Here is a 116,832-nt window from a genome sequence, read left to right on the forward strand (position 1 = left end):
ATTATACTCTGTGATACATGTACATTACAACATCAAGCATCTCATGGAACTGATTTGTAACAGACACGTTCACAGTAAAATTATTTACATTCATACATTTATATTTATAAAATCACATTCATCAAACAATTTAGTTCAGTTGGCTGAACATTCCCCAATAATGAACAATTATGTTATCATTCATGGTTGATCAGTGGTGGGCTTTGGTTTTACCAAAGTAAAATATATTGCGTCCTACTTTCTTAATGCAGGCTGCAACACGTCACAACATAAAACACCGCTTTTGGACATTAGCTAGTGATCCATGATTGTCCCTAATCAGTAAAGATGAGCCGTTAAAACAGCAAAAGGTTAAAAGTGTCAAATGAATCTCAATATAGGCGATTTATAGTCCACTGTCAGTGGATTTCTTTTTCATAGGCAAGGCAAGTTTATTTATATAGCACCTTTCATACACACTGGCTGTGACGCCGGGGGCGTCGGGACAGAGGTAGCCGGAGGCACAGGTTGCAACGAAGGGAGTTTATTCTCCATGTCAGTGGCAATGAAAACAGACAACAAAAATCAGGCAAACAAACAAAACAAAGGACGTAGTCAGTTTGCAAAAGAACAGCTAGAGAGGTCCAGTGTGGCTTCCAGTGGGGCAATGTGCAGCACTGGACCGAACGACCTGCGGGCTTAAATAAAAGGGACACATAATTGTGTACATAATTGTGTACAGGTGTACTCAGGAGAACGGGATGGTGGGAGTGGTTGCGTGCTCGGGGGACCCGGCCCCCTCACCGTGACACTGGTGATTCAAAATGCTTTACACCTTGGGAAGGTGTTGTCCATAATACATAAATGTTAAAAAGATTCTAAAGGAAATCCAATAGAAATTAAAATAATTACATTAAAATAGGCTACGTTTACGGTACCTTCTAACAGCTGGTTTAATTTAGAAACAGCTAAATAGCTAAATGCTGCCTCTCCTTGCTTAATTCTTACCTTTGGCAGGACTAACTGATTAGTTCCTATAGTGATGTAAGATTTCTGCTTGGCTAATAGCTCTGCAGCATGTCAGATAGATACACTGGTCCTACACTTTGAAGTCTATCCTTTATTGTACTGGTAGCCAGTGTATGAACCTAAGAATGGGGGTGATATGATCACTTCTTTTGCTCATAGTGAGAACTAGCAGCTGCATGTTGAATCAGAGTCCTATTATGAGGCCATTACAGTAATCAACCCTGCTAGAGACAAAAGCATGAATGAGTTTCTCAAGATCTGCTTTTGTCAAGAAATCTCTGATCTTATTGATATTCTTAAGATGATAAAATGCTGATTAGTTACTGATTTCATCTGACTGCTAAAACTGAAATCAGAATCTATTAATACGCCTAGGTTACGAGCTAGCTCTTTAGAGTGTAGAGTTTTATAGTTTTATAGGCAGCTAGTCTGTGCCTTTCATTGCTATTGCCAAATATAATGATTTCTGTTTTATCTTTGTTCAACTGTAGAAAGTTTTGACCCATCCAGTTAGTGATGTGTTCAAGGCCGTTACAGAGAGAGTTACAGGGATTGTAGCTGTGTGATGAAAGTGTTAAGTAGATCTGAGTGTCGTCTGCGTAGCTATGGTACAACAGTCCAGAGTCAAGTATGATCTGTCCAAGTGGAAACATGAATAAATTAAATAGGAGTGGCCCAAGAATTGAACCTTGTAGAACACCACAAGTCACTGGCACTCTTTCAGAATTCTTATTTTCAATTTCAACAAAAATAATTCCTGCCTTGCAAATAAGAACTGAACCATTTTAGGACTGTTCCTGAGAGACCAACCCACTTCTCTGGTCTATCTATAAGAATGTTATGGTCTACAGTATCAAAGGCTGCACTAAGGTCAAGCAGTACTAGAACAGACAGCTTCCCTGAATCCGCGTTCAGATCAATGTCGTTAATTACCTTAATTAGAACGATTTCAGTACTGAGAGCAGGTCGAAAACCTGACTGAAATTGGTCTAGACAGCCACTTGCAGATAGAAAAACAGAGAGTTGCTTGAAGACTATTTTCTCAATTATTTTCCCAATAAATTGTAGATTTGAGATGGGCCTATAATTATTTAGCACAGTTGCCTCCAATTTTTTCTTTTTTAACAGAGGCTTCACCGCTGCAGTTTTCAGTGCATTATGAAAAACACCTGATAGGAGTGAAGTGTTTACTATCTGATGTATGTCATCTGCTATTTAGTGAAACACATTCTTTAGAAAGTTAGTAGGTAGAGTGTCACTGTCTCAGTTAAGAGTTCATTGTTGACAGTACTAAATTGTGGCATTTCCATGATCAATTTTTGTGGTGATCAGGGCTGGACTGGGACAAAAAATCGGCCCTGGCATTTTTGGTTTAGACCGGCCCCTCATAAGCCGAGCACAACCGACTTGTAATTTATGTATGTGGGGTACGGCATGAAAAAATAAAAATTACTGGTTAAAGTAATTTGATTCAATCTTAGCATTATTATATTACAATCACTTTTATGATTTTATTGAAATCATCTCTAATATGTATTTTCTGAATTTTTCCAATTTAAAAACAATTCTAATTCTTCAGGTTAAAGGTGCTCCTCCTTTAAACAGCTATAACATGTATTTGTATCTGGCTACAAACAAAGCTGCTTTATGAATTCATGCAACGCAAACATGTCTTTAAAGCATTTGACACTGTTTTACTCTTACTTAGTGTGGGCAAATATTTTGCTAATATTACTTTTATATATTTTTACACTTACTGTAATCATGCTTATAAGTTTTAAAATCTGTCATTTTATTTGTTTGAGTGCTTTTTAAAACATGTTGAACCACAGCATAGAGGCTACACATTTAAACTACTATGCAGCTTTTCAACACACCTTTAACCTAAATATCTAAAATGCTATGATAGCTTAAAATGGACACTTGCTGCTCATCCAACACTTCTCAGTCTTGACCATTTGCTATTTTATCAGAATAAGGGGGTGTGGCTGCTAGATTTTGGGAAGTATGCAAACACCAATTAATATTGATACTAATCAATCACCATTGCTCATCATTCTCATGTAATAAAGTCCCTGTGTTATCCTAACGTTACTACCTGCTTATGTACTACACTTTCCCGCTCAGTCTGTCCCTCAGTTTCTCTTTCACAAGCCTGCATTTCTGGCTGCTGCTCTCCCTGTCTGCTGCTGCTGTCTTCACCTACAGAGGACGCGGAGGCTACAGCAGCGAACATGTCTGTGGTTTTTACATATTTTGTAGCATCTACATTGAGACTCTTCAATTTCTTCACGCGTAACTTCTCCGCACCCCGTTTCTGCCGCTTCTGTTGCTCCATCACAAATCACAGCTTGATTTGTGGGTAGAGACAGACTAATATCTTGTCTGATTTTGAGAACTTTGTTATTAAAGAACAAAGCAAACTCATTACACTGGTTGATATTAGTTCAGGGACTATTTGTGTGTGCACAAATTAATTTGTTAATTTGTCAATAGTTAATTTGTCAACCACTGAGAAGAGTAATTTGCTATTGTTAATGCTATCAATCAATCAATCAATCAAATTTTATTAATATAGCGCTTTTTACAACAGTTGTTGTCACAAAGCAGCTTTACAAGTGCCGAGTCCTAGCCCCCAGTGAGCAAGCCAAGGGCAACAGTGGCAAGGAAAAACTCCCTAAGGGCATGAGGAAGAAACCTTGAGAGGAACCAAGACTCAGGGGGGGAACCCATCCTCCTCTGGCCGACACCGGTCACCATGACAACAACAACAATTTAGACAGAAAGAAGAGAAAGAAAAGGAAAAAGATGTAATAATGTCCATCATGGTGTAGGCATCCGGTTAGGCAGGAGATGGCCGGCCCTCCTATTGCTATTGTTGATAATGTTGGAGTAAAAGGCTTGCCTTGCTTTACCTATGATTATATTGTAAGCATGCAACAAATCTTTGTATGTTTCTTTGTGAATCCGAAGTTGTTTTACGCCATCTGCGTTCAGCCTTCCTGGATTCTCTCTTTTGGGTTTGAACTGCAGCAGCATTTCTCCATGGTGCTCTCTGTTTACCTGAAATAGTTTTAGCTTTGAGTGGAGCAATTTCATCCATAACACTAACAATATTTGAAAAAAATCAAGTTCTGTGTTAAGGTATGAACACCCCTCTTGTTTGTGTACATCATGCCTAAACAAATCCTTTCCAAAAAACAAGTTGTAGTTGTCAACAGTGTTGCAAATAACGCTGTTAAAAATAACTGCTTTAGGTAACGGCGTCATTTTGTCAGTAACAGGATAATATAATTAATTACTTTTCCTGTCGTTACAACGCCGTTGACATTACTGGTCATTAAAAGCGGTGCGTTACTATATATTGATATATTAACAGTAATGCGAGCGGACCCCTGCCCAGGCTAGTGAGAAGTAACAGATCTCGATAGGTCACAGTTCTCGTTGTAAGACCTGTTTAACTTAACAAGTCAGTAAGCGATTGGCTAAGGCAGCGTTATGGTAGCCAATCAGAGCCAGTGTTTTTACACGCCGAAGCACGCCAGTGACACACGACACAAACGGTGAAGAGGCAGAAATGGCGAGTCAGGAGCAAGCCGAAGAAATATTAGCATTTTCAAGGTGGCGATATAAACATTATTTAAGAAAATACTTGAAGTTCCTGAATGTCTACCAGACTGGGTATTTATCTAATTAAGAATAGAGGTTTTATTGTTAAGTTCTGTTGTGAACAAACCAGTTGTCTCAGGTTGAGAGAATTTAATTTAATTTGATAGATGTAAATGCACTTTATATAGTGTAACTGTTTACTTTTGCTTTTTTTTTTTTCTTTCAAATATTTGCAATTTTAAAGGATTTTATCCTGCACTGGTCTGTTGATGTGCAATAAATATAAAAAGTTAAACATCTTTATGATCTACTCATTTCAACTGACTGTGAAAACTGCTATTTCAAAAAATCCTTATTCATTGGAATATAAACTTTTTTTTTTTACTGTAATGCAAATAGTTACTTTCCCTGGTATGAGTTACTTTTATTATAGAGTAATTCAGTTACTAACACAGTTACTTTTTTGAACAAGTACTGAGTAACTATTAGAGGTGTATTCAACTAAGGATTTTCATAGTCGAATCTGATTCGTCAGATTTTCCATTTAGTCGACTAATAGTCGAATCAGGGTTTTTTTTAAGAGCACCTTAATAAACTGCAAATTTCATACACAAATTTGATCTCCTGCGTGCTTAAGATGTACTTGATATTAAAAGTATAACATTTACAGATTTTGACTGCAATTGAGTGCTTTTCTTAAATATTCATTGTCATAGTTTATGGACCCCCTAAAGTAGCTTTGGCCCCCCTCTGGCCACCCCAAGGATAAAAGTCTAGCTCCGCCACTGTTGAAACTGTTTCCTTTCCTAATTAACTGCAATAAATAAATAAAAACTGAGACAACAGTACAGCTTTAGAAACGCAATAAACAATAATATATGTATTAGATGATAACTTAAGCAAAATAAGGTTCCAACAAAATAAGGTTCACAGCTCTGTGTTCCTCGGGAGCGCAATATGTAAACAACGACCACGAGGGCATCAAAGGACTGAATCGAAACTAGCTAGCGGTGGTACGCTAACGACAGCTAGCGTCGCCACAGTGGGCGGATATTATCATACAGTTAAGCCCGCTATCTAAGAGGGAAGATATGATTGGTCAATTTTGCTGTCATTTGAAACTGGTATTGCGCTGAATTATAACTGCCTGGCCCTCTGTAAACGAACAGCGGGCATCACAGTCCTGATAGGGGGAGACACAGGCTCACAGGCTTCCACTTAACCCCTCACCTTCAAACACAGATTGAATAGACACAGGTAAATGTGACGGGTGGGAGAGCGGAACAGGTGAAGGAGCTTGCGGAGGAGAGGGTAAGACGTCTGGGGCAGTCCATCCTTGACAACAGCAGACACCCGCTGCACGAGACTATGGCAGCACAGAGGAGCAACCGTAGTAACAGGCTCCTCTCATTGCGGTGTAGAACGGAAAGATTCAAGAAATCTTTTGTCCCTACGGCTATTTGGGTGTACAACACCACGCATTAACGACCTAACCAGAGAGACCATGGACATTGGGTGGTGGGATGGTGTTGTGTGGCATATGTGTGTTTTTTGTGTGTGTGTTTTTTTGTAATTGATGTGTGTTGCTGGACAAGTGAATTTCCCCTCGGGGATTAATAAAGTATCATCTAATCATCTAATCTAATCTAATCTAAATAATTTATTTGCTTATATTTCTGTAATTGTTTAGATGTCGATTGTCAAACTGTAAGTAGATAAAAAAATGTTTTTATAAATTATATATATTTATATTTTAAGAATATTTTAGGCCCTCTGAGAGGGCGTAGAGGGCCCTGACAGTTCCCCACTGACAGGAAATAATTAAACATAATGGTGAATTTGACTTTGTATATTGTTAATGTATATTAAAAGGTTACAGAGTGGATGGGTGGGTGGAAGGGGGGGGGGGGGGGGGGGTACATGATATAATGAGAAAAGCAGTGATTTCAGATGGAGTCTCTGACAACTCTCCCATCTCTGTTGTCACCCACATGCATGTAAACTTCCTTGTCTGTGGACATGTCCAAGATGGTAGGCTGTCACTCTCCCTGGATGGTTGCAATGTTGTGTAGTACCCAGTGTTGGGAACGTTACTTTAAAAAAGTAATTAGTTATAGTTACTCACTACTTGTTCAAAAAAGTAACTGAGTTAGTAACTGAATTACTCTATAATAAAAGTAACTCGTTACCAGGAAAAGTAACTATTTGCGTTACAGTTTAAAAAAGGGTATATGCCAATTAATTAAGTTTTTTTTAAGCAGTTTTCACAGTCAGTTGAAATGAGTAGATCAGAAAATTGTTTAACTTTTGATATTTATTTTATATCCACAGACCAGTGCAGGATAAAATCCTTTAAAATCCCAAATCTTTGGGGAAAAAAAGCAAAAGTAAACAGTTACACTATATAAAGTGCATTTACATCTATGAAATTAAATTAAATTCTCTCAACCTGAGACAACTGGTTTGTTTACAACAGAAGTAAACTTAACAATAAAACCTCTATTCTTAATTAAATAAATCAAATACCCAGTCTGGTAGACATTCAGGAACTTCAAGTATTTTCTTAAATAATGTTTATATCGCCTTGAAAGTTCTAGTTTTCTTCGGCTTGCACCTGACGCCATTTCGGCCTCTTCTCCGTTTGTGTCGTGTCACTCGCGTGCTTCTGCACGCGTGTAAAAACACTGGCTCTGATTGGCTATCATAACGCTGCCTTAGCCAATCGCTTACTGACTTGTTAAGTTAAACAGGTGTTACACCGAGAACTGTGACCTATCGGGATCTGTTACTCCTCACTAGCCTGGGCAGCGGTCCGCTCGGATTAGTATATCAATATATAGTAACGCACCGCTTTTAATGACCAGTAACGTAAATGGCGTTGTAACGACAGGAAAAGTAACTAATTATATTATCCCGTTACTGACAAAATGACGACGTTACCTAACGCCGTTATTTTTAACGGCGTTATTCGCAACACTGGTAGTACCACACATGCCATTATTATGTTGCACGCCCTCCTATGGGTAACTCTGAGCCCCTTCAGGCACTGGTATCTCGCTTTGAGGATTCCTAGGGTTATTTCTATTCTTCCCCTAGTTTTGCTGTGGGCCTAGTTGTATAGCGGGACTGTGGTCCAGATGCAAGGTCTGAATAGCGCGTCATGAGGTAGGGCAGGCAGCGATACCCTCTGTCTCCAAAAAGGAGGCCGTCATATTGTCCTAAAATCGCTCAAGGGATTGCAATGATTTAACTTTTACACTGCATGTGAACAACTAGCAAAACTACTGCAGGCCTACCCTGTTCAAATTTGTTGTACAGTGTGGAATCATGGACGGATCCTGGACATCTGGCTTCAACATTTGTGATGAGGTGGGAAGCATCACATATGATCTTGACAGGGAAATCAGTCAGTTACAATAGCTACATTATTTTTTGTTGATAATATCTTGTTAAAGATAACATTATTCATTGAATGTTAAGAAGGTTAGATTTTCTGTTTATATAATCGCCTTCATGTTCTGATGGTGCTGTAATAGGTATGTGGATTCCATCAATGCAGCCAAAGATTATAGGAAAAAGTTAACAATTGAATGGAATGAAGGTCGTTATATAAATTGCTTCTCCTTTGCTTAATTTAATGTTCGTGTTAATTAAAGACAAACATGCGATGTTGTGGAATTCCTCTTTGATGTCCATAACTGGCTTACGCCCAGGAAACTCCACAAAACTGGGCACTGTAACCGAGGGCTGATTCGCGATGTGTAATATTTTAAATGTGACGCTTAATAATGTAATTAAAGTAAGTAATGGATTGTGCTGAAAAACGATAACGGTCATAAAGAAAATCATCCGGAAATGATAGTATGTCTATTCGGGGTTTTATAATGCGTTCCCGATGAAGAACTCGGCGAATAAATTGAGCTTCAGTATCCACAGGATCCTCGAGGAAAGGACACGTCATGATGACGTGTTTGTAACTCGGGTTTAGGTTTAAGTAACTCGGGTTTAGCTTTAAGTAAACCTGCCAGCAAGTAGGTTACCCAACAAACAGCGAACGCGGACGTTCTTATTAGAGGTTTTTATAACGTTCGCGATAGGACGTTCCTAGGCCATAACGGACGTTCCCAGCAGGTCCTCTCGAAGTCCTGGTGGAACGTTCCTAAAGACACATTCACAGGACGATCGGTGACGTCCCCGTATAGTCGTTGAATTAATGTTATTTTTGTTACCTTTAGAGAACGTTTGAGAACGTCCGGACGTGGTCCCGTGACGGTTGTCATGGTGCGTGCGTGAAAGGCAGTCAGCTGATTAAAATTTTACTCACTAGAGCACAGGTGCGTCAAACTCAAGGCTCGCGGGCCAAATGTAGCCCGCGAGAGCTTAAAAAGCCAAATTGTCCAAAATAATATAAGTAAAAGTGAGCAAAAACTACATTTCCCACAATTATTTTACCCGCGAAGTGACGGCATCTCGACACTGCAGTGTTTCCATATCGATGCGATTTTCCCAATAAGTGTAAATGAGAAATACAAATAATGATCCCAAAATGTCCAGGAAGAGAAACATTGATGCAGATAGAAGGGTGTTTCAAGAAAGATGTGAAAGCGATGTTTGCGCTTCAAGGAGAAAAACGGGTATGAAGCGGTGGCGGTTGTCAAAGAGTACAATATACGTCGGCATTTTGCGACCAAACACGGAAGTACGCAACAGAATGTGTTCACAACCACAAACGAAACGGCAGTAAAGGCCGCTTTCTGGAACAGAAAACTCCAGGTTTTAGTGAACTCAGTTAACATACCCTGAGTTAGACCTGCTTTCTGAAATACCCCCCCCCCTGTTTATCTATACATGTTTATATACAATCAATAATGGCAACATTCCACTATTTATTGCAGCACTGAAATAATATGATTTTCAGCGGATCAGAACGGCACGAGTTGAAGTATAAGATCACACAGCATCAGCGCGCTTCACAGTTGGATCTGTAGGCTGCAATCATTTTTCTGGCCAGTAGATGGCACTTTTCTAAGATGTCGGATTCAATGCTCAAATGCATCGAATCTTTGTCGGCACAATCAGGAAGAAGCTCAATGGGGTTTCATCCGCACATCATTAATGTATAAATGTAGTGTAAACTACTAGCTACATAAGATTGCATACTGTCTAAGCTAATGCTAACCGAGGTAGCATGTGTGAGGCACCAAAACGGACGCCGCAAAAGTGGCGCCGCAGTTTGAAGACGCGATGACGCCACCGCGCATGCTCCTACGGAAGCCCCGCCCACCATCAGCGTCATCCGGGTCTTTGGAACACAGCTCCCCTGGACAGAGGAAGAGGTCTCCATGTTGCAGCATTCACACCCGGTTTGTGTGCGTCCGTACGATCAAAGTAAGTTCAGCGTTGACTGTAGTACTGGAGCGGACATTGTTGTGGTTGTATTTGATGTGAGAGATGTCGATGTTGAGATTGTTCGTCCTTTACTGGCTTGTAGTAAAATGCAAATGTGCACATGTAGCCTAGCCTGCTTTGTGCTGTGTTTACATGTAAGAGAATTGCATTAGATGTTCGTGAACGTGTGAGGAGGAAGTGTACGTTGTATATGCGTATCGGTGAATAATTCTCCTGGTTACCGATCATTCTCTGATAATCAGTAATTTACTACTCGGTTTCCTCAGCGGATTAGTCACATATTGAATGTAAAAAGTGCCTCAGTTTGTTGATGTAAATCTGGTGGTGGTTTGAGGGTGTAACTGTGTTCCTCGTTAAAGGTGGAACAAAGCAGAAATATCCATCTCGTTCTCCTCTACAATGTTCTGCAATAAATCTATTTGGATAAAACGCACATTTTTGTCCAAATTCTTGGAACGTTGTTGTTCTCTTTATAGTGATGTATATTTTTGCAAAAGTAATTTAACGTCACATTTACAGTATTTTTTTTTGTATAGTCACATTTACAGTATAATATATATTTTTTATAACAGTTTAAACATATTTTGTATTGTAGTTTCCTAGTGTAAAAGGTTTAGCAGTCATAAATTCCTGTTGTATTTTAAAATGAAGTTCTTGTTTCTGTTGTTCTTCCAGTCTGAGGAGTGCAGATCTTTCTTCATAAGTGTGAGGTTCACAGTCCAGCTCTCATCATCCCAGACTCCTTTGTTCCTGTGGGGGTCAGAGATCCAGCTGGACAGTTGTTACACACTTTGGGTCCTACCTGAGAGAACAGACCAGACGAGGTAGGTTTGTTTTGTAATGTTATCCATTAACACATTCAAAAGTGTCTTTGAAAGATGTTGTATAGAGAGAGATGGCAACCAGCATGTGCTCAACACTCAGCTTCATACAAGTGCTACAACTCTGGTACATTGGTACTAACACATTTTAATACAATTTCTGTAATGTTGTCAGGGGCAACAGACCACCAGTTGAATGTAAATGTTTAATCTTAATCTTACTTTAATAGTAATTCACACTCGGCACAGTAGTTCTTGTGAACTTTAATTTGAATGCATCTGTTACACCATATTTAAATGAGCGCAAAAAAAAAGTGCTCTGCAAAAAAGTGCTCTGCACAAGTAAAAGTCCAAACTGACTTTATTTCGCTGATTCAATCTTTAAAATAATGTTAGTATTTAAACTAAAAAATTTCATACATCATGTGACATGACATATATATATATATATATCATGTGATATATGACCCCCAGGGTCTCTGCGGGTTCTTAAAAAGTTGATAAATTGATTTAGGAATCAATCAGGAGTTTACCTAAACAACCTGGCTGCAAAAAGCATGAATGTTTTTATTTTCTTTCTTTCTCTTCTTATTCAACTTTTTAACTCTTTTCTGAAACCTGTATGTTAGTGAATCTGTTCTGATGGTGACAATTAACACATTGCGGGATGAACACATTTATAATGCTGCTTATGAAAGTTGGTGGCTATGATCTATGTCTGAAGATGATTTCAAAATCTTTACGCTGTGCAACAACTCTTGTGAATAACACTGTAGGTTTCTAGCCAGAAAAAAAAAATTATTTTACAGTATCTCAAAATATTTCAGGAAGGTTTTAAAAAAGGTATTGAAATGAACTTCAGTATTTCTGCATGTACCCTGGCCCCACACTGACACACCTGATTTCACTCAGTTTTCTTCACTGGTGAAATACCAAGCGGAAGATGTGAGTTTGGGGCATTTGACCCAGAGAAGCTGTTCGTGTTCATCATCAGTTTGCATATATAAGCACAATTGAAAATGTACAAAATTAATATGTAAAACAAGCCACATTTTTGTTTGTTAAATATTTGTTTAACCTTAATATTAATATTGTTTCCAGTAGTTCTGTGTATTTGTATCTCACCCTGTTTTGTAATGTCTTTATTTAAGGAAAAAGACATGGAAAAGGAGGGACATCACTCAGATTGTGGAGAGAGTTTTATTAAGCAGAGGGATCTCCAGAAACACCAGCACAATCACACAGGAGAGAAGCCATATGGCTGTTCAGAGTGTGGGAAGAGTTTTAGTAGACGGAGTACTTTACAAAGGCACCAGCTTATTCACGCAGGAATTAAGCCGTATCACTGCTCAGAGTGTGGGAAAAATTATAGTTCTCAGGGTTATCTCCAAGTACACCAGCGCATTCACACAGGAGAGAAGCCGTATCATTGCTCAGAGTGTGGCAAGAGTTTTAGTAGTCAAAATAAACTCCAAGTACACCAGCGCATTCACACAGGAGAGAAGCCATATCAATGCTCAGAGTGTGGGAAGATTTTTACTCACAGGAGTACTTTAAAAGATCACCAGCGCATTCACACAGGAGAGAAGCCCCATCACTGCTCAGAGTGTGGCAAGAGTTTTAGTAGTCAGAGTAAACTCCGAAAACACCAGCGCATTCACACAGGAGAGAAGCCGTATCAATGCTCAGAGTGTGGGAAGATTTTTACTCACAGGAGTACTTTAAAAGATCACCAGCGCATTCACACAGGAGAGAAGCCCCATCACTGCTCAGAGTGTGGCAAGAGTTTTAGGAGTCAGAGTGATCTCCGAATGCACCAGCGTATTCACACAGGAGAGAAGCCGTATCGCTGCTCAGAGTGTGGGAAGAATTTTAGCACATGGAGTCCTTTAAAAGATCACCAGCGCATTCACACAGGAGAGAAGCCGTATCAATGCTCAGAGTGTGGGAAGAGTTTTAATAGACGTAGTACTTTAAAAGTTCACCAGCGCATTCACACAGGAATGAAGCCGTATCACTGCTCAGAGTGTGGGAAAAATTATAGTTCTCAGAGTTGTCTCCAAATACACCAGCGCATTCACACAGGAATTAAGCTGTATCACTGCTTAGATTGTGGGAAGAGTTTTAGTCGTCAGAGTAATCTCCGAATGCACCAGCGCATTCACACAGGAGAGAAGCCGTATCACTGCTCAGAGTGTGGGAAGAGTTTTAGTTGTTGGGGTAATCTCCAAAAGCACCAGCGCATTCACACAGGAATGAAGCCGTATCGCTGCTCAGAGTGTGGGAAAAATTATAGTTCTCAGAGTTATCTCCAAATACACCAGCGCATTCACACAGGAGAGAAGCCGTATCACTGCTCAGATTGTGGGAAGAGTTTTAGTAATCAGAGTTATTTCCAAGTTCACCAGCGCATTCACTCTGGAGTGAACCCATATCACTGCTCAGATTGTGGGAAAAGTTATAGTTGTCCGAGTTATCTCCAAATACACCAGCGCATTCACACAGGAGAGAAGCCCTATTACTGCTCAGAGTGTGGCAAGAGTTTTAGGAGTCAGAGTAATCTCCGAACACACCAGCGCATTCACACAGGAGAGAAGCCGTATCACTGCTCAGAGTGTGGGAAGACTTTTATTCAACAGACTAATCTCCACCGGCACCAGCGCATTCACACAGGAGAGAAAACAGAGGTAGAGGTCGCCATGTTGTAGCATTCACACCTAGTTTGTGTGCGTCAATACCAGAGACCAGTCTCTGGTCCATACGATCAAAGTAAGTTCAGCGGTGACTGTAGTACTGGTGCGGTCAATAAAGTTGTTTGGAAATCTGTTTTTGTATATATTGCACATACAAACAATAATATTCTGTAAACTGGTTAATAAATGTTTAATTTTGTGCAAGTGTATATAATGACTATTACACCATTTAAATTTTAGTCAAATAAATTATGGAAACTAAAATTATTATATTATTAAAACTAAAAACTAAATGACATTTTAGTCAAAAGACTAAGACTAAAACTAAATAGAAAATTGCTGTCAAAATTAACACTGGTTTGCAGGCGCTCTTGAGTATGTAAATGAAACCTCTAGATTATTCCATACTTGCTTAATAAATTCATTTTACTTTATTACCTTACCAAACGGCTTCTGACTTTTATTGCGCTTACCATTTAAGGGTTACAGAATTTCAACCACAGTGAATGAGAGCCCTCAGTTCACTGAACGAATCCGTGAGTAAACGGGAGCCCTCGGTTCAGTGAACGAATCGCTGATCAAGCACAGTTCCCTCCCAATGAGAGTCTCCGCCACCAGATTCGCGGGTGATTCGGTGATTCACAGACCACACTGCAGTTCCCCTGCCGGCCTGCACGGTCGCTGCTGAGCTCAACTACTGAACTGAAAAAGTAACGAATCAGCTGAGGAAGTGATTCGATTCAGTACGTTCACTCGAATCGTTCGTGAACGACACAACACTACTGGACAGAGGAAGAGGTCTCCATGTTGCAGCATTCACACCCGGTTTGTGTGCGTCCGTACGATCAAAGTAAGTTCAGCGTTGACTGTAGTACTGGAGCGGACATTGTTGTGGTTGTATTTGATGTGAGAGATGTCGATGTTGAGATTGTTCGTCCTTTACTGGCTTGTAGTAAAATGCAGATGTGCACATGTAGCCTAGCCTGCTTTGTGCTGTGTTTACATGTAAGAGAATTGCATTAGATGTTCGTGAACGTGTGAGGAGGAAGTGTACGTTGTATATGCGTATCGGTGAATAATTCTCCTGGTTACCGATCATTCTCTGATAATCAGTAAATTACTACTCGGTTTCCTCAGCGGATTAGTCACATATTGAATGTAAAAAGTGCCTCAGTTTGTTGATGTAAATCTGGTGGTGGTTTGAGGGTGTAACCGGGGCAGACTGGCATACATTGCTACCGGGGATTTCCCCGGTGGACCGATGGGTTAGTGGGCCGCCGGCCCCCGGTGGTTTAACTCAGCCCGTGGTGGTGCCACTGCAGCACGTAGTCCGAAGTCACGCTGCTGTTTAACGGTGTTATTTCCTCCCCCGCTCCAGTCAGACTAACCTGCTCAGCCCGGCCGCGGACTGATCCTGTAAACACATGAACGAGTTGGACTGCGGCTGCGGACTGGGCCAGCTGATGCGGGCTGACGGTCTGCAGCGGAGATTAAAAAAAAAAACAACTTGTCCCAGAAAATCCGGGCCGGACTACGAAAACATACAGCAGCTGTGTTACTTATTAATACAAGTAGTCACGAACTGGAAAAGCCTTGTCCATACTAATGTCACATTAATTATATCTCCCTGTTTGTATCCCACGAGTGACAAGTCAAGAGAGAGACGCCAGTTGCACACTGACACTGCTGAGGGTCTAACTCATCATGTGATCCCTCCGCGACACGGTTCATACTACTGAAACGTAAAAAAATAGGTCCGCATTGCCGTAAAGATGCGGCTCTTCGCCTGGTTTCATGCGGCTCCCCAGCCGGTCCGCTCTCACCTGCACTAACGGTGTGTGTCGTGGCCCGGTTACCTCATCAGCTCTGAGGGCGACACACTGATATATCTTCGAGCTGCGCGGTTTGTCTAGCGAGCCGCTAATACTTTTAACGTGCTGTTCGCTTAGCTTGAGTTCACCCCTGGTATTGTGCGTGAGATGAAAACACCGCTTCCTAGTCAGAACAAGATCATTTCAATAAACAATTTGTGTGTGCTCTCAAAATGGCAGGGAAAAAGGCACATCTAATCAAAAATATGAAGATGAACAGAGGTCGTTTTTAACAGAGTAGGCAGCCCTAGCCCAGCACCCGGGGAGCAGTTGGGGTTATGTGCCTTGCTCAAGGGCACCTCAGTGAGAGAGAGAGGAAAGGATGGGTGATGTTCAAGCATGTCCATGTGTATGATGTGGCTCTTTGCTGTAACACAGTAAAAAAAATTAGCTCTTGGTCTCTGACGAGTTGGCCTCCCCTGGTCTAAATAAACTATGAAACGTAAAGGTGGTGCTGAAAAGCTGAGAGAGAAAAAAAAAGAAAGGCTGCAGAGGTTACTCACTGAGTGAACAATGTAGGTTTCAGCTTTCCATGTTCAGATTCAGTGTAGCTTTCCAGTTGTTTTTCCCCTGTATTTTGTCAGGGTCAAGTTAGTGCTGGGTGGTATATCGGTTCGCACCGAAAACCGGTGTTTATTTTTGTTATCATAAGAATTTTTCATATACCGGCAACACCGGTTTAAATAGCCTTCACGTGTCCGGAACGCAGCACGGTGATTAATTGTTTCTCAAGGGACGCTCTTTATTGCTGCGCCGCTAAGCACACGCACAACAAAGCGCAAATCTAGCTTGCTGAAAACGAGGGACGTTCTGAACCACAAATTCTACCAAACATTGAAGTAAAATATGATGCCCCAAAGGAACTTTTGCCAAAGAAAAAAAAAGATCCATTTCTGGTGCCTGTAGCATTTCATGTACGACAGTTTTAGCTTTCAGCCGGTGTTGTGGTGAATTCCGACTCACCTCTTTAATCCGTATAAAGACGCTACAGATTATATTGTCGATTTACGTTTTTATGCATAAATAAGACAGACCCTCCAGAAAGTCGCGATGTTGCGATTTGCAACTTCAACGCAACTTCAAGCAAACCCCGCGAATTCAGGGCGGTGTTGCAACTTCAGCCAATCACCGCAACTTTCCCGCAAATTTGACCAATCACTGATGTCGTATTGATGTGACGTCGACAAACTCCCGCCTTACTTCCGTATATACGTTCAAGAGGAGCAGACTGAAAGCAGCATGAGCGACGAAAATAACGGCAAAAAGATCGGGAAAAGCAGTATCCCAGTACACTACATGAAAGCGGGGATAAACTGTCCAGATCCGACCTGCGAATTGATTATCTATGGCCCTCTGGATGATATTTAATTACTATTAGAACCGGCCCGCAGGCCACAGCCGCCCGATGGTGTTTTGCACGCACAAACACTACATTCCCCACAATGCAACTGTAGCCCGCGAAGTCACTGCAGCGCACGCAAGTGGCGAGGGTCTGAGATAAAGTTTATAAGTTTAAACTTTAAACTGAGATAAAGTTTATTTATCTCTGATCCATATCTATGAGTTACTAGTTTGCTCTGGCGCCAACCACTGGCGATCGATCTCGATATAATACTTAATTTGTGTCCATTTTACAGGCCGCCTGGTAACAACTTACGTTCGCTAACCCCCCCCCCGTCAACAATTAATGTTCGCCACCCCCTCCAGGTTCAAATCTCACTTCAAGCGATCTTGAAAAGTTGGCAACCCTGAATAAAAATTGGGTAAATAGATAATTAAAATGTACTACTAAATAGAGGAAACCATACAACATTTACTCCCTATTGTAATGTACTCACAAAAAAGCAAAAACACACCGCAACTTCCATCGCAATTTTTTTGAAAAACACCCGCAACATCAAACATTTTAGCCCGCAACAATCACAAAAAAGGCCCGCGAAATCCTGGTGGGACTGATAAGAGCTAGACTTTAATTATCCATCACAGCAAACGGCACGGTATTATCTATGTCCAAAGCCACACTGACTCAAGGGTGTTAATTATATTAAATAAAATACACACTGGCTATACCGAAGTTCACCTCTGACCACATGACTTCGCAGTATTACAGCAGTATTATGTCTAGTTAGGACAAAACTAGAGTGCTCAATGAACCAAGTTATAATCACTGTATCTCCCGAATATCATCTATAGCGTCTTTACGCGTGTGCGAACGAGGGAAGTCGGACTTCGGCACAACACGTTCGTTTGGAAAAAAAAAATCCGCCTGCTGCTTGCATGTGCTAAATGAAATTGAGCACGTTATTCTTTGATTTACAAGTTTGTCCTACCACCTGATTAACTTTCTGCTCCACCCCTGAAGGGTGAAGAAACATCTACAGAAAAGCCACACCTCATTATAAGCTACATGGTTCGAAGCGTGAGGGAATAAGTAGCAGTGTATAATCTAGAAAATACAGGTAGCAATCGCGGGGGCTCCGCTGTGGCGTGTCGAGGTCGCGTTCCGCTCTTCAGCGCTGTGTTTGCAGGGTTCATCCACCTTTACAAGGTGGAATTCAAGCACTTGTACGTCACTTTAAAGGTCCAGTTCAATATTTCCCAGCACGTTAAACTTAATTAAGTTAAATATTTATACATATACTCGAAATGATTAGAAATAATTTGCTTTTTATCACATAATTTAATGGTTGTTTATTTTCAAAACCCCCAATCTTAATGTCTTCACGTTCTCTCATGTTTCGTCCTGGAATTACAAGAGGCTCGTATTTGTTAACGTAATGCAAGAGAACTGTTCATATTTGTTGTGATTTGTTGAAGTTACAATTTCAAGCATTTTCAAGTACTTTAGCCTAAATTCCAGCACTTTTCAAACCTGGAACACAAAGCAACATTAAAATTCGTCAGGTCAATGTTTATTCCCCTGTTTTTGAGGGGTGTTTCTTTATACTTACACATATCATTACGGACAACACTGCAAAGAATGTGACACGGAAAGTATGAACGCTTCCACCATTCGCAGAGGTTCGCGCGAGGTGGGCGGAGTCGAGCGATACGGTCACTCGCGAACAGTGTTGCGAATAACGCCGTTAAAAATAACGGCGTTAGGTAACGTCGTCATTTTGTCAGTAACGGGATAATATAATTAGTTACTTTTCCTGTCGTTACAACGCCGTTGACGTTACTGGTCATTAAATGCGGTGCGTTACTATATATTGATTTACTAATGCGAGCGGACCGCTGCTCAGGCTAGTGAGGAGTAACAGATCTCGATAGATCACAGTTCTCGGTGTAACACGTGTTTAACTTAACAAGTCAGTAAGCGATTGGCTAAGGCAGTGTTATGGTAGCCAATCAGAGCCAGTGTTTTTACGCGCGCCGAAGCACACGAGTGACACGACACAAATGGAGAAGAGGCCGAAATGGCGTCAGGTGCAAGCCGAAGAAAACTAGAACTTTCAAGACGATATAAACATTATTTAAGAAAATACTTGAAGTTCCTGAATGTCTACCAGACTGGGTATTTGATTTATTTAATTAAGAATAGAGGTTGTATTGTTAAGTTTACTTCTGTTGTAAACAAACCAGTTGTCTCAGGTTGAGAGAATTTAATTTAATTTCATAGATGTAAATGCACTTTATATAGTGTAACTGTTTACTTTAGCTTTTTTTTTCAAAGCTTTGGGATTTTAAAGGATTTTATCCTGCACTGGTCTGTGGATGTGCAATAAATATCAAAAGTTAAACAATTTTCTGATCTACTCATTTCAACTGACTGTGAAAACTGCTTTTTAAAAAAAACTTAATTAATTGGCATATAACCTTTTTTTTAACTGTAACGCAAATAGTTACTTTCCCTGGTAACGAGTTACTTTTATTATAGAGTAATTCAGTTACTAACTCAGTTACTTTTTTGAACAAGTAGTGAGTAACTATAACTAATTACTTTTTTAAAGTAACGTTCCCAACACTGCTCGCGAAAGTATAAACCCTTCGGTCACAAGACCAGTTCCCTAACCACCAGGCCATGACTGCCCACAGACTGGCCCACTATATGAGACTGGACCACTTTTTCTCCCCAGTCCGCCCCTGGGTGTAACTGTGTTCCTTGTTAAAGTTGAAACAAAGCAGAAATATCCAGCTCATTCTCCTCTACAATGTTCTGCCCTAAAACTATTTGGATAAAATGCACATTTTTGTCCAAATTCTTGGAACATAGTTGTTCTCTTCATAGTAATGTATATTTTAGCAAAAGTAATTTAATGTCACATTTACAGTATAAACATTTTGTACAGTCACATTTACAGTATAATATTTTTTATAACAGTATAAACATTGTAGTTTTTTATTGTAGTTTCCAAGTGTAAAAGGTTTAGCAGTCATAAATTCCTGTTGTATTTTAAAATGACGTCTCTGGTCATCAGTTCTTGTTTCTGTTGTTCTTCCAGTCTGAGAAGTGCAGATCTTTCTTCATAAGTGTGAGGTTCACAGTCCAGCTCTCATCATCCCAGACACCTTTGTTCTTGTGGGGGTCAGAGATCCAGCCAGACAGTTTGTTACACACTTTGGGCCCTACCAGAGAGAACTGACAGACCAGACGAGGTAAGTTTGTTTGTAATGTTATTAACATATTCAGAAGTGTCTTTGAAAGATGTTGTGTATAGAGAGATGGCAACCAGCATGTGCTCAACACTCAGCTTCATACAAGTGCTACGACTCTGGTACATTGGTACGAACACATTTTAATACCATTTCTGTACTGTTGTCGGGGGCAGCAGGCCACCAGTTGAATGTAAATGTTCAATATTACTTTAATAGTAATTCACACTTGGCACAGTAGTTCTTGTGAACTTACTTTAATTTGAATGCATCTGTTATACCATATTTAAATGTTTGTATTTCCTTTTCTATTCATGCAATTACATTTTTTATCTTAATTTAATTCATTTTAATTCGTAGATACGCAAAAGATCTTGGCATCATATTCGACTTCCTCAGGAGAAAAAAAGTGCTCTGCACAAGGTAAAGTCCAAACTGACTTTATTTCGCTAATTCAATCTTTAAAAGAATGTTAGTATTTAAACTAAAAAGTTTCATATATCATGTGACATGACATATATACATATATCATGTGATATATGACCCCCAGGGTCTCTACGGGTTATTGAAAAGTATTAAAAGTTGATAAATTGATTTAGGAATCAATCAGGAATTTACCTAAACAACCTGGCTGCAAAAAGCATGAATGTTTTTATTTTCTTTCTCTCTCTCATCATATTCAACTTTGAAACTCTTTTCTGAAACCTGTATGTTAGTGAATCTGTTCTGCTGGTGACAATTAACACATTACGGGGTGAACACATTTATAATGCTGCTAATGAAAGTTGGCGGCTATGATCTATGTCTGAAGATGATTTCTAAACCTTTACGCTGTGCAACAACTCTTGTGAATAACACTGTAGGTTTCTAGCCAGAAAAAATGTTATTATACAGTATCGCTTAAAATATTTCAGGAAGGTTTTTAAGAAGGTATTGAAATGAACTTCAGTATTACTGCATGTACCCTGACCCCACACTGACACACCTTATTTCACTCTGTATTCTTCACTGATGAAATACCAAGCGGAAGATGTGAGTTTGGGGTATTTGACCCAGAGAAGCTGTCCGTGTTCATCATCAGTTTGCATATATAAGCACAATTGAAAATGTACAAAATTAATATGTAAAACAAGCCACATTTTTGTTTGATAAATATTTGTTTAACCTTTAATATTAATTGTTTCCAGTAGTTCTGTGTATTTATATCTCACCCTGTTTTGTAATGTCTTTATTTAAGGAAAAAGACATGGAAAAGGAGGGACGTCACTCAGATTGTGGGAAGAGTTTGATTAAGCAGAGGGATCTCCAGAAACACCAGCACACTCGTACAGGAGAGAAGTTGTATGCTTGCTCAGAGTGTGGGAAGAGTTATAGTAGACGGAGTACTTTACAAAAGCACCAGCGCATTCACACAGGAATTAAGCCGTATCACTGCTCAGAGTGTGGGAAAAATTATAGTTCTCAGAGTTATTTCCAAGTACACCAGCGCATACACACAGAGAAGCCGTATCACTGCTCAGAGTGTGGGAAAAATTATAGTTCTCAGAGTTATTTCCAAGTACACCAGCGCATACACACAGGAGTGAACCCATATCACTGCTCAGATTGTGGGAAAAGTTATAGTTGTCAGAGTTATCTCCAAATACACCAGCGCATACACACAGGAGTGAACCCATATCACTGCTCAGATTGTGGGAAAAGCTATAGTTCTCAGAGTTATCTTAAAATACACCAGCGTATTCACACAGGAGAGAAGCCATATCACTGCTCAGAGTGTGGTAAGAGTTTTAGTAGACGGAGTACTTTACAAAAGCACCAGCGCATTCACACAGGAATTAAGCCGTATCACTGCTCAGAATGTGGGAAGAGTTTTCGTTCTCAGAGTTATCTCCAAATACACCGGCACATTCACACAGGAGAGAAGCCCTATCAGTGCTCAGAGTGTGGCAAGAGTTTTAGGTGTCAGAGTAATCTCCGAAAGCACCAGCGTATTCACACAGGAGAGAAGCCGTATCACTGCTCAGAGTGTGGGAGAAATTATAGTTCTCAGAGTTATTTCCAAGTACACCAGGGCATTCACACAGGAGTGAACCCGTATCACTGCTCAGATTGTGGGAAAAGTTATAGTTCTCAGAGTTATCTTCAAATGCACCAGCATATTCACACAGGAGAGAAGCCGTATTACTGCTCAGAGTGTGGGAAGAGTTTTATTAAGCAGAGGGATCTCCAGAAACACCAGCACACTCACACAGGAGAGAAGCCGTATCAATGCTCAGAGTGTGGGAAGAGTTTTAGTAGTCAGAGTAATCTCCACCGACACCAGCGCATTCACACAGGAGAGAAGCCCTATCAGTGCTCAGAGTGTGGCAAGAGTTTTAGTTTGCAGAGTTCTCTCCAAGTGCATCAACGTATTCACACAGGAGAGAAGCCATATCACTGCTCAGATTGTGGGAAAAATTTTAGTAGTCAGGGTAATCTCCAAAAACACCAGCGAATTCACACAGGAGAGAAGCCGTATCACTGCTCAGAGTGTGGCAAGAGTTTTAGGAGTCAGAGTCATCTCCGACTGCATCAACGTATTCACACAGGAGAGAAGCCATATTACTGTTCAGAGTGTGCAATGACTTTTTCTGATCGATGTAATCTCCGCCAACATCAGCGGATTCACACAGGAGAGAAGCCCTATCACTGTTCAAAGTGTGGGAAGAGTTTTCGTACTCGGAGTAATCTCCGAAGTCACCAGCACATTCACACATGAGAGAATCTGTATCACTGCTCATAGCACTAGCTATGAACAAAGTAACTGATATAAAATTAGCCATGGTTTGTGTCTACACTGTCTGATTCTGATTCATGAAATTGTCAATTATGTATTACATAGACTTCATATGTGATGGATACTAATTGGAATTATATTATATTGTATTATTATAATACATTATATATTGTCATTTTATAATTTTTTTTCATGTAGATATTTTTTGGTATAATACTGAAAACATTGATGATGATCTGTGGTTCCATTTTTGACTGCCGGACCAGTGCAGATGCAGGTGTCAACATGGAACTACTTAATACATTAGAACATTTGAAGAAAGAAGCAGTGCAGCAATAAACAGTAAATTGACCATCTGTGATTCAATTATACTCTGTGATACATGTACATTACAACATCAACCATCTCATGGAACTGATTTGTAACAGACACGTTCACAGTAAAATTATTTACATTCATACATTTATATTCATAAAATCACATTCATCAAACAATTTAGTTCAGTAGGCTGAACATTCTCCAATAATTAACAATATTGTTATTATTCATGGTTGATCAGTGGTGGGCTTTGGTTTGACCAAAGTAAAATATATTGCGTCCTACTTTCTTAATGCCGGCTGCAACACGTCACAACATAAAACACAGCTTTTGGACATTAGCTAGTGATCCATGATTGTCCCTAATCAGTAAAGATGAGCCATTAAAACAGCAAAAGGTTAAAAGTGTCAAATGAATCTCAATATAGGTGATTTATAGTCCGCTGTCGGTGGATTTTTTTTGTCATGGACAAGGCAAGTTTATTTATATAGCACCTTTCATACACACTGGCAATTCAAAATGCTTTACACCTTGGGAAGGTGTTGCCCATAATATATAAAAGTTTAAAAGATTCTAAAGGAAATCAAATACAAATGAAAATAATTAAAATATAAAAAAGATTAAAGAAGATAATAATAAAAAGCAATAAAACTGGAAACAGAAAATAAGAATAAGTAAAAGATAAATAAAATAATTAAAATAGGCTACGTTTACGGTACCTAGATTAACCAAAAGCCAGTTCAAATAAATACGTTTTTACCTTGGATTTAAAAACATCTAACGTTGGGGCACTTCTAGTATCTTCCGACAGCTGGTTCCATTTAGAAACAGCATAATAGATAAATGCTGCCTCTCCTTGCTGAATTCTTACCTTTGACAGGACTAACTGATTAGATCCTAATGACCTAAGATTTCTGCTTGGCTAATAGCTCTGCAGCATGTCCTACACCATTAAGTGATTTATAGACCAATAGTAAAACCTTGAAGTCTATCCTGTATTGTACTGGTAGCCAGTGTATGAACTTAAGAATGATGGTGATGTATGACCAGCAAACAAAGCAGATATCCTGAGTCAGCTCACACAATTTCTGGGGATTTTAATCATGCAGATCTGAAAGCAGTTCTCCCCAAATTTCATCAGCATGTCAAATGTGCAACCAGTGGAGAAAAAACACTGGACAAGCTGTACACAAACATCACACGGGCTTATAGAGTTGAACCTCTAGCACACATTGGCCAGTCTGATCATATGTCTCTGCTTATGGTACCCACATATACCCCCCTCATTAAACAAACCCCCATTGCATATAGAACCTTTTGTTTTTTACTTATTCTTATTCTTAAAATTCTGAGTTGAGGGCACTGCAATTTCATTGTTCTTGAAAAAGTGGCAATGACAATAAAGATTTATCTTATCTTCGAGAGAAAAGCATGAATGAATTTCTCAAGATCTTAAGATATTTTTATCATTCTTAAGATGATATGCTGACTTAGTTACTGATTTCATCTGACCGCTAAAACTGAGATCAGAATCTATTAATACACCTAGGTTACGAGCTAGCTCTTTAGAGTGTAGAGTTTTAGAGTTTTAAGTAGGCAGCTAGTCTGTGCCTTTCATTGCTATTGCCAAATATAATGATTTCTGTTTTATCTTTGTTCAATTGTAGAAAGTTTTGACCCATCCAGTTAGTGATGTGTTCAAGGCCGTTACAGAGAGAGTTACAGGGATTGTAGCTGTGTGATGAAAGTGTTAAGTAGATCTGAGTGTCATCTGCGTAGCTATGGTACGACAGCCCAGAGTCAAGTATGATCTGTCCAAGTGGAAACATGTATAAATGAAATAGGTGTGGCCCAAGAATCAAACCTTGTGGAACACCACAAGTCACTGGCACTCTTTCAGAAGTCTTATTTTCAATTTCAACAAAATAATTCCTGCCTTGCAAATAAGAACTGAACCATTTTAGTACTGTTCCTGAGAGACCAACCCACTTCTCTGGTCTATCTATAAGAATGTTATGGTCTACAGCAGGGGTCACCAACGTGGTGCCCGCGGGCACCATGTCGCCCGCGAGGACGTCACGAGTCGCCCGCGGGCTTGTTTTAAAAATAGCTCACTATAGTGCCATGCACCAAAGCGCTGCATCGTTTATGTTTTTGCTACTATTATAGATTGTCCGCGGTTGCTAGCGGTCTTCCCGCTTAGCAATTGACACACGCACACACCCCCCCTCCCCGCTCAACAACTTTTCGTTAGATTGATGCAAATAATTCATCTGGTAGCCCTCCGCAATAATTGGTCTCCAAGAAGTAGCTCCCAGTTTCAAAAAGGTTGGTGACCCCTGGTCTACAGTATCAAAGGCTGCACTAAGGTCAAGCAGTACTAGAACATACAGCTTCCCTGAATCAGACAAATGTTGTTAATTACCTTAATTAGAACAGTTTCAGTACTGTGAGCAGGTTGAAAACCTGACTGAAATTGGTCTAGACAGCAGAGAGTTGCTTGAAGACTATTTTCTCAATTATTTTCCCAATAAATGGTAGATTTGAGATGGGTCTGTAATTACTGACACAGCACAGTTGCCTCCAAATTGATCTTTTTTAACTGAGGCTTCACCAGTGCAGTTTTCAGTGCATTAGGAAAAACACCTGATAGGAGTGAAGTGTTTACTATCTGAAGTATGTCATCTGCTATTGAGTGAAACACATTCTTTTTTTTTCTTTTTTTTTGTAATTTTTTATTAACCTTGTCAGAAAAATATGCTCCAGCAGGATATAGTTTAGTAATGTACACAAAAATGAACAAAAACAAAACAAAAAAGGCAGATCAAATAAAAAGGGAAAAGGGAACATAGCAGGGACATCATGTTAATATATTTTAGATGATTAGAATGTCCTTGAATCTTGAGCAAATTCCCTTCCATGCATTTGTTGTAGACGAACTGGCATTGTTCAGTCGAGCTGTGGTCTCCTCTAGTGATGCAATGTCCAATAAAGATCTAATCCAGTAACATTTCATATTGATATCAGTTTTGAACCATAGCTGAAAAATTGTCTTTTTGGCAGCTGTGAAGCCAGCAAACACCGGACGTTTTTTCACATAGAGAGAGCTCAAGTGAAATATCATTCAGTAAACAAAAGCAGGGGTCTAAAACAAGAGTAAGGTCAAGAAACTTGGATAACATCTCGTTATCCATTTCCTAAATGTACTCACAATGGGACATTCCCAAAACATATGAAGGAAGATGCCTGTGGCATTCTGGCAAAGCATGCATTGTGGACTTTGGGAGGTATTCATTTTGAAACGTATGTATGGTGTCGTATAAGCCTTGTGGACTGTCTTATAGTGAATTAATTGGTGTGCCAGGCACTTAGACATTAGTAGTAAATTGTTCCATATCTCCTCCCAGTTTGGTTCAACACCCATTACCTAGGTGAGAATAGTTACAAGTCTCAGTGTACTTTTTCGCCCTATCTGTATGAAAGGTACATCTCTGAGTTGGTTAGGATAGGTCAACCTAGCTTCTATTGGATGCCATGGAATGTGTGATTCTGGATCCATCCAAATATGTATGGATCGGATCTGAAAGGCGAGAAAGTAGAGTTTTAAATCGGGGAGAGCAAGTCCACCTGCTTCTTTAGGCCGTTGTAGTGTCGAGAGGCGAATCCTGGCCCTTTTGCCAGCCCAGATAAACTTAGAAAATTGCGAGTGTGCGTTTGGAGAGGTTTGAAGGTGGCTGCATGGGCAACATAAAAAATAGGAAGTTAAAGCGTGGCAGAATATTCATTTTTAAGATAGTGACGCTTGCTTGCATAGAGATTTTTAGCGAGCTCCATCTTTGAAGATCTGCAGTTATCTTTTGCGTGAGCTCGGAGTAGTTGTCTCGCAAGATGCTTGATAAAGAGCCACTTATTTTGATGCCTAAGTATACAAAAGATGTCACAACTGGAATAAATGAAAGTAAAGATAACTTGTCTTTTGGAGGGCTAATTGGCATTAAAGAACATTTTGCCCGGTAAATTTTATAACCAGACAGCTCATGAAATTTCTCAAATAATTGTAATACATGGGGGACTGTTTTATTTAGATTTGAGAGATAAAGAAGGATGTCATCAGCAAATAATGAGATGTGGTGAGAGGTATTTAACAGTGTAATTGGGGAGATAGACTGGCTGTGCCTGACCGCCTGTGCAAGGGGTTCTAGAGAGAGTGTGAACAATAGGGAGGAGAGCGGACACCCTTGCTTGGTACCTCGCTGAAGTTCAAAAGGCTGGGATTTACAATAACCTGTTAACACAGAGGCATTCGGAGAGCAATCGAGAACTTTAACCATCCCACTGAATGTTGTTCCAAAACCATAGTGCTCCAGAAGTAACCATAGGTTGTCCCAACGCAGACGGTCGAACGCTTTGAAAGCATCTAGTGAGAACACAGCAGTGGACTCCTGGGAGGAGTCAGCTAGATCAATTATATGAAGTAACCTTCTTAGGTTGTCAGATGCCATCCTCCCTTTGATGAAACCTGTTTGGTTATGATGAACAAGTTTATTTACTAGGGGTTCTATTCTTGTGACTAGTGCTTTTGCAAAGATTTATACATCAGCGCAAATTAGAGAGATAGGCCTGAAGCTAGAGCAATCCAGAGGGTCTTTGTATTTTTTAGAAGTAATGTAGTAATAGCTAATTTCTGGTCCCTGGGAAAAGATCCAGTATCAATGGGCCTACAATATTCTAGACTGCTAGATACAACTCTGGCGGAATGCCATCTATGCCTAGCGATTTCCCCCTCTGAAGTGATCTCGCTGCCTCATATAACTCGAATAATGTGATTGGTTAAAACACATTCTTTAGAAAGTTAGTAGGTAGAGGGTCAAGGCTGCATGTAGATGACTTAAGGTCCCTCACTGTCTCATTTAAGAGTTCATTGTTGTCAGCACTAAATTTCCATGATCAATTTATGTGGTGATGGACAAATCACAGCATAATTTGTGGGTAGAGACAGACTAATATCTTCGTCTGATTTTGAGAATTTTGTTATTAAAGAAAGAAGCAAACTCATTACATTGTTGTGTTGATATTAGTTCAGGGACCATTTGTGTGTGCACATTAGTTAATTTGTCAACCACTGAGAAGAGTAATTTGCTATTGTTAATGTTATTGTTGAAAATGTTGGAGTAAAAGTTTTGCCTTGCTTTACCTATGATTATATTGTAAGCATGCAACATATCTTTGTATGTTTCTTTGTGAATCCGAAGTTGTTTTATGCCATCTGCATTCTGCCTTCCTGCATTCTCTCTTTTGGGTTTGAACTGCAGTAGCATTTCTCCATGGTGCTCTCTGTTTACCTGAAATAGTTTTAGCTTTGAGTGGAGCAATTTCATCCATAACACTAACAATTTTTGAGTTGAAATTGTTCAACAAATAATCAACAGATCCAGATGATTCATATGGTGCCGTGCAGTAGCGTGCACAGACATTTTGGGGGGCAAGTGCTCGGGGGGCTGGGGGGGGGGGGGGGGGGTGATGGGCACTTTTTAGCGCAAAAAAAAAAAACTACAAGCACATGTTGAATGAAATTTGACTTTTATTTGTAACATTCTCTAAATGTGAGTTTTCAATGGAAAAAAGTCACGAAGCCAGCTGATATAATTCATATCCAATATTAACTATATACAGTCATGTCCTTCAGTTAACTTCTGTTTACCCTCCACTGTCTGCAGGACTTGTTGCATATATTTTGCTATTTAAATCAATATAGGCCTACAGTTAAGACAGTAAAAAGACCAAAAAGTAGGAGAAGGAGTTATAGGCTACTGAATGTTTTCATTACATGATTGCAGATGGGCATTTTTCACAGGTCATGGGGAACTTCCCGTTTCTTCTTTCACAAATGAATGTATTAATTTATGTTGCCTAACAAAACCTATACAACAGTACGTTCAGCTTAACACATAGATTTGCAAACTCTACCTTAATTATTTGTATGTGGTCGTCCTCACGTTATCTATCATTGATTTGGGCTAGAGCCACTAGTTTATCAGGTGACCAGTCGGCTAAAAATGCTACCAGAGACCTGGCAGCGCTTCATCTTACACAGCTGAGCCACATCCGGCTTGAGGGAAGATGCAACTGAGACCTTCAGTATGGCTTGAAGATGCTCATCAGTAAGTTTGGACCGGAACTTTGACTTATTAAAGTTCATAGTGGAGAAGGACTTTTCACAGAGATAGGTACTAGGCTTGTCACGATACTAAGAATTACAACTTCGATACGATACTTAAAAAAATATTGAAATTCGATACCATTTTCGATACCAAAGTCAGATACTGTGCTAATTTCCGTTTTAAAGCCTTTTTATTTTTTTTATAAACAAATGAATGTTGCTTTGTGTTTAAAAATGCTTGAAAGTGTAACTTCATTTCACAACAAATAGTTGTCTGATTGATCAGTTCACTTATATGACGTTAACAAATACGAGCCTCTTGTAATTCCAGGACGAAACAAGAGAGAACATGAAGACGTTAAGATTGGGCATTTTGAAAATAAACAACCATTAAATAATGTGATAAAAAAGCGAATAATTTCGAGTATATGTATAAATATTTAACTTATCCCAACAAACATGCGATATCAGAAAGACGTTAAAATCATGTCTGTATCACGTCGGTCAGTCCAGACCCATTTTGCATGTCTGGTGGACGTTCAAAACTGGTTCAAAATCTGACAGTGTGACTAGGACCTTAACCTTAACTTAACATGGATGTCTATGACGAGTTTTCTATCTGAACGTCTGACTAGGACCTTTATTGGATGCAATACGGCAGCAATAGACGTTCAAAAGACGTTTAAAAAAGACGTCGCAAAAACTTTCATTCTGGCTTTTCAGTGGATGTCTTTTGAACGTCTGACGAAGTGTCTTTGCTCGTGCTGGGAAATATTGAAATGGACCTTAAAAGTGACATACAAGTGTTTGAATTCCACAAGGTGTATGAACCCTGCAAACATGACTTTGTTCATCACGCTAAAGCGCGGCGCACGCGAGGTCGTGCACCTCTCGAATTTTGTAACTTTGCGCGTGCCGCGCCTCAGCCCAATGAACAAAGTCATGTTTGCAGGGTTCATACACCTTTATAAGGTGGATGTAACATGCAAGAACTAGGAGAAGGACACAGATGCTGCTGAGAGTCAGATTTATTGGTAGGAGTAGGAGTTTCCTCCCGTCTCCTAACCCGATCGGCTCGAATCGCTCTTGAATGGCGAGGCATTTCATTTACATTAACACTCGGAGCTTCAGACAACGAAATACTGCGAATGCAATGGTAAAACTCCTTGAGTGAACAATAGTAGACAGACTAGTTACCCAACACCTCTCAGACACGACAAGGAATACAAAAATATGAACGAGTTATTACACAAACAGTAAACAAACAAACGCATCCAAAAAGGACAATACAATAAACCGGACTAATGCAAAACAGACCTGGTGAAATCAACTAACTTCACTAACGAACCATCAGGAAACAATAACGCGTTGACTCAATAAAGAGTACAAAACCAAACATAGGATGATCTGCGAAACAACTCGAAACAAATCTAATCGAAAGGACCAAACGCTGAACATACAATGATCAAAGTTAAACACCAAGGGCAGATCCGATAACAAACACGGGGAACAGAACATACAACTCTCGCAACAATGAATACCAGAAATTGACTTACAAGGAAAGACTGGGCACACAGGAATATAAACCAAACACATCAAGGAGTTAAACATAAACAGCTGATCAAGACTAACAATGGGTGGCGAGATCAAGGGGCGTGACAGGAGAACGCTACGGAGATTCAACTAAAAAACATAACTAAGGGAAGCACGAAGATCTCACATAGGTTGGGGCGGAGTAGACGTTACAGTGGAATTCAAGCGCTTGTACCAATATTTCCGAGCACGTAAAACTTAATTAAGTTAAATATTTATACATATACTCGAAATGATTTGAAATATTGCGTTTTTTACCACATTATGTAATGGTTGTTTATTTTCAAAACGCCCAATCTTAACGTCTTCACGTTCTCTCGTGTTTCGTCCTGGAATTACAAAAGGCTCGTATTTGTTACCGTAATGCAAGTGAACTGTTCAGTCAGACAGATATTTGTTGTGAAACGAAGTAGTTACAATTTCAAGCATTTTAAAGTACTCTAGCCTACATTCCAGCACCTTCAAACCTGAAACACAAAGCAGCATTAAAATTCGTCAGGTAAATGTTCATTCCCCTTTTGTTGAGGGGTGTCTCTTTTATACTACCACATATAGTTTCGGACAACACTGCAAAGCGGAAAGTTTAAACTTTCTCCTCCACCGCTCGCAGAGGTTCGCGCGAGGTGGCCGGAGTCAAGCGCTATGGTCACTCAACCAGGCTTTAGCGCCCTTCGTTGAAACGTTCCAAAAGCACCACTTGCAAACTGGTTTGTTCGTGTCCTTCGGTTTTCCATCTGTATCTGCTTCGAATCCAACAGCACTGCGTTTGCTGTAGCTGCCATTTTAGCATTACAAACTGTCCTGTGCATTACGGCAGCTTGGGTGGCTCAAACGAAAGCGCATTTTATGTAAAAAGAATCGATACTTAAGAGAAACGAGTATTGTACCGTTTCAGAATGTTCAGTATCGATACATATCGATATATCGATTTTTTTGACAACACTAATAGGTACTTACAAAAAGGCACATGGTCCGCTTGAACATTCTGGGAAGGTGGGAGGCAATTCTCTCAAAAATTGTCCAAGTTTCAGGTTCTCTGCTTTTCCACTCACCTCCCTGAACTTGGCTTTGAGTTCAGAATTGCACTGCAGGTCAATTAGCTCCATTTGAAGCTCAGGAGGAGCATAGGGATCAGCAAAAATGTTTTGAAGTCTGCAAACCTGTGATCAAATTCTTCCTGCAGCTTTACAATGGCATCAGCATACTTCTCACCACTGAATGGTGTGCCCGAATCCATGAGTACCTTGCATGCTGGGAAATGGCAGAGGTTTGTCTGAGAAAGCTGGGCTTTCCATAACCCAAGTTTTGTGGAGAATGCTCTGATGTTGTCATAGGCAGCACTCACAAGCTGCCCCAGGCCTTGTAACTTCTTGTTCAGTACATTCAGCTCCTGTGGGATGTCAACCAGGAAAGCTAAGTTCATGATCATCTTGGGATCACTAAGTACAGGAACAGCCATCCCATCCTTCTCCATGAAGGCTTTCACTTCTGCTCTCAACTCAAAAAACCTCTTCAAGACGTTTCCCCTGCTAAGCCAACGTATCTCTGTGAAGTAGAGCACATCCTCATATGATGAGTCTATTTCCCCCAAAAAGGAACTGACGGTGCTTCAAGCCCCTGGTTCTGATATGGTTGATGCATTTCACAACATCAGACATCACACTCTCAAACTTCAGGCATTTGCTGCAAAGGGCCTGCTGATGGATAATGAAACGCAGAGGAATAGCCTCTTCCACACCTTCCTTCTCCAGTTTTTTTTGAACAAGTGCCACGAGTCCATTTTTCCACCCTGTCATTGATGGTGCTCTGTCGGTTGTTATTCCAGCAAAACTCTTCCATAGCAAGGCAGCATCTACAATGGCATCACACAGCTTCCGATATATCTCCTGAGCAGTGGTCTGGCCATGCATTGGAATCACTATGAGCAACTCCTCCATTACTTCAAAACAACTGTCAACACCAGGGACATAAATTGCGAGCTGCGCAGTGTCAGTGACGTCTGTGCTCTCATCAAGAGTGAGAGTATGCATGGAAATGTTTAGCTTTCTCATGCAGTTGATCATAAATGTTACCTGACAGGTCAGAAACGCGCTCTGCCACTGTGTTGGCTGAAAGGCTGATGTTACTAAACTGACCCTTCTTTTCTGGACAGACTATACTTACAGCATTTAACATGCACTTTTTGATTAACTAGCCATCTTTGAATGGCTTTCCAGCCTTAGCAATCATCTCACTCACCACGTAGCTAACTTCGACAGCAGCATCACTCTCTTTGCTTGCCTTCTTGAAAAAATCTTGTAGCTGCAGTAGACATGTTTTAAGCTTGGCGGTAGGGGCAGACTGGCATACATTGCTACCGGGGATTTCCCCGGTGAGTCGATGGGTTAGTGGGCCGCCGGTGGTTTAACTCGGCCCGTGGAGGAGCCATTGCCGCGCACTGCGGCCCATAGTCACGCTGCTGTTTAACGGTGTTATTACCTCCCCCGCTCCAGTCAGATAAACCTGCTCAGCGTGCGGCCGCGGACTGAGCCTGTAAACACATGAACGAGTTGGACCGGGCCGCGGACTGGGCCAGCTGATGCGGGCTGATGGTATGCAGCGGAGATCAGAAAAAAAAACCAACTTGTACCAGAAAATCCGGGCCATACTACGAAAACATACAGCAGTTTAAATTGTAGATAACATGTTATTTTAAATGTACTGCTGTCGCCTCTGCAACGTCTAAGGCACCATCTACAAATGACCTTAACACGGTTAACACGGACGCAAGTGCCGGTCTTAATAATTTCATTTTACTGACTTTTATTGTGCTTACCACTTAAGGGTTACAGAATTTCAACCACAGTGAATGAGAGCCCACAGTTCAGTGAACGAATCCGTGAGTAAACGGGAGCCCTCAGTTCAGTGAACGAATCGCTGATCAAGCACAGTTCCCTCCCAGTGAGAGTCTCCGCCACCAGATTCGCGGGTGATTCGGTGATTCACAGACCACACTGCAGTTCCCCTGCCGGCCTGCACGGTCGCTGCTGAGCTCAACTACTGAACTGAAAAAGGAACGAATCAGCTGAGGAAGTTATTCGATTCAGTTTGTTTACTCAAATGATTCATTCATTTGAACGAATCGTTCGTGAACGACACAACACTACTGGACAGAGGAAGAGGTCTCCATGCTGCAGCATTCACACCCGGTTTGTGTGCGTCCGTACGATCAAAGTAAGTTCAGCGTTGACTGTAGTACTGGAGCGGACATTGTTGTGGTTGTGTTTGATGTAAGAGATGTCGATGTTGAGATTGTTCGTCCTTTACTTGCTTGTAGTAAAATGCAGATGTGCACATGTAGCCTAGCCTGCTTTGTGCTGTGTTTACATGTAAGAGAATTGCATTAGATGTTCGTGAACGTGTGAGGAGGAAGTGTACGTTGTATATGCGTATCGGTGAATAATTCTCCTGGTTATCGATCATTCTCTGATAATCAGTAATTTACTACTCGGTTTCCTCAGCGGATTAGTCACATATTGAACGTAAAAAGTGCCTCAGTTTGTTGATGTAAATCTGGTGGTGGTTTAAGTACGGTGGCCGTGAAGTGCAAACCACAACGACATTAAGCGCAATTACAAATTACAAAAACACAACAAACTGATGAAAACAGCGATTTTTTTTACAGCGCGCTTGCGATCACTGATTTCGCTTATACAGCGCGACCGGAGAAAAATGCCAGCGGCTCAATCATTGTCAAACGTGGATATCCAAGTCCCTACATTAACAAAAACAACGACATTAACAAAAACTAGTGGTGGGCCGGTGTTCTGAAAATCCGTGCTACTCCTCGAGCTGTCCTACCTTGGGCTACTGCGCATGCGCATGCTAAGATTACGTCACTCTCAGCGCACATGGCGCACACCCGTAGCGCAAAATTATAGACATATCTATCGATTCTTGCTACCATGTCAAAATGTAGTACCACAGCAGTAGCTGTACGTACGATCATGTTATAAGCTATATTACCTTATCCGAACGTGCTTCTACCATTGATACTGTATGTACGATCATTTAATAGGCTATATTACCTTATATGAACGTGCTTCTGCCATTAATACTGTAGATGCGATCATGTTATAGGCTATATTACCTTATCCAAACATGCTTCTACCATTAATACTGTATGTACGATCATTTTATAGGCTACATTACCTTATCCAAACATGCTTCTACCATTAATACTGTAGGTACGATCATTTTATAGGCTATATTACCTTATCCGAACGTGCTTCTAGCATTAATACTGTACGTACGATCATTTAATAGGCTATATTACCTTATATGAACGTGCTTCTGCCATTAATATTGTAGGTATGATCATATTATAGGCTATATTACCTTATCCGAACGTGCTTCTAGCATTAATACTGTACGTACGATCATTTAATAGGCTATCTTACCTTATTTGAACGTGCTTCTGTCATTATTATTGTAGGTATGATCATATTATAGGCTATATTACCTTATCAGAACGTGTGTACAGCATTAATACTGTAGGTACGATCATATTATAGGCTATATTTACCTTATCAGAACGTGCGTACAGCATTAATACTGTAGGTACGATCATATTATAGGCTATATTTACCTTATCAGAACGTGCGTACAGCATTAATACTGTAGGTACGATCATATTATAGGCTATATTTACCTTATCAGAACGTGCGTACAGCATTAATACTGTAGGTACGATCATATTATAGGCTATATTTACCTTATCAGAACGTGCGTACAGCATTAATACTGTAGGTACGATCATATTATAGGCTATATTTACCTTATCAGAACGTGTATACAGCATTAATACTGTAGGTACGATCATTTTATAGGCCACATTACCTTATCAGAACGTGCATCCAGCATTAAAACAGTAGGTACGATCATTTTATAGGCTACATTACCTTATCAGAACGTGTGTACATACAGCATTAATACTGTAGGTAGGTATGATCATTTTATAGGCTATATTACCTTATCCGAACGTGCTTCTACCATTAATAAAATCACAAGTCATTATTGAAACAATGCACTGGAGCAAAACAAATTTTAATTATACAATATGATACAGTTATTGCAAATTATTCTAGAATAAAACTGTGAACATTAAAAATACTACAAAAATAACACTGCAGTCTTGGTCTCTCAGCGTTGGTCTGTTAAAATTTCTGTACTGCATCGGTAGTTGTACCATTTCTGTTATGTTCTTGTCGTCAGCATCACCTTCTAACATGGAGAAATGACAGCGCAAACGTCATGAACGTTACATGGTTATTTACTTGTATTTAAGAAAATTGCTTCAGAAATATAAAATAGCCAAACTGAACGAATGTTAAGCGTTAAGAAGTGCTCGTTTTGAGGTGAATCAACTAAAACCAATTAGTGTAGGACACTAGAATGAACAGATGGATAAAATCGAGTACGGCGAGGCTAAAACAGACATTTGAAACCTCCACTTGTTGGAAACACTCGAGCAAATAGTAATATTTACGAGGTCTTTCCTAGGATAATCACAAAAATATTTAACAATTGTCGAAAAAACACAATAAAATGCAAAAAGATTTACATTGCAATATGATTAAATACGATAAATGGGCAAAACTCACCGTTATTCCAAGACAAAAAACAGCTGGTAGCGCAAAATTCTGGGCTACGCTGACAGTGACGTAATCTTAGCATGCGCATGCGCAGTAGCCCAAGGTAGGACAGCTCGAGGGGTAGCACAGATTTTCAGAACACCGGTAACGGCGTTAACGGCGTCCGTTAATTTGATACTCTTATCGGGCGATATAAAAATTATCGCCGTTAATCTATTCTTAAAGAATATGAATTCCTAAATTCATTTTTAGGAACGTAAAGTGTTACCGGAGCGGAGCTCGGAGCGGTCGTTTTCTGTATGGTCCTAGCGCTAAATTCGTCGCTATTTAAATATTTCTTTTTAACCATTAAAACTGCAGAGGACCAAAACCGGCTTTTGAAAAAGTCCCCCCCAAATTACGTCCGTGAGGTTAAATGTACTAAATGTTGGCTTACATTTCAAATATTATGTTTAGCTGAATAAACATGTTATCAACCCTTTTTAATGTACAGTATGTAGGCTTACAAATTCATGTTTAACTGAATAAACCATTGAACATGAGTAGCCTACATTTTATTGAGCATGTTTAGAAAGTAGAACAGCTTTCTCAAGCAGTCATTGATGCATTTTGGAAACAGGAGATGAGCCCCTGGTCTAATGCACCCTCTGTATTAAGAAACCCTACCTCAAAGACTGACTTTTAGTCATTACTTGGGTAGCACGCCTATGAGCCATTTTAATATAGATTAATCTAGATTAATTTCAAGATTTCAGTGAGATTAATCTAGATTTAAAAAATTAATCTATGCCCACCCCTACCAAAAACACAACGACAACCCGGAAAATGTAGGTCCCAGTGGGAAAACCTGTAAAATCGTTGATTGGACAACGCCACTTTTGGCTTTTGAACCGAAAGTTATGGCGTTCGCTCTTTCAGTGTTTGCATAGGCGGCAAGATAGTCAAATCGCCATGTATTGACCGAACTGCGGGAAAGAGCTGGTTGAGCCGTCACCCAACTTTTGCAGCAGCTGTGGCAAGAAGATTCAAGATATATGTGTCGGAAGCACTCCACAGCCTTCAAGTAAGTTCATAAACATGAAGAATGGTTTATTTGTCTTATGGATGTAGTAACGTGCTAACCATAGCGGTGTCCATGGACGTAGTTTTGATTTCATAAGTGGGGGGGACACAACCTGGGGTGGCGAACTGTTGAGCGGGGGGGGGGGGGGGGGGGGGGGGGGTTGAATGAAAATTGTTGAGCGCTGTGAACAAAAATTGTTGAGCGGGGGGGGGGGGGGGGGTGGGGTGGGAGCTCGGAGCTGCATGATCCTAGTGCTAGATTTGTCGCTATTTGGATATTGTTTTTTTAACCGTTAAAAAGTGGGGGGGACATGACTTCGTCGCTACTTAAATATTTGGTTTTAACTGTAAAAACTGGGGGGGACCAAAACCGGCTTTTGAAAAAGTGGGGGGGACATGTCCCCCCCCAAAACTACGTCCGTGGCGGTGTCCACACCGTGTCCGTTGTCATTTAAATGGGCCTGGTAAATGCTGAATTAAAGGTGTAGTCTACCTAGGTCTCCGTACAGTTATCCCTCGCCACTTCATGCTTCACCTTTTGCTGCAAAATATATGAATGGGGAAATATTTCGCGGATTTTCGCTCCTTTTTCGCTTCAAATATTAACGCTAACAATAAAGGAATGTTAGAAAAGATAACATATTACGGAATTACAGTACAGCTATTTTTGGATGTGAGTAGCGGAAAATGTCGAATGTGAACTTTTTTCAACTGATATTCATCTCTCACCACAATCCACAACTTTTCCTCTCAGGCCTTTAAACTGTTAGGATATTAAAATAGTTGTTGCATTTTCTTGAACGTGTTCTTCACTTTCCATCTCGGTTAGGAGTAGATTTTCTTTCTCAATAAACCAATAAAGATGTTAATGAAGATCATTTGGACACTCTTCAAGTTGTAGTGTATTTATTTCTCAATTTTCACTACACAGCAGCAGCAGGACAAGTGAAAAGCAGTCCACCTTTTTAACAGATGAATACACACAAAAAACTTTATTTTCTGTAGTGTCCTTACGTGTCAAAATAAAAGTGCTTAATAAGATGGGACTATATTGCATACAAGTGGAGACATTATTGTCTGACAAGAACAACAATAATAAAATAACCATAAATAAGACACTTATGAGAACATAACCTAACAATAGTTCTAAACTGGTCAAACATCATTTTCATTTTTGCGTTTTCAGGTTATAGATTTGGATAACAGAAATGATCCAGGTACCCGTGGATGTCTCACTGTCCAGAGTTCCTGTTACAGATGTGTTGTATCTCCTGTAATTATTATTTACTGTGAATCTTTTAATATTTGACTTGTCATAAATTAAATGTTTGGTTCTAGAAAAGCTGGAACTGCATGTATGTATTTTTGTTTTCATCTATACTGTATACACATTTTCTGTCTGCAGAAACTACACCAACCTGTTTGAACCCATTGTGATTGACAGCGAAGACGATGTTGAAGATCTTACTCAAGACAAAGAGAAAGACCTGTCTACAGAAGAACCTGTGTTAGTAATTAAGACATTTTGTATTCAATTAACCAGCATCTGTTCCTGCACATAATTACATTATGCAAAGTTTGATCAGTCAGTAAAGAAGTACATACACTGTGCTTAACATAATATTGTTTTTTTTTTTCCTAGAGAAACAAATGTGCAGGCACATGCAATTATTGCGCATCTGGCACTGGCAATTGACCACAAGAAGATCAGCAGGTTCAATATATGTCGGTCAGATGTTTGGGATGGAGCTGTTCGTGGATTTCAACGCAGCACGTACTCTGACAACAAAGACGTGTTAATCAGGTTTAATGATGATGCTGGCTGCTTTGAAGAAGGGTTGGATACAGGTGGCCCAAGGCGTGAATTCCTCACACTTCTCACGAGCCATCTGAGAAATCGCCCCATCTTTGATGGACCCCCAGAAAACCGTACAATTTAAGAGGTGAGTATTTTTTTTGTATAGTGAAGGGGTTTTAAAAACTAAAAACAGAAACATCTCATTTTTATCATAGGCAGATTTAAGTAGTAATTAACCACAATAATTCTGTGCTCTGTATAACAGCTGCCAGGGAAGATGATTGCCGTATCCATTGTACACGGTGGACCAGCACCACATTTTCTCTCAAAGAACCTGGTCAACCACATGATAGGGAATCCAAGTTTCAGTGCCACTGTAGAAGATGTGAAAGATGAGGAGATAGGGAAAGTTCTGTAACCGGTAGGAAATGACCTAGGCTCAGGGAACAGATTTACTTTAGGACAAGTGGAGATTATTTTGACATTCAAATAAAGATTATAGTTGAGTGAATAATTTCTGTTTTTGAAAGGGCATATTTCAACCTCTCTCGGCAAATGTGAAGTCACAAATGGAATAATTTTAATCCTATATTTGTTTTCATTAAAAGGTTGTCAAATTGATATTTTGGTAGTTTTCCTTACAATAAACTGCTTGTTCTATAAGGTCCTGGAAGCAGAATCAGAGGAATCTCTGCAAAATGTTATTTTGCAAAACAGTACCATGTTCCAAACTGCTGGATGCCTCAGAAGTGTGAAGGCATGTGAGAAGCAAGCTTTTGTGGAGGACTATCTCAGATGGTACATCATTGACAAAAACCACGGTGCCATTCAACGGTAAGTAATGACCTGTCTGCCATTAATGGCTGAAAATATTTATTTAATAATCCGCGGTTCTAAGCTCTTTACAGAATATGAATATATCAATACTTGCCAAATTTGTTTCACCATGTTTATCATCCACTAAGAAATAGTGTTGTCAAAAAAATCGATATATCGATACGTATCGATACTGAACATTCTGAAATGGTACAATACTCGTTTCTCTTAAGTATCGATTCTTTTTACATAAAATGCGTTTTCGTTTGACCCACCCAAGCTGCCGTAATGCACAGGACAGTTTGCTAATGCTAAAATGGCAGCTAAAGCAAACGCAGTGCTGTTGGACTCGAAGCAGATACAGATGGAAAACCGAAGGACATGAACAAGCCAGTTTGCAAGCGGTGCTTTTGGAACATTTCAACGAAGGGCGCTAAAGCCTGGTTGAGTGACCATAGCGCTCGATTCCGCCCACCTCGCGCGAACCTCCACGAGCAGTGGATGCGTTTATACTTTCCGCTTTGCAGTGTTGTCCGAAACTATATGTGGTAGTATAAAAGAAACACCCCTCAACAACAGGGGAATGAAATTACCTGACGAATTTTAATGCTGCTTTGTGTTTCAATGTGTTTCAGGTTTAAAAAGTGCTGGAAATTAGGCTAAAGTACTTGAAAATGTTGAAATTGTAACTACTTCGTTTCACAACAAATATCTGTCTGACTGAACAGTTCTCCTGTATTACGTTATTATAATTCCAGGACGAATCATGAGAGAACGTGAAGACGTTAAGATTGGGCGTTTTGAAAATAAACCACCATTAAATAATGTGATTAAAAGTGCAATATTTCGAATCATTTTGAGTATATGTATAAATATTTAACTTAATTAAGTTTAATGTGCTGGGAAATATTGGAACAAGCACTTGAATTCCACCTTATAAAGGTGTATGAACCCTGCAAACATGACTTTGTTCATTGCGCTGAGGCGCGGTGCGGGCGAAGTTACAAAATTCGAGAGGTGCACGACCTCGCATGTGCCGTGGTTCAGCACGTCATGTTTGCAGGGTTCATACACCTTGTGGAATTCAAACACTTGTATGTCACTTTCAAGGCCCATTTCAATATTTCCCAGCACGAGCAAAGACACTTTGTCAGACGTTCAAAAGACGTCCACTGAAAAGCCAGAATGAACGTTTTTGCGACGTCTTTTTTAAACTTCTTTTGAACGTCTATTACTGCCGTTCAGTTGCAGTTTTTGCACGTCCACTGACATCCAATAAAGGTCCTAGTCAGATGTTCAGCTTTTGAACCAGTTTTGAACGTCCACCAGACATGCAAAAATGGGTCTGGACTGACCGATGTGATACAGACATGATTTTAACGTCTTTCTGACGTCGCATGTTTGTTGGGATAAGTTAAATATTTATACATATACTCTAAATTATTCGCTTTTTTATCACATTATTTAATGGTTGTTTATTTTCAAAACACCGAATCTTAACATCTTCACATTCTCTCATGTTTCGTCCTGAAATTACAAGCTTTAAAACGGAAATTAGCACAGTATCTGATTTTGGTATCGAAAATGGTATCGAATTTCAATATTTTTTTAAGTATCGTATCGAAGTTGTAATTCTTAGTATCGTGACAAGCCTACTAAGAAATGTATAATAGGGTTTGTCTTTAAACAGAACTCTAAAAGTTCTTTTGAATCATTATTCATGCCACATGATTACTTTTAAAAAGAGAGTAACTACTTAAAAAAATAAGCTGTTTGACACAGTGTGAACATTTCTTTTAAATGTTTAAATCATAATTATAAATTATAAAGATTTCTGAGCACTGTGAATGGTTTTGTGTACGAGTGGTCTCACATAAACACCTGAGCTTTACTTGGTGTATGACACTATTAATTTTACATTTGTTCAAATATATTAAACTCAAACTCTCATTGACATTTACACATTAACGGATATGAATTAGTTCATTTCTATGCTTTAAATCACTTATAACACTTGTGCATTTATCCTTAACAGATTCAAAGATGGACTGGCAAGTTTTGGTTTCCTCCCTGCATTGTAGCAGCATTCCAGTGTTCTGTCCCCAGTCTTGTGCTTCTCCGCCAAGGCCCTGACTGCTTCAGACTTGGAGACCAAGTTCAGACCAGATCTCAGCCCAGCAGGAAGCAATAGGCGTCAAAAGGAGAGCAAAACACTGGGCTTTTGGGCAGATTAAACCCAGAACTTTCATTTTTACCTTTACTTAGTCTGATTGTGTGATTTGTGTGTGACTTGTGTATTCGTCTGTATTTTGTGTAATTTGTGTGTTAACGGGCCGCCCAATGGAGGATGGGTTCCCTTTTGAGTCTTGGTTCTCCCGAGGTTTCTTCCTAATCCCCACCATCATAGGGAGTTTTTCCTCGCCACTGTCGCCTTTGGCTTGCTCATTAGGGTTCTGGACCCATAGTATTGTTAACCTTTTAAATCCTGTAAAGCGCTTTGTGACAACATGTGTTGTGAAAAGCGCTATACAAATAAACTTTGATTTGATTTGATTATCTCCTTGATTCTGAAGGTTTGCATGGACAGATTGTGTGTTTAGAATTTTTTTTTTAGTTATAATGAAAGGAAAGCAGAAATAAGGAAATAGATTTTTCTCAATGCAAAATCCAACAACAATAATGTTTACTTTCTTCTTTCAGAAAAAATGACAGCTGTATCTCTGGAAGATCTGTTGATGTTTGCTACAGGTCTGGCAGCACTTCCTCCAGCAGGCATAATACCACCTCCATGCCTCGAGTTTTTAAGTGATTCACATTTTCCAGTTGCAAATACACTGAAGCTGCCATTTTTGGAATCATACAGTGTTTTTAAGGCAAAGATGGACTTTGGGATCCAAAATGCTCCAGGATTCGGCTGTTATTAAATCTCAAAGGCCAGTTACTGATTCATGTCCAGTCTAGTTTGGATGCTGTTTGCATACTTTCACCGTAAGCTACTTTTATAACACATTGAAGCGAAAAGCTACTTTACTGTTTTGCTAAACATTTTGGTTTTCAGAGCTAAATAATTTACAGTATAGGCAAGTTGAAATGCTGGACATGTTGGAGTTTTATTCAGAATGTGAAGTGTCAAGTCTGTCTTCAGGGTTTAGACTGAATACATGGTTCGTTTTAAATGTTTTAATCAACCTGAATGCATCACTTTGAATTTTAGCAGAAGGAACAGGAAACAAAAGATCAAAAATTAGGATTAAGGTAGTCTGTCTAAAACCCGACTGTATCTTTCAACAATAAATACAGTTCTGTGGCTGATTCCCAGTCTTGTGGCTGCTGTAGACCATTTTGTTCTACAGCCTGTTGTAGGTATTCCTCAATGTTTTGATCACCACACAATTCAGTTGGTTGCCTTGCTTCAGGGAACACATCCAGTTCCCTCTCCTCAACAGCAAATCCACAGTCTCGTGAACCATATCTGCAAAATCAGAATATAATTAATAATAGAATTGTGAAGCATATTTTCTACATGTACTACAAATAGTTTAATATGTCAGATTTGTTTGCTGGCTAAATGGATCTGTATAAGTGAACACCAGAAGTGACCGCTTATAAATTAACTGTATCTTACTTGTACAATGATTAAAATATATTTGCCAACAAGTCCATCCAAAACTGAGATCTGGGGATACATTAAAATCGAAATGGTTCTGTTCTTGTTCATTTCTGCTTATATTGATATTGTATGTTAAACAAAAAAAGTAATCCCTCGTTTATCGCTGGGGTTACATTCCACAACCACCCGCGATAACCTTAAACGCGCGAAGTAGAAATGGTAGACTACAGTATTTAAGTATTTATACACCATTTTAAGGCTTTGTTCACACTTTTATGCTGCATAAACCTTTCCCATTCCCTTGATAACCATTTCCATGTTATTCTGTGCATGTATTGTACCTTTACACTTACTGAACAGCAACTAGTTGTTTGTTGTTTACAATCCCATGTAGGCGAGTAGCATCTCAGGCAGGTGATACTGATTCTTGTTATCGAGAGTAAATACTGTATGCACTATTTACTGTAATATGTTATTGTTTCTAACATTCTTTTATTGTTAGAGTGAATATTTGGAGCGAAAATCCGCAAAATATATTTCCCATTAATATTTTTTATAAAGCAGTGAAGCCGCAAAAGGTGAAGCGCGGAGTGGCGAGGGATTACTGTAGTCTAAAAATGTTGGTGTACGTTTTGTAAATATATGTCCTGATTCAAAATATTTGTGGATAGTGGTGGCTATGTGTGGATCACCAGTAATATTCATGTTTTCAATAAACGCGCTAAAGCCGGTTCAAAAGCCAAAAGTGGCGTCGTCCAATCAACGATTTCCAGGGGTGGAAAGTAACTAATTACATTTACTCACATTACTGTAATTGAGTACTTTTTATGAGTAATTTGTAATTTTCTGAGTAGTTTTTGAAATATGTAATTTTTACTTTTACTTGAGTACATTTTGACCCAAGTAGTTTTACTTCACTACATTTGAACGCTCTGATATTACTGAGTAAAAAAATATTTATGGTGAAAAATTAAATGCGGGCAGAAATTTAAACTTCTGAGTCCCAGAACTGAAGGCCAATTGCATGGCCTTGCCTTGCGCGCGCCCTTTCCATTGTCTCATAATCAGGTCGTAATCTGGTGCACTTTTTTTCCAAAAGGATGAGATAGAACAATCTTTAAATCTTCTATCTATCAGGTTCTGTGGGATCCTGTGGACATTTTATTGTGAAAAGTGGAATCCTGTGGGCACTGTATTTTGAGTAGTTGGATCCTGTGAGCATTTTAAATTGTGGAATCCTGTGCGCATTTTGTTTTATTTTGAGATGTGTAGGATCCTGTGGTCATTTTATATTTTATTTTGAATTGTGTCAAACTGTGGGCATTTTATTGTGAATAGTGGGATCCGGTGGGCACTGTATTTTGAATAGTTGGATCCTGTGAGCACTTACTTTTAAATTGTGGGATCCTATGAGCATTTTTTAATTTTTGATGTGGGATCCTGTGGGCATTTTATTGTGAGTAGTGGAATCCTGTTGCATTTTAGTTTGATTTGTGGCATCTTGTAGGCTCTTAATTTTGTGTGCATTTTGTTTTTTGAATAATTTGTAATTTAAATTTCTTTATTCTTATCATAGTGTTATCCGTTGTACAATAGGACTGAAAATTGTTTGCACTTTATGGTACAGGTTATGACTGTCCTTGTGCTGTGAGGAAGTATGTTCCTGAGCCCAGCTGATCTTTTTGCAAGTGTGGATGTGCACTTAAATATGCTTTGAAATCGATTAAAACAACTTGTGCTGAATTTGGTTCATGATTCATCCATGCATTAAATAACTGAAAGTAACTAAGTAACTTTTACTCAAATTACATTTTAAATGAAGTAATTGTGTACTTTTACTCGAGTAAATTTTGAGATGGGTAATTTTACTTTTACTCTGAGTAGATTTTAGGCAAAGTAATGATACTTTTACTCAATTACAATTTTTCAGTACTCTTTCCACCTCTGACGATTTCCCAGGTTTTCCCACCGGGACCTACCTTTTCCGGTTTGTTAATGTCGTTGTGTTTTTGTTAGTCATTGTGTTTTTGTAATTCGTAATTGTGCTTAGTTAATGTTGTGTTTTTGTTAATGTTGTGTTTTTGTAATTGTGCTCAGTTAATGTCGTTGTGGTTTGCACTTTACGGCCACCGTATTTAAGGGTGTAACTGTGTTCCCTGTTAAAGGTGGAACAAAGCAGAAATATCCATCTCATTCTCCTCTACAATGTTCTGCCCTAAATATATTTGGATAAAACGCACATTTTTGTCCAAATTCTTGGAACAATGTTCTCTTTATAGTGATGTATATTTTTACAAAAATAATTTTTACATTTACAGTATAATAATGTTTTGTTTTGTAGTTTCCTAGTGTAAAAGGTTTAGCAGCCATAAATTCCTGTAGTATTTTAAAATGAAGACTCTGGTCATCAGGTCTTGTTTCTGTTCTTCCAGTTTGAGGAGTGCAGATCTTTCTTCATAAGTGTGAGGTTCACAGTCCAGCTCTCATCCAGCTCATATTGGTACAAACACATTTGAATACCATTTCGGTACTCTTGTCAGGGGTCATCAGTTGAATTTTGTGTCCTACTGTAATAGTAGTTCATACTCAGCACAGTAGTTCTTGTGAAATTTAATTCGAATTAATCTGTTATAACCTTATAACATATTGTTTGTATTTCCTTTTTATTCATGCAATTAAGTTTTTTTTATCTACATTTTTTTGTAGATACACAAAAGATCTTGGCATCATATTCAACTTCCTCCGGACGAAAAAGTGCTCTGCACAAGGTAAAGTCCAAACTGACTTCATTTTTTTACTTTATTTTGCTGATTCAATCTTTAAAATAATGTTAGTATTTAAGCTAAAAAGCATCATATATCATGTGAGTGTTTTCCCCCATGGGTTCTTAAAAAGTATTTAAAATTGAAGCATTGATTTTGGGGGAAAAAGTATTACAGTCTTAATCGCGATTCTTTGCGGTTTTAAATTGTATTAAAAATGACATGTCGCCGTCGTCTGTAAAGCATCTAGAGAAATGTTAAATCATAATGAGTACTATAGGATAATAAGCTTTAATTTTAAGACACTTACTCATGTATTTAAGCCTTAAATGGTTTTTAAGCCTTTGTTTTCATATGAATAGCTAGTAGCTATCTAGCTACATTTAAAAATCTTTAATAATTCAATCCTGTTCAACGTGATACTGTATGTAAGGGCATTTATGATTCACTGTATAAGAATGACAGCACTTTTTTGTTCATTCCCTGTGAGTGTCTGTGCCTCAGTTGCAACTTTACTTTCGCTTTTAAACTCTTTCCTAACACCAGTGTATTAGTGAATCTGTTCTCCTGGCGCCATCTACTTAACACATTGTGGGATGGACACATTTATAATCCCTGGTGGCTATGATCTATTTCTGAAGACGATATCAAAACCTTTAGACTGTGTAACATCTCTTGTGAATAACACTAGGCTTTTAGCCTGAAACAAGTGTTTGTATACAGTATCTCGTAAAAAAATTTCAGGATGGCCTTTTAAAAAGTATTTTAAAATGTCTTAAATGTATTGAAATGAACTTCAGTATTTCTGCATATACCCTGGCTCCACACTGACGCACCTGATTTCACTCGGTATTCGTCACTGGTACCAAGCGTAAGATGTGAGTGTGGGGTGTTTAACCCAGAGAAATGTTCATCAGTTCACCTATATAAGCATAATTGGAAAAATTTACTAAATGAATATGTAAGACAAGCCTGGTTTTACCCATCTTCAATGCCTTAACTGAGGGAAGGAGGTTGTTCCCCAAAATCTCACAATACATCCTCTGCGTAATACAGTGCAGTCATCCTGTCCCATGTCCAGAAAAACACCCCCAAAGCATGATGCTACCACCCCCCCGTGCTTCACAGTAGGGATGGTGTTTTTGGGATGGCACTCATCATTCCTCACCTTTCCTAGGATTATTGCTACACCACGATGTGAGACCTTGCATGGACACCAGACTGAGGGTGATACAGTCATGTTTGGCTTCTTCCATTTTCTAAAAATTGCTCCAACAGTTGATCTATTTTCAGCAAGCTGCTTGGCAATTACCCTGTAGCCCTTTCCAGCCTTGAGGAGGTCTACAATTTTGTCTCTGGCGTCTTTGGGGGCAGTCATGGTCTGGTGGTAGGGAACTGGTCTTGTGAACGGAGGGTCGTGGGTTCGATTCCCAGGCCTGAGCCCATGAATGAGGTGCCCTTGAGCAAGGCACCTAATCCCAACTGCTCCCCGGGCTAAGGCTGCCCACTGCTTTGGGCATGTGTGCACCACAGCCCTCTAGTAATCACTAGTGTCTGTGTGTGTTCTAACTACACAGATGGGTAAAAGCAGAGGACAAATCGATTAGATTTTGATTGTGGTGAAAAAATTTCAATTGACAAATTTGGCACATTTACATTTGGACAGAACTTTGGTCTTAGCCATGTTAGTAGTTGGAGTCTTACTGATTGTGTGGGGTGGACAGATGTCTTTATGCAGCTAACAACCTCAAATATGTGCTTCTAATTTAGAATAATAAGTGGAGTGCAGGTGGACTTTGTAGAGGTGGATTAACAGGTCTTTGAGGGCCAGAATCTTTGCTGATTGGCAGGTGTTCAGTGTGCAGCATTAACACGCAAATAAGTTATTAAAAAATCATACATTGTCATTTCCGGATTTTTTTTGGAAATGTACCCAAGATGAAAATTTCTAACCCCTCCATGATTTCTAAATGGGAGAGCTTGCAAAGTCTCTGGGTGTTTAAATACTTATTTTCTTCACTGTAAGTATTGTTTCCAATAGTTCTGTATATTTATATCTCACCCTGTTTTGTAATGTCTCTTTTTATTCTTCAGAACTGAGTGATGTCCATTTTTAAGTCTTCTACTGTGTCCACATTTCGGAAACTTTATTTTATCTCCACAAAAAAATAAAACCCTGAGGAGTTTGTCAGACTGTTGTAAACAGGAGAAATTAAAAATGAAACATTAAGAAAATTAAGAAACATTAAGAAAATTAATCATTTTCTTCATCCAAGAAAATCTTCAGTACTCCTAAAATCCCCTGATACTCTCCACACTAAAAGACCTCCAGTACAACAGGACAAAGACATGGAAAAGGAGGGACATCACTGCTCAGATTGTGGAAAAAGTTTTATTACGCAGAGGGGTCTCCACAGACACCAGAGCACTCACACTGCAGAGAGGAAATACGGATGCTCAGAGTGTGGGAGGAGTTTTATTAGACAAAGTAATCTCCAAAGACACAAACGAATTCACACAGGAGAGAAGCCATATCACTGCACAGAGTGTGGGAGGAGTTTTAGTAGACAGAGTGATCTCCAAATACACCAGCGAATTCACACAGGAGAGAAGCCATATTGCTGCTCAGAGTGTGGGAGAAGTTTTAGTAGACGGAGTGATCTCCAAATACATCAGCAGCTTCACACAGGAGAGAAGCCGTATTACTGCTCAGAGTGTGGTAAGACTTTTAATCAACGGAGTCATCTCCAAAAACACCAGCGAATTCACACAGGAGAGAAGCCGTATCAATGCTCAGAATGTGGGAGAAGTTTTAGTAATCAGAGTAATCTGAAAACACACAAGCGTGTTCACACAGGAGAGAAGCCATATCACTGCTCACAGTGTGAAATGACTTTTTCTGATCAACGTAATCACTGCCAACACCAGCGGATTCACACAGGAGAGAAGCCCCATCACTGTTCGGAGTGTGGGAAGAGTTTTCGTACTCGGAGTAATCTGAAAACACACAAGCGTATTCACACAGGAGAGAAACCATATCACTGTTCAGAGTGTGAAATGACTTTTTTTGATCAATGTATTCTCCGCCAACACCAGCGGATTCACACAGGAGAGAAGCCATATCACTGTTCGGAGTGTGGGAAGAGTTTTAGTAATCAGAGTAATCTGAAAACACACAAGCGTATTCACACAGGAGAGAAGTCATATCACTGTTCACAGTGTGGGAAGAGTTTTCGTACTCGGAGTAGTCTCCAAAGACACCAGCTCATTCACACATGAGAAAATCTGTATCACTGCTCAGAGTGTGGGTGGAACTGCACTCATTGGAGTGTTTAAGAGAAATGCACTCATTAGCTATGAACAAAGTGACTGATGTAAAATCAGTCACGGTTTGTGGTGCAGTTTGAGATTCTTCTGTACTGATGCATGAAATTGTGTTAATTGTTTTTCATAGGCTTGATATGCGATGGCTACTAATTGAAATTTTATTGCAATTAGCTATTAATTATTTTCATAAATATATTTGTATGGTGTCGCGAATGCATCCGTTTTGGAAAATTCTTGTCGCTTTCAAACGGGTGCTCAAAGAAAATGTACTTGCATGCGATTTTGGAGGCCTCTGCGGGACTAGGGCAGGCGAGAGATGCTAAGCCCTCGACTCTCCGCCATATTGTGCTTATACTGTGGCTCACGTGCAGACATACTGAAAACAATTACATAAACAATTACATACATGGCTCGGTTTTACACTGGTGGATCTTTTCCAGTGCAGATGCAGTGGATTCAAAACATGGAAACTACGTAATACATTTGAAGAAAGACACAGTACAATTAACAGTAAATGGATCATCTGGGACTCTGTTATACATGTACATTACAACTTCAAGCATTTGTAACAAACATGATCATGTTCAGTATAATTTTTTACATTAAATACATTTATATTCATAAACTCACACACATGTATAACACAATCTAAAAAAATTTAATGACATTCTAAACAGCCTCTTCTACAACATCTTATTTTTTAATATCAAATAATAATAGAGAGACATAGCAGTTCTGAATATTTCCATTAACATGGGGAATCATGTCTGCCAAATGTCTGGTATGTCTACCGGTGTAACCACCTTTTGGAGCCATTTTGAACATTTTGAGCCAGAAGATCATGTAACAGAATGTGATGTCAAACAGAATGACCTCTGAAGACTCCCAACTGCCACAATTCAAGATTAGTAACTCTCTGTAAAATGACAAAATAAAGCAGATTAGAATACATGTCAAATGGTCTGACCTCAGTAAAATGTTAACAAATATTAATCATAAAATATTCTCCAAATATATGAAAAATAGTTTGAAATATTCAAACCAAGGTCAAATGTTTACATGTAAATGTCCAACCCGGTCTCATTCCCCATGCGTATTAAGTCGTACGCAAAACTATGCACTGAAATGCGTACAAGTGCATTGCGCAGGTTTATAGACATGGCCCTGTTCTATACTTGCTGTGTACTTCAACATAAACGGTAAAGTTGTGTTATTATTAAAAAAACACCTGCTGGAACATCTCACTATTTGGTTAAGTGGCAACAGATCAGTAACATGATTGGATATAAAAGAACATCCCAGAGAGTCTTTCAGAAGTAAATAAGGAAATCACGAGTTATGAGTCTTTGGGGGAAATTTTGGAATAATTTGTCCTGAATTATCCCTCTGTCTCCACCTAACACCACCAGATACGGGTTTTGCCGACCTTCTTTTCTTTGCCTATGATTGTAAAATAAAAATTAGTACACATACCAGACAGATAGATAGATGGATGAATGGATGGATATACAGAGAGACAACAGATGATAAACAGCAAGACAGGCAGACAGATAGATGATGGATGGATGGATGGATGGATGGATACAGACAGACAGACAGACGAGTGGCTCTTAAAAGTGCCGTTGGGTTGCTATAAAGGATAGTGAGATGGATGTGAGGAGGGATCTGAAAGGTCTGTGAAAAGAAAAAAAAAGATGTCAAAACATTTAATGTTAACATATAACTTTTCTGAGCATATTGCAGATACTGTTAGTAATAAAACAGATGTCTTTCACATTTGCTTAAAAAGAGAGTACAATTAGGCCACTCCAACTAGATTTGGTAGTGCACAGTGTGTGAAATGTTAAAAAATATTGTGCTTTTATACTCTGATAATATTTTAACATATTTATTAAATACTGCCACGTATCATGAAAAAAATCTTAACTCATGTTTTCACAATTCACATAACAATCAGCTCTAGCTGAATTGTCATTTCTATATCATTCAATAATAGACATACAGTTGGAGTAATGTTAGTCTAGACCTGTGTATTATTTAGGTATACATAATTAGAGGCACATAATTCGGCCAGCTCTAACGCAAGCTAGCAAAGAACATTTTCACCTGTTAAACACCGACACGCATTCTTAGCATGTCAAAAGTAAACTTCTACATGGTGCACTTATTTTGAGGGCAACATAACTTTATAGAAATTGTGATACTAATCAAATCTCAAGTTAATTAAAGGCATGCTAGCTAATCTAAGCTAGTTTACTAAGCAAGTTAGAGCACCGGACTGCTTAGACACTCACCGTGTGTGGAGAGAAAGTGCGCGGTGATTCTGTGTCCAGTGGCTTGGGCGGAATGCACACAGTCCGACAGCTGGGAGGCGCTCACTTTCACTTCAGGCTGTATGAAATGTAGTGCCCTTATTGGAGCTCCTACAGAAGCGAAAAATTTCACGAGGCTTGGTAAGGTCCATGTATCCCACTCCCCTGCTGTGAAGGGATTAACGCCCATTGTCTTGGTAATGCGGTGGAAGCGGCTCACCCCCAAAGCTATGGGGCTTTTGCAAAAATAAAGTTCTAAATGGAAATCTTTTGTTTGTGTTTTCATGTATTTCTACCTGAATTTTATCTGCAAAACATTAAGTTTAATGTGCATTGAAGTTTTCAAATCCTTTGCAAACATCCTTATAATGCCATATGGGATGTTTCGTAAATACAAAGATTGAAGGTATAACTAGTACATGTAGTTATTTATGTAGAAACGGTAAATTTGCAAAAAAAATAAATAAAATTTTAAGCTTCTCATTTACTACTTTTATTTTGAAATTCCTATCAAATTACGTGATACTATTCACGCTATTTTCCATGACAACGCTGGGCAGGGCCATCTTGGTTGACTTTGTGTTAGAACTTCCGGTGCTACGGATACGCTGATAACGATTACAAGCAAAACGACAACAAACACAAAATGACTAGCATAATATGTTCAGTTAGAGCAGAGGTGGCCAACCCGTCAGAGACCAAGAGCCACAAGAGACCAAATTATTAGCGGGGAGGATGTAAAATGTACACAAATTAAGTATTAAGTAAAAAAAACAAGCACAAACTTCGATATAAACATAAGTCGTGATGTGCTTCAGGAGTTTGTCACGTTTGGAGCACACTACGAGCTCTGTTATGTACACAACTGTTGTTTTCTAGGTAAAAAGTGGATAAACTCCGTTATCAACACTCATTACAACGCCACTGACCTGCGCTCACTTTTAGGAAGAAAAGAACACAGTGTCAGTAGTTTTTAAACCTCCCTCAGTCGTGTGCGGTGCCTTTGCTGCACCTCGTATGTGGTTTATTATAAACGTGTGACAGAAGAACCGCGTCTCACCAACGAGACTCAAATCACAATCACAATATCACAGATACTTCATGCCGCTAGTCTCCAGTTTTCCACTACGCCGGTTTTAAAAGTATTATCGGCTCGCTGGGCTTGTAAACAAACCACGCACCACGAAGATGTAGCAGTGTGTCGCCCTCAGAGCTGATGAGGTAACCGGGCCACGACACAAACCGTTAGTGCAGGTGAGAGCGGACCGGCTGGGGAGACGCATGAAACCAGGCAAAGAGCCGCAGGTTGGCCACTCCTGAGTTAGAGGGTGTCACAATAATTGGAAGAAGAGGAAAACTTGGCTTGACCAACAGTGTTACGAACACAGCTCGAAAAGATCTGAGTGTTGCGGGGCACCTTATAACTTGTATCCACCGCCTTCCACAGAAGAGAACCTGCGTCTAAGGCTGAAGGCGCTAAATTTAAAACATCCACCCAAACGTCCATACGTCTGCTCTTATCATTTTGTGGAGGGGAAACCAACACCAGATCATCCTTATCCCGAGAAATGGCTCGGGTATGAAGCTCCGATTAAGCAAACGTGTCGGGTACTTATCAGATAAGTAACTATTTTATAATCAGTGGCCACATATTTCCCTTGCATTCATTTAGTAATTTTAAGTAATTAAGTAAAGAAGTAAATAGACAAGAATTCCTTTTTTTATGAAAAAAATCATTAAAATATAGTAGTGTACACTAATGCAAAAATAGCTGACCGGAAGTTCTAACACAAAGGCGGAAGAAACACACACTTGAAAGTGGGCGTGGCGAAATACGGTGAATAACGGAACTTCACCAGCGCGGTGCAGCCATGGTGAGAGAGTCTCCCAGTCTCGCGCCGTATACTATTGGTTTTTATTGAAGTTGCCTGCAATGACTCCAGTAGATGTCGCCATTAAGTGATACAGCAACACTGTTTCAACACCGTGTCGACACAGTTTGGGGAAATGTGCCATACACCCATGAGGCCTCGTCTGCCCATCACTAATAAATGTAATATAAACTACTAGCTACATAAGATTGCATACTGTCTAAGCTAATGCTAACCGAGGTAGCATGTGTGAGGCACCAAAACGGACGCCGCAAAAGTGGCGTCGCAGTTTGAAGATGAGATGACGCCACCGCGCATGCTCCTACGGAAGCCCCGCCCACCGTCCGCGTCATCCGGGTCTTTGGAACACAGCTCTCCTGGACAGAGGAAGAGGTCTCCATGTTGCAGCATTCACACCCAGTTTGTGTGCGTCCGTACGATCAAAGTAAGTTCAGCGTTGACTGTAGTACTGGAGCGGACATTGTTGTGGTTGTATTTGATGTGAGAGATGTCGATGTTGAGATTGTTCGTCCTTTACTGGCTTGTAGTAAAATGCAGATGTGCACATGTAGCCTAGCCTGCTTTGTGCTGTGTTTACATGTAAGAGAATTGCATTAGATCACATATGTCAAAGTCAAGGCCCGCGGGCCAGATCCGGCCCGCGAATTGATTATCTATGGCCCCCTGGATGATATTTAATTACTATTAGAACCGGCCCGCAGGCCACAGCCACCCGCTGGTGTTTTGCACGCACAAACACTACATTCCCCACAATGCAACGGTAGCCCGCGAAGTCACTGCAGCGCGCACAAGCGGTCAGCGCGGCGAAAATAACGTAATCGCAGTGGCTCAGCTCGTGCGCGAGCGTCTCGCGCGCTGTCGATTCGCGAGGTCGTGCATCTCCCGAATTTTGCGCCTCAGCGCAATGAACAGTCAGTTCATACATCTTTATAAGGTGGAATTAAAGCACTTGTACGTCACTTTCAAGGTTCATTTCAATATTTCCCAGCACGTTAAACTTAATTAAGTTAAATATTTATACATATATTCGAAATGATTCGAAATAATTCGCTTTTTATTCACATTATTTAATGGTTGTTTATTTTCAAAACGCCCAATATTAACGTCTTCACGTTCTCTCATGTTTCGTCCTGGAATTACAAGATACAAGAGAACTGTTCAGTCACTTTCAACAAGCATTTTCAAGTACTTTAGCTTAAATTCCAGCACTTTTCAAACCTTTACTTTATTCATGTTTGCTTGTTGAAAAATATTTTCACTTGAAAATAAGAAAATATTGCTTTATTCATTTAAGCATTAAATAATATACACTGTGTTAGGTCTTGGTTCAATAGGCTATGTGCAATCATTTAAATATGTTTTAATAAACATTGAACCAGTCCGGCCCTCGGCTTGTAGCAAATTTGTTTTTTTGGCCCTCGGTGTATTTGACTTTGACATCCCTGCATTAGATGTTCGTGAACGTGAGAGGAGGAAGTGTACGTTGTATAAATGTGCAAATGTGCCATATTTTGTCAATTGTGATTTTTACACCCCAATCGAAATTTGTCCTCCGCTTTTAACCCATCTGTGCAGTCAGAACGCACACACACACTAGTGATTACTAGGGGGCTGTGGATCACACGTGCCCAGAGCGGCAATAGTATACGGCGCGAGACTGGGAGACTCTCTCACCATGGCTCTCATCCTGGCTGCACCGCGCTGGTGAAGTTCTGTTATAGTATCGCGTAATTTGATAGGAATTTCAAAATAAAAGTAATAAATGAGAAGCTTAAAATTGTATTATATATATATATTTTTTTAGCAAATTTACCGTTTCTACATAAATAACTACATATACTAGTTATACCTTCACTCTTTGTATTTACGAAACATCCCATATGGCATTATAAGGATGTTTGCAAAGGATTTGAAAACTTCAATGCACATTAAACTTAATGTTTTGCAGATAAAATTCAGGTAGAAATACATGAAAACACAAATAAAAGATTTCCATTTAGAACTTTATTTTTGCAAAAGCCCCATGGCTTACCCTCTTTAAACACTGTTCAATTTACAGTTGATTGGTATTCACAAGTTGTCAAGCACCTCTGCCATAAAATGGTGCATGTCTTGCACAGATTCAAAGCCAAACACGAAAGGGTCCATTACATCACTTTGCTCGTCCTCATAATGCCAGGCTTCTGTCCAAACAATAAAATATTACACAATTATAATAGGTTAACCCATTATAGACGAAATTTTTATTTTATTTATTTTATTTTATTAAAATTAAAATTAGATGAGACAAGCAGACTGATGGTAGTTATATATATATATAAATGATCAAGCAGCATTACTAAATTAATTAAATTAATATACATCTCCTTCCACTGTTATTATCTATTTACTTTCACAGTATCACACATTGCAGAATTTAGGATGTACATTGTTCCCATGCGAAGTTTACAATGCAGATAACTTAACAGGCTATTCTTTAAAGTTTTCCTTTCCACAAAGTAACTTTATGAACATATTCACTGCCGAAACAAGACTAGAATGTAAGATTCGTTTGTGTACAAAAACAAGGTATTTCAACTTGCACTAAACGCTGGCGTCGGCCATTGTTTTGCACACAAACGAGCATGTGCGATATCAGGAACGCATTTATGCCATGGCCAGGCAGCCATGCACAAGCAGCCACGGGGAGGTGGTCTCTTTTCTCGAGCCGTACCCTCCTCCAGAGCGGTGGGCAGCCCTAGCCCGGCGCCCGGGGAGCAGTTGGGGTTAGGTGCCTTGCTCAAGGGCACCTCAGTCATGGCCTTAGGTCTGGGAATCGAACCCACGACCCTCCGGTCACAAGACCAGTTCCCTAACCGCCAGGCCATGACTGCCCCTGCGTATATGCGTATCGGTGAATAATTCTCCTGGTTACCGATCATTCTCTGATAATCAGTAATTTACTACTCGGTTTCCTCAGCGGATTAGTCACATATTGAATGTAAAAAGTGCCTCAGTTTGTTGATGTAAATCTGGTGGTGGTTTGAGGGTGTAACCAGGGGCGGTTTGTTCATTAGGGCGATTGGGCGACGCACCACGAAAGGATGAAAAGGAACTTTTTTTTCTCTCACATTCTATCACGGTATTTAGCTATGCCTGTTCTGGACGCAAGTATACGGAGCCCGGGAGGGGACATGGGTAAAAAATAAAAATTAAACGAGGGAACGTTTTACCATTCGAGCGCACGTTTTCTGTAATTCGTGCTCACGATTTATTTTAATCGTGCGCACGTTTTAATTAAACTCGTGGTCACGATTTAGTAATTCGTTCACACGATTAACAATTCGTGCGCACGTTTTCATTCATTCATTTGCAAACCCTACTGGCCTAAGCGCATACATTGCAGATACAAGGAAAGAGGCAGTAACAGTTCCCTGAAACTGTGGGCTATATACTTTGATTGTTTAGATTTATGCCACAATGAACAGAAATACGTTTATTAGGTCTTATTTGCTTATTATGCGTCATGAGGACATTGTAGCTTCCCTTGCACAGCGGGGAATCACAATCAGTAAACGGCATCTGAAGCGAATTCTAAGTCTTTTAATGAACATTTATGACTAATTTTAATGTTGCTTTTGTTTCAGGTTTGAAAAGTACTTTTAAATGCTTGAAATTGTAACTACTTCGTTTCACAACAAATGTCTAACTGAACAGTTCTCTTGTATTGCGTTAACAAATACGTGCCCCTTGTAATTCCAGGACGAATTTATTAATTCGTGTGCACGATTAACAATTCGTGTGCACGATTAACAATTCGTGTGCACGATTAACAATTCGTGCGCACGAATTAATAAATCGTGAGCACGAATTACAGAAAATGTGCGCTCGAATGGTAAAACATTCCCTCGTTTAATTTTTATTTTTTACCCATATCCCCTCCCGGGCTTTTTCAAAACTGTGATATGCATCTTTAGATGGATGGAAAAATATAAATAGCATTATATTAGTTGTGAAGTTTTTCAGTGAACTGGTTAATGAGGATCATGGCCATTACATGCACACACTACTGAATAACAATCCCCTCGAAGTGTCTATACTGAACAGCACAACCATTACAAATTATAAGTAACTACAGCAAACACTAATTAATTTAACAGTGTATGTCCAATATGAAGAACACAACATACATAAGTATTGAATACATCTGTATTCTGTTTAGCTAACCGCTCGTCTTCTAACATCAGTTTTTACCGTCACTTACTTAGTTTAGACACCTAGATTAGATAAACTTAACAGTGATTGTTCGTGCAAACAGAAACGGTTCAATTTTTGTTCACAAATGAACGGCAAGTGAGTAAATAAGAATAGCAATTTAGGACGGCAACAGTGATTTGAATGGCTGATATGATACAACTCCTCGTGCGTAGTGAAAGTACTTCAGACCAATGAAAACACCACGGTGGGAGGAGTTGGATCTAGCATTGTCTATGGGTTCCGGGAGGGCTTGCGCTTACGTGCTTACGTCAGACGTAACGGTAGGGAAAATAATCTGCTCAACACTGCCAGCGTTCCTTCAACTCAGAACAACTCAGTTGTTTCATTAAGAGAAGTGCCATTCTGTCGTCGTAATTCTGTCGTCACAAAAATTGCCCCCCCTAAGATATTTGTCAGAGGCCGCCACTGGGTGTAACTCTATTCCTAATTAAAGGTGGAACAAAGCAGAAATATCCATCTCATTCTCTTCTACAATGTTCTGCCCTAAATCTATTTGGATAAAACACACATTTTTGTCCAAATTCTTGGAACGTTGTTGTTCTCTTTATAGTGATGTATATTTTTGCAAAAGTAATTTAACATCACATTTACAGTATAGTAATATTTATAACAGTATAAACATTTTTTTTTGTAGTTTCCAAGTGTAAAAGGTTTAGCAGTCATAAATTCCTGATGTATTTTAAATATAGGGTCTCTAGTCATCAGTTCGTTTCTGTTGTTCTTCCAGTCTGAGGAGTGCAGATCTTTCTTCATAAGTGTGAGGTTCACAGTCCAGCTCTCATCATCCCAGACACCTTTTTTCCTGTGGGGGTCAGAGATCCAGCCAGACAGTTTGTTGCACACTTTGGGCCCTACCAGAGAGAACTGACAGACCAGACGAAGTAAGTTTGTTTTGTAATATTATCCATTAACACATTCAGAAGTGTCTTTGAAATATGTTGTATAGAGAGAGATGGCAACCAGCATGTGCTCAACACTCAGCTTCATACAAGTGCTACAGCTCTGGTACATTGGTACAAACACATTTTAATACCGTTTCTGTACTGTTGTCAGGGGCAACAGGCCACCATTTGAATTTAAATGTTCAATCTTACTTTAATAGTAGGCCTAATTCACAGTCGGCACAGTAGTTCTTGTGAACTTACTTTAATTTGAATGCATCCGTTGTACTGTATTTAAATGTTTGTATTTCCTTTTCTATTCATGCAATTACATTTTTTGTCTTAATTTAACTAATTTTAAATACATTTTTCGTAGATACACAAAAGATCTTGGCATCATATTCGACTTCCTCAGGAGAAAAAGGTGCTCTGCACAAGGTAAAGTCCAAACTGACTTTATTTTGCTGATTCAATCTTTTAAGTAATGTTAGTGTTTAAACAACAGGAATTTACCTAAACAACCTGGCTGCAAAAAGCATGAATGTTTTTATTTTCTTTCTCTGTCTTCTTATTCAACTTTTAAACTCTTTTTTGAAACCTGTATGTTAGTGAATCTGTTCTGCTGGTGACAATTAACACATTGCAGGCTGAACACATTTATAATGCTGCTTATGAAGGTTGGTGCACTGTAAAACATTTCAAGTTGGTTAAACTCAGCAACATAAGTTCCCCTGCTGCCTTAAAAAGCTGAGTAAACTCAACTTGAAGGAAACCTTTGTTACAACTCAAAATGTTAAGTTAAACAAGTTGTTCAAATACTGATTATTCATTGTTTCAACTTGATGCACTGAATTAAAACAACTTACTGTGTTTAATTTATCCATTTTAAAAATGATCCATTTACTTAAATAAACTTGCATTCCTGACTGGTTTAACACATACTTTCAAGTTATTAAAACTTCAGCAATATTCACATAACTTATTATTTTAAGTTAACCATGCTTATGTTTTTAAGTTATTTCTAACATTCTTGTTACTTAATGTTACTTAAGCTTTCACCTTGGCTGTTGGTACATCTTTTATTTAAAAAAAAAGGGAAAATGTGACAGATTTTGTATGTTCACTTCAATTCTTTATTAACTCCTTTTTAGACAGTAAGGAGAGGGTCACACAGAACAACATGTTTGTTGTTCTTTTACATAAGCTGTTCAAACTAGGTCATCACTCTTCCAACATGACATGAACACGGTGAGCCTAATGGCGCATTTCCACTAGGGCCTGCTTGGCGAGGTACGGTTCGATACGGATCGATTCGCAACGGAACGGTACGGTCGCGCTGTGTTTCCATTACAATGGTGGACCACCACAATGTGAGTGGAGTCGCTGTTGGCGCGCGGGTTGTAGTGTCGTGACATCATTTGTATGCGACCACAACACCGGTCAATGCCCCTTAACACATAGCATTATTGTATCTTATTTATCTTCATTATTGTATGTGGTTGCTCTAATTATTGATAATAATTTGGTATTACTCAAACAGGCTGAACACACCCTGCATAAAAAGCATCAGTCATACAATCAAATAAAATCAAACTTTATTATGAAATATAGATATTTAAAGTACAACATATGTAAATAATATAGTTATAGTTTAAAAAAGTGCAAAAAGCAAATTACCTAAAAATAACGTATAGCTTTATATGAAATAAATATTTATAGTACTACAAGCAACATTTTGTGTGCTTTTACTGGCGTCTGTCTCGCATGGTGTTGACAAGTTCGCCAAGCACCCAGAGGAAAGCCCGGTTGAAGGAAACATTTTCCGCCAACTCCGCTCGCCTCGTCAGTGGAAGGGGAATCTTGAACGTAAAAAATAACAAATATTAAACACAAGCATTCCCGTGAAAGCAACAACAATATAGCGTAACTGCACAAAATGTGTAGCACGTCATCGCTGCTCATGCTTTGTTTATGGCTACAGCTAACTAGCAACTAGCAAGGCTAAGAGCTAGCTATTGTACAGTAGTGACTGTGGTGGTAACATTAACTACAAAGACAGCTCTAAATTCCTGCGTTTACAATAGATGCGTTCCTTGGGTTTTAAAAATGGTTGAGGAGTCCATAGCGGAGGAGTCGCTCTCCTGTCGCAACCTGTGACGACACTCCCTGGCCAATCAGTGTCATGCTGTTCCTCCACGTCACAGAACTGTACCGCTTCGGAACGGTTAGAACCTCAAGCGAGTTGGTACGAAAATAGTACTCGAAGGGGCCGGCTAACTGGGACCTGGTACTAATGGAAACATTCACAAACCGTCGCGAATCGAACCGTACCGCGCCAAGTAGGCCCTAGTGGAAATGCGCCATAACAGTGCTAAAATAAACACAAGTGACTGTACGGAACAAACACGTATGACCAAAACAAACCACATAATAACATCATCTATCACATTTAACCAAATATTTACAATTTTAGCATACTCCCTACTAGGCTTGTCACGATACTAAGAATTACAACTTCGATACGATACTTAAAAAAATATTGAAATTCGATACCATTTTCGATACCAAAGTCAGATACTGTGCTAATTTCCGTTTTAAAGCCTTTTTATTTTTTTTATAAACAAATGAATGTTGCTTTGTGTTTAAAAATGCTTGAAAGTGTAACTTCATTTCACAACAAATAGTTGTCTGATTGATCAGTTCACTTATATGACGTTAACAAATACGAGCCTCTTGTAATTCCAGGACGAAACAAGAGAGAACATGAAGACGTTAAGATTGGGCATTTTGAAAATAAACAACCATTAAATAATGTGATAAAAAAGCGAATAATTTCGAGTATATGTATAAATATTTAACTTATCCCAACAAACATGCGATATCAGAAAGACGTTAAAATCATGTCTGTATCACGTCGGTCAGTCCAGACCCATTTTGCATGTCTGGTGGACGTTCAAAACTGGTTCAAAATCTGACAGTGTGACTAGGACCTTAACCTTAACTTAACATGGATGTCTATGACGAGTTTTCTATCTGAACGTCTGACTAGGACCTTTATTGGATGCAATACGGCAGCAATAGACGTTCAAAAGACGTTTAAAAAAGACGTCGCAAAAACTTTCATTCTGGCTTTTCAGTGGACGTCTTTTGAACGTCTGACGAAGTGTCTTTGCTCGTGCTGGGAAATATTGAAATGGACCTTAAAAGTGACATACAAGTGTTTGAATTCCACAAGGTGTATGAACCCTGCAAACATGACTTTGTTCATCACGCTAAAGCGCGGCGCACGCGAGGTCGTGCACCTCTCGAATTTTGTAACTTTGCGCGTGCCGCGCCTCAGCCCAATGAACAAAGTCATGTTTGCAGGGTTCATACACCTTTATAAGGTGGATGTAACATGCAAGAACTAGGAGAAGGACACAGATGCTGCTGAGAGTCAGATTTATTGGTAGGAGTAGGAGTTTCCTCCCGTCTCCTAACCCGATCGGCTCGAATCGCTCTTGAATGGCGAGGCATTTCATTTACATTAACACTCGGAGCTTCAGACAACGAAATACTGCGAATGCAATGGTAAAACTCCTTGAGTGAACAATAGTAGACAGACTAGTTACCCAACACCTCTCAGACACGACAAGGAATACAAAAATATGAACGAGTTATTACACAAACAGTAAACAAACAAACGCATTCAAAAAGGACAATACAATAAACCAGACTAATGCAAAACAGACCTGGTGAAATCAACTAACTTCACTAACGAACCATCAGGAAACAATAACGCGTTGACTCAATAAAGAGTACAAAACCAAACATAGGATGATCTGCGAAACAACTCGAAACAAATCTAATCGAAAGGACCAAACGCTGAACATACAATGATCAAAGTTAAACACCAAGGGCAGATCCGATAACAAACACGGGGAACAGAACATACAACTCTCGCAACAATGAATACCAGAAATTGACTTACAAGGAAAGACTGGGCACACAGGAATATAAACCAAACACATCAAGGAGTTAAACATAAACAGCTGATCAAGACTAACAATGGGCGGCGAGATCAAGGGGCGTGACAGGAGAACGCTACGGAGATTCAACTAAAAAACATAACTAAGGGAAGCACGAAGATCTCACATAGGTTGGGGCGGAGTAGACGTTACAGTGGAATTCAAGCGCTTGTACCAATATTTCCGAGCACGTAAAACTTAATTAAGTTAAATATTTATACATATACTCGAAATGATTTGAAATATTGCGTTTTTTACCACATTATGTAATGGTTGTTTATTTTCAAAACGCCCAATCTTAACGTCTTCACGTTCTCTCGTGTTTCGTCCTGGAATTACAAAAGGCTCGTATTTGTTACCGTAATGCAAGTGAACTGTTCAGTCAGACAGATATTTGTTGTGAAACGAAGTAGTTACAATTTCAAGCATTTTAAAGTACTCTAGCCTACATTCCAGCACCTTCAAACCTGAAACACAAAGCAGCATTAAAATTCGTCAGGTAAATGTTCATTCCCCTTTTGTTGAGGGGTGTCTCTTTTATACTACCACATATAGTTTCGGACAACACTGCAAAGCGGAAAGTTTAAACTTTCTCCTCCACCGCTCGCAGAGGTTCGCGCGAGGTGGCCGGAGTCAAGCGCTATGGTCACTCAACCAGGCTTTAGCGCCCTTCGTTGAAACGTTCCAAAAGCACCACTTGCAAACTGGTTTGTTCGTGTCCTTCGGTTTTCCATCTGTATCTGCTTCGAATCCAACAGCACTGCGTTTGCTGTAGCTGCCATTTTAGCATTACAAACTGTCCTGTGCATTACGGCAGCTTGGGTGGCTCAAACGAAAGCGCATTTTATGTAAAAAGAATCGATACTTAAGAGAAACGAGTATTGTACCGTTTCAGAATGTTCAGTATCGATACATATCGATATATCGATTTTTTTTGACAACACTACTCCCTACTGCTGCAAGTGCTCATGGGAGGTAGCGTACTCCATGCTCCACCCCTATACACCAGTGGCAACGCCAGGATAGTTTAATAATTGAAAAGAGTAAAAGTCTAAAGACACCAACAGATAAATAGTGTTACAATGCACGACATATGTTTTAAAAAAAGCAGTTTTGCAGGTTTTGAACAATGAAAACCCGCTGTCGCTGCTGTGTGGTTCCGTTGTAAATGCTACTCCAGCTTCCCAAACTCCACTTGGTGAATCACGCTGTATTCAGATTGCCGTCCGGAGTCAGGCGTGTCCTTCCGCCGCTGAAAGTACTTCCCTATAGTTGATGTCCAATATTTTCTAAATTCTAAAATGGTGCCTACATCTCTGCATATTCAAATCTTCCCACTTTCCTTTTTTAACCAATAACTTACAAACATAAGTTAAATAAACTTGGGCAATTCTGAAAAACTCACTGGAAGTTAAGACAACGTGGTATTTTAAGTTATTTTTATTTAAGACGAAGGAACTTGAGTTGAATATCCTAAACTTACCATGGCAATTGGAACCGAAAAGAAGAAGTGAGTTCACATAACATAATGTGGCTGTAATGTTTTACAGTGTGGCTATGATCTATGTCTGAAGATGATTTCAAAACCTTTACGCTGTACAACAACTCTTGTGAATAACACTGTAGGTTTCTAGCCAGAAACAGTGTCTACAGCAGGGGTACTCAACTGGCGGACCGCGGTCCGGATCCGGACCCGAACGCAGTCCTGTCCGGACCCAATCTCATTCCTGATTAACCGGATACGGACCAAAACAAAAGCGGAGCATTTATTTCAGGGCTATTGAAAAAACACTCCATCACGAGTGTTACGTTCGCCATCCCCCCCCCCCCACCCCACCCCACAACTGCCTGCCTGGTTGACGCTTCACGAGCGGCGCGAGGGTCCGCGCGGCAAAAATGACGTAAGCGCTGTGGCTCCGCGTGTGCGCGAGTGCCTCGCACGCTGTCGGTTCGCGAGGTAGTGCACCTCTCTAATTTTGTAACTTCGCACGCAAACTATTCAGTCAGACAGATATTTGTTGTGAAACCAAGTAGTTACAATTTCAAGCATTTTAAAGTACTTTAACCTAAATTCCAGCACTTTTCAAACCTGAAACACATAGCAACATTAAAATTGGTCAGGTAAATGTTCATACCCCTGTTTTGAGGGGTGTTTCTACCACATATCGTTTCGCGCTACAGTCACTCGCGAATGTACTAGGCTTTACGTTCACACCCCCCCCCCCCCCCCCCCCCCCCCCCCCCCGCTCAACAACTTGCGTTCGCCACCCCCCGCCACACCGGACCTCAGGTCACGGGTATCTGCCAAAATCGGACCGCGGACAAATTTAGTTGAGTACGCCTGGTCTACAGTATCTCTTAAAATATTTCAGGAAGGTTTTTAAGAAGGTATTGAAATGAACTTCAGTATTTCTGCATGTACCCTGCACCCACACCGACACACCTGATTTCACTCTGTATTCTTCACTGGTGAAATACCAAGCGGAAGATGTGAGTTTGGGGCATTTGACCCAGAGAAGCTGTCCGTATTCATCATCAGTTTGCATATATAAGCACAATTGAAAAAGTACAAAATTAATATGTAAAACAAGCCACATTTTTGTTTGTTAAATATTTGATTTAATATTAATATTGTTTCCAGTAGTTCTGCATATTTTTGTATCTCATCCTGTTTTGAAATGTCTCTTTATTTAAGGAAAAAGACATGGAAAAGGAGGGACGTCACTCAGATTGTGGAAAGAGTTTAATTAAGCAGGGGGATCTCCAGAAACACCAGCACACTCACACAGGAGAGAAGCCGTATCAATGCTCAGAGTGTGGGAAGAATTTTAGTACACGGAGTACTTTACAAAAGCACCAGCGCATTCACACAGGAATTAAGCCGTATCACTGCTCAGAGTGTGGGAAAAATTATAGTTCTCAGAGTTATTTCCAGGTACACCAGCGCATACACACAGGAGTGAACCCATATCACTGCTCAGATTGTGGAAAAAGTTATAGTTGTCAGAGTTATCTCCAAATACACCAGCGCATACACACAGGAGTGAACCCATATCACTGCTCAGATTGTGGGAAAAGTTATAGTTGTCAGAGTTATCTCCAAAAACACCAGCGAATTCACACAGGAGAGAAGCCGTATCACTGCTCAGAGTGTGGGAAGAGTTTTAGTTGTCAGAGTTATCTCCAAATACACCAGCGTATGCACACAGGAGAGAAGCCGTATCACTGCTCAGAGTGTGGTAAGAGTTTTAGTTCTAAGAGTTATCTCCAAATACACCAGCGCATTCACACAGGAGAGAAGCCGTATCACTGTTCAGATTGTGGAAAGAGTTTTAGTTGTCAGAGTAATCTCCAAAAACACCAGCGAATTCACACAGGAGTGAACCCATATCACTGCTCAGAGTGTGGCAAGTGTTTTAGTTGTCAGGGTAATCTCCAGAAACATCAGCGTATTCACACAGGAGAGAAGCCATATCACTGCTCAGAGTGTGGCAAGAGTTTTAGGAGTCAGAGTCATCTCACAACGCACCAGCGTATTCACACAGGAGAGAAGCCGTATTACTGTTCAGAGTGTGCAATGACTTTTTCTGATCAATGGAATCTCCGCCAACACCAGCGGATTCACACAGGAGAGAAGCCATATCACTGTTCAGAGTGTGGGAAGAGTTTTAGTACTCGGAGTAATCTCCGAAGTCACCAGCACATTCACACATGAGAGAATCTGTATCACTGCTCAGAATCGATGGAACTGCACTCATTGGAGTGTTTAAGATGAATGTACTCACTAGCTACGAACAAAGTAACTGATATAAAATCAGCCATGGTTTGTGTGTACACTGTCTGTAGGTTTCTGATGCATGAAATTGTCAATTATGTTTTTCATAGACTTCATATGTGATGGATACTAATTGGAATTATATTATTATATTGTTAGTCATTTTATTAATTATTTTCATGTATATATTTTTATGGTATAATACTGAAAACATTGATGATGATGATCTGTGACTCTGTTTTTGACTGCCGGACCTTTTCCAGTGTAGATTAGTGTTGTCAACTGAAAATCAAAATCGGAAAATAAAAAAAAACAATTCGTTATTTTGTTTTTCGTTTTGAATATAAAAACAAAAAAACAAACAAACCAGGCTTGTATTTTTCAGTTTTTTATTTGATGATCCAAACTCAAATAGCTAAATTAAAAATCGGATTCGATGCCGAACTTGATTTAGATTTTTTAACTCAACCCATTTGTGTGCCCCGGAAGTTACTGATATGTTTATTCAAAGTGGGCTTCCTAGGCCATAACGGACGTTCCCAGCAGGGCTCTGGTTCTCAGCAGGTCCTCTCGAAGTCCTGGCGGAACGTTCCCAAAGATACATTCACAGGACGTTCGGTGACGTCCCCGTATAGTCGTTGAATTAACGTTATTTTTGTTACCATTAGAGAACGTCCGGACGTGGTCGCGCGACGGTTGTCATGGTGCGTGCGTGCGTGAAAGGCAGTCAGCTGATTTAAATGTTTACATCACTAGAGGATTAGCAAGCGGGAACATAAACGCACGAGCCGTCTTCTCGCGACGTAGGATCTAGCATATGAATACTCTTGACAGAAGGTGATTTTAAATAAACCCTCAGCTAACCCCTCATAACACCCGATCAGCAAAATCAAACAGGTGTACCAAAAACGGATGCCCATCTGTGGCTGGACATTAATTCTATGGTCATGGCTAGAGCTAAATTATCACTACGCTACCAAATGATAAAGTTATATGAATCACCGTGTTACTTGTTCTTATCTGATATTAGCATAACGTGCTGTAGTTGCCGTAGTAAACATACTCGGTTCAAACTTAAAAGAAGTACAATAATACTCAAAAACCTGTCAATTGACCGACTTCTTTGATGTAATGTGAGACGTGGCCCATTTGACTAACATTGTAAGCTAACAAACATGCTAACAAGTAACGGTAACTTGCTGAGAAAAAAGTGCCAGCCGACAAACTGTCTTTGTTAGTCACCTTCTGCTCTTCCATTATTGAAATGGTGTCTTCTGGCACCCCTCGCTCACACTGCGGTCAAGCCAGCCCTCACTTTAAAAATCTTGGTCAAGCCAGCCCCCGAAAAAATTGCGAAGTTGCGCGTATTTCATAGATTACGGTAAAGGGTGATGTGGCCTGTGATTCCACATTTAAATCTAAATGGTGAACAGAATGAGTAAAAAGTAAATTATTACATTTTGTTACTTTTACACCGTTTTATATTTACAGTGTCATTAAAAAAATCCTCCTGATTGAGTAATTTCAGTACAGAATGGTAGAACACCACCTACAGATGTCACTCATGTAAGATCAAGAAGATCTGATGTGGCATTTCAAAGTAAAGGTCCCTCAAATTACCAGATTTTATCAACTTTATTCTATGTTTACAGTGTCATTAAAAAAAATCCTCCTGATTGCACTCAATAATTTCACTACAGTATGGTAGAACACCACCTACAGATGTCACTCATGTAAGATCAAGAAGATCTGATGTGGCATTTCAAAGTAAAGGTCCCTCAAATTACCAGATTTGATCAACTTTATTCTATGTTTACAGTGTCATTAAAAAAAATCCTCCTGATTGCACTCAATAATTTCACTACAGCATGGTAGAATACCACCTACAGGTGTTACATATGTAAGATCAAGCAGATCTGATGTGTCAATTCAAAATAAAGGTTCATCAAATGACCAGATTTGATCAATTTTACTCTACATTTACAGTGTCATTAAAAAGAATCCTTCTGATTGCTCAGAATAATTTCACTACAGAATGATAGAATACCAACTAAAAGTGTCACTCTGTCAAGATCAAGCAGATGTGATGTGCCATTTCAAAATAAAGGCCCTCTAAATTATCATTTTGATCAATTTTACTCTGCATTTACACTGTTATTAAAAGGAATCCCACTGATTGCACATAATAATTTCACTACAGAATGGTAGAATACCACCTAATGGTGTCACTATGTCAAGATCAAGCAGATGTTATGTGCCATTTCAAAATAAAGTGTATATGTAAAATATTTTTAATATTTAAATGTTTTAAACAATTTACTGAACCAATAACATCCCTTATTGTATTCCAGACTTTCTTTCATATGGACTCTTTATATATAGAGAGACTACTCTAAGTAGTCTGTCTATCATTATCAATAAATGTATCTCATTTAATTACATCATTGCCCACCTGTTATCCTGAGTTACCTTCTATCACATCAGGTGATCTGAGGAGGCAGGATGCAAGTGCAAGAAACAAACAAACCAAGAGAACAAAGACAAAATTAAAGTAGAAATACTGACTTATTGGCAAATCAATAAAATAATAAAATAATAAAAAACTCCAAGAAAATATAAGGGAAACAACCAGGGATATATACAGGCACAAATGACAAACAGCTGGGGCTAACAAGAGGAAGACAACCAGAGCAACTGAAAGCATGTTTGCTTCTCAGCACTGGGGTCTTGGGTTCAAGCCCCTTTCTGAGTGGAGTTTCCATGTTCTCCCCGTGTTTGCGTGGGTTTCCTCCGGGGTCTCCGGTTCCCTCCCACAGTCCGAAGACATGGAGGTTAGGTAAATTGGCAGTCCCAGACAAATTCTCCCTGAGTGTGTATCTGTGTCTCTCTGTTCAATAAATAGCAGTTGTCTGAGTGTCTATGCTTGTATGTCCAGTGGTGGATGGTGCTCTGTCACTAGGGTCTGTCCTCTCTCCCCTTCCTGCACCCCATTCAGTCCCACAGGGGGCTGTGGATCCCGGTAGAGAGTGCGCAGTTGGCTGCTGCTTCTTGCCGTTGTGTGTGATTGGTTGTGTGAGACTTGTCATCCCCGGTAGCTCAACGTGTTCAGCTACATAATCCCAATTAGAAACAAAGAGCAGGAACCTCTGAAGTTTGGAACCTCTGAAGCCTGGTGGTTAGGGAACTGGTCTTGTGACCGGAGGGTCGTAGGTTCGATTCCCAGACCTGAGGCCATGACTGAGGTGCCCCTGAGCAAGGCCCTTAACCCTCAATTGCTCACTTGTATGTTAAAAAAAAGAGATAAAAATGTAAGTCGCTCTGGATAAGGGAGATTGCCAGTGTTAAAATTGTAAAGCACCTTGGGTATCCTGAAAGGCGCTATATAAATTGAACATTCATTAATTAATTCATGAGCGTGTGAGGGGCGGTGACAGTGGGCGGACACTAGGAGCACATGGCAGAAATGTAAACACAGGCACATGGCACTGACAGGACAATGAAAACAAAGACAGAAAGACAAGAATGAAGCAGGGCAGAATATGACACCTGTTTGCAATTGTCATGGGCAGACGACGAGGTTAGGCACGTTAGGCAGGAGTCCCCTTGGACTATGATGTTTGCTGATGACATTGTGATCTGTAGTGAGAGTAGGGAGCAGGTGGAGGTGAGCTTGGAAAGATGGAGATATGCTTTGGAGAAAGTGAGCAGGAGTAAAACAGAGTACCGGTACATGTGTGTGAATGAGAGGGCAGACGGTGGACAGGTCCAGTTACAAGGAGTTGATTTGGTGAAGGTTGACGAGTTTACCTACTTAGGGTCGAGGGTACAGAGTAATGGAAGAAGTGAAAGAGAGGTAAAGAAGAGAGTGCAGGCAGGCTGGGGTGGATGGCATAAAGTGTCTGGGGTGATCTGTGATAGAAGGGTGTCAGCTAGAATGAAAGGAAAGATCTATAGGACAGTAGTGAGACCTGCTATGTTGTATGGACTGGAGACAGTGGCACTGACAAAGAGACAGGTGAGGGAGATGGAGGTGTCTGAGATGAAGATGTTGAGATTCTCATTTGGAGTAACGAGGAAGGATAGAATCAGAAATGAGTTTATTAGAGGATCAGCACATGTAGCATGTTTTGGAGATAAAGTTAGAGAAGTGAGATTGAAGTGGTTTGGACATGTACAGAGGAGGGAGGAGAGGTATATTGGTAGGAGGGTCTTGAGGATGAAACTTCCAGGCAAGAGGAGGAGAGGTAGACCTAAGAGGAGGTTTATGGATACAGTGGAAGAGGATATGAGAGTGGCTGGTGGGTCAGTGGAGGACACTCAAGACAGGGCAAGATGGAGGAGTTTGATCCGCTGTGGCGACCCCTAAACGGGAATAGCAGAAAGAAGAAGAAGAACACTGCCTGACCTCCTAGAAGATACAATACAATGTTAGGCATGTGTGTGGGATTTGGGGCAAACGGCTTTCCAATGCCCCTGTTTTATTGTTTTAATCAATTCTAGGAAGACGTTTGCTTATTTGAACTAATTCCCATTCATTGTTCAGCAGCAACCTGCTGAATAAATGATAAAACATCAAGGTTTATTAAGCAATGGAATGATAATGGGGCAGCAGCATCTTGACTGCAGACCGGAAGCAGAATGACCAACTCATTAAGAGGGCCTGGTCTGTCCTGATAAACCTCTTGGACCCAGTGCAAGAGATGGCAATATACTTAGACAGCACTGGACAGCTGCTTCAGTCAATAGTTTCTTCATTTTAGTCTTCATAGTTCTCTTCATCTTTTCCACTGCTGTTAGACTACACAACCCACACTGCTCCTAGTAAACCCCACACATCAGCAGACCACCTAGATGTACAGAATATTGCGTGTACAGCCAGCACTACTCCCAGAGAAACTCTGGTCATCAGCAGTCCACATTCATATACAGATACTATACAGAACTGTGAATATGAATATAGCGCAAAACATTTGATACTCTGTTTTACTTCACTTTACTTTATATAAAGCAACTGTATAGCTCTTATATGTTATTCATTCCTTAATTCTACTTAAGACATTATGCTTTTTTAATTCTGTGATTGTATTCTTATGTCCATTGTTTTATTTTTTTTATTTAATTTCTGTCTAGCTTCTGAAAACAGGAATCGAAGTGTTTTATTTAGGTGCAGCAACTCCACAGACATATAGAAAGGTCTGTAGTGAACTAAACATTTTTTTGATTATTACTCCATATTTTAGTAATTTCAGGAACCTTTATTTTGAAATGACACATCACATTTTCTTGATCTTGACTGAGTGACACCTTTAGGTGGTATTGTACCATGCTGTAGTGAAATTATTCTGTGCAATCAGAAGGATTCATTTTAATGACACTGTAAATGTAGAGTAAAATTGATCAAATCTGGTCATTTGATGGACCTTTATTTTGAATTGACACATCAGATCTTCTTGATCTTACATGAGTGACACCTGTAGGTGGTAGTCTACCATTCTGTAGTGAAATTATTCAGTGCAATCAGGAGGATTTTTTATGACACTGTAAACATACAGTAAAATTGATCAAATCTGGTTATTTGAGGGACCTTTACTTTGAAATGCCACATCAGATCTTCTTGATCTTTACTGAGTGACATCTGTAGGTGGTGTTCTACCAATCTGTGGTGAAATTACTCAGTGCAATCAGGAGGATTTTCATTAATGACCCTGTAAACATAGAAAAAAAAGATCAAATCTGGTAATTTGAGGGACCTTTACTTTGAAATGCCACATCAGATCTTCTTGATCTTTACTGACACCTGTAGGTGGTATTCTACCATGCTGTAGTGAAATTATTCTGTGCAATCAGGAGGATTCTTTTTAATGACACTAAATATAGAGTAAAATTGATCAAATCTGGTCATTTGATGGACCTTTATTTTGAAATGATGCATCAGATCTTTTTGATCTTGACTGAGAGACACATTTAGGTGGTATTCTACCATTCTGTAGTGAAATTACTCAGTGCAATCAGGAGGATTTTCATTAATGACCCTGTAAACATAGAATAAAGTTGATCAAATCTGGTAATTTGAGGGACCTTTACTTTGAAATGCCACATCAGATCTTCTTGATCTTTACTGAGTGACATCTGTAGGTGGTGTTCTACCATTCTGTAGTGAAATTATTGAGTGCAATCAGGAGGATTTTTATTAATGACACTGTAAACATAGAATAAAGTTGATCAAATCTGGTAATTTGAGGGACCTTTACTTTGAAATGCCACATCAGATCTTCTTGATCTTTACTGAGTGACATCTGTAGGTGGTGTTCTACCATTCTGTAGTGAAATTATTGAGTGCAATCAGGAGGATTTTTTTTAATGACACTGTAAACATAGAATAAAGTTGATCAAATCTGGTAATTTGAGGGACCTTTACTTTGAAATGCCACATCAGATCTTCTTGATCTTTACTGAGTGACATCTGTAGGTGGTGTTCTACCATTCTGTAGTGAAATTATTGAGTGCAATCAGGAGGATTTTTATTAATGACACTGTAAACATAGAATAAAGTTGATCAAATCTGGTAATTTGAGGGACCTTTACTTTGAAATGCCACATCAGATCTTCTTGATCTTTACTGAGTGACATCTGTAGGTGGTGTTCTACCATTCTGTAGTGAAATTACTCAGTGCAATCAGGAGGATTTTCATTAATGACCCTGTAAACATAGAATAAAGTTGATCAAATCTGGTAATTTGAGGGACCTTTACTTTGAAATGCCACATCAGATCTTCTTGATCTTACATGAGTGACATCTGTAGGTGGTGTTCTACCATACTGTAGTGAAATTATTGAGTGCAATCAGGAGGATTTTTTTTAATGACACTGTAAACATAGAATAAAGTTGATCAAATCTGGTAATTTGAGGGACCTTTACTTTGAAATGCCACATCAGATCTTCTTGATCTTACATGAGTGACATCTGTAGGTGGTGTTCTACCATACTGTAGTGAAATTATTGAGTGCAATCAGGAGAATTTTTTTTAATGACCCTGTAAACATAGAAAAAAAAATGATCAAATATGGAAATTTGAGGGACCTTTACTTTGAAATGCCACATCAGATCTTCTTGATCTTTACTGAGTGACATCTGTAGGTGGTGTTCTACCATTCTGTAGTGAAATTATTGAGTGCAATCAGGAGGATTTTTATTAATGACATTGTAAACATAGAATAAAGTTGATAAAATCTGGTAATTTGAGGGACCTTTACTTTGAAATGCCACATCAGATCTTCTTGATCTTGACTGAGTGACATCTGTAGGTGGTGTTCTACCATTCTGTAGTGAAATTACTCAGTGCAATCAGGAGAATTTTTTTTAATGACACTGTAAACATAGAATAAAGTTGATCAAATCTGGTAATTTGAGGGACCTTTACTTTGAAATGCCACATCAGATCTTCTTGATCTTTACTGAGTGACATCTGTAGGTGGTGTTCTACCATTCTGTAGTGAAATTATTGAGTGCAATCAGGAGGATTTTTATTAATGACACTGTAAACATAGAATAAAGTTGATCAAATCTGGTAATTTGAGGGACCTTTACTTTGAAATGCCACATCAGATCTTCTTGATCTTTACTGAGTGACATCTGTAGGTGGTGTTCTACCATTCTGTAGTGAAATTACTCAGTGCAATCAGGAGGATTTTCATTAATGACCCTGTAAACATAGAATAAAGTTGATCAAATCTGGTAATTTGAGGGACCTTTACTTTGAAATGCCACATCAGATCTTCTTGATCTTACATGAGTGACATCTGTAGGTGGTGTTCTACCATACTGTAGTGAAATTATTGAGTGCAATCAGGAGGATTTTTTTTAATGACACTGTAAACATAGTAAAAAAATGATCAAATATGGAAATTTGAGGGACCTTTACTTTGAAATGCCACATCAGATCTTCTTGATCTTTACTGAGTGACATCTGTAGGTGGTGTTCTACCATTCTGTAGTGAAATTATTGAGTGCAATCAGGAGGATTTTTATTAATGACACTGTAAACATAGAATAAAGTTGATAAAATCTGGTAATTTGAGGGACCTTTACTTTGAAATGCCACATCAGATCTTCTTGATCTTGACTGAGTGACATCTGTAGGTGGTGTTCTACCATTCTGTAGTGAAATTATTCAGTGCAATCAGAAGGATTTTTTTAAATGACACTGTAAATATAAAATGGTGTAAAAGTAACAAATGTACTAATTTAAATTTACTTTCAAGGTTTTCATTTTCATAGACATTAAATACAGTTTGAGTCATGATTTATTAGTTCTGAATTAAACGATTTACTTGTTCATTTATTGTTTTTTTTTACTCATTCTGTACACCATTTAGATTTAAATGTGGAATCACAGGCAGCATCACCCATTACCGTAATCTATGGTATACGCGCAACTTCGCAATTTTTTCGGGGGCTGGCTTGACCAAGATTTTTTAAGTGAGGGCTGGCTTGACCGCAGTTCGCTACGTAGAAACTCACTTAAATCAGACACTTTACGTCCACAGGTTGGTTCACCAACTGCACGCCTCTACATGTCTCTGTCATTAAGCTGATGACTTCCAAGTACCCACAATTGTGAGATTGAAGTCAGAATTGTGAGAATAAAGTCAGAATTGTTGCAGAGGTAAATAAACTAGATTTTTTTCGGCGTGAGAAATCGGAAGTGTGGCGTGAGAGCGTGTGATGACTGTCAAATGCGTGTGTCTCACGCTCAATGCGTGAGAGTTGGCAACCCTGCTACTGCTACCCAAAAGATGAGAGCCAAGAGAGATATGTGTATTTACATTTTATGTCATGTTAACTACATAATTGTGTTTAATGAAGGTTTCATTACAACATTCTTACACGTGATGACGTGAGTAAAGTCAGGCACTAAGCAAGCTCATTCCGAATGGTAATTATGCCCTTTTGGATAAAATGATTATATAGTTGACTAAAAGGTTGTAGTTATTTCATCATTGTTTTCTGTTATTGTGGAGTCGCACTGGGATGATCTGTTTACATGGTAGGTGTTGGAACTGTGACAGATACTTGTGCCAGGTCTTTAAATCAGTTATGCAGGTTATTGTGAGATTGATGTAATGCCTGGGTTTTGCACATACGTCCTTCTTTGCACAAGAGTAATCGCTTAACACCACTGAATCCCCAGATACTATTGGTTAAAAAAAACACACAAAAAATCCACATTCTTTTCTGATGAACAACCGTCCCATCACCTTTGCAGGCAACAACAAAAAAAACATGACTGGAATGGACCGGTGTGTATAGGGGTCACCAATTCTGACAGTTGCCATCAGAACATGTGACCCCCTTTGCCAAGACTTTTAGTAACTATATTTGAACAATTTATCCAAATGAGCATAATAACCATTCCACATGAGGTCTGATTGACAGCTTGCTAATCAGTGAAATTTTTTATGTGGGGGGGCATTACTTACCTTATACCAGCATTTAAGAAGCAAAATGAATCATTCAATATTAATCAACATTTTATAGTTTTGTCATAAAAATATTAATAACTGATCACCATTCAGTGCTTTTACTTTTATTTGATTTACAAAAAAACTAATACTATGACGGGATTTCTGCGTTAGACATATAACTATTTAGCTAAACAGCTAGCTAGATGACTACTTGTTGCCAACTCCTCACTAAGGAAAGGAGCTGTTGGCTGTCCTAAAGGTATCTGAAAGTCGCTAAATATTGCGACTTATTGCCATTCACAAAAATTGTCCGACATAACCATAACAAAAACAGAACTTTTCCCAAGTCGAACTCACCCAAAGACTGGAAAAAATTGAAAAAATAGTGTTGGAGATAAAACCACAAACTTAAAGACAGTGTAGGGGATAGAAACACAAACCGTGACTGATTTTATAATCAGTCACTTTGTTGATAGCTAGTGAGTACATTTGTCTTAAACATTCCAATGAGTGCTGTTCCATCCACAGAATCCCTCCTGTGTGAATGCACTGGTGTCTTTAGAGATTATTTTTTGTACACTATAAATTCCCAAATTATGAGCAATGATATGGCTTCTCGCTTGTGTGAATGCGCTGGTGTCTTTGGAGATGACTCAGTCTACCATAACTCTTCCCACACTCTGAGCAGTGATATGGCTTCTCTCCTGTGTGAATGCGCTGGTGTTGGCGGAGATTACTCAGATGATTAAAACATTTCCCACAATCTGAGCACTGACACAACTTCTCTCCTGTGTGAATTCGATGGTGTAGGTAGAGACTGCCCAGTGCTCTGAAACTCTTTCCACACTCTGAGCAGTGATACGGCTTCTCTCCTGTGTGAATGCGCTGGTGCTGTTGTAGCGTATTCCGTTGAGTAAAACTCTTTCCACACTCTGAGCAGTGATATGGCTTCTCTCCTGTGTGAATGCGCTGGTGCTCTTGTAGAGTACTCCGTAGACTAAAACTCTTTCCACACTCTGAACAGTGATATGGCTTCTCTCCTGTGTGAATTTGCTGGTGTGTTTGGAGATTGCTCTGACTACTAAAACTCTTCCCACACTCCGAGCAGTGATACGGCTTCTCTCCTGTGTGAATGCGCTGGTGTCTTCGGAGATGACTCTGTCTACCATAACTTTTCCCACACTCTGGGCAGTGATACGGCCTCTCTCCTGTGTGAGTGTGCTGGTGTTTCTGGAGACCAATCTGTCTAATAAAAGTCTTCTCACACTCTGAGGAGTGGTGACGTCCCTCCTTTTCCATGTCTTTTTCCAGTTTCCCCTAAGGTATTTTAGTATTGAGAGAATCAGAGGATTTTTGGAGTATTGACTTTTCTTGGATGCCACATTTTCATGTTTAATCTCTCCTGATTACAGTAGTCTGACAAACTCCTTTGGGTTTTATTAAAAATGGACGTCATTCATTTCTGGAGAATCAAGAGACATTACAAAACAGGATGAGATACAAAATTGTGATACAAAGCTATTGCAAACAATAATCATATTAATTAAGATAAAATAAAAATATAAGAAACAAAAAAAATGGCTTGTTCATTTTTAATTAATCTTATGTAGAGTAACCTTTCATGAACACAGACAGCTTCTCTGGGTCAAACACCCCAACTCACATTAAGCTTGGCGTTTCACCAGTGAAGAATACTGAGTGAAATCAGGTGTGTCAGTGTGATAAGGTATGTGCTTCTACTGACCACCAGTCTCAAGAAGGTGCGGAAATAAAGACATTTGCATTAAAAGAAAGAACTGGTACTTGCCTGTATCCTTGGGGAGTGGCTGTGCGTGGACCTTCCAGCTCCTGGGGCCTTGCGAGGACTTCTGGACGTCACTGGTTCAGGGGGGATCCAGTCCCACACCTGTGGGACACCACAATATGAATTGCTGTATTTTATACTGTAATTAAATAACCTTACTTACTGTTAAACAGAGGAAGGAGACTGAAAGAACAACCGATTAAGCATATAGATTCTGGTGATTTTGTTTATATAGTTGTGTGTGTATTGCTCTACCCATCACTGCATATATGTTCCTTTTGGTTTGGTCTGGACAAGGTGGGAGGGGACATAATGCAAGAAGATCAGGGGAGGGAGGGAAAAAAGATAATAAAAGTGTATGTGGTCCTGTGTTGGAAATAAAACTTGCGCAATTTTGAAATTTCCTGTTTGCTGCTGTGAATTATGTTTCCTCTGAGAGTACTGCTAGATGAACAAGGTACCTCCTGATCACCTGACCCACACTACCACAAATGGCGGCAGAGGTGGGATGGTCAAGGCCATTGGGAGTGTGACCTATGAACCCATAGGGATGCTCCCATGGCATATTCATGTATTGTTATTAATATTAATACAAGCAAATTGGATTGTTTATATCTTTGTATGAACATGTTTTTAGCCTGTGTGTCATTATAAACCAGCAAGTTCATTAACATAGGTAGGAAATTGACAGACTAAATGTCATTATAAAACATCATTAAGCCACCAAAATCATGACGTAATAGTGAGTTGCGCATGCGCAGTAAGCCTATGTAGGAATTTTCGACGGATAGGAAAATTCGACTGAACACCTGTTAACAACACGACACAACAAAAAACATCAGACATTAGCTAGTGATCCATGTTTGTCCGTAATCAGTAAAGATGAGCTATTGACACAACGAAAGGTTAAAAAATGTAAGGAGAAGCTCTATATAGGTGACTTAGGTGCTGTGAGGGGATGTGGAGCCCAGTGTGAGGACTCCTGATCAGGGGCATGGGTGTGGCCCTGATGTAAAGGGCAGTTGTGTGCGGAAGTAGTACGCACAAAGACCGCTCCCTGGAGTTACAGTCAGTGTGAGGCAAACACTAAGTCAGTTTGAACTTTACCTTGTGCAGACCACTTTTTCTTCCTGAGGAAGTTGAATTTGATGCCAAGATCTTTTGTGTATCTACAAAAAATAAATCAAGATTAAAAACAATTTTATTGCATGAATAAAAAGGAAATACAAACAATAAAATATGACAAAACTGATGCATTCACAATTACATTAAGTACACAGGAACTTCTGTGCTGAGTGTGAACTACTATTACAGTAGGATTTAAATTCAACTGGTGGCCTGTTGCCCCTGACAACAGTACATAAATTGTATTAAAATGTGTGTGTACCAATGTACCAGAGTTGTAGCACTTGTATGAAGCTGAGTGTTGAGCACATGCTGGTTGCCATCTCTCTCTATACAACATCTTTCAAAGACACTTACGAATGTATTAATAACTCTGAGGTCTAAGGGCCTTTTAATCATGTTTTAATAAATTTGTCTCTAAACATACTTGTAGCATATTACCCATATATTTCATGTCAGAATGTTTACATCAATATTAGTCCTCATCCGTCTGTCTGTCTGGCTCCATCTCTGCCTCCCACAGGAACCAAGGTATCTGGGATGATGAGAGCTGGACTGTGAATTTCACACTTCTTGAGAAAAGATCTGCATTCCTGATTCTGGAAGAACAAGAAACAACAGAATCAAGAACTGATGACCAGAGACCTTAAAATACAACAGAAATTTATGACTGCTAAACGTGTTACACTAGGACAGTACAATGCAAAATAACATGGTGTAGTGATGTGACGTTTAAAGTATTTTAGCAAAAACATACATCACTATAAAGAGAACAACAATATTTCTTGAATTTAGACAAAATCAAATGTGCGTTTTATCCACGTAGTTTTAGGGCAGAACATTGTAGAGGAGAACGAGATGGATATTTCTGCTTTGTTCCACCTTTAACGAGGAACACAGTTACACCCTCAAACCACCACCAGATGTACATCAACAAACTGAGGCACTTTTTACATTCAATATGTGACAAATCCGCTGAGGAAACCGAGTAGTAAATTACTGATCATCAGAGAATGATCGATAACCAGGAGAATTATTCACCGATACGCATATACAACGTACACTTCCTCCTCACACGTTCACGAACATCTAATGCAATTATCTTACATGTAAACACAGCACAAAGCAGGCTAGGCTACATGTGCACATCTGCATTTTACTACAAGCCAGTAAAGGACGAACAATCTCAACATCGACATCTCTCACATCAAACACAACCACAACAATGTCCGCTCCAGTACTACAGTCAACGCTGAACTTACTTTGATCGTACGGACGCACACAAACTGGGTGTGAATGCTGCAACATGTAGTCCTCTTCCTCTGTCCAGGTGAGCTGTGTTCCAAAGACCCAGATGACGCTGAGGGTGGGCGGGGCTTCCGTAGGAGCATGCGCAGTGACGCCACTGCCACTTGTAAGAGAAAATTGAGACGGCGCATGTCCAGCACTTGTTTGTTTTTATAGGCGCGTCCCAAGTGTGTTAGTGCACGTCCCTTTCTTATTGCCGGCACCAACACGACAACAACAAAAACACCGCTCTATAGTGAGCCATGTTTGTCTGTAATCAGTGAAGATGAGCTATTGAAAGGTTAGAAAATGTAAAGAGAAGCTCAATATAGGTGACTTATAGTCAGTATTTGCTGCCACCAAAAACAGCCAATCGCCGTCAGTAACCTAATTACTGCACCCCTTTAAGTATCGTCAAATAACTAATATAATATAAATATTGATAGAGATGTTAATGTGAGGCAACCTTCATCAATTTACAGAACCCAGCTGCTCCCACAAAAATTCACTTACAAGAATGGGTGGGGCTAAAAGCTGTAGCGGTCGTGTTCAAAATATCCTTCTACACCAGGGGTGGGCAATTAATTTTTACAAGGGGCCTCATGAGAAACCTGAATTGTGTCAGAGGGCCACACAAACAATAATGATGTCATCACAGTGGCTCCGCCCACCTCACGCAAACTTCCGCGAGTGTTCTCCGAAACCATGTGTGTTGGCATGGACGTAATTTTGAATTCAAAAGTGGGGGGGACATGGATTCGTCGCTATTTAAATATTTGGTTTTAACCGTAAAAACTGGGGGAGACCAAAACCGGCTTTTGAAAAAGTGGGGGGGGGGGGGGTGGGCATGTCCCCCCCATCCCGTCCCCCCAAATTATGTCCGTGTGTGTTGGTATAAAGAAACACCCCTCAAAAACAGGGGAAGAAATATTTACCTGACCAATTTTAATGTTGCTTTTTGTTTCAGATTTGAAAAGTGCTGGAATTTAGGCTAAAAATGTTTGAAATTGTAACTACTTCGTTTCACAACAAATAGCCATCTGAATTAACAGTTTTTTTGTATTACGTTAACAAATACGAGCTTCTTGTAATTCCAGGACGAAACATGAGAGAACGTGAAGACGTTAAGATTGGGCGTTTTGAAAATAAACAACAATTAAATAATGTGAATAAAAAAGCGAATTATTTCGGATCATTTCGAATATATGTATAAATATTTAACTTAATTAAGTTTAACGTGCTGGGAAATATTGAAATGGACATTGAAAGTGACGTTAATTCCACCTTGTAAAGGTGTATGAACCCTGCAAACATGACTTTGTTCATTGCGCTGAAGCGCAGCGCGCGCGCGAAGTTACAAAATTCGAGAGGTGCACGACCTTGTGAATCAACAGCGCGTGAGGCCCTCCGCCACCGCGATTACATAATTTTCAAGTCAAGTATAAACCAGGCTTAAACCTAGCTTTAAAGCACTTCTACGGCACTTCAAGGTCCATTTCAATATTTCCCAGCTGACTCAGGTTCTCTCTAAGCTCGGTTTCTGGAACGGAAAACCCTGAGTTTTCGTTAACTCTGAGTTTACTTACCCGCTTTCTGGAATACCCCCCTGTTCAGTCAGCTATTTGTTGTGAATCGAAATACAGTTACAATTTCAAGCATTTTCAAGTACTTTAGCCTAAATTCCAGCACTTTTCAAACCTGGAACACAATGCACAATTAAAATTCGTCACGTAAAATTTCCGCCGTTTGCGGAGGTTCACGCGAGGTGCAACGTTCACTCCCGAAAGTATAAATTCAGCCTTAACTTGTCGCTGATCACCTACAGTGTTTCTCGCACAGCTCACACACACACACACGCAGGTACGTCCACACGGAATTAACGCAAACGTAGCGCTTTCAAAATAAAAGCGTCACAGTTGTATTGCACGCATGACATAGATATTGTTTCATTTATGATTGGCCTCTCGCGGGCCGAACAGGGACGCACAACAGGCCGGATGTGGCCCGCGGGCCGTTGTGCGCCCAGGTCTGTTCTACACCCAACCTAACAGGATGCCAAATGCAACCAAATACTTAATTTATGAAATATTTAATATGGTTTATTTATTAAATGCATTTAAATAATTTAATGTATCTCACAACAGTAATGATGTAGCCTCTGTCTTCAGTCACCTAGTCCTCTGCACACGGACAATGCGAAAAACATTGTCCAAAATGCCGTACTTCCCTCCTATACGGTACGCAAAAGCAGTATACGATAAAGGGTAGTTTGTCCCAATACACAGTATGTACTAAACAGTAATTGAAAAGTACTCATATGGCTTACTGAATCAGAAGCAGAGGTGGGTAGAGTATTCAACAATTTTGCTCAAGTAAAAGTACAGTTACTTGAACCAAATGTTACTCAAGTAAAAGTAAAAGTATGCATCCCAAAAATTTACTTGAGTAAAAGTAAAAAAGTACTTTGATTAAAAGCTACTCAAGTAGTGAGTAAATGCATGAGTACTGTCTCGTGTCAGTAAATTACATCATGGGAAATTGAATTACGGGAAACTTTTAGTTTCCCGTAATTCTTTTGACTTTTAGGGCATACTCACACTAGGCACGGTTTGCTGGTTCCGTGCTGGGGCCCGGTTATCCCCCCTCCCCACTCCCCCTCCGGCCTGCACTCACACTGGCTTTACCAACCCGGCCCGAGCACGCTTACGTCATCACAACGTGACTTTATTTGGAAAAAAAGCGCGCTCGCACAACACTACGGAGTTCACGATTCTCTTTTTATTGTATTTTTGGAGTCGTTTTGGGATTGCAGAAACACGGTGCAAGCACAGATTTATCGATAATTTAACACAAGGATTGTCTGCTAATCGCTTTGCCACTATGACTGTTTAACGTGAGTGTCGCATCACTGACGTCATGTTTGAGTTCCAGCGAAATGAACCAATCAGATGAGGCACCAAGCGGGCCCGGGCACGGATAGCGCTCACACTAGAAGCGAACCGTGCCCGAGTCCACGCGAATCGTGCCCTGGCCCACCTCTTCAAGCGGGCCCGAGCACGGTTAACTGATCCGGGCCCGGGCACGGTTGGAGCGCTCACACTAGCCAAACGAACCGTGCTTCGGCAGGGAACCGTGCCCGGATCACAGAGCCTAGTGTGAGTACGCCCTTAATGATAAAAATAATTTATTATAAATAAATATTATATATATAAATTATTTATTATAAATAATGTGTATTTTTGTTTGTTCCTAATTATTAGGCCTGTGTAACTTAACTGATACGTGTAGCTACAACTTGACGCCAACTGAATCAATTTGTAGCAAACTTAATCATCATTGCTAGTGTGCACACTCAGAGTGTGAACTGGCTTTTAGTATTGCACTGCGTTACATTTAATAATTACATCATACAAACGTTATGCCTCAGAGATATAGCATTACACAAAATTATACATATAGCAAACTTATCGCATCGTGTTTCCTCATATTTGATGTTGAGTTCTTGTAGGCTGAAATGTCCACACGTTTGCAGACACAATTGGCAGCGCCAAGGTTGCAAACTCTCACGCATTGAGCGTGAGACACACGCATTTGACTGTCTTCACACGCTTACACGCCACACATCCGATTTCTCACGCCGAAAAAAATCTAGTTAATTTACTTCTGATCCACATCTATGATTCAATGAGTTACTAGTTCGCTCTGGCGCCAACCACCGATCGCGATATAATACTTAATTTGTGTCCATTTTACCCCCCCCCCCCCATCCCGTCAACAATTTACATTCACCACCCAAACCTCCACCCCCCCACCCCGGTTTAAATCTCACTAAAAGTGATCTTGAAAACTTGGCAACCCTGCAGTGCATTATATAGCTCCTTTTAACACGTTTTTAATGTAAACATTGGCTGTATGTGAGGTCAGGGTTGCTCGGGAGGTTTTTCTGTCACTTTATTACTACGGTGGAGAAAGTTTGCGTATGTGATCACGTGATTGACCGGCTTCATTTGATTGGTCACTCGTACTCGGGTGACGAAAGGTTGGTCAGTCTTCTCACTGAAAAGACGAATTATTTACAAAACAAAAGTAACGGTAGCGCGCGGCCCAAATCCGATTGTAACGGAGTAAAAGTCGCGTTTTTCTCACCACATATTTACTCAAGTAAAAGTAGAAGTCTTTCATATTAAAACTACTCCTACAAGTACATTTTTGTCCAAAAAGCTACTTGAGTAAATGTAACGTAGTAAATGTAACGCGTTCCTACCCACCTCTGATCAGAAGCCATTTTGAAGTACATGACAGCAGCACACTGTCCTATCCCATGATTCAACTGGAGCATTTAACTGTGATTGTGTCATATGTCATAGGTAAAATGGCAGACAAAGTATATCTGAGGTTGTATGCGTACGGCCCAGTCGCCGACTGAAATGTGCTGATTTAACGATTGAGCCATTCAAAAATTGTGTAGCAGTTACATTGTGCAGGAGATGAAAACACAAACCTTGACTAATTATATATCAGTCATTTTGTTCATAGCTAGTGAGTGCATTTGTCTTAAATGTACTCCAATGCGTACAGTTCCATCCACACTCTGAGCAGTCATATGCATTCTTTGTGTGAATGCACTGGTGTCTTTGGAGGTTACGTTGTCTATTAAAACTCTTCCCACACTCAGAACAATGATACAGCTTCTCTCCTGTGTGAATTCGCTGGTGTAGGTGGAGACTACCCAGTGATCTGAAACTCTTTCCACACTCTAAGCAGTGATATGGTTTCTCTCCTGTGTGAATGAGCTGGTGTTGGCGGATATTTCTCAGATTAGTAAAACTCTTCCCACACTCCAAACAGTGATACAGCTTCTCTCCTGTGTGAACTGGCTGGTGCTGTTGTAGAGTACTCCATTGAGTGAAACTCTTCCCACACTCTGAGCAGTGATATGGCTTCTCTCCTGTGTGAATGCGCTGGTGCTGTTGTAGAGTATTATGTTCAGTAAAACTTTTCCCACACTCTGAACAGTGATACGGCTTCTCTCCTGTGTGAGTGCGCTGGTGCCTTCGGAGATGTGTCTGTCTACTAAAACTCTTCCCACACTCTGGGCAGTGAAAGGGATTCTCTCCTGTGTGAATTCGTTGGTGTATTTGGAGAGTATTCCGACTAATAAAACTCTTGCCACACTCTGAGCAGTGATAGGGCTTCTCTCCTGTGTGAATGCGCTGGTGCTGTTGTAGAGTATTCCGTTGAGAAAAACTCTTCCCACACTCTGAGCAGTGATAGGGCTTCTCTCCTGTGTGAATTCGCTGGTGTATCTGGAGATTATTCTGACAGCTAAAACTGTTCCCACACTCTGAGCACTGATATGGCCTCTCTCCTGTGTGAATGCGCAGGTGTTGGTGGAGAATATTCCATCGACTAAAACTCTTCCCACATTCTGAGCAGTGGTAGGGCTTCTCTCCTGTGTGAATTCGCTCGTGTCTTTGGAGATTACCCTGACAACTAAAACTCTTCCCACACTCTGAGCAGTGATACGGCTTCTCTCCTGTGTGAGTGCGTTGGTGTAGGTAGTAACTACTCTGTCGAGTAAAACTCTTCCCACACTCTGAGCATTGATATGGCTTCTCCCCTGTGTGAATTCGCTGGTGAATTTGGAGATTCCTCTGACTAATAAAACTCTTCCCACACTCTGAGCAGTGATAAGGCTTCTCTCCTGTGTGAGTGTGCTGGTGTTGCTGGAGACCACTCTGTGTAATAAAACTCTTTCCACACACCGAGGAGTGTTGATGTCCCTCTTTTTCCATGTCTTTTTCCAGTAGTCTCTGAGGACTTTTAGTTTGAAGAGTATCAGAGGATTTTTGGAGTACTGAAGAAGTTTTTGGTGGACACATTTTCATGTCTAATGTCTCTTGATCACAGCAGTCTGACATACTCCACTGCGTTTTATCTCTTGATGCGTTTGTTGCAGTAAAATCGAGCTTTCTGGAAAAGTGGGCACAGCAGGCGAAGACTTAAAAATGGACGTCATTAATTTCTGGAAAAGAAAAAGACATTACAAAACAGGATGAGATACAAAGTTATGATACAGAGCTTTTGCAAACAATTTTCATATTAAGGTTAAATAAAACACATGTTAATTTAATACATTTTCAATTGTGCATATGTAGGGCAACTCATGATGAACACAGACAGCTTCTCTGGGTCAAAAACCCCAAACTCACATCTTAAGCTTGGTGTTTCACCAGTAAGGAATACTGAGTGAAGTTAGGGGTGTCACTTTCACCTGATATATGATGCTTTTTAGTTTTTTTTAATTTTTAAAAAGATTGAATAAGTAAAATAAAGTCAGTGTTTTTTTGCCTTTTGCAGAGCACTTTTTCCTACTGAGGAATTAGAATATGATGATCTACAAAAAAAATAATTAAGATTAAAAACTAATTTATTACACGAATAAAAAATGAAATAAAAACAATTAATGACAAAACAAATGATGCATTCAAATTATGAATAAGTACACAAGAACTACTGTGCTGAGTGTGAATTACTTTTACAGTAGGACTAAACGTTTAAAGGCATGTTAACCCTGACAACAGTTCTGAAATGTTAATAAAATGTGTTTGTACCAATGTACCAGAGTTGTAGCACTTGTATGTGTATGAGTGTTGAGCACATGCTGGTTGCCATCTCTCTCTATACAACATCTTTCAACGACAAGAATGTATTAATAACATTACAAAACAAACTCACCACCTAGGAGCAGACGCTGTTCATGGCCTCCTCTCTGTCTTTCAGTTCTCTCTGGTAGGGCCCAAAGTGCCGACCTGAACAGTGTGACCCTTGTTAAACACTCTCAAGCCAGCACTGGAAATACTGGACATTCAAAAGTGTCTGTCTTAATCTTAGTCTCTGACCCCCACAGGAACAAAGGTATCTGGGATGATGACAACTGGACCGCCAATCTTACACTTATGAAGAAATATCTGCACTCCTCAGTCTGGAAGAACAAGAAACAACAGAATCAAGACATGATGACCAGAGACCTCATTCTTAAATACAACAGGAATTACACTAGGACTGTAAAATGCAAAATAACATCCTGTAGGTATAGTGTAAATGTGATACACTATAGAGAAAAATATGTTTTCCAAATAGGTGTCACGGCAGAACATTGTACAGGAGAATGAGGTGGATATTTCTGCTATGTTCTACCATTCATTTAGTGAGGAACTGATCCCAGTTGGCACGACACGACAACGTTGAAATGATGTCAATATACATTATTGAAATTCAATGTTGAATAAACATTGAAACAATGTTAAACATTGTGAAAAGGTTAACAAATTACTTAGAAATCAACATTGAAACTTCCACTTTGATTCACTATTCTAATTCTGCGCCTTTTCATTTACTTAAAATGTTTGATATTTAAAAATTTGATTTTAAAAACTTATAAAATGTAAAATGTATATGTTTAAACATAAATCAACAATAGACGTCTTTCAAAAAATATATATAGCTAACATTGTCTGCATTTTTGCAGTAGTGAGGAAGTTCGAATGGCTCCGCACGGCTGAGAGGGCCTACATAATCCAATTGTACATCCGGAGAGCCAACCGCAGTTCTAGACATGCCGTAGTTTTAGACATACCGTAGTTTTAGATATGCGCAGCCTAGCGGCTCAGAATATAAGGTAATATCCAGATCCAGGTGTGTTCAGAAAGTAAAAGTCCTCACCAGGATTTTGCTCAGGCTTCCTGGATTGTGTTGATTCCACTAATTTTACCTGGATTGCACTAATTAGAAAATCTAGCAAGCTTGAGCAAAATCCTGGTGAGGGCTTTTACTTTCTGAACCTGGATTATACACCTCTGGGTGCGGGAGCAGATGGACGAAAGATATAAGCAACAATAATATATGATAGATATATGATAATGTCTGAAGGTCATTTTTTTGTTATCGTAATGTTTATGTCATGAATCTGGCTAGCGTTAGTATGTCTTGGTTCGTTAGTTCTGGCTACCTTTATGGCTACATGGTAGCTACTTTGACTTTGACAGAAATGCTAGTGCTAGCAAAAGAGCCATTTCTGTTCATTTTTTTAATTTCAGGATGACATGGAAATGTTTATTGAAGAATGTGTAAAATCCAAACTGAGGATTAATTGTGTGTTTAAAGAATTAAATAAAAACAAATGTAATCACATGCGTTTTTGTACTACTTATTCATAGCCACTACATTTTTTCATTAAATTGAAGCCAATTATAGTGTACAGTGTATAGTGTAGGTATGTGAATGGTTTATTAATTAATGTGCCATTCAAGCCAGTTGAAATGTCTAACAATGTTTTGTTTGCTTAATATTCTTATATTGCATTGACAATTAACATTCTAAAATGCAAATATAAATCTAGGGAACATGACAATTATTCTGCCAGTGCTTTTGGGAAAATAGTGAGTAATTAAATGGATGTCAGCTTCAGGTTGAACACTGTATTGTATTTGTCATTGGTCTCATTGTATATTACTAGTATGTCAGTGTCATTACAGTGGCAACGCCTGTTTAATGTAAACCTAATGATGAATGTAAACAAGGTACACCTATACTATTGTTATACTAGATAAAATAGTCAACATGCACAGATTGGTTAGTCCTAATTAACTGTGTACTATTAGTACAAAAGTACAGATTCACTATGACTAAAGAAATAATGGAGGGTTTGGGAGATCAGTTAAAACGGGTGAAGTTCTCTTCCAGTACAAATTACTGTGGCGATAAACCCCAAGTAATTTGCTAGTTGCATGCTAATGATGTGAATGATCATTTATCAAACCGAATCCTCATATAATAAGTCATATCGTTATCAAATCATTTTGAATCGCATCATATCGTGAACAGGAGTGATTTGTATTGCATAGTATTGACAAGGGATTTCAGAGTATGGCAGTTATATCGATTCGGTGACAGTGTATCGAGATGTGTATCGAATCTACCTTAGTGGTGAAGATATACATCCTTATTCGATATAAACATAAGGCGTGATATGCTTCAGGACTTTTGGTCACGTTTGGAGCACTACGAGCTCTGTTATGTACGCAGCTGTTGTTTTCTAGGTGAAAAGTGGATAAACTCCGTTATCAACACTAGTTACAACGCCACTGACCTGCGCTCACCTTTAGGAAGAAGAGAACAGACAGTGTCAGTAGTTTTGAAGCTCCCTCAGTCGTGTGCGGTGCCTTTGCTGAACCTCGTATGTGGTTTATTCCAAAACGTGTGACAGAAGAACCGCGTCTCAACAACGAGACTCAAATCAATCACAATATCACAGACACTTCATGCCGCTAGTCTCCCGTTTTCCACTACGCCGGTTTTAAAGGTATTAGCGGGTCGCTAGACAAACCGCGCACCACGAAGATATAGCAGTGTGTCGCCCTCAGAGCTGATGAGGTAACTGGGCCACGACACACACCGTTAGTGCAGGTGAGAGCGGACCGGCTGGGGAGGCGCATGAAACCAGGCAAAGAGCCGCAGGTTGGCCACTCATGATCTAATGCAATTCTCTTACATGTAAACACAGCACAAAGCAGGCTAGGATACATGTGCACATCTGCATTTTACTACAAGCCAGTAAAGGACGAACAATCTCAACATCGACATCTCTCACATCAAACACAACCACAACAATGTCCGCTCCAGTACTACAGTCAACGCTGAACTTACTTTGATCGTACGGACGCACACAAACTGGGTGAATTATGGAAGCATAGCGACCTCTTCCTCTGATGATCTGTGTTCCAAAGCCCAGGATGACGCTGAGGGTGGGCGGGGCTTCCGTAGGCTCCTATACAGTGACGTAACCGCCTTTTAAAATTGCGGCACGACTTGTAATAAACTAATAACTACATTTGTAATTAATATCCATTGCATATCAAGCCTATACATGGGTACACAATTAGCATTTAATTGATCAGTATTGAAGCATGGCAAACTGCATCACAAACAGGATTTTTCAATTTTACTCATCCAAATATTGGAACAAATTGGGAAAAAATTAATTTCCAAACCCGCAGATATACAATACTATATACATAGTATTGTAGATTAAAAAACAGTTTTTTTTTTTCTGTGATTGTTGTATTTCATTATTTATTTTTCAAGCGGTGAGTGAATAAAAAAAAAATAATGCCTTGTATTCTACATTTTCCCAAATAAATCTTTCTAGTATATTTAGGCAAAAACATTTATTTGCCTTGTGTTTTCAAGTCTGGTCATTCAACACAGGAGTAAGAACATATCTTTAGAGTGGATTATATATATATATATATACACTACCGTTCAAAAGTTTGGGGTCACCTAGACCATTTTGTGTTTTCCCTGAAATTTCATACTTTTATTTATCAAATGAGTTGCAAAATGAATAGAAATATAGTCCAGACATTGACAAGGTAGAAATAATGTTTTTTTTTTTTTTTTTAATAATTTTCTACTTTAAATTTTGCTTCGTCAAAGAATGCTCCCTTAGCAGCAATTACAGCATTGCAGACCTTTGACATTCTAGCTGTTAATTTGCTGAGGTAATCTGGAGAAATTTCACCCCATGCTTCCTGAAGCCGCTCCCACAAGTTTGATTGGGTTGATGGGCACTTTTTTCGTACCATACGGTCAAGCTGCTCCCACAACAGCTCAATGGGGTTGAGATCTGGTGACTGCGCTGGCTACTCCATTACCGATAAAACACCAGCTGCCTGCTTCTTCTCTAAATAGTTTGTGCATAATTTGGAGGTGTGCTTTGAGTCATTGTCCTGTTGCAGGATGAAATTGGGTCCAATCATGCGCTGTCCACAGGGTATGGCATGGTGTTGCAAAATGGAGTGATAGCCTTCCTTATTCAAAATCCCTTTTACCTTGTACAAATCTCCCCAGCACCAAAGCAACCCCAGACCATCACATTACCTCCACCATGTTTGACAGATGGTGTCAGGCACTCATCCAGCATCTTTTCAGTTGTTCTGCGTCTCACAAATGTTCGTTTGTGTGATCCAAACACCTCAAACTTTGATTCGTCTCACTTTTTTCCAATCTTCCTCTGTCCAATGTCTGTGTTCTTTTGCCCATATTCATCTTTTTCTTTTATTAACCAGATATGGCTTTTTCTTTGCCACTCTGCCCTGAAGGCCAGCATCCCAGAGTCGCCTCTTCACTGTAGACGTTGACACTGGCGTTTTGCGGGTACTATTTAATGAAGCTGCCAGTTGAGGACCTGTGAGGCGTCGATTTCTCAAACTTGAGACTCTAATGTACTTGTCTTCTTGCTCAGTTGTGTAGCGGGGCTTTCCACTTCTCCTTCTACTCTGGTTAGAGCCTGTCTGTGCTCTCCTCTGAAGGGAGTAGTACACACCATTGTAGAAAATCTTCAGTTTCTTGGCAATGTCTCACATGGAATAGCCTTCATTTCTCAGAACAAGAATAGACTGTCGAGTTTCAATTGAAAGTTGTCTTTTTCTGGCTTAAAGGAAGGTCTGTATTATAGCTTCTCTAATCAGCAAAACTGTTTTCAGCTGTGCTAACCTACTTGCACAAGGGTTTTCAAGGGTTTTCTAAATATCCAATAGCCTCCTTGCACAGTTAGCAAACACAATGTACCATTAGAACATTGGAGTGATGGTTGTTGGAAATGGGTCTCCATACATCTATGTAGATATTGCATTAAAAACCAGACGTTTACAGCTAGAATAGTTATTTACCACATTAATAATGTATAGAGTGTATTTTTGATGCATATAATGTTAGCTAAATTGAAAAAAAATAAATAAATAAGAGCATTTCTAAGTGACCCCAAACTTTTGAACGGTAGTGTGTATATATATATATATATATATATATATATATATATATATATATATATATATATATATATATATATATATATATATATATATATCCACCAGTGCATGCACCTTCCCATTCAGTCCAGAGTCATACTCTCACTTGGTCAAAATGAACCATTGGGTGGGAACACGTCTCACACTCCCTATGCCTTTATAACATGAGGCTGGGAGTGAGAATGAGGATCATTGTGACATCCAGAGGCGGTCTTTGCATAGAGGCGTTGCTAGGCAATTGCATTGGGCCCCTCCCACTGTAGGGCCCCCTTGTTTAGCTAATGCCAGGTTCACACTACATGACTTTTCAGTCGTCAGGTTTTTGTGCCGTTCGCACTACACGACTGGTTGTGCTGTAATCGCGAGTCTTTCAGTTGTTGTGGCTTTCACACTACATGACTGATCGGCGACGCGGGCTCACGAATTACACGACTGGGGAATCGCCGACTCATCTGGCTGCCGTTCAAAAACACGAGAACACGAAAACGAAACTCTCGCGAGAACCAGCAACACCACGAAGATGATAAAAACAATGTACATGTACTCCACATTTTCGTTATTATTATTATTATTTTTTTACCGTTTAACAACTCCATAGTCCCTAGTTGCCAGAATTATTTCATCTCTCCGTTGCAGTGAACATAGATATAGTCAATCGCACTATTTCTCCAGTGCTGTCACAATAACTTAAACACAGTGTTGTAGTAAAGTTGTATGTAGCTAGACGCTGCTGTTGACTCACAGTCGCCGACTGGGCTACATATTAAACATGCTAGATATCTGCCGGTCGTCTGCGATGAGTTGGCGACCACTCAGCGAGCGTCTTTCAGCAGTTCACACTACACGACTGAGCGAGCGCAGAGTGATCCCCGATTTACCTCCGACCACAGTTACAGTCGGCGACTGAAAAACCAGCCTAAAATCGTGTAGTGTGAACCTGAACTTATTTCTCGCTGTTCAGGCTTGTCCCCGGCGTTGATAGCACTGGGTCCTGCTTCTCGTCCCGCTTAGCAATAAATTAATAACATGAATGACGTCACAACACGAAAAATATTCGTATGATTGGAACGCAATTAGACCTCAATGATTGATTCTGGGCGGAAATTGCTGGGCACTGTGTCAATATGATAATAATATATATATATATATATATATATATATATATATATATATATATATATATATATATATATATATATATATAATCCAATGGTTTCTATTCACAGGCATGGATGTGTAGGGCTATGCAGGACAGTAGGTAAATCAGTAGGGCTATGTGTATGTGTGGACTGAAACATGAGGACAAATATAATGATGAACATCACCTGCAATTACAGATAACATGTATAAGTATAACTATTGCCTTTACACCATTTAGTGGCAGATATCCATAATTGTCTTGTCTTGATGAATCCTTGGCTAAACTAACAGCTACTACGTAATTATCCACTACACAGATAGCTGTGCAGTACATAAACACATGCAGCAATAATGACCTTAAGAGTAAGAGTAATACACATCTTAATGGGCACAAACTATTAAACTAGTGAAGGAATAACAAGCTACCTGCTAGCTTATGGTGGATGATGTCCCAGATGTGCTTGATTGTATTTAGGTCTAGAGAATGGGCAGGCCAGGCATCAATGCATTCATCATGCAGGAACTGCTGGCACACTTCAGCCACATGAGGCCTTCGTCTTGGGAATAACGTATACGTGTCAGTTTCATTGTCCATATATACACTGCTCCAAAAATAAAAGGAACACTTAAACAACATAATGTAACTCCAAGTCAACCACACTTCTGTGAAACCAACCTGTTCAGTTAGGAAGCAACACGGATTGTGAATCAATTTCCCCTACTGTTGTGCAAATGAAACGGACCACAGGTAAAAATGAGAGTCAGTTAGCTAGATACCCCCTTTAAAGGAGTGCTTCTGCAAGTGGTGACCACAGACCTTTTCTCTGTTCTCATCCTTTCTGGCTGATGTTTTGGTCACTTTGGCATTTTGTCAGTTCTCTCACCATACAGGTAGTAGCATGATGCGGTGTCTACAACCCACAGAAGTTGCTCAGGTAGTGCAGCTCATCCAGGATGGGACATCGATGTGAGGTGTGGCAAGAAGGTTTGCTGTGTCTGTCAGCATAGTGTCCAGAGCATGGAGCAGATACCAGGAGACAGGCCAGTACACCAGGAGACATGGAGGGGGCCGTAGGAGGGCAACAACCCAGCAGCAAGACCACTAACTCCTCCTTTGTGTAAGGAGGAACAGGAGGAGCAGTGCCAGAGCCCTGCAAAATGACCTCCAGCAGGCCACTAATATCCATGTTTCTGCTACATTTAAAAAGCATTTAGCTTATTCATGATAAGTGATTTTTTTCACAGGTGAGCTAAATGATGCAATATGTCTCAAAACGATTCCACAAAATAGACTAAACATAACCTGGTAAGACAAATGGAATAACACTGTATGTTTGAACTAGAAACGAGTTGTTATACAGTATCTCATCATAGAACGGAAATGAATTAGTAAAGCTCTTGAAATTTAACTAGCTAGGTTACTAATGCTTTAAAAGGATTTTTAAAAGGCCTTTGCTATCGGGCACCGTACATTTGAGACAGGTTGAAGTCAGAGGCAACAAAATTCAGAAACATAATTTAAATGCAAAAAATATCAGCGCTAGAAATTCAAAGACATTTAAATTTCAAAATCTAGTGAGACGCATTTGCTACCATAGTTGTTGTAACCACGTGTAGTCTGAAGGGAGCGCAAATACACTTCTGAGCATGCATGCATGTGTCAAAACTGCATTCGTGTAGTTCTTTGCGTAAAGCTCGTGTAGACGTGTTTAGACTATGATTAGGCCTGTATGCACGGAGAAGTCATAAAACTCCATCGCTCTGCAGTATGGACGAATATATAATAAAACTGTAGGTTCGGCTCGAGGAGTTCGTTTTTTAAAGCTTGAGCAGGCTTTTTTTTTTTTTTTTTAGATACGAGGGCTGTTTAAAAATCAGGGATTATTTAAATCACCCAACAAAGATGCACACAATATATAACCAAGAGCACACCTATATAACTAAGATCATTTCCCTCACTTTAGATCCTGTTTGATTAGTTCCCCAAAATATTGAAATATAATTTCTTTTTTTTCAGTGTAACACTGCTCTTTTTTTCAGTGTAACACTGCGTAAATAAAATATTGTACAACATGTTAACTCGCTGTATGCTCCCGACATCATCCATGCCCTAGTGCGGCGTTTGTGAGGTCAAGTATTCTGCACTTTCTCGTCCTTCCTTCCTGCGACCCTATTGGGCGCAGATGTTTGATCGACGTGCCGGTCGAGGCACCTGAAGTCGAGTGAAGCTGCACCCAGCGTCACGGGGCGCGCCCACTCCGCACGAGCGGCGTGAAGACTGAAGGATGGAATGAAAGACGAGCGCGAGAAGGCGTGAAATCCGGCTGCTATCGTTTACGGTCCGCGGCGTGCGCGCCGTTCATGTAGACCATTTGTGGGGGAAACAGCGCGATAGGCTACGATTACCCTTTATCATTAGAACGCGTTACGATGCAGTCAAGATTTTGTAGGAAAACCAAATGCGTAATTTAAGAAATGACAAAAGAATGACAGTTTAAGCATTCTATTTTTCTACGCCATTTAATTTTTGTTAATCGGTGCCCATCCTCCTCGCCTTCCCTCCCTCCTTCTCTAAGCCCGAACCAAGATTCCGCTATGGTGGACGCAACTGAGGCAAGAAAAGCGGACACAATACCGGACATCAAACCGCTGGACCGGTACGATTTCGGCAAAGCCAAAACGCGCGCCAGTGTCCGCTGGCTTTTGACCAAGGCATTCGGGTCTGAAGGTAGGCCCGGCTGTTCTGTGTTTTTGTTTGCGTGACATGCGTGGAAAAGACTTGATAACGGTGTTTTGTAAAATATATGTATCAGATGCGGTGCGTTGTAATGGTTATTTGCCATCACTGTGAGAAATACCTGGTGGATCAATATGATATATTTTCAAACGAGACGCGTGCCCACGGGGATGCGAGTGGCGCAGCGGCGCTTTGCACAAAGCCACTCAAATGTGAAAGCTGGCTCGAGACAGACGCATCTTGTACAGGTATGAGGGATTTTCACGCAAGGCTCGTTCAAATAATAACAATAACTATAAAAAACGGTCCCTTATGTTAAGGCAATTTCTGCAATTCAGGTGATGTGAGGACCGGCCGGTTTCTCATTCACAGCACCGGTAACTAGGAGAAGGGCGTCGTCCCCGTGCATCCTGGGATCATGTTGGTTGAGAAGAAGCACGCGTGCACATCTCTCTCTCTCTCTCTCTCTCTCTCGGTGATAAATACGGACTCATATACGACGTAATTAGCAACGCGGCACTGAGTTCACGGCAAGTGCGGAAAACGTTATTTATTTTTAATTGCGACGAGCCTCGGTCGTCTGTTGTGCTTTTGTCGCAGACCGAACAACGAGATTTCAGGTAGATGTGTCGCAATATGGGTTAGTGTGTCAAAAGGAGACACACACACGTTCACTGACAGCGAGATATTATATTGCCAACGCCCACATAATCTCAGGTGGGCCTATACCTTTTGGTATTTATGTAGATCTCTCTCTCTCTCCCTTCTCTCTCTCTACCTCTCCCCCTCTCTCAATCTCTAGAGATTTTCTAGAAAGGTTTGATAAATCTATACACATATCACAAAGACAACAAAATGTGCTCACACCAAACCAAACAGAGTTTGAAACGACATGAGTTACCTGTTTGTGTGTTCGTATCAGGTACAGCTGCTTTGGTATGATGAATTGTGTTCCAACACTGTAGCACTGACAGGACACAGGTATATTAGTGACACAGGTGTATTAGTGACACATGTGTATTAGTGACAGAGGTGTATTACTGACACAGGTGTATTAGTGACACAGGTGTATTAGTACGGGATAAAAATACAAAGCATGGGCCAAGAACATGAACCTGCAGTTTGTACATAGTAACATTATGTATAAATATACAGGTAAGAGGGTCAGCATGTTGTGCTTGTGTGAACAAGAATGTTCAGTAGTTCAGACTGTGAGGTGCGTTAGTAATGATTTTATACTTCAGTAGTGCTGGCTGTGTTAGGTCTGTCAGCAGTGATTATGCTTCAGTAGTGACTACAGTAGTGCAGGCTGTGTGAGGTGCATTAGTAGTGATTATACTTCAGTAGTGCAGGATGAGGTGTGGGTCAGTAATTGTCATTTGTCAGTAGTGATTATACTTTGGTAGTGCAGTCTGTATGAGGTGTGTCAGTAATGATCATACATCAGTAGTGGTTATACTTCAGTAGTGCAAGCTGTGAGGCGTCTCAGTATAACAACATTCTCTTTTTGATTCAACCTTTATAAGTGCTGGCTGGTTTACTTAAGCAAACCCCCCTCATTCTATTCTGCCTTAAAATCTCCTCCCCTCACTCTACCCCCTCCATTTTAATTCTGCACTGTATGACGAGGTAGGTTCCATAATGTACTCCATACCAAATCAATTATAATCCTACAGTTTAGTTAATATAAATACATCACTAGACTCAAATACATTCCTGGATTCTTTGTCGGCAGCTTTGCTGCGTATTATTCCTTTGATGACCATTTTAAGATTAGTTACAGTTCTATACAGGTAGCTAGTATTACACAGCGTGGTCCGCCAGCTAAACCAGCGGGTTGAGTTATTCCTGATAATCTTTTTTATACAAGGAGGATGCGAGGAGAGCAGAAAAGAGGCGGGAGGGCCTATCCAAAAACTTCAGAACACAACGCATAGTCTATTTGACAACTGTGGTAACACAGCAGACATCCACAATCAGTACTGATTATACTTCAGTAGTGCAGGCTGTGTGAGGTGTGTCAGTAGTGATCATACTTCAGTACTGATTATACTTCAGTAGTGCAGGCTGTGTGAGGTGTGTCAGTAGTGATCATACTTCAGTAGTGATTATACGTCAGTAGTGCAAGCTGTGTGAGGTGTGTCAGTAGTGATCATACTTCAGTACTGATTATACTTCAGTAAACGAACAGACTCGGGGATAGTTTCTTTCCAAAGGCTATCACAATATTAAATGGGAATTTGCACAAACTGTGATTGTCTGTGGACTGTGTGCCTTATCTGTTGTCTGAGTGTTTGTATGTTTGGAAACCCTTTTGAACAATAGCGCTTTTCTTCTTTGCACACTAGTTTTTATTAGCAAGTCTCTAGGTTTTGTCAATTATATGTTTACATATTGCACCATGTTCTCGTCATTATATGTTAACATACTGCACTATGTGCACTTTCAAGGAACAGTTTTCCAATCTCATTATACTATGTATACTGTGTATGCTGTGTATAATGACAATAAAGGCTTTCTATTCTATTCTAGTGCAGGCTGTGAGAGGTGTGTCAGTAGTGATCATACTTCAGTAGTGATTATACGTCAGTAGTGCAAGCTGTGAGAGGTGTGTCAGTAGTGATCATACTTCAGTACTGATTATACTTCAGTAGTGCAGGCTGTGAGAGGTGTGTCAGTAGTGATCATACATCAGTAGTGCAGGCTGTGAGAGGTTTGTCAGTAGTGATCATACTTCAGTAGTGATTATACATCAGTAGTGCAGGCTGTGAGAGGTGTGTCAGTAGTGATCATACATCAGTAGTGCAGGCTGTGAGAGGTGTGTCAGTAGTGATCATACTTCAGCAGTGATTATACTTCAGTAGTGCAGGCTGTGAGAGGTGTGTCAGTAGTGATCATACTTCAGTAGTGATTATACATCAGTAGTACATGCTGTGAGAGGTGTGTCAGTGATATAATCTTAATTCAGCCACACTACTCTCCCCTGAGAAATAACACAGCATTTCATCATCAGAGTCATTTAATCATGGTTTAGTAACCTTCATGAACTCATTCATCCTTATTAGATTAATACCAGCATTCTGTGACTTATTTAAAAAGTTGTGACATACCCACACACTGCAAAAAAACAAAACAAAAAAAATTACCTTTGCAAATTTAGATGATATCTCAATGAAGGGGTGGAGAAAATCAGATGAGTGGTGGTACTATTCTAACAGTTCTAACAGAACGATTACGAAAAGATTAGATCATTCATTCACACATTCATGCACTTAAGATAATGACTATTACTTGTAGACTCGTAGATTACTTGTAGATATTATTACTTGTAAATGTTTATTCTATTCTTCCCCCCTCTCTCTCCCCCTGCTTCTCTCTGCCTCTCTAGACAGTTTTCCTGCAGATCTCAGGGAACGTCTCCCTGGTGAACAGTATGGAGAAGGCCTCAGTCCTGCTCTCTTGCGCTCCCTGGTGTCCTGTGAGCTGTACTGCCGCGCTTACCCCTCTCTCCTGCAGAGGGAGCACCACGCACCCTCTCACACGCAATCCAGCTGCTCGTCTGCCCCTACAGACCACGGGAGTCTCCTGCAGCTGCTCCAGCAACGCGGCCTGCATGCGACGCACACACACACACACAAACCCGTCACGGACGTGCAGCTCACCAGCAAACCCATCAACATGGTGAGCACAGTCCTATGACCACACGTGTGTGTTGGTGCATCTGTCCTTGTGTGTGTGTGTGTGTGTGTGTTTGTGTGTGTGTGTGTGTGTGTGTGTATCTGTTCACGTGTATGCGTGTGTGACAGGGTGGTCCTTGCTTGTAGTCTTTTTGGATATATTTGTCATATTTACTTTCTATTTAAAAACATATATATTTTAAAGCATTTGCAGTCACAAAGCTACTTTATAGACCTGAAACGCCCTGTGACACAGTCTATGCCATCATGATCCACTATCTGTGTTCAGATTAAACACTGAGAACCAAAGGCAGGTTCTAGAAGCAAAGAGGGTTCTAAAAAGCAAAGACACATTCTAGAACCAAAGATGGGTTCACACAGGAAATAGTCTCACAGGAGTGTGGAGGGGGTTAGCTATCACATGCTTCAGGCCAGACAGGAGGGTCAAAAGTGCTGTAACTTTTATAATTCTGGCTTTAAATAGATATTTGTCTCTTTCTCCATAAGTTCAGTATTTGGGTCAAATCTTTGGTGTGATTTTCAATGGATGAGATTGAGTCTCAGAGTGTTAGGATGTCTGAATATGTCCATATCTGAAGGTATATGCCAAGAGGAAGAAAAGGTGTAGCATGAATTGAACATTTTATTTTTCTGTGTCTGCTTTGAGCTGTTCCTTGATATTCTCAGTCTGCATTTACTCTGTGTTTCCCCTTGTGTTTCCTCTCTCTTCTCTGATTGGTTGCAGGGAGCCCATTTGGCTGTGATAGATTCACTGATGGCACTGGCTGCCATGGAGACTATGGGCGTGGTTAAGATGGCCAAGGAGGCGGATCAGTTTGGTGATGGGGCCAGCTGGGAGAATTCCCTTCTCTTCTGGATCAACAAGGTTTTCTAAAGTCCAAAGTCTAGAACTTTCTTAACTGGATCTAGCTCTCTTGAATAAGGAACATTAGACGTGAGACCATGATATTGTGAAGTCTGTATAGATGTCTGTATCTAGAAGAGCTCTAGATTCACAGTGAGTGGGAGTGAGTTAGGTAAACCTGCAGAATGCATTTATCATACTTTAATGTGCGTCTTGTATCACAGTTGATTCAGAAGCTGAGGGAGAGAACAGAGGCAGAGGACGTGAGAAAGACAGAGCCCTGTACAGCACTACAGCCAACACAACCTGCAGTAAATACACACACACACACACACACACACACACACACACACACACACACACACACACACACACAGTAAATACTCAGTAAATACTCAGTAAACACACACACACACACACACACACAGTAAATACTCAGTAAACATACACATACACACACACACACACACACACACACACACACACACACACACACACACACACACACACACACACACAAGACAGAGCCCTGTACTACACTACAGCCAACACAACCTGCAGTAAATACACACACACACACGCGCGCACACACACACACACACACACACACACACACACACACACACACACACACACACACAAGGCAGAGCACTGTACATCACTACAGCCAACACAACCTGCAGTAAATACACACACACACACACACACACAAAGTGTTTTACTGGCTTTTTCTCCCATCAATGTTAACACCTCTCCTTTCTCTTTTTCTCACTCTTCAATTTGTGTGAAACAGTGTCCCACACGCTGGTACTGGAAGCTGGTCCCAGTGAGTAATCAGTCATACACACACACACACACACACACCCTGACCTTCCCCTCTGTATCAGTCCATAAAGCACAGGCAGCTTATGTGGGCAGCAGAGGGAGAATGTGATGAACTCAAAACGTGGAAATGGAAACAATAAATAAATTGATGTAAAAAATGACATCATCAGAGTTTTAACAAACACACCAGAGGTTTAATAAACACACCAGGGCTTCCACCACTTTATCATCCATGTCTCCCTTTATCCGTCTGTCTCTCCATCACTCTACCTTTCTCTGACTGTCCATCTGTCTTTCTCCATTACTTTCCCTTTCTCTGTCCAACTGTCTCTCTCTCCCTCTCTCCATCACAACACCTACTTCTCCACCTCGGTCTCAGAGAGCCCTGCCCTGCTCAGGTTTATGAATCTCTCGCTCCGACACCCCTGATGAGCTCAGAAGAGCTGGGTCATCGGGGCGTTAGCTTCACGAGTGCTGTAAGTCAGGCACACTTTACCGCGGTCAGATGGAGACTGGATCTCCTGTTCAGGACGTCTCCTGACTCATCATCTCTAATCCATAGTCGGTCTCGTTTTCACATTTTTGTCCTTCTTTTCCCAAAGTTAAAACCTGTAATGTATGTGTGTATTTTTATTGTGTATATAGAATTTGCATTGTACTTTGTCACCCTTGTTGTATTGAAAAAATATTTTTATTCTTGTAGTCTAATCATGGTAAGTTATTTTTTTCCTGTGGAGGAAGGCGGAGCTTTACACGTGTTTTATTAGAAGCATTCTGATTGGTTATTGGGATTTGATGGATGTCTATAGCAGTTCATAGTAATGAATATGTGGTGTGTCGTCTTCTTCTTGATCATCCTTAATTCTCTGACCAATCAGAATCACTGTATTACTGGTAACTGCTTAACTCTCAGCCAGTGAAATCAAGGGCTTCCACTGTAAACCCACCCAGACCGTAAAGCTGAGTTCAGTAGGAGATTTGACAGACGTCACAGCGTGCGGAATCTCTCCTAAGACTCCGCCTCCTGCTCATTTTGCTCCTCCTCTTCCTGGTGTAACTGTGTGTGTGACTCTGGTTGCCTTGGTGGCAGTTGCCGTGGCATTTACACCTGTCCTCCTCTCTCTGCCGTCCTGCATCCAGCATGCCATTGCCTTTTGTTTGAAGGAGTCGGGGAAAAAACCTCCTGTGGTAACGTATAGACCAGCCTGCTGTCTCCATGACAACACCACTCACACACACACACACGCACACACACACACACACGCACACCGTGACTACTGCCCCTCCCCCATCACTCTGCTCCATCCTCATTGTTGAGTGTTAGTGCCAGGTCTCTCTCTCTCTCCACCTCTCCCCCCCTCACTCTGCCTCTCTCCCCCCTCCTCCCTCTCTCTCTCTCTCTCTCTCTCTCTCACTGTTTCTTGTCCATGTCTCATCTCTTCCTCGCTTTCCCTCTTTTTCTCTTTTCTTTACACACAGTCTCTCTCACTACCTTTCCTTTCTCTCTGTTTCTCTCTCTCTCTCTCTCTCTCTCTCTCACACACACACACACACACACACACAGTCATTTAACTACTCAGTGTTTTCATTCTCATGAAATAACTGGTGTTGTGTGCCATGGTCTGTTCAGTATGTTGACATGTCTTCTCCATTCTTAGGTCTTTCTTTTCCTTTATTTCTCTGTATTCTTTAGCAGCTTCTTGGTAGCAGAGTTGGATCACAGGTCATGACTAATAGATCACAGATCTTGACTAGTAGATCACAGGTCGTGGATAGTAGATCACACATCGTGGCTAATAAATCACAATTTGTGACTAGTAGATCACAGGTCATGACTAGTTGATCACAGATTTCTATGTTTTCATTTTGATTTTTCCTTTTCAGTTGATATTGACTAAAACCTAAAACATAATACTCATCATTTTATAACTTGCACAGCTTTACAGTTTTTGGCAGAGAGAGAGTGTTTCACTTTCTTTTTAACTTAAACACTCAATCACTGGTTCATTTCCATTGCCTGCACTTTCATGGTTTGACCACTGGATGGCGAGCTTGACAGAGCTTCTGCTTCACAGCCTGCACTTCAGCAGCCTACACACACACACACACACACACACACACACACACACACACACACACACACACACACACACACACACACAGCTCCCTATTCCCATCCTCACTGCCCTCACCCTGCAGCTGTGGCCATGTCTTACTGCTGTGTGTGTGTGTGTGTGTGTGTGTGTGTGTGTGTGTGTGTGCTTGTGTGTGTGGGGGTGTGCGTGTGTGTGTGTGCGCGTGTGTGTGGGGGTGTGTGTGCGTGTGTGTGTGGGGGTGTGTGTGCGCGTGTGTGTGGGGGTGTGTGTGCGTGTGTGTGTGTGCGTGTGTGTGGGGGTGTGCGTGTGTGTGTGCGCGTGTGCATGTTTGTGTGTGTGTGCACGCATGTGCGTGCGTGTGTACCTGTGTGTGTGGTTAGATTTGAGCTTCTATGATCTGTTGGCTGGCTTCAGAGATTGTCCTGTGTAGTTGTGCTTCAGTGTTTGCTGTGATTAAATGTGTCGATCTATTAATGTATTCATGTGTATATCGCAGTGAAATGGCTTAAGTTTACAGTAGTGTAAACTTTACATAATGTAAACCCACTGTAAGCCCAACTTGTCATAGGAGCGATTCCTGTTGCACTGTTAAATACGTTAAGCAGATCACTACGATGAAGTTTCTTTTGATCTGGTTCAATTGGCTCACATGATCAACTGAATATAAATTGCTAGAACACACGAGTTGCTCATCCTGTACTGTATGAACAAATGCAGTAAATCACGTTCAAACTAATTAAAAAATGAATCTGATTCACTGAAGTGATGGTATTTCAACATTTGAATACCCCCCTCTCCCTTTTCTCTTTCTGAACCATCCCCACTCTCCTCTCCCTTCCTCTCTCTCTCTCTCTCTCTCCCCTTTCCTCTCCCTCCCTCTCTCTCAGATCCGATACAGGAAGGATAAAGTGCAGTCCAAGCTGAGTCCCACCTTTCCAGTCATATCGGGAGTGAAGGATCTGTCAAATGGATGTGCTATTGCTGCTGCTGTACACTTCTACTGCCCCCAGATCCTGCCCCTGGAGGGTAAGAGAACACAGGAGATACAACTGTATGCTTTTAGCTCCACACACCTTTCTACTGCCCACTGTGAATGCACACACACACACACACACACACACACACACACACACACACACACACACACACACACACACACACACACACGTGTTTAAATGTGAGTTAACCCACCACAGCAGTCTACAAATGCAAGACATTTTATACCTATGACTCTGTTCTAGATGTGTGTCTGAAGGACACAATGACTGTAGCAGACAGCCTGTATAATCTGCAGCTTGTTAGAGAATTCTGTGATGGCAGCTTAAAGAGCTGCTGCCCTCTAGTGTTGGAAGATCTCCTTTACGCCCCACCCCTATTACGGGTAAGACACGCACACACACACAAATAAATAAATAATAAAAATTAATATTACACACATACATTCTGAATGAACACAACATCTGAATATTACACACTATCTTCTAACTTGGCCAAATATGTTTCTTACTGTTCCAAGTAACTGAAGTGACCTATGACCTTTAGGTGAATATCATGTGCTTCCTGTCTGAACTACTAGCCGTTTTCGAAGTACAGAAGCCAGATTTCATTAAACCACTACACTCCCTGGACCTTACAGGTACACACACACACGCACGCACACACACGCACGCATGCACACACACACTCACACACACACTCACACACACACTCACACTCACACTCTGTTTGTTTCATAGACGCTTCTGGTCTGGAGGACTGCACAAGCCCTAGCAGGTGATTTATCTCAGAACAAACTTCATTTCCCAGCATACTTCCTGGCATTTGCTTCACTGGGTTGCATCGTGGGAATTGTTGTTTGCTGTTGCAGTGGCTCCCCGTTCTTGTTTAAGCAGCCCCTCCTACCCATCTCATCCACTACTTCTCCTGGGGCAGGAACAGGTGAGGGTGCATGCTGGGATTTGTAGTCCTGTGTAATGGAGGGCTGCAGTTTATGGTGGTGTGTTCTGCAGTTGTGTCCACGTCAGTAATTCTTGCTGCTCTTGCTGTGTTTGCTCAGAGGGCCGTGGCTGGAGGACGAAGCAGATGAGGTATGTTGGCCCTCAGCGGCGTGTCTGCACACGTGTCCTCACGTGTCCTCTAACTTCACGTGTACAACTGCTGTTCAGATCAGTCGGTTCAGTTCAGGTTTGACAGGTGCATCTCAATAAATTAGAGTATCATCAAAAAGTTTATAGCACCTGTATGTATAGTTACATGACAGGTCCATGCCAAGCCAGCAATATCATATACTTTCTCTGTCTTTCTCTTTCTCCATGTTTCTCTCTCTCTCTCTCTCTCTCTCTCCCCATATCCTTTTCAGCCGTCCTCTCTCTGCTGTAGCTTTTAGCATTCCTTTCCCTCTGGACAGTGACGTTGATGTTGTCATGGGCAACCCGCTCTTTCGTTCTGTAAGCACTGACAGCCTCACCATGGCGACTAATCCTGCCCCTTACACGCCTCCGGAAGATCTGAGTAAGCTGATTGGTCAGGCCCCACTGGGGGAGTTGCCCACCATTGAGGAAGCACTACAGGTCATCCACACAGGTCGTTCTGTGCGGAGCGAACCTAGACAGAGGCCAGAGGGGGCGCCAGCAGGCTTCTACCTCCATCTCCCCGAGGCCAGACTGAGCAGCTCCGCCCCCTGTCACTCAGGGCTGATGTACCGACCAATCAGAGGTGGTTCTGACAGCAATGGCAGACGAGGAGGTGGTGCCAGAAGGATGGCGGACTCCTCAAGAGATGACGACTCTGTTCTTCGAGATGGAAGTATAGATTCTGATGCATCTGAGGAGTTGTCCAAAAGTTCCACCTCCAATCCTGGGACTCCTTCCAATGGCCCCAACGGTGCCCGTATGACGAGCTTCGCTGAGCGCAGGAAGAAGCTTCCGGAGTCCCCAGTGACGTCCAGGCTGCAGGAGGAGGATGAACCTTTGAGCCCTGGGATGGTGAGCCCAGTTGGCACAGTGGAGGCTCAGGAACTGGGAGCGCGTCTGGAGGAGAAACGCAGGATCATTGAGGCCCAGAAGAGGCGGATTGAGGCAATCTTCAGCAAGCACAGACAGAGGCTTGGCAAAAGTGCTTTCCTCAAGCTGCAGAGGGAGCAGGGAGAGGGAGGAGCCAAGGACAGGGTCGGAGAAGAGGCGGAGTCACTCAGTCTGGAGGAGAGGCTGACTCGTATGGAGGAGGAGCTGAGGAAGGAGGAGGAGCAAGAGAGTGAGGAGAGAAAGAGGGAGAAGAACAGCGAGGACCAAGGGAAAGAGAAGGATGGGCTGAAAGGAGACGAAGACGGACAGGGCAGTGTCAAAGCCCCGCCCAAACTGGAGAAGCAGGTGACGTTCTCAGTGGAGGCCAAGAAAGAACCGGAGAAAGAGCAGCCATTGGTTGAATACAATGAGGCAGTGTCAAAACTAAGCTCCGCCCTACAGTCACTACAGAGGGACATGCAGCGACTCACAGAACAGCAGCAGAGACTGATGGGAAACAAAACTGCACTCTCACCCAAAACCACACTTTCTAGAAAGACCCCGCCTCCGAGCAAAGCATGGATCATACCAGCCAGTCCAAAAAGTCCGAAAACTCCAGCCACGCCCCCTCACCTATCCCGTGAGTCAACGTGTGAACTCTCCCCCTGTGGTTCACCATCACGAAGAAATGATCCCAAGTCCCCCGCCCTCAGCTCCCCTCGTAAGCTCCATCGTGCCACATCCAAGAGCCCCAGGCGGCAGCAGCACCGGCCGTGCGATCTGAGTTTCCCGCCCCTCACCCGTGCCCTGGCACCCACTCAGAACGTCGACACCCTCCCGCACTTGCGACGCGTGTCTCCCAGCCAGTGCCAGGTGCAGACCAACTCCTCGCTACGGCTCGGTGGCCCCCAGACCCCACCAGAGCCTGCGCTCCCTGCCCAAGCCACCCCAGTCCAGGACAGCACCTCAGATTCGGGCTCCAGCAGCGAACACACTCCTCTCTTCAGCCTTGAGCTGGAAGTTGGCCCTCCTCCACCCCCTGCTGGTAAATATTTGCAATGACTGATCTTGAGAAGTCATAAGTACTAATTTTTTTTAAAGCAAGAGATAAAGAAAACTATTATTTTTGTGCTGGATGTCTGAACATGCCTTGTACAGATTTATGTACGTAATTATATAGCAGAATATAAATGCCAGCATTGTTAAACGTAGTACATTTAGTTAGAATACCGTTTACAAATAAACTACAGTAAAAATTAATCAGTAATGGTAATGGAGGGCTACATGTTTTAAACCCACCTCAGTGGGACTACATGTGTGGCTTAAATACTTATGTGTAGGTGTAAATACCTTATATAGGTGTTGCCTTATACAAGTGTAACATTATGTTGGTGTTACTGTGACGGGCAGGGAGTGCAAAATAAAATGGGAGCGATCACGCCAAGTCTCTAAAATGCGCAAACCAAAACCCTGTGACAAGACCCAAATGAAGGATACAATGACCAGCTGTCAACTGGTACAAAGACAAGACGTATATAGACAAACAAATGACCGTTAGGTGGTGCAGATCACTGGCCCCGCCCACCTGAGGGACGAACACAACGCAACAACAAGACAACTGCTGCTGTAGATGGGGGCGACCAGCATGAGGCCTGCCGTACCGTGACAGTTACCTTAAATAGGTGTAGCCATATACAAGTGTAACCTTATGTAGGTGGAATCTTACACAGGTAGAACATTATGCAGGTGAACATTATGTAGGTGTAGCCAGAAATTCTAGGACTACTAGAATCATTATAGGTATTGGTTTGTAATTTTTCAAATTATTGTTTGGGTTCTGATTGTAATCTTATGATTTTCATGCTGCTATATTACAAGCCATTAACACCAGACTCAAAAACCAAAAGCAAATGGTTCAGATATTTTGTTTTTTTCAAATTAAAACTGAATTAAAAAGGAAAAGTGAAAATATACAACATCATGAATAGTAATATATTTGTGTAATTGTGAGAATATTTTAAGAAGATAATAGCCCTCTCCCTGAAATGTTGTCGTGTTCTGTCACTGATTCGTTGTTGTTCTCTCACTGATTCGTTGTTCTGTTCTCACCGATTCATTGTCGTGTTCTGTCACTGATTCATTGTTGTGTTCTCACTGATTCATTGTCGTGTTCTGTCACTGATTCATTGTTGTGTTCTCACTGATTCATTGTCGTGTTCTGTCACTGATTCATTGTTGTGTTCTCACTGATTCATTGTCGTGCTCTATCACTGATTCGTTGTTGTTGTTCTCACTGATTCGTTGTTGTTGTTCTCACTGATTCGTTGTTGTTGTTCTCACTGATTCGTTGTTGTTCGCACTGATTCGTTGTTGTGTTCTCACTGATTCATTGTCATGCTCTATCACTGATTCGTTGTTGTTGTTCTCACTGATTCGTTGTTGTTGTTGTTCTCACTGATTCGTTGTTGTGTTCTCACTGATTCATTGTCGTGCTCTATCACTGATTCGTTGTTGTTGTTCTCACTGATTCGTTGTTGTGTTCTCACTGATTCGTTGTCATGCTCTGTCACTGATTGGTTGTTGTTCTCACTGATTCGTTGTTGTGTTCTCACTAATTTCTCACTGTTTCATTGTCCTTTTGCCCCAGGTCAGTATCCTGTGAGCAAAGGTGTTGGCAGTAGTTCTGGTGCCCCATCTGAGTGTTCGTTTGAAAGTGACATGCTCCTCAGCGCCCCCTTGAGGCAGGATGAAGGAGACACAGATCAGGAGCCTCTGGATATTTTTTCCTCAGACTCCATGAGTGATCAGACAGAGACTGAGAGTAGAACAGGAGTTGGACTCTATGTCAAGGTATTTGTGTGTGTGTGTGTGTGTGTGTGTGTGTGTGTGTGTGTGTGTGTGTGTGTGTGTGTGTGTGTGTGTGTGTGTGTGTGTGTGTGTGTGTGTGTTGGGGTGTGTGTGTTGGTGTGGGTGTTGGTGTGGGTGTTGGTGTTGGAGTGTGTGTGTGTGTGTGTGTGTGTGTGTGTGTGTGTGTGTGTGTGTGTGTGTGTGTGTTGGTGTGGGTGTTTGTGTTGGAGTGTGTGTATGTGTGTTGGGGTGTGTGTTGGAGTGCGTGTGTTGGGGTGTGTGTGTGTATGTGTGTTGGGGTATGTGTGTGTTTGTTGGGATGTGTTTGTGTGTGTTTTGCTGTATATGCGTGTTTGTTCACAGCTGTGTAAATCAACCATAGAATCACCATCCTAGGTACAGATAAAACTAGGTAAGAACATTTTTGTTAGTGTTTCAATTTAGATTTGTATCTTGCTAAACTAACATGAACTGTTTCAGTCTGAAACAGACATGTGTAACTTATTTTCATCTCTGTGAGAGAGAATGAAGCTAAAATCCATACATATATGGTGTGTGTGTTACAGCAGCCTCTCTCAGACATATATGGTGTGTGTGTGTGTGTGTGTGTGTTAAAGCAGCCTCTATCAGAGGAGGAGATGGCCCTGAAGAGAGCTCTTCTACTAGAACGCCAGCAGAGAAGAGCAGAGGAAATCAGGAGGAAGAGAGAGAACAGGCAGGACACACACACGCACACACACACTTATATACACACACGCACAAAAACACATACACTCAAACACGCACACACACGCACACACACACATACACACTCACTCATTCACACACACATACTCACGCACACAGACACTTAATTAAACTTAGTTATACACAGTCACTCAGTCATGTACATACACACACACTAATTCAGTTATACATACGCCATCACAGAAGTTTCTCATTTTTGTCCTCTAGTCGACCTTGCTCTACTGAAGACCTCCGTCCCTCAGTGACTCCGCCCCTCTCTCAGTCTCTGCCCACACACACCCTTATTGGACCACCCCAGGTCACGCCTCTGACCACGCCCCAGACCACGCCCCAAGCCACGCCCCCTGGTACACCCCAGCGGCGAGGGGCGTTCACAAAGGCAGAATATGCACGGAGACAGCAGCTGAGAGTCATGGCAGACTTGGAGAAAGTGCTTAAACAGAGACCGTCCCAGCGCAGCGGCAGAAAGACCCACCTCCCCACCAAAACCAGCTCAAACACAAACTCTCCACGCAAAGATAAAGCAGGCAAGTACAGCTAACCTAACTAATCAACGTGTTCACTACACAAGGAAAATACTTTACATACACACAAGCTCAGCAATTAAAACCCAGAGGAACAGGAGAAGGGTAACACACATGCACACACACACGTACACCTTTTGTGTCATCTTAAATAGAGCATCCTTTTTTCTTTTAAGCAAATACAGAGAAATATGTTTCTCCTACTTTCTTTTCTGAATGATAATGATTCAATGATTATTGCTTTTCTCCCAACAATAATTACTCTGTAAATGATACACACTCTCTTAATGATACATTCTCCTCACAGAGATACTCTCCTCTCTTAATGATACTCTCCTACCAGAGATACTCTCCTCTCTTAATGATAAATACTCTCCTCCCAGAGATACTCTCCTCTCTTAATGATAAATACTCTCCTACCAGAGATACTCTCCTCTCTTAATGATAAATACTCTCCTCCCAGAGATACTCTCCTCTCTTAATGATAAATACTCTCCTCCCAGAAATACTCTCCTCCCAGTGATAAATAGTTCTTCTCTTAATGATACTCTCCTCTCTTAATGATAAATACTCTCCTCCCAGAAACACTCTCCTCCCATTGATAAATAGTTCTTCTCTTAATGATACTCTCCTCTCTTAATGATAAATACTCTACTCCCTTTAGTGATTCTTTCCTCTCAATAATTCTCTTTTCTCCACTTGATAAATACTAAATGATAAATACTTCTTTAAATAAATGTATTTTCTCCACTTGACAGCTGGCCCTCCTGAAGGCAGCCAGGCTGACAGTGGTCTGAAGTTGTCTGGGTAATTCACCTCCTCCTCTACTCTTCTATCGCTCTTCTGTTCCCTCGTTATCTTTCACAACCTCATTCTTTTTTCCTTCACTGAGCACCTCTGATTCGCCTTCCAGACTGATGTCACCAGCCCATCTGTCCAATCAGAATGGAGATAAGGACTGGGAAAATGGCTCTAATGCTTCCTCTCCAGCATCTATCCCAGAATACACTGGTAAACACACACACATACACACACACACAGGTAAACACACACATTTGGGGTTTTGGGTTTTTAGTTTGAAGGAAGTTCACAGTTTTGAGAAATATTTGAGAAGCATTGTATTGTGGGAGGAGTCAAATCTCAAGGGGCATCCATAAAGCTTACCAACCTTCTCACAATGTCCTTCAGGAATTTGATCAGCTCAACCCTTTATGCTACCGTAGATCTAACGTGTGTGTGTTTTCAGGGCCCAAACTCTTCAAGGAACCAAGTTTGAAATCTAACAAGTTCATCATCCATAATGCCCTGTCCCATTGCTGCCTGGCCGGCAAAGTTAACGAGAGCCAGAAGAACAAGATTATGGAGGTACTGTACACACCACACACACAAACCACACTTTGTACCACACACACCATACCACACACCACGTACACAACTGGTCTTCCTTCAGCCCATTGGTCACATTCAACTCAGTTCACGTTCTCTTCACACATATCAATCAATCAATCAAATTTTATTTATATAGCGCTTTTTACAACAGTTGTTGTCACAAAGCAGCTTTACAAGTGCCGAGTCCTAGCCCCCAGTGAGCAAGCCAAGGGCGACAGTGGCAAGGAAAAACTCCCTAGTTTTTTTGCATGAGGAAGAAACCTTGAGAGGAACCAAGACTCAGGAGGGGAACCCATCCTCCTCTGGCCGACACCGGTCACCATGACAACAACAACAACAATTTAGACAGAAAGAAGAGAAAGAAAAGGAAAAATATGTAATAATGTCCATCATGATGTATGCATCCGGTTAGGCAGGAGGTGGCTGGCTCAGGATGGATCGCTGGTCTCCTCATCTCATTATTCCTCAAGCAGGCGGGCAGCCATGTGGAGAAATGAAACAGGGAAAATTAGCTCTGTATGAGGACATATACAGGACAGGTAAAATTATAAACATTTCCGGAGTGTGGCAGCAACTCCGGCATTTAGTTAAATTATTACAGCCTAGCTAAAAAGGCAGAACCAGAAGGTAACATAGGCTTGGGGGCATTCTGAGACAATGGCATCCGTCCACTGCACTGTCAACAAACTTGAGTGACCACGAGCAGTGACAGGACGACAGCACCAGCGCCCCAGTCTACCATAAAACCCTTCGTCTATGAACCCCTGGATCTGTACTTTTATCTAAGGGGGGATATTAATTATCAAACGCTAAACTAAATAAGTGGGTTTTCAACCTAGACTTAAAGATTGTGACTGTGTCGGAGTCCCGGACGCATTTAGGAAGATTATTCCAAAGCTGGGGGGCCTTATAAGAAAAGGCTCTTCCCCCTGCTGTTACCTTATTAATTTTTGGAACTAATAAAAGACCAGCACCCTGTGATCTTAGTGGGCGTGGGGGTTCGTAATAGGAAATAAGTTCCTGAAGGTACTCAGGAGCAAGCCCGTGCAATGCTTTATAAGTTAATAAAAGAATTTTAAAGTCAATACGGAATTTAACTGGGAGCCAATCCAGGGCTGATAGGACTGGACTGATATGCTGAAATTTTCTAGTTCTGGTCAGAACCCTGGCTGCGGCATTTTGAACTATTTGAAGTTTATTTAGATTCCTATTTGAACATCCTGACAGTAGTGCATTGCAGTAGTCTAATCTAGAGCTAACAAAGGCGTGCACCAATTTTTCCGCATCATCCTGTGATAATGCATTTCTTAATTTAGCAATGTTACGGAGATGTAGAAAAGCTATCCTAGTAGTATTATCTATGTATTTATCAAATGATAGGTCAGAGTCGAGTATGACGCCTAGGTTTTTGGCTACTGTGCCAGGTGTAATGGGGTAGCCTGCGAGATTAAGCATTAGATCTGGAATTTTCTGTTTTGAGGCCTTAGGGCCCAGAAGGAGAACTTCTGTTTTCAGTTACCGCTGGTAATACCTCTTCATACATACATACATACACACGTCTAGCTGTGACATTATTATAACACAGCATTTTAATTCTGTTTCCTAGGAGATGGACAAAAGCTCAGCAAATCATTTCTTGATCCTCCTTCGTGATGCTAACTGTCAGTTCCGTGCCATCTACACCTTTGGCAGCCAATCAGATGAGCTGCAGCGACTGTGTGGCGTCGGCCCACGTGTCATTTCCTGTTCCGCCATGGAGGCCATCTACAAATACAGCTCGGACAGGAAGCAGTTCACCGTGCTGCCGTCTCGCACTGTGAGCATGAGCGTCGACGCCTTCACTATCCCCGCCCACTTATGGAACACCAAGAAGCAAGGCACTCCCAAAAAAGCAGCCACACCCAAATAGAACAGAGCACACCACCACAACAGGCGTGGCCAAGCAAATGGGACCACACCCCCAAAAAAGCAGCCACACCCATATAGAACAAAGCACACCACCAAACGCAGGTGTGGCTGAACAAATGACGCCACACTCACCCCCAAACCGAGCAACTACTCCCGGAATCAAGACAATGTCTTTAGGACAAAACCCAAATCTACTGTCCTAATCTATATAGGAGAATCTAATCTCAAAATACTAAATGGACTATCAGTCACTGGAAGGTAATTAGAAGCATCTAGCATAATTTTGGCTTACAGGTCTCTTTTGCTGCAGCCTGGATAAAAAAACTAAAGGTTAACATTTTTCATGGGACCACCACTGTCCCAGACGTAATATGATCAGCCCCTACAAAACATAGTGCAAATATCCTTCAAATAAAGCTGTAACAAACTCCCAAAACAAAACTCTTAAACAAGACAAACTCCCAAACCTATCACCCAATACCTGAACAGACAGTAAAAGACCCCCCTAATTGCATGTGAATGGTATATCTGCATCATTTTAGGACAGGCCAGTAATTTTAGGACAGGCCGAACCTATCAAGCACTTAAGGGAGGCAAACCTTATTTGTATATTCACTGCAGAGTTGGACACTTGTGACATGTGATTGATCTTCCCTGAATCTTAGCTCACTAAAGCAAAATGTTCTTAAATTTTTTTTTACGTTTTGAACACTGATGCCTCTCCTAACACACTCACATTTGGCCTTAAAATCAAGCTGTTGATTGGTCGGAGGCTTTTTAGATCTAGGTGCTGGTTGGAGTAGGTGGAGTAAGAAGATTTAGAACTAAGCTCTGACCAGATAGAGGATTTTAAGATCTGGGTTTATACCTTAGTTTAGGTTCATTTCCTCACCTGAGCATAATTCTGATCTGGATCAGTCTTGCTCTGAATTGCTTTATGGTTCCTAGCCCTGTATATTTGAGGTTTCATGTTTATTGTAAATGTCTATACTTTTTTTGTTTGGACTTTTTTTTACAGTCTGACACACTGGATCCTGTAGAGTTTAAAGAGTTTTCTGCCATGTACAGAAGAACTGGGATTTCATTTATCCTCTTCTGGATGTGTGAGGACTTTTATACATTCAACACATCTTAACACCTCACGTTTAGTAATTAGTATTTTTAAATAACTACAAATTGTCTATGACAATTCTAGAATTAGAACAATTAATTCCTGAAATAGAGACTTGTTGATGACATAAGCAGTTTTCAACTGTATAATTTAATAAAAAAAATAGTGTGTGTGTGTGTGTGTGTGTGAGAGAGAGAGAGAGAGATTGTGCACGATTGTGCACACGTGCATTTGTGGTGCGTATTTGGGTCTGGTGTCTTCATGTTTCGGACAATATTTCGGAACGAGTCTGTTTTGGGAACTCAGTGTGGACTCCACACTGAATAGCCATCTGTAAATATTGTAAGATTTGTGTGTCCAAGGCACATTACCATTATCCTCCCATATGCAAAAGGTCTGTAGAACCCTATAAGGATCACACAACATACATGACATAAACAATGTGTAAATATTAATGTGTGGTGTAGTACATTTCACACATCTTAAAATACCTTACATTAAAAAGTCATTAAAAGCATTTAAAAAGCTCTGGAAAAATTAAGACCAGTGCATAATTATCAGTTTTTTCCTATTTATAGATGTGTTTGAGTAAAATCTACATTTTAGTTTCATTCTGTAATCTACTGAAAAGCATTCCACCCAAATTCCAATTAAACATAAAAACAATACAATGAAGCTTTTTAGACATTTAATAATGAAAAGAAATTCATATATTTTTAAAACAATACTGTTGAAACAGATGATGGAGACGATAGAGAAATCGTCGTCCTGGCATCTGTTCCATCAGTCTTTCACATTGCTTAGTAAGTAAGATATGGATCAGGTGATCATGTAATCAGTTCCTCGTTAAGTAAAATGTTGATCAGGTGGTCATGTAATCAGTACCCCGTTAAGTAAGACGTTGATCAGGTGATCACATAATCAGGACCTCGTTAGGTAGAATGAGGTGGGCTCATGTCGGAGTTCCACACACTGGAAAGGCTGCAGTGTATGTAGAGAAGAATGACTGGAGTGGGCTTTTCATTTTTCCAGAGCTGCAAATGAGAAAATGTTACTGTATATGACAGAAACCATAGTCATTTAAAATATGATGAAATGTTTTACAATAACAAACTTTAGGATTTTTACAGACCTTTTTTAACATGAGCCATTTCTGTTGTGTCCAGATGTGAAAGAATTCAGCTGTGCTGTGCAGTGCTGGTGCAAGCTGGTGGTATTTTTGGATGGTCCCAAACTGGTGATTATATTTGGATGGTTCCAAATGCGTGATGTTTTAGGGCGGTCCCAAACTGGTGATATATTTGGATGGTTCCAAACGGGTGACGTTTTAGGATGGTCTCAAACTGGTAATATTTTTGGATGGTTCTTAACTGCTGATGTATTAGTCGGTCAGAAGCTGCTGACATTCTTGTGATGTTTTTGAATAA

At 40.4% G+C, this 116,832-nt stretch overlaps 5 protein-coding genes across 11 annotated transcripts; 4 read left to right on the plus strand and 1 right to left on the minus strand.

The window, feature by feature from the left end:
• Positions 1 to 7,555: 7,555 nt before the first annotated feature.
• On the plus strand, positions 7,556 to 24,739 carry LOC143484185 (uncharacterized). 3 transcript variants are annotated; one of them, XR_013122567.1, is made up of 5 exons: positions 7,563 to 10,005; positions 10,702 to 10,850; positions 11,999 to 14,390; positions 19,857 to 20,010; positions 20,368 to 20,431. XR_013122567.1 is itself a non-coding variant. In XM_076982805.1 (4 exons), the coding sequence occupies exons 3-4, from the start codon at positions 12,008 to 12,010 to the stop codon at positions 22,763 to 22,765; spliced, it is 2,862 nt and encodes a 953-aa protein (XP_076838920.1). In that variant the 5' UTR covers positions 7,556 to 10,005; positions 10,702 to 10,850; positions 11,999 to 12,007; the 3' UTR covers positions 22,766 to 24,586. The 3 variants fall into 3 exon arrangements, 2 of the variants coding, with proteins under 2 accessions (XP_076838920.1, XP_076838919.1); XM_076982805.1 differs by lacking the exons at positions 19,857 to 20,010; positions 20,368 to 20,431 and adding an exon at positions 21,431 to 24,586 and having other exon boundaries at positions 7,556 to 10,005; positions 11,999 to 13,534; XM_076982804.1 differs by lacking the exons at positions 7,563 to 10,005; positions 10,702 to 10,850 and adding an exon at positions 21,245 to 24,739 and having other exon boundaries at positions 14,255 to 14,390; positions 20,368 to 20,430.
• Positions 24,740 to 33,602: 8,863 nt separating this feature from the next.
• LOC143484208 (uncharacterized) lies at positions 33,603 to 52,661 on the plus strand. Its single transcript, XM_076982843.1, has 11 exons — positions 33,603 to 34,067; positions 37,406 to 37,550; positions 38,736 to 38,822; positions 38,955 to 39,056; positions 39,192 to 39,492; positions 39,613 to 39,768; positions 40,012 to 40,181; positions 42,199 to 45,760; positions 46,206 to 46,273; positions 46,480 to 46,541; positions 48,630 to 52,661. The coding sequence occupies exon 11, from the start codon at positions 48,885 to 48,887 to the stop codon at positions 49,812 to 49,814; it is 930 nt and encodes a 309-aa protein (XP_076838958.1). The 5' UTR covers positions 33,603 to 34,067; positions 37,406 to 37,550; positions 38,736 to 38,822; positions 38,955 to 39,056; positions 39,192 to 39,492; positions 39,613 to 39,768; positions 40,012 to 40,181; positions 42,199 to 45,760; positions 46,206 to 46,273; positions 46,480 to 46,541; positions 48,630 to 48,884; the 3' UTR covers positions 49,815 to 52,661.
• A 1,661-nt stretch (positions 52,662 to 54,322) lies between these two features.
• LOC143484206 (uncharacterized) lies at positions 54,323 to 67,309 on the plus strand. The gene is made up of 4 exons (XM_076982840.1): positions 54,323 to 54,490; positions 59,051 to 59,204; positions 59,581 to 59,642; positions 65,907 to 67,309. Exon 4 carries the CDS (start codon positions 65,916 to 65,918, stop codon positions 66,924 to 66,926), a length of 1,011 nt encoding a protein of 336 aa, XP_076838955.1. The 5' UTR covers positions 54,323 to 54,490; positions 59,051 to 59,204; positions 59,581 to 59,642; positions 65,907 to 65,915; the 3' UTR covers positions 66,927 to 67,309.
• Positions 67,310 to 76,557: 9,248 nt separating this feature from the next.
• LOC143484618 (uncharacterized) lies at positions 76,558 to 90,479 on the minus strand. The gene is made up of 7 exons (XM_076983432.1): positions 90,376 to 90,479; positions 87,406 to 87,652; positions 85,186 to 86,692; positions 80,643 to 80,791; positions 79,363 to 79,424; positions 78,259 to 78,357; positions 76,558 to 77,768 (listed from the first exon to the last, which is right to left on the minus strand). Exons 3-7 carry the CDS (start codon positions 86,586 to 86,588, stop codon positions 77,046 to 77,048), a joined length of 2,436 nt encoding a protein of 811 aa, XP_076839547.1. The 5' UTR covers positions 86,589 to 86,692; positions 87,406 to 87,652; positions 90,376 to 90,479; the 3' UTR covers positions 76,558 to 77,045.
• Positions 90,480 to 95,800: 5,321 nt separating this feature from the next.
• LOC143484142 (calmodulin-regulated spectrin-associated protein 3) lies at positions 95,801 to 116,074 on the plus strand. 5 transcript variants are annotated; one of them, XM_076982695.1, is made up of 21 exons: positions 95,801 to 96,405; positions 99,803 to 100,095; positions 100,837 to 100,977; positions 101,181 to 101,267; positions 101,750 to 101,782; positions 102,922 to 102,969; positions 104,765 to 104,903; positions 105,119 to 105,258; positions 105,420 to 105,513; positions 105,614 to 105,650; positions 105,745 to 105,815; positions 105,934 to 105,964; positions 106,237 to 107,924; positions 109,527 to 109,729; positions 110,344 to 110,441; positions 110,681 to 111,000; positions 111,756 to 111,804; positions 111,911 to 112,008; positions 112,244 to 112,362; positions 113,993 to 114,202; positions 115,313 to 116,074. In XM_076982695.1, the coding sequence occupies exons 1-21, from the start codon at positions 96,273 to 96,275 to the stop codon at positions 115,427 to 115,429; spliced, it is 4,149 nt and encodes a 1,382-aa protein (XP_076838810.1). In that variant the 5' UTR covers positions 95,801 to 96,272; the 3' UTR covers positions 115,430 to 116,074. The 5 variants fall into 5 exon arrangements, with proteins under 5 accessions (XP_076838810.1, XP_076838811.1, XP_076838812.1 ...); XM_076982696.1 differs by having other exon boundaries at positions 110,347 to 110,441; XM_076982697.1 differs by having other exon boundaries at positions 113,993 to 116,074.
• Positions 116,075 to 116,832: the final 758 nt, after the last annotated feature.

The sequence above is a fragment of the Brachyhypopomus gauderio genome, chromosome 20 (genome assembly GCF_052324685.1).
Source record: "Brachyhypopomus gauderio isolate BG-103 chromosome 20, BGAUD_0.2, whole genome shotgun sequence".
NCBI lineage: Eukaryota > Metazoa > Chordata > Actinopteri > Gymnotiformes > Hypopomidae > Brachyhypopomus > Brachyhypopomus gauderio.

Bases quoted from the DNA above. Each gene is read 5' to 3' on its own strand.
- LOC143484185 (XM_076982805.1), top strand. From the start codon at position 12,008: ATGGAAAAGGAGGGACATCACTCAGATTGTGGAGAGAGTTTTATTAAG. The intron at 13,535-21,430 runs GTAGAGGTCGCC...ACAGGAATTAAG, and splicing joins ACACAGGAGAGAAAACAGAG to CCGTATCACTGCTCAGAGTG.
- LOC143484208 (XM_076982843.1), top strand. From the start codon at position 48,885: ATGGAAAAGGAGGGACATCACTGCTCAGATTGTGGAAAAAGTTTTATT.
- LOC143484206 (XM_076982840.1), top strand. From the start codon at position 65,916: ATGGAAAAGGAGGGACGTCACTCAGATTGTGGAAAGAGTTTAATTAAG.
- LOC143484618 (XM_076983432.1), bottom strand. From the start codon at position 86,588: ATGTCAGACTGCTGTGATCAAGAGACATTAGACATGAAAATGTGTCCA. The intron at 80,792-85,185 runs ATATATAATTAG...TTCTCTTACAAG, and splicing joins AGCTATGAACAAAATGACTG to TGGCAGTGGCGTCACTGCGC. The intron at 79,425-80,642 runs GTAAGTTCAGCG...TATTTTTTGTAG, and splicing joins TGTGCGTCCGTACGATCAAA to ATACACAAAAGATCTTGGCA.
- LOC143484142 (XM_076982695.1), top strand. From the start codon at position 96,273: ATGGTGGACGCAACTGAGGCAAGAAAAGCGGACACAATACCGGACATC. The intron at 111,001-111,755 runs GCAAGTACAGCT...TCCACTTGACAG, and splicing joins TCCACGCAAAGATAAAGCAG to CTGGCCCTCCTGAAGGCAGC. The intron at 111,805-111,910 runs GTAATTCACCTC...TTCGCCTTCCAG, and splicing joins AGTGGTCTGAAGTTGTCTGG to ACTGATGTCACCAGCCCATC.